Source organism: Macaca nemestrina, chromosome 4 (genome assembly GCF_043159975.1).
Source record: "Macaca nemestrina isolate mMacNem1 chromosome 4, mMacNem.hap1, whole genome shotgun sequence".
Lineage (NCBI taxonomy): Eukaryota > Metazoa > Chordata > Mammalia > Primates > Cercopithecidae > Macaca > Macaca nemestrina.
In genome coordinates this window covers 59992391-60136569 of record NC_092128.1, presented here as the reverse complement: position 1 = coordinate 60136569, position 144179 = coordinate 59992391, and the positions used below count along the sequence as shown (strand labels likewise).

Here is a 144179-nt window from a genome sequence, read left to right as displayed (position 1 = left end):
CCACTTAGCTCCTTGTTGAAACTTTTACTTTCTTTGAGTAAATACTATTAACATGCTTTGAAAATTTTATTCCAAGATCATGTGTTGGAGAACACTGCTTTTGACAATTTAAAATTCAGTCACATCCAAAGTAAAATTGGCCTTGCCAACTTAGAAAGGAAGAAAAAATCAACCCCATCAAAAAGTGGGCAAAGGATATGAACAGACACTTCTCAAAAGAAAACATGTATGCAGCCAACAGACACATGAAAAAATGCTCATCATCACTGGCCATCAGAGAAATGGAAATCAAAACCACTATGAGATACCATCTCACACCAGTTAGAATGGTGATCATTAAAAAGTCAGGCAACAATAGGTGCTGGAGAGGATATGGAGAAATAGGAACACTTTTACACTGTTGGTGGGACTGTAAACTAGTTCAACCATTGTGGAAGACAGTGTGCGATTCCTCAAGGATCTAAAACTAGAAATACCATATGACCCAGCCATCCCATTACTGGGATGTACCCAAAGGATTATAAATCATGCTGCTATAAAGACACATGCACACGTATGTTTATTGCAGCACCATTCACAATAGCAAAGATCTGGAACCAACCCAAATGTCCATCAATGATAGACTGGATTAAGAAAATGTGGCACATATACACCATGGAATACTATGCAGCCACAAAAAAGGATGAGTTCGTGTCCTGTGTAGGGACATGGATGAAGCTGGAAACCATCATTCTGAGCAAACTATCGCAAGGACAGAAAACCAAACACCGCATGTTCTCACTCATAGGTGGGAATTGAACAACGAGAACACTTGGACACAGGGTGGGGAACATCACACACTGGGGCCTGTCGTGGGGTGGGGGGAGTGGAGAGGGATAGCTAATGTAAATGATGAGTTAATGGGTGCAGTACACCAATATGGCACATGTATACATATGTAACAAACCTGCATGTTGTGTATATGTATCCAAGAACTTTAATAATAAAAATTTAAAAATTTAAAAAAGCTGCTTTATTGCCTTAAAATTCTTTTAACTCACTTTTCAATCCTCTGACAAGATAAAGCTCTTTGAGTTACATTTAGTATTATCTCTATTGAATAATGGTTAAAATAAAGAAGAAAATGGGAGTGACCTAGTACAATGGAATAAGGAATAAACATTAGGAATTGTAAAATTTGGCTGTGTACAGCAGGAGGCTTGGGGATTTAGGATTTAGTCAGCAGGATACACTTAGGTCCACTGCACTTAGTTCAGGAATGGCAAAAACATGATTAGTCCAACCCAAATGTGAATCCCAGTTGGCAACAAGAGACATCCAGGAATTCTGGGCCTGCCTCCTGATTCTCCAAGTTCTTCTGCCAGATGCAAGACCACTAGGGAGTAGGGACTCAAGAAGATGACACAGAGATTGGCAGTATTGCATGTGATTCAGGGGAAGAAAGGGTTCAGGTGGGTGTGCCTGACAATGAGGTGTGTGATGTGATGACTACACCACAGGGGGACCAAGTGTGAGCAGAGCCAACGGGTGCCCCAGGGATTTTGAGGAGCCAAGCAGAGTTAATTGTGCACACAAGGAGTTAGATCACTGTAAGGATTCACTTGAAAACTAGAGCCACTTGGTAATAACAAACATGCATTTATAACAGACAAGACTGCAGCATTTATTATACTTTCAGCATTTGAAATTGCTTGCTATTAACATGAAAAGTACAGCTCTGACCAGAAATTATCAGAATTATATGGTACAGTTATTAAAGTTGTATTCTTGCAATACCTCCCATATTAATAATAATAAGATAATGCTAAGATATTAAGAAGACAATGTTATCTTCTTTGGCACACAGCTAGAAAATTCCCTTGTTCTAATTCTCCAGTATCATCTAGGCATTTGTTCTTATGGAGCAATTTAAAATCCATAAAACGTTATGGAGAAATTACTATGTGCAGGCAAACATGCCAGACAATAAAAGGGAGATAACCATGTGGAAAGGACTCTGCCCTCTAGGAGTTTATCCTCAATGAAGTATAATTGGATTATGATATAAGTCAACTGAGGTTCTGAAATAATTCACTTTGCTTAACACATATTTTTTATTTTTTATAAAAACCATATATTTAATATATAAAACATGATGTTTTGATACACATGTGGACTAAAATAAGCAAATTAAATTTCCTCACTTACTTTATTGTTGTTATCATGAGAGCACCTGAAATGTTCTGTTAGAAAATTTTCATGTCTGCTTTATTCATTTTGCATAATGTCCTCCAGGTTCATCCGTGTTGTTGTAAGTAGCAGAATTTCCTTTTTTAAGGCTGCATAATACCTCATTTTGTGTGTGTATGTTATATAAGTTATATATGTTATATACAAGTTATATATAACCTGTTTTGTGTATATACACACACACACAAAATGAGGATAATTATTATGTAGCCTTAAACTTAGAGAGGTTTTATATGTATTCATAACATACCACAATTTTGTTATGCATTCAGCTGTCTACAAAACTTAGGTTGTTTTCTCGTTTTGCCTATTATAGATAATACTACAATGAACACGGGAGTGCAGAATATCATTCTGAGGTACTGAGTTCATTTCCTCTGGTATATTACCCAGATGGGGAATTGCTGGATCATATGGCAGTTCTATTGCTAATTGTTACTTTTTTTATTTTTGATGAATCTACATGCTTTTTCCCATAATTGTATTCCCATAAGAGCACGCTAAAGTTCCCTTTTCTCCACACCCTCGCCAGCACTTGCTATCTCTTATCTTTTTGTTAACAGCCATCCTAGCAGGTGTGAGGTGATAGCTCACTGTGGTTTTGCTGTGCATTTCCCTGATGATTACTGATGTTGAGAACCTTTTCATACACTTGTTGGCCATTTTTGTCTCCTTTGAAAAAATGTCTATTCAGGTTCTTTGACCATTTTCCACTTTTTAATTAGATTGCTTTTCTTTTCTTTTTTTGGCTATCGAGTTGTGTAGGCTGTTTATATGTTGGGGATGTTAAATCCTTATCAGACACAAGGCTTGCAATATTTTCTTTCAATCTCTTGACTGTCTTTCCAGTTGGGTACTTGTTTCTTTTTTGCATAGAAGCTTTTTAGTTTGCTGTAGTCCCACTTTATTGTAACTTTTGTGCCCTGAGCTTTTGGTAGGATATCCCAAATATCATTGCCCAGACCAAGGTCAAGAAGCTTTTAGCCTATGTTTTCTTCTAGGATTTTTACGGTTTCAGGTCTGATGTTTAAGTCTTCAATCCATTTCGAGGGGTGTGTGTGTGTGTGTGTGTGTATGTGTTTGTTATAAGATAAAGATTCAATACTGACTGTATGTTCTCAATAGAAATATTCTGATGTTGGTCAAAGATATGCAAAAATGCAGATTCTGGTAAATCCATCTATTTTGGTGACCTGTGCCAGACCAGAAAAGCTTTTGGGTTGAGAAGGGACATTCATACAAGCATAGCAGTATATCAGATCGCACAGAGTGTCCATCAAAAAATAACTGAAACTTGACTGGTTTTTAAATAAATTGAGATATTGTGACTGAACCTCAAATTAGGCTCATTTTCTATTTCCTTGAGATATCAAACTTCTGTTATCTGTAAGAATATTGTTAATCACACGATCTTGAATAGTTTTTTTTCCCCACCTGGTAAAATGCCACTGTAGGTAATCATTTCAATCAAAATGATTAAGGTGAACTCATCCCAGAAAAGACAGGGTCACTGCACACGTTTGTCTCAGGGATAGGTTATCCCGAGTGATTATAGTATGAGAATCCATTATGATTCCCAAGTAGCTTTGCTTTCTGTGTTAGTCCTTTCTTACACTGGTATAAGGAAACACCAAGACTGGGTAATTTATAAAGGAAAGCAGTTTAATTGACTCACAGTTCCACATGGCTGGGGAGGCCTCAGGAAACTTGCAATCATGGAGGAAGATGAAGAGGAAGCAAGGACCTTCTTCACATGGTGGCAGGAGAGATAGGGTGTAGTAGGAACTGTCAGAGACTTATAAAACCATCAGATCTCATGAGAACTCAGTATCACGAGAACAGCGTGGGGACACTGCCTCCACGATCCAGTTGTCTCCCACCAGGTCTCTCCTATGATGCATGGGGATTATGGAGACAATTTAAGATAAGATTTGGGTGGGGACAAAAGCCTAACCATATCACCTTCATAACATCCAGAAGAAAATATGGGTAGGACGCTCAATTGAGGAAGCTCCTGGGATAGAATAGTTGTGTCCATAAAAGAGACTTTACTCAACCTGATCAGAAAATGAACCTTGAAATTCATCAAGAGATCACCACCCTTCTTGACTGCAGCTTTCAAAGTACTGAAATGCCATGAAGCACTGGCAAGGTTAAGTCTATTTCTGGTGATTGTCCTGAGAGCTCTAGAAGTTCTTCAAGCCCAAATTCCTTCTATCTGGTGCCACAAGAAGGAAAAGGAGGGATTTTTACCAACCCCCAGGTTGGGTGATCTCTTTTTACATACTACCTCACCACAGTCACAATGGAGGATCCAATTTTACGTTGATTATGAATGGAAGGAAAAAAGCAAAGGGATTAGAAAGTGTAACTTCACTTGGGTAAGGATGAGACAGACACAGTGTGGGAGCATACCCTTGTATGTTAGTGTTAAGTTGGGTTTTTGGGCTTTCTAACACTCATGAAGATAGTCTGCTTGCAGATAAGACAAAGCGTGCTCGCTTAGATTGCCCTTAAAGAGGAAGAGTTAGGAGACTTTCTCCATGTCGCAATATCCTGGATACCTTCTTTTAGTGTTTTAATTTACATATATGATGAAAATTAGTTGATGACTTCCCTTTTGTGGCCATACCTCTTGAAAGACTTTCATGTATGTTTTAAATACTTAACACTTCACTCACTCTTTAGCAATCTGGTTTCCTTGACCATGACTCTACTGCAATTGCTTCCCTCCACAGTCTCTCACAAGAATGGGGGCTGCTCGTCACCAGTGCTTCTCCCTGAATCACACTCTTCTGTTACCTTTTGTGGCTGTTCTCCTCTTCCTATTCCTGGCATTCTTTCTAAGTCCTTTGGAAATGCTGCTTCTTCCAGCCCCATCTTTAAAGTTAATACTCCTTGGGACTTTGTTTAGACTGTTTTATGTTTTATTTATTTATTTTTACTCCCCTTTTTATGTTTTATTTATTTATTCTTCCTCTGCATGATTTCATTCATGTCCATGGCTTCCGTTATGTCTTTATCCAGTTCTCTTTTTCTCTCTTGAGGTTCACTTACACATTCTATATGCACCTAGCAGTACTTCTAAGGTTGAACACATCACTTCACCCAGCCAAAACCATGTCTACTTCTGTGTTGCCTATGTCAAGTTACACAACTATCTAATCTATCTAAATATCTAATCTATCTAAATAAAAATCCTCTCATATCCCATATCTAATAGCTTAGTTCAGATCACTAATATATTTTATGGAACTTGTTATAAAATCCTTCAGTAAATGTGTTACACAATAGCCAGAATGATCCTTTAAATATTATCTGGTTGTGTCATCCTCCTACCCAAAACCCCCAATGTCTATACCTTACCCTCGCAAGTTCAGTGATTCTTAGCCTGATTTACAGAATCCTTCCTTGTTCAGCCCGCTGTTCATCTTCTCAGTTCCATTCTTGCCAGTCCCTAACTTGCGCTGGAAACTATGGCCATATGAAACTTGTTTTTGCTCTTCCAGTGAATCTCACTCCTAAGTCTTTTCATATGATGTTAATTCTGCTTAGAATTCCCTCTGCTTTGGTTTCATTAACAACTAATTTTTCTGATGTTTCCTGGTTGTTTTTCAATTTTCTGAGTCTGATTTTTTCCACAGGCTTCTTGCCCTTCCCTGATTTTAAAAATGTATCATAATTTCCTACATGCTTGTTTGTATCCCCACTAAACTGAAAGCAACTTAAGTTGATCTTATTCACAGCTGGGTAAGGGAAGGAGCCATCAACTAATATAAAGAATAAAAAGGACAGGATAAAGAAATGTAATTCATTTTACACATTTCTATACTCCATTATGCTTCTAGTGTATTTTTTATGCTTCTACTTTTATATTAACTTTTTGTGAAAAACTAAAAACAGCACAATTTTTATTGAGCAAAATTATCAAGGTTGGCCTCAAAGCCTAAAAAAGAATAAGAAATAACTGTTTGGAATAGGAATTGTGACTTTCAGAAGGAGCAGTAAGAAATGTTGAGATTTTACTTGATGGCCTGAATCAAATTTGATATCAATCATATTTCCCCATAGATCACATACAAGTTTTGAAAGTGTCGGGGCCTTAAAAACACTGAGGAGAAGCCGATACATGTCCTTTAAATATAAAAGCTGAGAAAGGAAAATCAGTATGCAGATGTGTTGTTAGAGCCCATAGGAGAATACTGCTGTTTCTCTTAATTAGAAAATTCAAGAGTTCTTATTTTGGAACAGCTTTGTTTTTGTAATTGTGATATTTTAAAAATGTGTAAATATAAGCAATCCCTTCTGTGTTTCAGCTTGGAATCACTCATATTACCAAGTCTTAAATGCCCAAGTTTGAAAAAAATGTTTTAATAAATTTTATTGTCTATATTTAAGGTATATAACATGATATGGGATACATAGAGATAGTGAAATGCTTACCAGAGTGAAGCAAATTAACATATCCATCATCTCACATAGTTACCCTTTTTTGAGTGTGTGTGGCAAGTGCAACTAACATCTACTCATTTAGCACAATTTCTGAATACAATATATTATTGTTACTATTATTTGAGACGGAGTCTCACTCTGTCACCCAGGCTGGAGTGTAGTGGCCCAATGTCAGCTCACTGCAACCTCTGCCTCCCAGGTTCAAGTGAGTTTCCTGCCTCAGACTTCAGCACAGGCGTGCGCCGCCATGCCTAGCTAATTTTTGTGTTTTGAGTAAAGATGGGGTTTCACCATGTTGACTAGGCTGGTCTCGAACTTCTGACCTCAGGTGATCTGCCTGCCTTGGCCTCCCAAAGTGCTGGGGTTACAGGCATAAGCCACTGCACCTGGCTAATATATTAACTCTAAATCTCATCTGCATTAGATTGCTAGATTTGTTCACCCTAATATCTGCTACTCTGTATCCTCTAACTTACATCTCCCCATTGCCCACCCCTGCTTTCCCCCACCCCTGGTTAACTACATTGAGAAAATATTTCTAAACGTAGCCTTGGAAACTATTTACATGTATTATTTCCTGCTGGGTTGTATTATATCTTAATATGCTCAAATAAGCCATTTATCTCCTCCGTTAAGTTTCTTTTGTGTTTGTCTTATCGCACTAACTAGAAAATTACTTCCTTGAAGACTTCCTTATTTATACTCTCTCATTTCTCCTAAAACAAACAGGATAGTTCCAGACACATAGCAGATATTCAATAAATATGCTTTGATTAAGTTAATACATTTGGAATCTTTCTTCTGTTTAATGTTTGCAGTGTTAATCACCATCTGTGGTTACAATAAATCATTATATAATATGAAAAGCAAGCACCCTATTGTGATGATGCTCTCCTTTAGGTCTGTGCCTCATTAAAATTCATCTAGACTTCTGGGTCAGTTTAGGTGGGGCAACCCTGTAGACACACTCTCTCTCTCTCTCTCTCTCTCTCTCTCTCTCTCTCTCAGGTGGGGCAACCCTGTACACACACATATGCACTCTCTCTCTCTCTCTCTTTCTCATACATACTTATGGGCTGACTGAAGATGGAGGGTAAAACTGATGTTGATTTTCTTTAGGTATAAAATACTGCCCCTATTGCCCCTTCCACATCTGATGCAATTTCTACTTCCTCTCTACCCACAAGTCTATTCTTCAGACATGATGTGTGTAGGTTTTAAATGCTTATTTATCTTTTCAACATTTTTTATGACTTCTATATTGTCTTCCTCCAGCAATTCTCGTAGGAAATACAGACAATTGTACTCATTTGTGAAAACTCCATGTTAAAGCAAAATAAAATGTTTGGGGGAACACAAAGGATGTATAGTTACCTTGTACCTGGGTGAAAGAAGTGAAGAGCAGAAAGTTCTTCTCTGCAGGAATAGCTGGCAGAAGTCTGAAAGATGAACGGGAGTTCTGGTTTTCTTTTTTCCTTTCTTTTTTGAGGCAGTTGAGTGCAGTGGTATGATCTTGACTCACTGCAACCTCTACCTTCTGGGTTCAAGTAATCCTCCCATCTCAGCCTCTCAAGTTGCTAGGATCACAAGCGTGCGCCATCTCGCCTTGCTAATTTTTGTATTTTTGTAGAGATGGGGTTTCACCATCTTGTCCAGGCTGGTCTTGAGCTCCTGGGCTCAGGAAGTACTCTCCTTTCGGCCTCTCGAAGTGCTGGAATTACAGGTGTGAGCTGCCATGCCTGGCCAGAGTTCTGGTTTTCTACTGTATATCAAAGTATCCTCAATTTAGTGCATAAAACCACAATGATCCTTTATCATTATTCTCTCTCATGGTTCTGGTGTGGACTGGCCTCAGGTAGGTATTCCAGATGGGAGTTTCTGTTCACGAACTGAATATTTGTGTCCATTCCTTACCCCCAAATTCATAATTGAAACTCTAACCCCCAAATGTAATGTATTTGGAGATGGGGCCTCTCGGAGGTAGTTAGGGTTAGATGAAGTTATAAGGTTATAAGGGTGAGACCCTGGTCCAACGGGATTAGTACTGTCTATAAGAAGAGACACCAGGGCTAGCTCTCTCCCTGTATCGTGTGGGGACACAGCGAGAAGGCAGCTGTCTGCAAGCCGGGAAGAGAGTCCTCTGCAGAGCCCAATCACAGTGGCACCCGGATCTTAGACTTTCAGCCTCCAGAACTCTGAGAAAATAAATAGCTTGTTTAAGCCACCCAGGCTATAATATTTTGTTAGGGAAGCTGAGCTGACTAGCACAGGTGTCTGTTGTTGTTAGAATGGGATGGCGATTGCTGCTGAAGTCATCTCAAAAGCCTCCTCACTCACATGTTGAAGTGGGCTGAGAAAACTCGTACAGCTGGAGACTGGACATGTTGGGGATCTATAGGCATTTCTCTACTTCTATATGGTCTGTCTAGCATGGTAGTTTCAAGATAGCCAGGCTGATGACATGATGGCCAGTGTTCCAAAGGGACATGTCTGAATAGAAAGAGAAAGCCAGGCAGAAGCTGCATCACCTTTTATGACCCATCCTAGGCAGTCATGCAACACTTCTGCTGCATACTAAGAGTTAGAAGTATCTGCCTGCATTTATATGGCTGGTGGTCAGAGAGAGGAGGAAAAAGGAGGCTTATTTGGTAAGAAGCAGCATGGTGGGAGAGTAATCATAGAACATTTGAGTTACATCAAACTTGTTCTCACAGTGTTATTCAAGCCACCAGATCCAATGAAGTGTTTTTTTGGTCCTTATCTCACTTTGATACTATTAATACTAACTATTCCCCGAAACCCCAGGAGGAGTACATCCTTTGGCTCCCCCTACATCACTCCTCTCCTGGGTTTTCTGTCTCCTCTCAGTCTCATTTGACAGCTCATCCCCCTCTAACATACCATAGCCAGTTACTCACCAAATCCTGACATTTCTGTCTCCTTCATATGCTCAAATCTATCCACTCCTCTCCATCTCCAATGTCAGCTCTCTTAGTCTATGCCAATATCACTATTCCTTTCATTCAACACATATTTCCCGAGTATCTACTATGAGCCTATCACTGCTCTAGGAGCTGGGGCTTATATCACATACAAATAGACTAAAATGTTCTCCTGTTCTTCCTCTCTTTCTGCATATACAAGCACATACACACAATTCTTCATTGCACGCAAACTTCATCTATGTATGTATGTATGTATGTATGTATGTATGTATCTATCTATCTATCTATCTATCTATCTATCTATCTATCTATCTATCTGTCTATCTATCTATCTATCTATCTGGAGAGAGAAAGGGAGGGAGAGAGCAAAGACACAACTTGTTGAGAGATAAGCGTAAGGATAAAAAAGAGGAAAGGGTGGACTTGAGGTAGAATGCAAATTTAATAGTGATTAGGGATGACCTTCTGGGAAGGTTACTTTTTTTTTTTTTTTTTTTTTTGAGACAGAGTTTTGCTCTTGTTGCCCAGGCTGGAGTGAAATGGCGAGATCTCAGCTCACTGCAACCTTGCTTCCCAGGTTCAAGTGATTCTCCAACCTCAGCCTTCCAAGTAGCTGTGATTACAGGTATGCACCACCACGCCTGGCTAATTTTTTTATTTTTAATAGAGATGGGATTTCTCCATGTTGGTCAGGCTGGTCTCAAGCTCCCAACCTCAGGTGATCCCCTCGCCTCGGCCTCCCAAAGTACTGGAATTACAGGCGTGAGCCACTGCGTCCAGCCTGGGAAGGTTAGTTTTAAGCAAAAATGTTGAATGAGATGAAGAAGAAAGTCATGAGTATATATAGGAATGTAGATCTTCCCTTGGGCAGGGGGAGAAGCTCACACAAAGACCACGCAGTGGGAGTGTGCCTGGCATATGCAAGACTGGACAAATTGTTTAGGGAATCTGGAACTGAGTGATGCACAGGGAAAGGAATAGAAGGTAAGATCAGAGTTAAAGGTGGAAGGTGGACCAATTACCTGTGATCTTGAAGGACGTTTTGTGAACTTTGGCTTATACCCTGAGTTAGCCCCATTCTATATTGCTTTAGACCCTGCTATAATTACCAGTATTCCCAAACTTGAGCTTGAAAGTAGCATTGTAATAGACAAGGTTATTAGTATATAACCGCATATATTCAACACCTAGCCTCTTTTCTAGTGCTCAGTCTATGTAAATGATTCTGCCGCCATTCATTCTGGGGTTGCTCAAGTGAAAAGCTGTTTAATAACATAGTAGCCTTTGCATTTTAGATGATCTGTTCTTGCCACTTTCAACTTCGGAGTTTTCAATTAAAAGCACAGTTTGTTATATGGAGTGCCCTAACTTTTTTTTTTTTTTGGAGGGGATGGGGGATGGAGTCTCTCACTGTCGCCCAGGCTGGAGTGCAGTGTCGCGATCTCTGCTGACTGCAAGCTCCGCCTCCGTGGTTCAAGCGATTCTCCTGCCTCAGCCTCCTGAGTAGCTGGGACTAAAGGCGCCCGCCACCACGCCGGCTAATTTTTTTGTATTTTTAGTAGAGACAGGGTTTCACCTTGTCAGCCAGGATATTCTTGTTCTCCTGACGTCGTGATCCGCTCGCCTTGTACTCACAAAGTGCTGGGATTAGAGGCGTGAGCCGCACCCAGCCGGAGTGTCCTAACTTTTATGGGGCACCGTGTGCAGCTGAAAATCATATGGGCCTTTATTTGTAGCCCAATTGCCTCTGCTCTGAAGGCTGGCTACTTATATCCTTGAGATGTGTTCCTGAAGCCGTTAAAGTTAAATGTACATGCATTGCCTATGCTTCAGATTGAGTCATTCCAAACATAATTGTTCAGTTTCTTGCAACTCTGTCTAGTTATTTGTCACCATTTAGTAACAAAAATAAATTTAAGTATGTACATAGATGAAGATGCTAGGAAACCTCAGTCTTCTGTGTGTGGTGGGGCAGGGCTGGGGGAGGTGAAGGGGAGAGGGCAGCAGGAATTTTGGGGGCCTTAAAGGCCAGTTAAAATATCTACCTTTCTTCCTCTTCCTGCCTTATCCTGTTCTGATGGCTTTGAAATGTGAAAAGCTTTGGAAGAAGTAATTAATTTACTCTGAACTTATCAAGTATTTATGTTTCAGTGTAAATTCAAGTTCAGGAGGTAGAATTTGATGGGTAGGAAAAAGTGGAAAGCTCGAATACAGGGTCACTACTGGAAAATTGGGAATGGCATGCTACCAGAGAGAAATCACAGTGGATCAGTTTCACCCCCTCAAAAATGAGGGCAAGTATGTGTTAATAATAATGTTTACAGTCGAGGATCTTAAGTTGCATTGTGAACAATTCTTAGCAAAAGGATAGGGGAAAAGTTTCCACAATAGAACATACCTTTCTAACAGCCTGTAAGTGGCAGATATGTTTTTACATAGATCATGCAAAACTCCCTCTATTTCTGCATGCAGTCTCTAGATCAACCTCTGATTAATGGATGTGACCAATTCTCCCCCAGTAATAAGCCGTGGATACAACCTTCGTTGGGAAATATTCTACAGCGATTCTGCTAAGCAGCTACAGATCTGACAAGTCACATGCTATCCCCTCTTAAATATGGGATAGCACACATTTTCTTCAAGTGTTGCCTGTGATAGATATTCTATGTAGTGTCAGACTGTAGTCATTAATTTGAATCTTAAACTAAACGTTATTGCTGAGATGTGGTTTGCAATATTATTCATGAGGACATAGAGTTTGGACTGTTGCTGAGTCTTTGAATTACTGGAATTTAGACTGTACCAGCAGAGAGAAATAAACTTGCTGTAAAAAATCCTAGAAGGGCGGAGAAAGTGTGAAGGAACAAGTAGGGCACTATGTGGCTTCTGTCACATAGATTTGAAAATTAAGTGACTCCAGCAAAATGAAGAAGTTTCCTGATTTTTCTCCCATGAGCACCAAGTGATACTTTAACCCACAGAGGGAACAAAAGTCCTTATGACACTCAGTAATAGAGCAGCAAACTGTTTTAACCAGAGCAGAGAAACTTGCAGAAGTCCAAAGGCATATAGGAGCCAAAATAAACACTAGCCAGAATGAGTGAAAGATGTTGATTCCCGGAGCTTGAGGGCACTGAGAGGGCTTAGAGTGGCAGGTTGGTGAAGGAGGGCTTACCTGATTTGAGGCTCACGGTCCACCGCCTCAGTGAAGAAAGGGAAAAGGAGCTTTGAAATAACAGTAACTAACACTTGTGTAGTGCTTTGTAGTTTATAAAGCCAATTTCCGTACAACCTCAACTGCCCTACAAATTAGTAGTGCTTTATTATTTATTGTCTACATTTTATGGGTGAGAAGATGAGGTTCAGACAAGTGAGATAACTTACTCAAGGTCACTTCTTTATTTAGTGTCAAAACTATGACCAGGACTCAAGTCCTTTTTTATGCTTTCTCACTATATCAAATAATTTCCCATTTAGTAACATGCATGTATAGACATGTCATTAGTTCTATTTAAAAAACGAATAGGAAATGTTTTATATGAAGCCTATCTCTGTATGTTAAATTAGTGATAGTCGCTATATCAATATACTGAATAAATGTGCCAAAGTCAGAGGCCCAGTCTTTCAATAAAGAAATTGCCTGTTTCCATTTTTGCTCCTTGTCACGCTCCTGTATTTAACATCGGATTTTATCTGCCATCTAGTGGAATTTTGACAACTTACAAGTTACATGTTAAAACAGCATTCCCTGCATTAGGTTGTCCAATCTGTTTCTGAAATATAATCAAAATCTTCATCTTCACCATATTTAAGCACATTTATGTGACAGATGTTTTCTTTTCTCAAAAATCAGTAAGTTTTCTGTCATCCTGAATTTTGGTACAACGTTGTTCTTGACTAACATGCTGTGTGACCTAAGACAATTATCTTTTCTAGGAAAATTGTCTTTTCAAAACTGTTTTCTCTATCACACACTGAAGTCATTTAAATATGGGATAGCACAAGTGAAGTCACTTACAGCAATGAAATGTTTGACTCTACTATACCTTTATTTAATATAGTAAAGTATTTACAGTATAGTAAAATATAGTAATTGATACAGTAAAAATCACTATGATTTTTAAACATCTATATTTTCCCTTTATTCCCCATATCTAACTATTCCAGTCCCCTAATAAGCATTCCTATGGATCAGTGAGTTATTAGAGAGACATAATTATGTAAAAAAATCAGAAAATGATGACATATATCACATATATCATGAGCAAGAAGATTTGAAAATACCCATTGAGTGAACCATTTAATGGTTCACTGTTAGAAAAAAAGAACAATGTAGATGTTTATAAATTTTAGTAGATCATCACATAAAATCTCATTTATCTTCACAATAGCTCTGTGAGGCCATTAAAGCAAGTGTGCGATCACTATTTGACAATGAGTAAACAGAGGAACAGAAATATTTATTGACTTGATCAGTCTCACAATGACGAGCAGTCGTAGAAAATGAATTAAAACTCAGGTTGGTGTTATGGTGTCACTGCCTGCAGACCCACAGCAGCATGATCACCTGGGAGTTCATGGCCGGTGCAGAATCTGACAGTATTCTAGACCTATGTAATCAGAATCTGCATTCTGACCACATACGCAGGTGATATAACGTCCATTAAAGTTTGAGAAGCATCGGTCAAGCCCAGGATATCTAAAGCCAGTCATGTAATATTTGAGGAGAGTTTCAATTTTAATCTGAACAAAAGCTTAAATAGGGCACTCAAGTGAGAGGACAAATTTCAAAATAAATCTTATATGCAAAATATTAAAATGTCTTGAATAACTTCAGACTTGAAAATATAATCAGTGAATTTCTAGAGCAACCATACAATTTTCTTTGCTTCGGGATAACTTTCTATGACACTATATTATAACTAGCCCAAGCTTTTAAAAATATTTAGAATTTTCAAGATCAAAACACTTTGTTTAGCTCAAAATTCCTTAAATTTATAGATGAAGCAGTAAAGTCCAATAATAAAATTATCAACAGTTGGACTAAATTTGAAGCTCCTGTCTATTGGTCTTATGCGCTTTAACAGTACTTCCCCCCTTACATATGGCATATGGACTCTAATTTGTCTGGATGACCATTTCCCGAAGTCTGCCCTGCAGAACGCCAGTCCTGCAAGTTGCTCTGCAAAAATAAGTTTGAAAAATATTACATAACATAGCTCCTTCATGGAGATTCTCAGCACATTCTCATAACAAATGAGAGGTACTGTCATAAAGGAATCATTTTAACTCTTTACCTTAGTTAACTGAGCAAAAAATGCTCTCACTTCCTCTCTGATGTCCCCTTCTGCTATTTTTTAAAGTTTATTTTATATATTTAAGTTATATAACATGATCTTATGGGATACATACACATAGTAATAGTGTTATTACAGTAAAGTAAATTAACATTCTTCATTTCACAGTTACCCGTTTTTGTTTTGTGGCAAGAATGATAAAAATCTCATTTAGCATGAATCCCTTAAACACAGTACAACTTTATTTCCTAGTGTCTTCATGTTGTACATTGGTTTTCTAGATTTGTTCCTCCTACGTATCTGCCACTTTGTATCCTCTAACCTACATCTCCCTATTTCCTTCTTTTTATTCACCCCTGCAGTGGAAGTAACCACTGTTTTGTTTTCTGTCTCTATATATTTTTTTCTAGACTAGGTAATGGTTGTCAATTTATTTTCAAAAAACAAAAAAAACAAAAAACTCCTAGTTTTATCAGTTCTTTCCATGGTTTTTCTATTCCCTATTTATTTTTATTCTGATTTTTAAAATTTTCTTTATTCTGCAAATTTGGGGTTTAGTTTTTTTTTCTAGTTCCTTGAAGTATAAGGCTAGACTATTTATTCGGAAACTTTTTTTAAATGTAAGCATATATTACTATACACTTCCCTTTTAAAACTACTTTTGCTGGTATCCCATAGGTTTTTGTATGTGGTATTTCTATTGTTTGTCTCAAGATATTTATAAATTTCCTTTTTGATTTCTTCTTTGATCCATTGGTTGTTCAGGAGCATGTTGTTTAATTTCTACACATTTGTGACTTTTCCAATATTCTTCATGTTACTGATTTTAGTTCCTCATCATTGTGGTCTGAAATGATGCAAGATATAATTTAGATCTTTTTAAATTTGTTAAGACTTGTCTCATGGACTGTGTGATCTGGTTTGGAGGATGTTCCATGTGCACTGGAGAAAAGTGGATATTCTGCTGCTGTTGGATGCAAAGCTCTGTATGCCTGTGAGGTCTATTTAATCAAAAGTACAATTTAAGTCCAGTATTTCCTTAAGTTTCTGTCTTGTTTATATATCCATTGATGAAAGTGAGATAATAAATTCCCCCACTATTATGGTATTGCTATCTGTTTCTACCTTCATGTCCGTTAATATTGGCTTTACGTCTGTAGGTGCTTAAATGTGGTGTGCACATACACTGACAGTGTCTTCTAGATGAATTGACCCTTTATCATTAAACCATCTTTGTCCCTTGCAAAAGTTTTTACTTGAAGTTTTTTTTTCAGATGTAAATATAGCCACCCTTACTTTCTTTTGATTATCATGTTCATGAAATATTTTCTTCCATCCTTTTACTTTCAGGTTGTGTGTGTTCTTAAATCTTAAGTGGCTATCTTGTAGACAACATATAGTTGGATCATTTTAAAATCTATCCACTCTGTTGATCAAAGAATTGAATCCATTTACAGTCAATGTTATTATTAATAGGTAAAGACTTACTGACATTTTAAAATTTCATTTTGTTTGTTTTATAGATTTTTTTTGTTCCTTTCTTGTGATTTGTGATTTGATAATTTTCTGAGGTGTTAAGCTTTGATTTTTCTAATTATCATTTGTATATCTGCTATCTTTTTTTGTTTTGTTTTGTGGATACCAGTAGGCTTATGTATAAAATCTTGTAGTTAATTTTTTTTTTTTTTTTTGAGACTCAGTTTTGCTCTTGTTACCCAGGCTGGAGTGCAATGGCGTGATCTTGGCTCACTGCAACCTCCGCCTCTAGGGTTCAAGCAATTCTTGTGCCTCAGCCTCCCAAGTAGCTGGAATTACAGGTGCATGCCACAACACCCAGCTAACTTTTTTATTTTTAGTAGAGATGGAGTTTCACCATGTTGGCCAGGCTGGTCTTGAACTCCTGACCTCAGGTGATCGGCCTGCATTGGCCTCCCAAAGTGCTCAGATTACAGGCATGAGCCACCATGCCTGTCCTTATAATCTACTTTTTAAAGCAGATAACATCTCAATTTCTGTTGAACATAAAAACTCTAGACTTTTGTCCCTCCCATCACCACAATTTGTTTTTAATGTCAAAATTTACATCTTTTTATATTGTATATTTAATAACAACTTATGATAATCTTAGTTATTTCTGACCATTTTGACTTTTCATCTTTATATTACAGAAATGTATGATTTATACACCATTCCAGTATTGAAATATTTTTGATTTGATTATGTATTTACCTCTACCAGTGAGCTTTATACTTTCATATGTATTCGTTACAGTAATTATTGTCTTTTTATTTTCACTTTAAGAACTCCCTTAAGCATTTCTTGTAAAGTAATTCTACTGATAATGAATCCTTCAGTTTGTTCTCATCTATTGACAACTGTGTTGAGTATAGTATTCTTAGCTGAAAGGTTTTTTTTTTTCTTTTATAACTTTGAATATGTCATCCAACTTTCTCCTAGTCTGCAAGGTTTCTGCTGAGAAATTTACTGATAGTCTAATGCAGACTTCATTATATTTGATTTGATACCTTTTTTAAATTTAAGTTCTGGGATACATGTGCAGAATGTGCAGGTTTGTTACATAGGTATACACGTGCCATGGTGATTTGCCGCACCCATCAACTCAGCATCTACATTAGGTATTTCTCCTAATGTTATCCCTTCCCTACCCTACCACCCACTGACAGGTCCCAGTGTGTGATGTTCCCCTCCCTGAGTCCATTGTTCTCATTGTTCAACTTCCACTTATCAGTGAGAACATGTGGTGTTTGGTTTTCTGTTCTTGTGTTAGTTTGCTGAGAATGATGGTTTCCAGCTTCATCCATGTCCCTGCAAAGGACATGAACTCATCCTTTTCTATGGCTGCATAGTGTTCCATGGTGTATATGTGCCACATTTTCTTAATCCAGTCTATCATTGATGGGCATTTGGGTTGGTTCCAAGTCTTTGGTATTGTGAATAGTGCCGCAATAAACAGACATGTACATGTGTCTTTATAGTAGAATGATTTATAATCCTTTGGGTATATACCCAATAGTAGGATTGCTGGGTCAAATGGTATGTCTGGTTCTAGATCCTTGTGGAATCATCACACTGTCTTCCACAGTGGCTAAACTAATTTACACTCCAACCAACAGTGTAAAAGTGTTCCTATTTCTCCACATCCTCACCAGCATCTGTTGTTTCCTGGCTTTTTAATGATCACCATTTTAACTGGCATGAGATAGTGTCTCATTGTGGTTTTGATTTGCATTTCTCTAATGACCAATGATGATGACCTTTTTTTCATGTGTTTGTTGGCTGCATAAATGTCTTCTTTTGAGAAGTGTCTGTTCATATCCCTCGCCCACCTTTTGATTTTTTTTAATTGTAAATTTGTTTAAGTTCTTTGTAGATTCTGCATATTAGCCATTTGTTAGATGAATAGATTGCAGAAATTTTCTCCCATTCTGTAGGTTGCCTGTTCACTCTGATAATAGTTTCTTTAGCTGTGCAGAAGCTCTTTAGTTTAATGAAGTCCCATTTGTCAATGTTGGCTTTTGTTGCCATTGCTTTTGGTATTTTAGTCATGAAGACTTTAGACATGCCTATGTCCTGAATGATATTGTCTAGGTTCTCTTCTAGGGTTTCTATGGTTTTAGGTCTTATGTTTAAGTCTTGATTTCATCTTGGGTTAATTTTTGTATAAGGTGTAAGGAAGGGATCCAGTTTCAGCTTTCTACATATGGCTAGCCAGTTTTCCCAACATCATTTATTAAATAGGGACTCCTTTCCCCATTGCTTGTTTTTGTCAGGTTTGTCAAAGATCAGATGGTTATAGATGTGTGGTGTTATTTCTGAAGCCTCTTTTCTGTTCCATTTGTCTATATAACTGTTTTGGTACCAATACCATGCTGTTTTGGATACTGTAGCCTTGTAGTATAGTTTGAAGTTGGGTAGCGTGATGCCTCCAGCTTTGTTTGTTTTGCTTAGGATTACCTTGGCTATACAGGCTCTTTCTTGGTTTCATATGAAATTTAAAGTAGTTTTTTTCTAATTCTGTGAAGAAAGTCAATGGTGGCTCAGTGGGGATCTATAAATTACTTTGGGCAGTATGGACATTTTCATGATATTGATTCTTCCTATCCATGAGCATGGAATGTTCTTCCATTTGTTTTTGTCCTCTCTTATTTCCTTGAGCAGTGGTTTGTAGTTCTCCTTGAAGAGGTCTTTCACATCCCCTGTAAGTTGTATTTCTAGGTATTTTATTCTCTTTGTAGCAATTTTGAATGGGAGTTCACTCATGATTTGGCTCTCTGTTTTTCTATTATTGGTGTACAGGAATGCTTGTGATTTTTGCACATTGATTTTGTATCCTGAGTCTTTGCTGCAGTTGCTTATCAGCTTAAGGAGATTTTGGGCTGAGATGATGGGGTTTTCTAAATATACAATCATGTCATCTGCAAACAGAGACAATCTGACTTCCTGTTTTCCTATCTGAAGACCCTTTATTTCTTTCTCTTGCCTGACCCTGGCCAAAACTGCCAATACTATGTTGAATAGGAGTGGTGAGAGAGGGCATCCTCGTCTTGTGCCAGTTATCAAAGGGAATACTTCCAGTTTTTACCCATTCAGTATGATATTGGCTGTCGGTTTGTCATAAATAGAAATAGCTCTTATTATTTTGAGATATGTCCCATCAATACCTAGTTTATTGACAGCTTTTAGCATGAAGGGGTATTGCATTTTATTGAAGACATTTTCTGCGTCTATTGAGATAAACATGTAGTTTTTGTTATTGGTTCTGTTTATGTCATGGATTACATTTATCGATTTGCGTATGTTGAAACAGCCTTGCATCCCAGGAATGAAACCAAGTCGATCATGGTGGATAAGCTTTTTGATGTGCTACCGGATTTGGTTTGCTAGTATTTTATTGAGGATTTTCACATCAATGTCCATCAGGGATATTGGCCTGAAATTTTATTTTTTTGTTGTGTCTCTGCCAGGTTTTGGTATCAGGATGATGCTGGCCTCATTAAACGAGTTGGGGAGAAGCCCCTCTTTTTCTGTTGTTTGGAATAGTTTCAGAAGGAATGGTACCAGCTCCTCTTTGTATCTCTGGTAGAATTTGGCTGTGAATCCATCTGGTCCTGGACTTTTTTTGGTTGGTAGGCTATTAATTATTGCCTCAATTTCTGAACTTGTTATTGTTCTATTCAGGGATTCGACTTCTTTCTGGTTTAGACTTCAGCGGGTGTGTGTGTCCAGGAATTTACCATTTCTTCTAGATTTTCTAGTTTATTTGCATAGAGGTATTTATGGTATTCTCTGATGGTAGTTTGTATTTCTGTGGGATCAGTAGTGATATCCCCTTTGTCATTATTTATTGTACCTATTTGATTCTTCTCACTTCTTCATTAGTCTGGCTAGCGGTCTATCTGTTTTGTTAATCTTTTCAAAAAACTAGCTCATGGATTCACTGATTTTTTTAAAAGGGCTTTTCGTGTCTCTATCTCCTTCAGTTCTGCTCTGATCTTAGTTATTTCTTGTCTTCTGCTAGTTTTTGAATTTGTTTGCTGCTACTTCTCTAGTTCTTTTAATTGTGATATTAGGGTGTCAATTTAGATCTTTACCACTTTCTCCTGTGGGCATTTAGTGCTATAAATTTCCCTCCAAACACTGCTTTAGCTGTGTCTCAGAGATTCTGTTAAGTTGTGTCTTTGTTCTCACTGGTTTCAAATAACTTATTTATATCTGCCTTAATTTTGTTATTTACCCAGTAATCATTAAGGGGCAGGTTGTTCAGGTTCCATGTAGTTGTGTGATTTTTGAGTGAGTTTCTTAATCCTGAGTTCTAATTTGATTGCACTGTGGTCTGAGAGACTGTTTGTTATTATTTCTGTTCTTTTGCATTTGCTGAGGAGTGTTTTACTTCCAATTATGTGGTCAATTTTAGAATAAGTGGAATGTGGTGCTGAGGAGAATGTATATTCTGTTTTTGGGTGGAGAATTTCATAGATGTCTATCAGGTCTGCTTGGTCCAGAACTGAGTTCAAGTCCTGAACATCCTTGTCAATTTTCTGTCTTGTTGATCTGTCTAATATTGACAGTGGGGTGTTAAAGTCTCCCTATTATTGTGTGGGAGTCTGATGGCGGTCTCTAAGAACTTGCTTTGTGAATCTGGGGGCTCCTATATTGGGTGCATAGTTAGCTCTTCTTGTTGCATTGTTCCCTATTCTTTGTCTCTTTTGATCTTTGTTGGCTTACAGTCTGTTTTATCAGAGACTAGAATTGCAACCCCTGCTTTTTTTTTTTTTCTTTTTTTGCTTTCCATTTTCTTGGTAAATATTCCTCCATCCCTTTATTTTGAGCCTACATGTGTCTTTGCACATAAGATGGGTCTCCTGAATACAGCACACTGATGGGTCTTGATTTTTTATCCAATCTGCCAGTCTGTGTCTTAATTAGGGCATTTAGCCCATTTACCTTTAAGGTTAATATTGTTATGTGTGAATTTGATCCTGTCATTAGGATCAATTAGCTGGTTATTTTGTCCATTAGTTGTTACGGTATCTTCATAGTGTTGATGGTATTTACGATTTGGCATGTTTTTGCAGTGGCTGGTACCGGTTTTTCCTTTCCGTGTTTAGTGCTTCCTTCAGGAGCTTTTGTAAGGCAGGCCTGGTGGTGACAAGATCTCTCAGCATTTGCTTATCTGTCAAGGATTTTATTTCTCCTTCACTTATGAAACTTAGTTTGGCTGTATATGAAATTCTGGGTTAAAAATTCTTTAAGAATGTAGAATATGGGCCCCCACTTTTTTTTGGCTTGTAGGGTTTCTACAGATAGATCCACTGTTAGTCTGTTGGGCTTCCCTTTGTGGGTAACACAACCTTTCTCTCTTGCTGCCCTTAACACTTTTTCCTTCATTTCAACCTTGGTGAATCTGATGATCATGTGTCTTGGGGTTGCTCTTCTCAAGGAGTATCTTTATGGTGTTCTCTGTATTTCCTGAATTTGAATGTTGGCCTGTCTTGCTAGGTTGGGGAAGTTCTCCTGGATAACACCCTGAAGAGTGTGTTCCAACTTGATTCCATTCTCCCTGTCACTTCCAGGTACACCACTCAAACGTAGGTTTGGTCTTTTCGCATAGTCCCATATTTCCTGGAGGCTTTGTTCATTCCTTTTCATTCTTTTTTCTCTAATCTTGTCTTCACACTTTATTTCATTCAGTTGATCTTCAATCTCTGATATCCTTTCTTCCACTTGATCGATTCGGCTATGATACTTGTGTATGCTTCATGAAGTTCTCGTGTTGTGTTTTTCAGCTCCATCAGGTCATTTATGTTCTTCTCTAAACCGGTTATTCTAGTTAGCAATTCCTCTAACCTTTTTTTCATGGTTCTTAGCTTCCTTGCATTGGGTTAGAACATGCTCCTTTAGCTTGGAGGAGTTGTTATTACCCACCTTCTGAAGCCTACTTCTGTCCCTTCATTAAACTCATTCTCCATCCAGTTTTGTTCCCTTGCTGGTGAGGAGATGTGATCCTTTGGAGGAGAAGAGGCATTCTGGTTTTTGGAATTTTTGCCTTTTTGTGCTGGTTTTTCCTCATCTTTGTGGATTTATCTACCTTTGGTCTTTGATGTGGGTGACCTTCCAATTGGGTTTCTGAGTGGATATCATTTTTGTTGGTGTTGATGCTATTCCTTTCTGTTTGTTAGTTTTCCATCTAACAAGTCCTTCTGCTGCAGGTCTGCTGGAGTTTGCTGGCGTTCCACTCCAGACCCTGTTTGCCTGGGTGTCACCAGCAGAGGCTGTAGAATAGCAGATTGCTGCCTGTTCCTTCCTCTGGAAGGTTCGTCCCAGGGGGGAACCCTCCAGATGCCAGCTGTAGCTCTCCTTTATGAGGTGTCTGTTGACCCCTGCTGGGAGGTGTTTCCCAGTCAGGATACACAGGGGTCGGATCCACTTGAGGAGGCAGTCTGTCCCTTAGCAGAGCTTGAACGCTGTGCTAGGAGATCTGCTGCTCTCTTCAGTCCTGGCAGGCAGGGACATTTATGTCTGCTGAAGCTGTGCCGACAGCTGTCCCTTCCCCCAGGTGCTCTGCCCCAGGGAAGATGGAGGTTTTATCTATAAGCCCCTAAGTGGGGCTGCTGCCTTTTTTTCAAAGATTCCCTGCCCAGAGAGGAGGAATCTGGAGAGGCACTCTGGCCACAGCGGCTTTGCCAAGAGTGGCAAAAGAGGTGGGCTCCACCTCGTTTGAACTTCCAGGCATCTTTGTTTATACTGTGAGGGGAAAACCACCTATTGAAGCCTCAGTAATGGCAGACACCCCTCCTCCCACTGAGTTCCAGCATCCCAGGTTGACTTCAGACTGCTGTGCTGGCAGCGAGAATTTCAAGCCAGTGGATCTTAGCTTGCTGAGATTCGTGGGGATGGGATCTACTGAGCTAGACCACTTGGCTCCCTGGTTTCAGCCCCCTTTCCAGGGGAGTGAACAGTTCTGTCTCGCTGGTGTTCCAGGCACTACTGGGGTATGAAAAAGTCTCCTGCAGCTAGCTCCGTGTCTGCCCAAAGAGCCGCCCAGTTTTGTGCTTGAAACCCAGGACCCTGGTGGTGTAGGCACCTGAGGGAATCTCCTGTTCTGTGGTGGTTGTGAAGGCCATAGGAAAGGCGTAGTATCTGGGCTGGAGTGCACCATTCCTCACGGCACAGTCCCTCATGACTTCCCTTGGCTAGGGGAGGGCGTTCCCTGACCCCTTGTGCTTCCTGGGTGAGGCAATGCCACACCCTGCTTTGGCTCGCCTTTTGTGGGCTGTACCCACTGTCTAACCAGTCCCAATGAGATGAGCCAGGTACCTCAGTTGGGATGTAGAAATTACCCACCTTTGGCATTGATCTCGCTGAGAGGCGCAGACCAGAGCTGTTCCTACTTGGCCATCTTGCCAAAGTGCCTGATTTGACACTTTTCTATTGCTACTTTTAGAATTTTCTTTGTAATTCACTGTTGACAGTTTGATTGTAATGCGTCTCAGTACAGATTTGTGTTGAATCTATTCAAGCACCTTTGAGTTTCATGGATCTGGATGCCCTATCTCTTCTAAGATGGAAACTTTTCAGCAATTATTTCATTAAATAATCTGACTGTCCCTTTCTTTAACTGTTCTGCTTCTTGAAATCCCATAATATGAATATATGTTTGCTTAATGGTGTTCTGTAATTCCCGTAGGTGTCTTTACTCTTTTTCATTTTTTCCTTTTTTCTGACTTATTTCAAAAGATGTATCTTCAAATTCAGATTCTTTTTTAAAAGATTGATCCAGTCTGCTGTTGAAGCCATTAATTGTCTCTCTTCCATTGATTGAATTCTTCATCTTCAATATTTCTGTTTGCTTCTTTTTTATGTCATCTATCTTTTTGTTGAATTTCTCATTCAGATCATGAGTTGTTTTCCGATTTCCTTGACTATATATTGTCTTACATCTTGCTGAATTTCCTTAAGATTATTGTTTTGAATGCCTTCTCAGGCAATTCATAAATTTCCATTTCTTTTGGGTCGGTTACTGAAGAATTAATGTGTTCCTTAGATGGTGTCATGTTTCCTCCTTTTGTCTTTTTTATGTGTCTCTCTATTAATGTCTGCAAATCTGGTGGTGTAGTCATCTCTTCCAGACTTTCAAGAGTGGCTTCTGTAGAGTAAGACTTTCATCTCCAGATACATGAGCATGTATATATGTATGTGTGTACATATGTATGCATGTGACTGTATATATGTGCATGTATATATAATGTGTTTTGTATTTTTCTCCCTTTTGCTGCTTCAAAATTTTATGTGTAACAGAAGTTTTTGCCATGATTCAGACTTTAAGATTCAGGTTTATCTTCTTGGTATTGTACCCATATTTCCTAGAATTCTTAACCTATGTGGAATATACAGAATCCTTATATCACATGGCAGCCCTTCTGAGAAGTAGTAAACTTTTCTCTATTTTGGTATTTCCCAAATCCTGTAAGTCACCACTCCAAATATCTAATAGAAAAAAAAAATATTCCATCCTTAAGTTTAGAAACATTGGCTTAAAAGAATAATGATGTATTGGAACATTTATCATGTTTATATATGTAGCAACCCACCCAAATATTTCACCAGTGGACCAAATTTTCCATAAAGTATCTGTTATCATATCCCAAAATTAGTGTTCTAAAGGATACCATTTAGTAAACATTGCTAGAGCATATTCTAAATTCTCAAATATCGGGATCTACAAAGTTTCAAAATTTATTAACACAGATTTTGCATAGGTTATTAGCAGCTCCAAAGACAACCTGAAAACCTTTCAGTTTGGGGGAGGATCTTTTGTTATGTAAAATATGGTAAAACCAATACACTTTTTGCAATAACGTAACTGAAGAAAATCTTTCTTCTCAAATCTCATGTCTCAAATTTGTGATCTGGCGGTGCCCTCTACACAGTCACTCAAGAAGCCAAGCTGATGGCAGTGTGTGATCTCTTCTGTACTGTCAGTTATTGCAACAGTTGACAAAGATGTGATAGCTCTTCAATGCCCCTGATGTTCATTGCCTGATACTTCCATCCACAGACAACTGGCCAGTATTTATTGCATTATTACTTTTAATCGTAGGGGTCTGAAATATGCAGGGGGCAGAGAAGATTAAGGACCACTGCTGTCTCTGCAACAGCTAAGAGTGCTCCTTAAATTCTTTTTATGAACAAAGTTTTCATGGCATTAACAGATGACTCCTGTAAGTAACGATAGATTAGCACCAACGTTTTAAGATGTTGAATAAAGTTTGCCAGAGAATGAAGTATTGAATATAAAGAAAGATTAAATAGTAAGATATCTGACATGTAAGAGTGAGAGAAGAATGTTAGAATAGCATAGCAGGAAATTAAAGGAATATTTGGTGTTCTGCTTACAAAAAGCATCTGTGTAGTCCAGAAAGGTATCATGTGGTACACAAAGATAAAACAATGCAGTCAATACTATGGTCCGATGATTAAGGTAAGCATGTCAGTGAAAGCCACAGAATAGGGAACACCATCAGCATTTCAAATATTGGGTATTTTATATGTACCCCTTATTGGCCTAGGAACTTTATAATCATGCATCAAATAAATGTATGGCTATCTTACAGTAATTAAAAAGAGAAGTCAGGAAATAAATTAGAAGCAAGCAGAATAGTAACAACCAAGATTTTTTTTTTTTTTAATGTACCCTGCCTTCCTAAGTAATTATTCTTAAGGAAAAGGAATCCATGGTCATAAAACTTTACTAAACACTAAACACTAACTTTTCCTCTTAGATATTTATAGTACAGTAAAGGCTCTGAGAAGCCTTCTAAGAAGACATCAATTTAATGTTGTTAACTGAATTTACCAAACTTTTTTCATAAAGCTAGAAAGGGCAAAAAAATTAACCAAATATCACACCTGGAATACTGTTGGAAAACACAGTTGTCCTTGGGCTTATTTTCCTACTTGTCTTGCTGCATATGCCCAGAAAGGAAGGTCCTAATTTCTCCTTGCCTGGGCCTATTCTTAGGTATATGTTTCTAGTGATAAACTAGGAGGGATGAAGCAATGTCTTAGCCCTACTCTTAAACAAGAGGATGGTTTGCTTACTGCTTTTCCTCAAAGTGCTGGATTTTGGAACCTCAGTGTTCCTCAGCTGTGATACAAACCCACAAGTTGTGGAGCATGGACCTGGGCCCTATTGCGTGGCCCCTGTAAGACTTAAAGTGGGGGCAACTGATGGAAAAGACACTGATGCTCATGTTTTTACTGTGCTGTAAATAACAAAGTCTTCTGTTTTTGTCCCGGGATTATCATGTGTATTCTGCCAACATCCATGACAAAGTACAGACTAACTTATTAGTAGGGTAAATTCAAATCCAGGACATCCATTATCATCACAACATGGTAATGTTCAACATTCAGCACTTTCCTGAAGACTGAGTACTTTGAACAATTTTTCCAGGGCTACTTATTTGGGGAAAGGAGAAATGTCAGTTATTAAGCCATCAATTCATAGTCGCTATGATTTATCAAAGTTGCATGGTCTTAATATTTGAGTGCTTACTCTATTTCATTCACTGTTAGAAGCACTTTAAATGCATTAACTAATTTAATCCTCAGAGCCACTCTGTAATAAAGGTGCTAGTATCTTCATTTTACAGAGGAAGAAACTAAGACACAGAGGGGTTAACTTTCTCAAAAGTACATAGTGAGTCGTGGGCCTGGAATTCAAACCCAGCTATGAGAAATAAATGTGTATCCATCACACTAAGAAAAAAGAAATGTAACCTAAGGATTTTATATTTAGTCAAGGTAGAAACCAGAACAATTATAATAGAGGTAATAATAAAAGACCTAATTGAGAAAGTATTTTTTAAAATACAAAAACCTAAATTTACAAATGTCTTTCTATAAAAAGAAAAGTAAATCAAAATTTTAAATGTCCAACAAGTATAAAGAATATTTGAGGAGATGGGAGTGCCCTGCCAATTCAAGATTTAAACAGTTCATTTATTATTATACTTTAAGTTCTAGGGTACATATGTACAATGTGCACATATGTTTGTTACATATGTATACATGTGGCATGTTGGTGTGCTGCACCTATTAACTTGTCATTTACATTAGGTATTTCTCCTAATGTTATCCCTCCCCGCTTCCCCCACCCCATGACAGGCCCCGGTGTGTGATATTCCCCACCCTGTGTCCAAGTGTTCTCATTATTCAATTCCCAACTATTAGTGAGAACATGCGGTGTTTGGTTTTCTGTCGTTGTGATAGTTTGCTCCGAATGATGGTTTCCAGCTTCATCCATGTCCCTACAAAGGATGTGAATTCATCCTTTTTTGTGGCTGCATAGTGTTCCATAGTGTATATGTGCCACATTTTCTTAATCCAGTCTATCATTGATGGACATTTTGGTTGGTTCCAAGTCTTTGCTATTGCGAATAGTGCCGCAGTAAACATACGTGTGCATGTGTCTTTATAGCGGCATGATTTATAATCCTTTGGGTATGTACCCAGTAATGGGATGGCTGGGTCATATGGTATTTCTAGTTCTAGATCCTTGAGGAATCGCCACACTGTCTTCCACAATGGTTGAACTAGTTTACAGTCCCACCAACAGTGTAAAAGTGTTCCTATTTCTCCACATCCTCTCCAGCACCCGTTGTTTCCTGACTTTTTAATGATCACCATTCTAACTGGTGTTAGATGGTATCTCATTGTGGTTTTCATTTGCATTTCTCTGATGGCCAGTGATGATGAGCATTTTTACATGTTTCTGTTGGTTGTGTAAATGTCTTCTTCTGAGAAGTGTCTGTTTATATCCTTCGCCCACTTTTTGATGGGGTTGTTTGATTTTTTTCTTGTAAATTTGTTTAAGTTCATTGTAGATTCTGGATATTAGCCCTTTGTCAGATGAGTAGATTGCAAAAATTTTCTCCCATTCTGTAGGTTGCCTGTTCACTCTGATGGTAGTTTCTTTTGCTGTGCAGAAGCTCTGTAGTTTAATTAGATCCCATTTGTCAATTTTGGCTTTTGTTGCCATTGCTTTTGCTGTTTTAATTCAACAGCCCTTCATATTAAAAACTCTTCAATAAACTAGGTATTGATGGGATGTATCTCAAAATAATAAGTGCTATTTATGACACACCCATAGCCAATATCATACTGAATGGGCAAAAACTGGAAGCATTCCCTTTAAAAACTGGCACAAGACAAGGAGGGCCTCTCTCACCACTCCTATTCAAAATAGTGTTGGAAGTTCTGTCCAGGGCAATCAGGCAGGAGAAAGAAATAAAGGGTGTTCAATTAGGAAAAGAGGAAGTCAAATTGTCTCTGTTTGCAGATGACATGATTACATATTTAGAAAACCCCATCATCTCATCACAAAATCTCCTTAAACTGATAAGCAACTTCAGCAAAGTCTCAGGATACAAAATCAGTGTGGAAAAATCACAAGCATTCCTATACACCAATAACAGACAAACAGAGAGCCAATCATGGGTGAACTCCCATTGACAGTTGCTTCAAAGAGAACAAAATACCTAGGAATCCAACTTACAAGGGATGTGAAGGACCTCTTCAAGGAGAAATACCAACCATGCTCAACGAAATAAAAGAGGACCCAAACAAATGGAAGAACATTCCATGCTTATGGATAGGAAGAATCAATATCATGAAAATGGCCATACTGCCCAAGGTAATTTATAGATTCAATGCCATCCCCATCAAGATACCAATGACTTTCTTCACAGAATTGGAAAAAAACTACTTTAAAGTTCATCAACCAAAAAAGAGCCTATGTTGCCAAGATAATCCTAAACCAAAACAACAAAGCTGGAGGCATTACGCCACCTGACTTCAAACTATACTACAAGGCTACAGTAACAAAGCAGCATGGTGCTGGTACCAAAACAGAGATTAGACCAATGGAACAGAACAGAGCCCTCAGAATTAATACCACACATCTACAACCATCTGATCTTTGACAAATCTGGCAAAAACAAGAAATGGGGAAAGGATTCCCTATTTAATAAATTGTGCTGGGAAAACTGGCTAGCGATATGTAGAAAGCTGAAACTGGATCCTTTCCTTATACCTTATAAAAAAATTAATTCAACGTGGATTAAGGACTTAAATGTTAGATCTAAAACCATAAAAATCCTAGAAGAAAACCTAGGCAGTTCCATTCAGGACATAGGCATGGGCAAGGACTTCATGACTTAAACAGTTCTTAATCACTGAGATAATATTAAGCAGAATATCCTCATTTAGATGGTAACCTGGGCTTCTAATCCCCAAAAGTGAAGAGTTCCATTCCTGGCATGGCAAGGAAATTCAATCAACTAAAGAATATCTATTTTTTAGTAGCCCCCAATTCTGAATGGTATATCCTTTATATAGCTATGATAGGCTAACACAATAGGAAACTTTCAGACTAACCAAGTCACTCAAATATTTATCCATTGTGTCAAAATCTACAAAGTTCCAGCACCTTCTGGTCTAGGAACCAACAAACTGTGGCTTGTGTGCCAAATCCAGTGCATATATATATATATATATATATATATATAGAGAGAGAGAGAGAGAGAGAGAGAGAGAGAGAGTCTATCTTGGAACACAGCCATGACCATTTGTTATATATTGTCTGTGGCTATATTTGTGCTACAATGACAGTGCCAAGTAGTTGTCACAGAGCCTGTATGGCCTATACAGCCTAAAATATTTTCTATTTGGTCCTTTACAGAAAATTTGCCGATAACTGTTTTCTTGCTTACATTTTTGTCAGATAAATATTTTATTCAATGTGTATATTAAGCTGAGTCAAATGTAGTTTTAATGTTTAGAAGTGAACCCTACTATTAATACATACTGAACTTTTTGTTAGTAGATAGTTCTACAGTGTGGCAATGAATTATAATAGTTGACTACAAAAGTTTAACTAATTTGATGGTATCAATGATTAAACCCACACATCAACTCACCCAATTATAATTACCTTTAGAGACCTTCTCTTCTCTTAAGGACTACAGGACTTTCTCTATTACATTTCCCAAGATAGACCTTGCTAACTCTTTTGGCCTTTTGTCCACACAGATCTTAGACCTGTCTATGCATCTTTCTTAACCAATTCAAGACTTTTTCAACTAAATGATTTCAAGCAATTATCAAATGATTGGTAAAAGAAATGTATTTGCCATTCAGGCCTTAGACTGCATATGATATTTATAATTCATTATTTAGTTAGCAAGCCTGCTGTACTTCATATTTTGAATGCTGAATTATAAGCAAACTTTTTAAATTTAAACCCAACATGAAAAACATAGCTGTTGCATGGTAAATTACTTAGAGGGAATGGTAGCCTCCCTCTAAGTACACTACCAGGCACTATCCGAGAGCTCTGTCCTAAAGGAACAAAAAAATAGTAGAACAACTCAAGATTATTAAATATCACAATTTATTGATCAACTTCAAATACACAGTGAGAAGCTAGGGCAAAGAGAAAACAGATTTACAAGTTTAGGACAGAGTACCAAGGAGGGTGGAAGTCCCACTACATATGAATCCTGAAGTACGTAATATTAATATATTCTGTCTCTCTGTTTCATCAACTTTCTCTTTTAATGGCGAGGATACTAAAACCAGATTTGGAGTATAAGCATGGGAGTCCAAAATACAGAAGGGGTCTGGTGTCAAAATTAATTCTTGCTATATTGGAGAGACACAAGGGAAAGTATACCTGGTCACAGCTGTAGAGAACCAGAGGCCTGCTGAACAGATGTGTCGGCATTTGTTTTCTTCATGTTGCCAGCAGGGGGACAAGTGGGATACCTCTTTGACCCATATAAATGTAGTATGTTATGCACATTTAGTGGCTTATGTATATTTGATAATTCCATCTCTTCCTCTGTTCAATAAATGCTTTCCTTGATATCTGACATGTTACTCTACTTCCTTAAACTTAGTTTCATCTATGCTTGTCATTTGTTTCCTTTATTAGCAAAGCCAAATGTCCTTAAATAATATGGAAAACAGAAATAGCAAAGCAATACTTTCTAGCAATATATTATCTGCCAGAGAAATTTCAGAGTCCAAGTAACCCTACTGTCCATTTGATTACTCTGCTGATGCCTGTGGCTGACTTGTACTTCTACTAAACAAACTGTGAATATGCTGGCTGCAGGGCTAAGATGGAAAGGCAATGAAAGTGGAGAAAGAAACATTCCTAAATTAACCAGTATGGATATAGTTTCACAAACTCATCACAGCATTTAAAAATAATTTTTCAGATATCTATGAGGACATTGTAACATTAACCTACATTGATATTCAAATTGGTTCTGTTCCCTAGTCTATATCCAAAGATATATAAACCCTTTTCATGTGTATTGCCATTCTAAGATGATTCCATAGAAGTCTCCAATAACTGAATTATTTAATGTTAATGTGGCAGAGTATGTGAAATTACCTACCACTTATTTCAGAGCCTTCTCTGTTATGTAGGTTCCTCTTTCCACAAATGTCCTAGTCCTCAACTGTGTAGAATGAAGACAGGATTAGGGCAGAGGAACACCTGCCAAAGTGGCACTTTAAGCCTAGGTAGTCAGTCCCAAGCTCAGCTCTCTTCTGCTGGCCTCATTCACTCTTTGTTTTAGAGATAGGGTTTCACTCTGTTGCCCAGGCTGGAATGCAGCAGTGTGATCGTAGCTCACAGCAACCTGAAACTCCTGGGCTCAAGGGATCCTCCTGCCTCAGCCTCCCAAATAGCTGTGACTACAGATATATGCCATCACATGCAGCTAATTTAATTTTTTTTTTTTTTTTTGTAGAGACAGGGTCTTGCTATGTTGCCCAGGCTGGTCACAAACTCCTGTCCTCAATCCCAGCATGCTGGGATTACATGCATGAGACACTGTGCCCAGCCTTCCTCATTCACTTCTATATAACAGTATAGACTTTCTCCACTGTAAATACTCTTCTTTGAATTTTCTTCTTTATCTCCTGCCTTGCTTCTGCTCCCTACTCCACTGCAGACATGCGGCAAGCAGGCCATCTAGCAATCTAACTCAGTTTTGTGCTCGTAGTAAAACTCCAGTGCTATTATTCAGTATACACTTATAAAACAGAAAGCTACTCAATCCTGAAGAATCTCTTTATTCAGATGAATAATTTTTTATCTCAAATAAAGTCTAGGACCTGTCTCCAATTTTAGTATCCCTTATCTGCTCCTAACCTATCCCTTACTTTACATGTAGCAAATATATTTGTCATTAATACTGTCAAGTAGATCAAGTAACACATTCCAGCAAATCAAAGGAGTATAAAGTTTAATACCACTTCACCCTCTACTCTGCCATATAGATTAGCTTTATTACTGTTTGAAAATGTCATTTACAAGCTCAACAGGGCAAATTGTAAAACTTAGTGGGATATTTATAGCAACATTTTCAGGTCTGATGAGCCTCCCCCTCATCTCAGTATGCTTATGTCCTTCTGTTAATACATCAAACTAACACCAGCAACAGGTCAAATACAACTCTTACAGCTAGTCAAACTTCAGTGACTTAAATCAGGGCTTTTCCAAAAGTTCGTGTATCTGTGAATCTCTTAAAGATTCCTGTTAAACTGTGGATTCTGATTCAGTGGTTCTCAGGTAGGACCAGAGATTCTGCATTTTTCACAGATTCCCAGGTGATGTTGAGGCTGTTCGTCTAAGATTCATGTAATTAAAGCAAAATTTTAAAATATTTATATTAATCCTAGCTATGTCACAGCTCCATTCATGAGTATGTAGAATGAAAAGTTTTGCAATGTGTAGATTATACTACTAGCATCTGGGAACAGTTGGAAAAAGGAAACAGGAGTGATATGTAAAAAAGTCATGAAAGGATAATAGCTCATATAAAACTACAGTAACAATATCAAACAATATGGAAATCAACTACATTCAAAAATAAAAATATAAAGCAAAATCCTTTTTCTAATAACAAAAGTATTTATTTTCAGAAATATTTTAAAATGCAGCTTACCTTTGAACCACAAAAGGAAAAAGCAGAGTGTCCCTTTTATGTATTTGATACAAATATAAAACATAACTCAGTTTTAGTTCATTAGCTCAGCTCAGTGAAAATAGCTCAGGAAAAATCAGTCATAGGTAATGCTGTTGGTATATGCAGGAAACCAGAAGGGACAACATTGAGTTCAAAATCCATTTAGAATTGTAGACAGGCCACAAGAGGCAGGTGAAGAGAGCAGCCAAAGAGTCACTAATACATTGGACTTCAAACAGAAAAACTGAAATGTCAGTTGGTACACACCTCAAACAGAAAAACTGAAATGTCGGTTGGTACACACCTAAAACAAACTCCAACTAGAAAGATAATTATGTAGCTCAGACATTGATAACAGGTTAAGAGATTTGTACGTGTTTACTTTTTTTTTTTTTTTTTTGAGATGGAATCTCGCTCTGTCACCAGGCTGGAGTGCAGTGGTGTGATCTTGGTTCACTGCAACCTCGGCTTCCCAGGCTCAAGCGTTCTCCTGTCTCAGTCTCCTGAGCAGCTGGGACTACAGGCATGGGCCACCACACCCCGCTAATTTTTGTATTTTTAGTACAGACGAGGTTTCACCATGTTGGCCGGGATGGTCTTGATCTCCTGACCTCATGATCCACCTGCCTCAGCCTCCCAAAGTGCTGGGATTACAGGCGTGAGCCACCATGCCTGGCCATGTATACATCTTAACACAAATATTTTCAGAGATAACCATTGTGTGCATAGCTATATTTTTTTCTTGAAATGATACCCACCTTCACCCCTTTCTGTCAGGACCGAAAGCTACATAGCTTCTTCTATTTCTTCATGCACTTGTTAGAAGCAATATGCATTAACCTATTTTCCGATGCTGTTGATTCTCTAATCTGTTAATCCATTTGCAGATGCTATTGATTTTCAAACCTGTTATGAGTAACTGCTATAATTCTGTGGTTAATAACCAACTTTGGAAAGAAAATGTGCTTCTACCAAAGGGTACAATTTTTCTAAGACTAAAACATATAAAGTCATCCATGAGCAATTGCAAGTGTCCAAACATTTACCCTTTCTGAACAACATTCACTTCACCAGGGCAAAACAAAGTCACACATGTAACATATTCCCCAAATTGCCCCACTCCCACCACAGTGCACATGCGTGTGCACCCACACATTTCCAAACCCCAGATTTCATGTAAAAAAACCTCCCCTTCTTTAAGTAATTGTTTTTCCTACTGCATATTTTTAATCTCGTTGTCTTTGTGTATGAATTCTTCCCTCTTGTATTCCTTTTACAGAATTTGAGCAATGAAACAATGAGGAATGATAAAGATTATACATGTATTCAAACAATATTAAAGACATATAGGTCAAAACATTTTCTGATATCTAAATGCTATTAGATCATCCCTGTATTAAGATCTGAGTAATGATTAGTCATAATATACAGGTCAATATGTATATTCTCATCCAATTATCTTTAGAAGTTTCTACATTACATAACTCAGCCCTACATGTCTTGATGATTAAAAAAAAAAAAACTTTATATTAGGTGGACATGTCCACAAATATCCTAATATTCTAATTCAAATAAAACTTGTATTATCAGAATAACATGTCTACAATGTTATCTTTCTTACATATTAATATCTTGGACAGATACTTTTATCCTCCCAGTTAAAAGGAGAGGCACTAACTATGCTTTAAGCGCCTTCAGAGATTCAAAAGATCTTTCCAAACAGGTAGAATCTTGGTTTGTGGCTTTTCCAAAGGAATGCTCAGCATTTACCCTGGCAGCTCTCATAAGGAGGCTAAGTTATTTTCAATTTTAGTATCCAAATAGGCCAGTTACTACTCCTTTGTCCTGTATCCTTCTGTGGGTAAAACACAAGATAGAATTTGGTTTGTCTTCCCTTTCTTTTTAGGAGGACTAACACTCTCAGAAATAAGTGAATCCCTGCTAAAGAAAGCAGGGTTACCTATTAATGTGTCTCCTTATGAAAAAGCAAAAACCTTTACAATTGTCCTACTGCTGTAAAGGATGAAACCAAATGTCTTTTTTGTTCTTCAATTAACTTAAAAAATTAGCCTAGAGTGGTCAAAATTTAGAAAGTATATTTCAGCAAGAACTATGGATTTATAAAGAAATGTTGATTCAGATAAAATATACTTCGGACAGAAAATGAGGATAAACAAACATTTTATGATACAACAGGAACTAGAAAACGCACAGGAATTTAAGGAAGAACATTTTTTAATGGTTGAAACCAGTCTTTATGAGGCGATTATGATGCAAAAAATATTACAATGAATAACAATGCATATTCTACTCTTTGTAATATTTCATACAATAATTCCTTTATCATTTACATCTCTTAATGCCAGAAAAGCATTCTGAAGATGCCAAGCATGAGTTGCAACTGAGTACAAAAAACAGCAAAATTTACTCTATTTCCAGAAGAGTTGCAGAACAGAGAATAAAAGTCCTTAAAATATGAATAAAGTGTGCTAAAATGTTGTCCATTTGCATGATCAGTGACAAAATACATAAGCCCTTAAAGAAAAGAGTTATACTTGCTGTATGAAGGAATTCATAGAGAAATGTGAGTCATAAGCGAATTATTTATAAATGTCTTTAAAAATATTTGGTGTGCATGAAATGCAATATGCTGATGGTCCTGGAGACTGTTGCAATTGAAGGATGATGGTGTTTTCCCCTGGAAGAGGATGACAGGAATGCACGGCCTAGGATTTGTTGAGAATGTCCACTCTTCTGAATTGGCCACCCAGAAACCAATTGTTGAATCAGAACAACACAAAGAAACTGGTTTGTGCTTGAGCCAGGTCTGTAGAAATGGAAATCAATTCAGTTGTGGAAATGATGAATTTTAAAAGCTGCTGGAGATTTTTGTGCAAGGTAGAGATTTTCATAACATCTCAATAATCCTTTTGAAATGTGCAGTTGCTTAATACAAAAAAAGAAATAGTGCCACCATTTCGTCAACTAAAAGATAAGATGTGCTTTGTAAAAGTAAAGCATATCCAATTTTCATCCTGTAGGTCGGTATTACCCAGGGTCATGACGTAGCTAGTGCATAAATGTGAAGAATCATTTGCTGCCTGTAAAGTGGAGGAAATATTACTAATCAGAAAGCAGTGGAATATTACAATGAATAATACTTAAATTTTATATCTGAGATATCATACTGTTTATTAATCAGTTCAATTTCTCTAGCTGCAGAGAGAAGTTATCTAATGGGCTTCACCAATAAGGCAAAACACATTCCTATTCCAGAAAGGCACATAAAAAGGGTGCTTCTCAACCCTCAAGACCAGCACACACCAGACAAGGAATGGTAGCTAGAGTACATCTGCCTTGGACCAGCATTTCCACACCCTTCAGACCAACTTCCATGTAAAGGTGTATGTACTACTTTCAAAAGGACCATTGGGTTATTTTCCTTGTTACCCCCTGAGTGAAACCACACATTAGCTCCACCATCTTACACTTTGCTCCTTCTTGCATACCCATCTTCTTACTTGTTCCTATTGTTCACAAATCTGCCCAAAGATATAATTCTTATGATATTAAAAGCTGAACTTTGCTTAAGAAAATCTACATCTTTTGTGATTCTTCTAAATCTAGTAAATCAAGTAATCAACAGTTTATTCTCTGCTTGTAAAAAAAAGGCAGTAATTTTTCCTTATAAAAATCAAATATATAAGCAAAACTAATATATTCATTGACAAAGTTGCTCCAGCAAGCCTTGAATTTTTCATTATAATTTAGCTATAAATAGACCCAAGGAATCTGACATCCAAGAATCATTAAGCAATCATAAAAATGTATCACATAATTTTAATTCTGAATACTTACAAAACATGTTTATGACTTCTGCATTTCCTTTTATTAAGTATGCTTTCCCATTAGGACAAGTTTTTTTGTTATTTTGTTTTACTTTTCAGTGGATGATCTCTTCTATTACATAGTCATACAAATACCTTTGTTTAGTCATAATTTGTCAGTAGGCTAATGACAGGTATTGAAGGTAATATTTAATGTTTTATAATGTGAATATTTTAGGCTAGTATTTTGAAGACATTCTGTCCAAATAGTTTGGAGGCAGAATTATTGTCTTTTTGGTGACTAAATAGTAGTAGAAGTGATTAGAACCAAATATTAGGTTGCCTTCTCAAACACAAGCTCTCAATCTCACAAAAGGAAATTACGGGTCCCCAGATTCCACTTTAACTGATTTATGCTTTGGTAATAGACAATTCAAATTTATAATTTCATGGAAAACCTCTAGAAGATAGAATGGATGCTGATGAATCCAGGCTATTGGAAAATCATGAAATTGTATTAGGGATTAGATGAGACATAGAATCTTTAGCATGTACTGGCAAATAGTAAACAACTAAATAAGTTATTATAGCACATATACTGCTTTTATTTACATTGCCTTGAGGTGAAGAAAAATAGAGAGAAAGTAAAAAATTCTCCCCCACAGGCGACACAAATGCTACCTGCGATAAATAAAAAAAGGTTTTCCATTTTATGTATAAGAGTGCATGGACAATAATATCTGAAGCACAGAGGCCTAAAGTCTCTCTACAATTCTGCCAGAACTCTTGTACACATCTCTTTTTTCCTCTAAACTCTGAGTACTTGGTTTTACTATGTCAAAGACCATTTTCCCCTATTTCCTGATACTATTATATTCAAATTTTCGTTCAGGACTTTTCTAGATTTGGAAAATGCATGGCCAGCATGTCTACATGCAGCAATCCTGTTCTTATGAAACCATTTCCTAGTCAATTATTTTTAAATATCAGATAATTTAATATATAACTAGCTATATAATTGAGAAATGAACCAGTCAATTTTGGACAAGTTTTGCACAAGTGCTATATTTGTGCTGTTACAATGGTCACAAATACATCTTTTATCTCATTTCTCCCAGAATTAAAGGTATACTTTAGTGATCTGCTTGATAATATTTATAAGTTTATTTACTTATATTTAAAAATGATTATTGGCTAGACATGTCTAGAAATATATATGGCCTAATATATAACTTCTCTTTGATAAAATGAAAACAATATATAAGCTAATATTATTGAAGCAATATTTTTTGGTATGTACTTACTTATTTTATTGTTTTTGATCTGCATGCACAATACGAAATCATAAAAGCAACAAACATCACCACACCAACACTGAGTAAGATCATTTCTATCAGGCCAAGGAGGTTTATTTTTCCAGTTACTTGACTTCTGAACATCTTTGCCTTCTCATCACCAATGGTCCCAGTCTGTAATCAAGTTAATAATCAACATTATTTGGGTATATTAGTAAAACAAAATATTCAAACCCTTCAATTGCCTATCACCCTTTTTTCTAACACCTCTATTGGTGTTAGTCATCAGTGTCTACAAGACAAGTCAATGGAATTTTGCAAGTCAAGAAAGGCAATTAAGTGCCAGATAGGGTGTAGCCCTCTTCAGAATGATCTCAGAATGCTTTCCCAATGGGTGTTTCCCTGTGACAAAGGGTCACCAGTTCCACTTGCTCCAAAGACTTATTCAATGCTTTTCCTACTTTATAGCTAATCAATGCATGGATTTATACTAAAAATCCCTTGTCAGGCAATAGGATAGACTATCTTAAGACAAATGTTACAACAAGAAAACATGTTTAATAGATGAATTTTTGAAGAAAATCTTATAGGAAATGTTTTCTAAAACCTGAAAACTAACGCAAACTTGATATTTTTGTGCAATTAGGTTATCTCAAATAGGTTTAATAAATGTCTACTCGTCCATATGGGAAATGGAAATACATATAGCTTTAAATACTATACATTCTTTTGAAACATCAAGAGCTTGTTTATTGTTTTAATAACTAACAGCTGAAAATACAAACCTCATTAAGCCAAAGAATAGGCACAATATAGTTCCTCTTCAGACGCTTTAATACTCTGTAATATACATTGAAAATAATTATGAACATATAAACTAATATTTATACATAACAAACTTTAAAATAAATGTTCAGAAATTAGTTGCTGTTGCAAATTTGGTCTTGTTCCTGTAATGACTCATGCACATTTTAATATAGTTGTTTTTTACTTCCTTTGCTCTTATGTGTCTTCTAATCACATTGATTTTTTTTTCCCAAGTGTGGATTTTCCCTTTCAATAAATTCTCGGGGAACTAAAATATGAATTCCAACAATTATTGTCATAGAAATTTTTGGGCAGCTAACAAAATGAGAGATGCTATCAAACGCTCAAATAAAACTATTCCAAAATCTGTGCAAGTACCATTTCAATAAACACAAGATATGGTACTAAGCTATAGGTGAAATTTGTCATAAGCATTTAATAATGATTGTTTGGTGACGTTAAGCAAAAGATAATTGATATTGGATGTTCTTTCCACTTACATAGATTTACTCATGTTCTTACAAGAAGATACTACAGATTTTATCAAAATAACCATTTTCAAGAGACTCACTGAATTTTGTTTGATGGCTTGACCAATAGGTTGACCTGCAGCCGTTTTGCAAATTGTAAAGTGAATCCAGTTATCTAAAAAGAGAACAACTAAATAATTACCAACTTTTTAAAACATTCTTTTATACTATTCAAAACTTATTTTTCTTATAGCAGAAGAGAAGGTAGTAACTTAAGGTTAAACAGGACTACTTGAAACTTTTAAAACTCTCTATATAGTTATATTTATAGACACACGCATCCATATAGATACACAATTTATTTGCCCAATCGAATGTCAAGGTTTTAGTTAGATTTGTGATTTACTTGAAATGGTTTAAAGAAATCAACAACAAAATATAAGATCTCAGATAGGCCGGGCGCGGTGGCTCAAGCCTGTAATCCCAGCACTTTGGGAGGCCGAGGCGGGTGGATCACGAGGTCAGGAGATCGAGACCATCCTGGCTAACATGGTGAAACCCCGTCTCTACTAAAAATACAAAAAACTAGCCGGGCGTGGTGGCGGGCGCCTGTAGTCCCATCTACTCGGAGGCTGAGGCGGGAGAATGGCGTGAACCCGGGAGGCGGAGCTTGCAGTGACCCGAGATCGCGCCACTGCACTCCAGCCTGGGCGACACAGCGAGACTCCGTCTCAAAAAAAAAAAAAAAAAAAAAAAAAAAAAAAGATCTCAGATAATTCCTGGTCAAATATATATGCTGTTAGAATCCATGTATCATTAGTTATAATACTACTTGTGTCATTGTTTAAACTAAAACATGACTAGTAAAATTCTAGAATTTCATTTACTTTTTGAAAAGGAAAATACAAAAATAAAGATTAAAACTGTTGTGCTATAACAATTTTATAAATTTTAACAATAAGTATAGTCAAATTCACATACACTCACTCTTTGAATTTTACATAATATACAATAACTCCTCATAAGCATAATTTTATATAAATATTTTAAGCCAATTAGAATCACTTCATAAACAACAATAGGAAAAAATCGACGTAAGTTTCAGTAACTTAAAAGAATGTGATTCAATAACTATGATTAGTGTTATCTCCAAGATTATTTTTATTTCAATTGTATTGTTTAAAATAGCAACCAAATCAGATCAATAATGTGTTTTCTTACAGGTTCAATATCCAAGTATGTCCTATGTTCTTCTTCATTTGGGTTTAATCCATCAATAGTTTCTGAAACGTCAGGACTTGCATATAGAAAATGAGGAAGTGAAATGTACACAGGTTTCCCTGAAGACAAGTTTTAAGAGTCAATTGGAATTAACAGCTTCCTTCATTTCATATATAACTCAAAAAATATTTCCACAAAACTAAAACTTCTTAAATTAAAAAAAAATACATATTTGGTTTTTAACATGGGTGGGGAAGAATTATATCAGTTGATTTCTACTGTAAACCCCTTCAGTATTAATTTTCAATATATAAAGTTTTGTTGATGAACCCAAAGTTTCAACTATATATGTTCAGCTTTCAGGCAGTAATATGTCTAGGGACTAAGAATTTATTTAACAGTAGTTTTTTTTTTCTTCCTCCACACCCATGTTAGTATGATAAATATGTACAGTATAAGCTAGCCTCCAAATTTTATGTTTAACTCTAGCTTTAGATACATACTGAAAATACATTTACCTGTACCATTTTCTAGTGAAAAAAGTTAGAACAATGACAGATGGATAACAGGATGCGCAAAGTGTTCTCGGAATTATTTTCATTTCACCCTAAATCTAAAAGCAGCCACAAAGAAATGCTAGTGTGGTTTTAACTAAATTTTGTAACACTGAAACACATATTTGGGACCTTCCCAAAATACAAAATCAGCACTAAAATTTTCTGCCACCATTCTGCCCTAATTACTTTCTTACTTTAATTTTAAATTTTGCTTGCAAAGGGATTTTGTGGTAAAGGTCTCATTTTAAAGAATATCACAAATTATGATATGGACTGTGCTGCTGAGGATATTTACTCACCTTCTTTGCATTTGCTGATGTCTAGCACACCATATGATGTACAATTTTTTGAGATAATTTTTTCTGTGCAGAAACAATGGTTGTCTGGGTTTTGAACTGGAGAGGCAAAGGCCTTGGATGGAAGAACAAATCTATACACAGGAATTCCTTTCAGATTAATGTCGGATTCAAATACAGCATAGATTGACCTAAATACAGAGAAAAAAGAGCTGCATTCCAGGAACCTGAACTTACATTCTGGAGATTCATTTTTTCTTATTCTTGCTTTACCTTACAAACATCATACACTCTCTTAAATTCTTGTTTCATTCTTAGGAAAAAAAGTGATTGGGAAATTTTAACACATACTAGAACTCAATACCCAAGTATGAACTATTCTTGTTTGTGAAGTACCATGTTTATTTATACCAAAGTTAGTAAATATTTATAGCACTTCTTTCAAATACTTTATTTGTGATCAGTTTAAATGAAATAAAGTTTCTTTCACAGCTTAATTAGTCCTGGAGAGAAAGACCACTCACTGGAGTGTGTGCATATACATGCTGGATATATACCTGGTACATTTCCATCATTTACCAAGTGTCTACTTGTATAGAACCATAGGGTTAAATACACATTTTTTTTCTAATCCCCAGATACACCTATATGAAGAAATACTGCTGTCTTAAATTTTACAGATAAGAAAAAAAATCCGAGATGTTAAATGCTTACCCACCATCATACAGTCTTTAGGGACAGAGCTTGGGCTCGAGGGTAGTGGTAAAGGCTCCAGTGTTCGTGGGTTATCTACTGGGCCCCACAAATTTGAGCAGAGCACATGAACACAGTTCTGTTACATCTGCATCATCTTCTCTGTATGTCTTTAGAAAGACTGGACTTACTCTTCTGGACTTCATTGTTATTAGACTACTAGTTTAGTTTCAAAGAGGCAAAATGGTTCTTGCTTAGAAATAGCAAAAAAATGATTTACGCTATTAAAAATTGGAGGATATAGAAGAATATTTTGCAGAGTTAATAAACATTATGAATTTTCTATGCTGTGTTTAATCATTATTTGAGAAAAATAATAAAGTTTCTTGGTCTGCATTTTGTCACCTGGGGTCTGACTCAGACATACTTCAGTTTTTCTCTTACCTGCAAATGTCGGAAGAAAAGAACTGCAATACCTGGCTCTTCTCAACAAAAGGTGGAAACGAGGCTGCATCTGTTTAAAAATCGAGTGGCAAATGATTAGATGTAATATGTGTTCTAGAAAAAAACCTAGAAATCTCTCCTCCAGTGTAGTCAGTAGAAATATAATGCAAACTACCTAAGTTATTTATCTAGCAGCAACATTTTTAAAAGGTAAAAAGAAATAACCGGCCAGGCACGGTGACTCAAGCCTGTAAGCCCAGCAGTTTGGAAGGCCAAGGCGGGTGGATCACCTGAGGTCAGGAGTTCGAGACCAGCCTGGCCAACATGGTAAAACCCCATCTCTACTAAAAATACACAAAATTAGCCGGGTGTGGTAGTGGGCACTTGTAATCCCAGCTACTTGGGAGGCTGAGGCAGGATAATTGCTTGCACCCAAGAGGCGGAGGTTACAGTGAGCCAAGATTGTGCCATTGCACTCCAGCCTGGGCAACAAGTGGACAACTTTGTCTCAAACAAAACCAAACCGAATGCTATTTTATTTAACTTATTAATATTCAAAATATTTTAACATGTAACCATTATAAAATATTTTAAATTCTTAAAATCTGAAAATCCACGGTGCATTTTATATTTACAGCACATTTCAAATCATACTAGCTGTATTTTGAGTCCTTAACAGTTACATATGGCTAGGGGCTGCTATAGTCAACAACAAATCTACATACTATACATATTTAATGGTACAAAATAAAAGAAACTTAAACATAAAATGAAATGTCAAGGCTAACATTGTGTTTGTTTTTTGAAATGCCCCACCCCACCAGCAGAGTGGCACTTTTCTTCCAGGGAAGTTCATTTGGAACTCCTGCTATGTCCACATTTCTTATTTGTAGTGATTTTGTGTTTCATTGGCCCTATGGCTGATGAATACTTCTAAAAATACTTACTAAAGTTCTCTCACTAAACAGAACTTCAAATGCTTTGAAAGTATATAAAAAAAGTCATTTATTGAATTTACTTTTTGCTACAACTATGATCCATGGCAAACATTGGATATATGAAGAAATAATTAGTTAACTCTTCCATGTACTTCTCACATGAATATCACTAATATGAGTCGTCATTGAATAAATTTTAAATGGTAAGTCTCATCTTCAATTATGCATTGCAGGTTCTTTCTCTGGCAAGTGTGTCAACCTTGTGACCTTATTTTCATTACTTTACACTCTTGTGACAAGTGAAATATAAGCCCCCATATGGGCATTGCCAACACCTGCTTTCCCATTTCCTTAATAATTAAAGAAAAATACATTGAAAAACTTTTAAGATCATTATCTAAAATATCATTGAAGATTATGTGCAGAGCTTCCCCCCACCGCCCAAAATAAACATTCTAAATGTATACCAATACTTCCATTTTAAGTCTTTTCAAACTTACTGAAGAAGGTAAAGAGGATGCACTTCTAAATTATGATGAAAACACATTAGAACCTTACTGTTTTATTACTTTCTTTTCCCTAGTGCCATAAGCAAGAATCTCTCTCACAGGGATCATCCCCTGCTCTGTCCAAATTCCCTCTTTTCCTAGTTTGTTTCAGGTCTATTTTCACCCTAGATATTTTTAACATCATGCCTGATGCTCATGCATTTATATTATTGTCAATGAATCCTCTTTTTAAAGATTTCACCCCTTAAACCCATAAAGAATCCTTCACTAGGAGTAACACAGTATATTTATCTCTGCATCTAAGGACTAAGTATTCTGCTTATACAACTACTAGCATTGGTAGTATTGAGGACTTGAAAATTTATTTCCAGAAATGCTTTACTTAGAAAATAACTTCTTTACCCACTCTTATGGCTTAAAACCCTGCAAAACCTTGGCTGGTCACGGTGGCTCTAGCCTGTAATCTCAGCACTTTGGGAGGCCGAGGGGGATGGATCACAAGGTCAAGAGATCAAGACCATCCTGGCCAACATGGTGAAACCCTGTCTCTACTGAAAATAACAAAAATTAGTTGGGCGTGGTGGCAGGCGCTTGTAGTCCCAGCTACTTGGGAGGCTGAGACAGGAGAATCACTTGAACCTAGGAGGTAGAGGTTTCAGTGAGCCGAGATCGCGCCACTGCACTCCAGCCTGGTGACAGAGCCAGATTCTATCTCAGAAAACAAAACAAAACAAAACAAAACTCCTGCAAAGCAAATTCAACAGTGTTTTTGCTGTTTTTTTTTTTTCCTACCAGGCAATGATAGAAATAAATATGCATAGGAAGTCAATAATCATACCTTTGGCAAAGAAAACATTCTCTGTGCTTCATTTTTACTTAACTGTCTTTATGGGATATTCCCTAATTTTGTGAACTTCGTGCTTTTGTTTCCTAGTAGTTGAAAGCTTGCCTCTGATATTGATTCATGATATTTGATTCCCACGACTTTTTCCTTTTTTTTTTTTTTTTTTTTTTTGAGACAGGGTCTCATACTGTTGCCCAGGTTAGAGTGCAGAAGCACAATTATAGTTCATTGCAGCCTCCACCTCCTGGAATCAAGTGATCCTCCTGCCTCAGCTTCCGAAGTAGCTGGAACTATAGGCATGCACCACCATGCGCAGCTAATATTTGTATTTTTTTGTAAAGATGGGATTTTTGCCATGTTGCCCAGGCTGGTCCCAACCTCCTGGGCACAAGCAATCCACCTACCTTCGTCTCTCAAAGTGCTGGGATTATAGGCGTGAGCCACCATGACCAGCCTCCCATTGCGTTTTAAAAATCTTAATTCTTAAACTAATAGGCATATCTGTACTTTGCTTATCCTGAAGGAGAATAAGCCTGATCTAACCATACCCTAAATCTAAGTTTATAGCTCTTTTTCCCAATTCTAATTTGGAATGCTCATTTTTTACATATATTTTTCATAGTTAAGAAGACATCTGACCTTGTTTTTGTTTTCTCTCTTATTCTGACCACCTTACCCAAAAATGGATGTTTCTGTCTTGCAACTTTATTCTATCTCAGCTATAAGCCTTGCTTAGATATGTTTTCTCTTTTGTAATTAACTTTTTTTTATTCTTTCAATTCTAACTTATCTGTATACTATTTATAAAAGATTTGAAAAGTAAAGTGTTTTTTGTTGTTTTTTTACCACTTACTTCTGTTGCCAGGATGACAGTTAAGTTTTTTCAAAGCAAACATTTCTCTGAGTCATGCAGTAAGGGCTAATTTTTTATGATTAATCTTCACAAATCCCATTACATTGAACACACATTTACTAAGCTAATATACAAATAGGGACTCTGAATTATGTTGTGGGGATATAAAGGCAAGTAAACACACACCCTCAACTTTCAGAACACTGTCAGTATAATGGTGGATTTGTGGGAAAGGGAGGTGGATTCACTGTGATGACCACAAAACAAATATTCTTACCTGTACCATTAATCATGTCACAATAACTTTCCCAATAGGAGAGATTCCTTAAGAATAGAAAAAGACAATGAATAAACATTCTCATTTAAAGAATACCTTTCTTACATTACTTTTTCTATTATAATTCAATACTTCTGTTAATATGATGCATTTAAATGTGACAATACTAAGTTTAAGAAATATTTAATTCTGTTCATGTTTTGTTTGAACCTTTTATCTTATTGCAATGTACCTGATGCCATTAGGTGGCCAGATCATAAAATAAAAACTGCCAGGTGTTAATTAGAAACGTCTTGGAATAGGGAAAAAATTAAAAACATTTATCAGAAACTTAAATCTCTACTTAGGGGAGAATTTTTTTTCCCAATGGGATACATGAATTACTCCCTCAGTAGCGTAAGTGTTCAGAATGAATAGATGGAAAGTGTTAAATGGGTAACTGAAGTAAACTCAGTATAAGGCAGGCAGAAGAGAGAAGCGGGGAAGAGGAAAGAAAGAAGTTGATGTTTGGATCAGCAAACATTTAAAATATGTAGATGATTGATTTATATTCCTGCCCCTTCCCCTCTTTAATTCTCACATGGACTAACATTAAAGTAGGAAAGAGTTTATTAATTTATACTTTGTTGTTTAAATAAGCTATACATATCTGAAAGTGATAAAAACAATAGTAATAGTTCCCCTGCATCCTCACCTTTTTGGTGATGGAAAAACTTTTTTTCTACTCCTAACAGTGACATGTCAAGACAAGCCATTGCATACTTTTTAAACAAAATAAGTGGTTAATCATGTTCAGTCTTGCCATGAGTTAAATCAACCTTATAATCTTAAAGTGATGTGAAATTCTTACTCTAATTAGGAGCTCTTTGCAACTCCCCTCCACATCTCTGTAATATTAGTGAAATGTTCGTTATGTCTCAATATAAAAAATTGCTGTGATTTCCTCTTAAATGAATATTTAGAAGTGCTTTTTTCCATCTACTGACTTTTCTTTAAAAATATGTAACTGTGGACTCTTTAGAAGAAAAAGTAATCCACTAATAATATTTTAGCTGTTAAATGCAATTATTAGATAGACTCAGTTTGAGGTAGGGGTTACTTTAGATTCATAAAAACATTTTGTGTCTTTTGGTTTTGATCACTTCATTCTTTTTCAGAAAAAAAACTGGTCTAAAACACAATTGTTAACTTTATGGAGAAGAAAGCTTGTTCGTTCCCCTGATATTAGGGTTTTTCCTAGTTTACATTTATGATAAATTATAAGTTCTTTAGATGAATAGGCCAAAACTAGGGAAAAATAAGGAAATAATGGCTTAGGAAGCTGATTTTTTATTTTACCACTTTAAAAGTGGCATAGTCTTCATTTTCACATTTTGTATGTACATTGTAGAACTGCACCTGAAATATTCATTCCATTTTTGCATTGATAAAGACTGTTTGCAGGGGGAAGGTCATGAAAGCACTTTCCTGGATTCATTAAGCTTCCATGCTTCCATCTTTATAGACACATTTAGGTCATGGCACTGGAATATAGAATTTGATCTGCTCAATTTAAAAAGTAAAAAAAAAGTTTCCATCTACTAGACAATCAGTTTTTTTTTTTTAATCTTTTCATTTATGGTATCTAATTGTAAGAATAATTGTATTATTATGCTGGATATGTAGCAGAGATGAAAAAATAGTCCCTTTGGGGATTTATGTAACATAACCTATGCAGAAAGGTGAACCAAACCCTAAAGTGGAGCTGATAGTCAGCAGCTATGCACTGGTGTGAACGCACCAGTTGCCACAACTAAAGGGTTAATACCTAGCAGAACAGGAGTTTCCAGAGCTGAATTATAACCAGGTCTGTTCTATAGTTTGGTGTCTGTGTCTTACGAGACGTTAAATGAATACCATTCCTGTTTAAGAGTACCCTAGTAACACACATGCACATTTTACCCGAATACCTACCTTTTACCTTTATAGGTGTCGATTATGGCAACTTTACTTATGCTGTCTTTTCCATTGAAAACTTTATAAACTCCATCCGCAGTATTGTTGTACTGAAAATATATGTATGGGAAAAATTTGCTTCTAGAACAAATCATTTTTTCAAAGTTATACAATATATAACTTACTTTCACATTTCTCAATCACTGGTTACTCATATAACTTGAAATACATCTGCAATACATTTTTTTAAAATATTGGCCTTAAAAAAATTGTGAAAGGTGCCTAGAAATAAGTGCTAGATGCTGAGACAAAGAAGCTACATATCAGAAGCTGACAGGATGTGAACTCTAGCACTCTTTGTCATCATTAAGCCAATGAGGGCATTTTGATCACTATTCTTACTATGTTGAGGTGAGGGACATTGAACAAACCTATAAGAACAATGATTTATAGGGGTATTCTAAATGTTATGACCATTAATAAGTGGTTACTAAAATGATAAAAATTAGGCATCCACAATTTAAAGCATTAGCCAAAGAAAGAGCTATGAGTATTGAGTTAAAATGAGAACGAATTTGATTCGTTATGGCTTTCTACATTCTTATCTAATTGATATATAACCTTGTCATCCTAACAGCATCTAAAAGTAAAACAATGAACTAGAGAACATAATATTCACATATAGTGCCAAATGAAGTCATAGTCAAACTTCCAATTCAATAGTTAGCTTATCCTATTTGTAATTCAAAACATTAAGCTGTAATGAAGTATACCACCAAGTTCACATTTTCCTTAATCTTCAAGCTGCCATCTCATGACATTGTGGACTACTAAAAATTCTTATTTACAGACCCCATTGAAATGAAGTCTATTAGCTTATCAGTATTGAGATGTGAACATTAGGCTAACTTTTAAGTAAAAATTAAATGTGTAAGAGGTCTAGAAAAGGAGGAGTGAGGAGTATATTTAAAACAAATAAAAATATGGTATTAAACTTGATTATGTGAAAAGGGAAATAAAAGCCAAAAACAGCACTCAAATATTTACAGACTAGCTTACCAGCTAATTTAAAACAAATTGTATATTTATAAATGAGTAGAAACCTGATTAAATCTGATCTTCAGGTTTAAATTTAATTGTTAAATTCAGATGAATTTCCCAACTAGGAAAGCTGAAGCTACAATGGGAAGGGGACTTTTTAAAAAGTTAGGATATATATCTCCAGATCAGCAATAAGACTAATGAGCTAAATTATAAAATTATGCCTTGCCAATGCCATTGAATTAATTCAATTAAAATGTAATAATATTGCCATTCATATTTGGTACTTACAGGATAAAACATACCAACTCTAGTAGAAACAGGGTATGGAACCAAACTCAAAAATGGATCCGTATAGCCCCATAACAGTTCTCTCAAAGTTCTGACTTGGAACATAGAAGATTTTGACTTGTTAATAAGCGAATTGAGTACCACTTGAACAAATGGATTTGGATAGATATGGGATGCAGCCTACAAGAAAAAAAAGTCACTGTTTAAGACAGGAATACAATATTAGATTTTAACAAATAAATGGATTAAATACTAATACTGAGCTTAATACAAGACTTTTTGAAGCTTATCTTTAAAATTACTGCCAAATCCTACCAAAACTCAAAGTATAATTTGTCTGATTCCTAGATGATTGCATTTCTTTGCCTCAGTGCCAGCCACAAGAAGAAGATATTCCAAGTTAAGATCTATTTATTTAATGATACACTTAAACTGGTCTTCTCAAATACCTAATGCATTAATGTATACAAGGCTTAAAACCTAGATGACGGGTTGATAGGTGCAACAAACCACCATGGCACACGTATACCTATGTAACAAACCTGCATGTTCAGCACATGTATCCCAGAACTTAAACAAACAAACAAACAAACAAAAAGCCAGAGGTCTGGTCCGAAAGGCTCTGGAGCCATATGTGACAGAAATGGTGCAGGCAATTGTTGCAGGCATGTTCATCACAATGGCAGGTTCCACGTCTAATGGCACGAGGCTCTCTGCCAGTGACCTGACCAATGGTGCGGGTGAAATGCTGACCACAAGCTCCAACATGTCTCCGTACAGCATCTCCAGGGTAAAGACCCCGGTGTCCCAGGTTGGGGAGGACGAAGAAGACTATGACGAGGACAACTGACGTCCTCTCCATTTCAATTTTCAGCTTCAGGAAAATGTTTAGGCAAAGAAGCTTCTTTTTTTAATGTGGGTTTTCTGTTTCCTTTTGGCCTACTCTCAAGAAGATATTGGTAAGCTATTGAACTTTGACATGCACCTCCGGTAAGCAAGGATTGTTTTCCATAGAATTAGGATGTGCTGTGGATGTGCGGTTTGATGCCAGTGTGCTGATGCAGAGCCTTCATATACTTTTTAGGATTTTGTGTTTTCATTTTCTATTTTTCTTAAAATGCAGAGTTCATTTTTGCCCCTTAAGGGTTTTTGCTGAGCTTGCTGAAAAATTGTACTTCATCCACGTAAACGCCCTCGTGTTGCGGATGGTGAGCACCAAATGCCGTTTATTTGCCGTGAGTTTGGACGGCACCCTCTGTTGGCGGATAGCGAGACTCGGCGGAGTTTTATGTTTGTTCAGTGGTGTGGTGTCTAGAGCTCCAAGCAAACAGCAGAATTCGACTTTCCAAACAATAGACACCGTCAACCTTATCGACTTTATTTTCCCTTAAATTATATTGACAGTTGTGATTCCAATCAAGTTTATATACTCTTTTCTCTCCCCATTTTGCAGCAACAAATTGCAAAGTGCTTTTGTTTGTTTGTTTTGGCTTTGTTTGGTTAAAGGTTATTGCCAGGCTGGTACAGCTATGGAGACTGTCTGGAAAGCTTGAAATGGTTTATTGCTTATGGTAAAATTTGCCTGATTTCTCACAGGCAGCGTTTGGAAACCTTTTATTATACAATTGCTCACATACTTAAAAGTCTATCATTTAAAGACATACTGAAACAAATGTTGTACTTGTTTCCTAAGCATCTTCCTGTAATCTATTATAAAATTGAAATTAGGCGGGGCGCGGTGGCTCAAGCCTGTAATCCCAGCACTTTGGGAGGCTGAGACGGGCGGATCACGAGGTCAGGAGATCGAGACCATCCTGGCTAACACGGTGAAACCCTGTCTCTACAAAAATACAAAAAACTAGCCGGGCGAGGTGGCGGGTGCCTGTAGTCCCAGCGACTCGGGAGGCTGAGGCAGGAGAATGGTGTAAACCCGGGAGGCGGAGCTTGCAGTGAGTTGAGATCCGGCCACTGCACTCCAGCCCGGGCGACAGAGCGAGACTCCGTCTCAAAAAAAAAAAAAAAAAAAAAAAGAAATTAAGTATAGAGAATGTTTCAACAAAAAATAATGAAAAAAATAAAGTGGTCTTCTAATGCAGTTGATTCTTACGATTTTTTCACTTTCCAAATGACCATGCCTCCTTTCAAAATAATGATATGGGAATACATTTATGACAAAAATGGAAAAATAAGTAAAACCTAATAATTCGAATGATAGGATTAATTACAGTGAGTTCTAGAGTGTTTTAAAATAGATAACTTTGTTGTTTGTCTACTCACTGCCACAGCCAGATTGAGAACTGTGAAGTTGTCAGCTTCTGTTCCAACTGATAGTGAAGGTTCAAAGATGGCACCATTGGGCTGTAGGAAAGAGACTGTGTTGTCCTTAGGGTCCTGGGTTATATTTTCCTTGGCTAGAAAACGAACTCTAAAGAAACAGAAGTAAGCACAATTCAAAACATTTGTCATATGTGAACGTTAAATCTCAAATGTCATTCATTCATTCAACAAATGAGTTTTGAACATATAGAATATGCCGGATATTATGGAAGCAATGGCGTTAAAATGAGAAATCAGCCAGGGTCTCTAGCAAACTAATCAGAAGGGGTCTTAAACTGGTAAACTGGAAATTAAAATAGTGAGGGAGAAGGAATATTGCTATAATGGAGACTCCATGGGAAAACACAAAACAGATACAGATCCAGATTTAGAATGGTCAGGGTAGGGGTGAGGGTTAAGACACTTTTTAGTACAAGTCTGCATAAGTGGTCTATGTAACAAATAGAAGTTTAGTTAGGTAAAGTAGGGCAGATGGTAGCATGCATAAGAACGAACATAATATATTTTGGGAAATGCAGATATTTGAGTGTGGTTGGATTACAGAGTAAGAGGTGAGGAGAGTAGTGGAAATAAAGCAGCTGAAATAAGAAAGATCTCAAACAGAAAACAGTTGCATATAATACTCAAATGACAGAATTTATCCTGAGGGTAAGGAGGAGAAAGTACAAGGACTTCAGCTGGGGAATATTTAGAGCACATTTTCTTATATTAGAAAGAATGATCAAAATATGTAACCTATCCAGCACTGCTTTTTCCCTTTTTCAGTACTTTAATGAGAATTAGAGATAAGAGAATATCATTTCCATTTTTAAGGGTCATAGAACAACCTCCCCAACCCCTCAAGTATATTGAATACTTCTGTTAGTTCTAATCTCCTGACTCTAACATATCTAGGCTGCAAAGTACCAACTACATTTTAGGAATGTAGTGAAGGGTGATTATTACAGGAAAAATACATTTCACAAGTGGAAGATATTCACTGAGAAGAAATAAGATATACATCATAATTGCACTGTCATATTTGAATGTCTGTGAAGTGAGTAAATAGCCAAGGTAAAGACTTAAAAAGTTGGACTGAATTTTTTAAAAACCCTTTTTATTTCATTATGATAAAAATGTAAATTCCTACAGGGTAGGAGTTTATGAGTGTTTTGTAGCTCTAAGCATCATACCTGGTATATAATGAGTTCTCAGTAAATATATTTACTAAATAAATGTCTCAGATTCTTTAAAAAGAGGATTCAAAGTTGGCTAGAAATATATTTTCAATATAATTTTATTAAAACTTTATTATTCTTGAAGTACTGCAGACAAAGAATATAAAAATCTGAAACAGCACTCAGGACAATTGTATTTTAAATTAGTGTGCATATTACTAATATTTCAAATTAAAGTACTTTAATTTTCAGAAATATGCACATATATTAAAACAATAGCAACGTGATTGTCATGGGTACTGACAACATTATACCAGTAGATGGCAGTCACTAAAAGAAAAATCCTTAAACAGCCCTGTCTTTAGAATGTTGTTTTAAAAAGGGAACATAATTACTGAATTTTTTGTTTAAAACTTAGATTGTGTGGAAGTTTTGGAATGTGTTTGTGTATAAGGTCAAGGGAAGGAATTTAGACTTTTCTCAAGATTACTTTATGTTCTTTTCAAAGCAAAGTAACTTAAAAAATGAATTATGGATCTAAGGATAGTCTGAAGGAATTACAGCATCTTCGTAGAGTTGGTGTAGGTAGAAACACACATAAGATCTAAACCCGAGCAATTTCGTGCTTTGATTCAGGTCATATCTTACTTTAGCAGCCATTGGCCAAATAAAGCCTGTGGTTCTGTTTGAGGAAGGACATTCTCACATACTTCCAATGTCAGATGGATTTAGGGTATAATTAATTATGAAAAAGCATGTTTAGCTCAACACAAACACTATCAAAGTGTTAACTTTTTTCTAAAAGGTACTGGTTGTTTTTCCATTATTTAAGGCACTCAGGCAAACAATAAAAGACTATTTTGGTGACATCATGAGACAAGATGACCTATAGTTAATCAAGAATCCCTTTAAAATTGTCATAGAAAGAGCTATTTATGGATTCTAAAATTTAGCTGTAAATGCAACTGTTCTTCTCCAGTCTTTGCTCCATTGCCTCTCTAAGCAAATCAAATATACCTAACACATTCCCTTTTTGTCCCTTAGAGAGATAGGTTAAAAGCTCTAAGAAAAAAATATAGATTAGTTACCAACTACCAGAGGAGAACTATTTCAATAACATGTTTTCTCATATCCCAAATAATATATTTAAAAGTGAAAAATATGGTCGGGCATGGTGGGTCACACCTGTAATCCCAACACTTTGCAAGGCCAAGGCATGTGGATTGCTGGAGCCCAGGAGTTTGAGGCCAGCATGGGCAACATGGCGACACCCTGTCTACAAAAAAAAAAAAAAAAAAAAAAAAGGAGGAGATTCGGGTAAAACTGCTAAGACAGGACATGCACCGAGGCCCTCTGTGGCTTCCATGTCATGTGCTATGGTAGTAGGCACCACCCTCACAACATGCCTGTTATTTCATTTTATTTTGAGTGTGAGTTTTCAATGTGGAAGCATAGTAATGCTTTAGAGAGGAAGGAAAATTATACAATCATCTGATAACCAAAACAGATAAAGATACTAAAACTATAAATTATAAGAAATCACTGGAAATACAAAATTTTATGATAAGAACTAATCATGATGTATAACTAGTTGTGATTATCCGTGAGGGAAAATACACATTTAGGTAATGAATTCTATAGCAGAACATAACTATGTTTCCATATGGATACCATAAATATATTCCTAATCCTTGGTTAAGGTGATGTTTTTAGCACCTTAATCTCCCCCTTTTTTTCCCTTTTTTGTGAAAAAGATAGAGGCTATAATTGAAATAGGAGAAAATGTATATAAAAATCTGGGAGTTACTAGTACCTACATCTGTGTGAACATAGACAAGTGACCTCACATCCACTAGATCAGGCATTTTTAATTCACAAAATGACAGATTCTGGCTGATCATTTCCTCTAGTTCTAATACTCTAAGATTCTGTTCAAAAGTGTATTAAACTATTAGGGAAGGCAGAGGAAAGATAAAAATATTCAGTCTCAACACTAGAGAAAATATAAGAGTGAAACTAAAATAGATCAATGTAAACATCTATATGACCTGGAAGTTAATTTGAATATAAATCCTGAGTAGGTACCGCAGCTAGGAAAAATGAACTGAGCACTGTGGTTCTCAAAAATTGTGTATTCAAATCACCCAGGGTTTGTAAAACTCTTTAGTGGGCCTCAACTCTTTCATTCATTTGTTTTGGGATGAGGTGTAGGGATTTGCCTGTTTCCCAATTCCCTGTTGATGCTGATGCAGCTGATGCAGCTGGCCCAGCACATTGCTGTGGCCCAGCTATACTTTGAGAACCACTGTTAAAATATGCTTTAAATTTCAAGATGTGAAAACTGATTTTTTTTTTCTCAGCAGGAATATTTCAGAGTTGTTGAGAATATATGCCACAATAACAAAACACTAACTTCATAAACATAGGGAAGTTATTTGATACTGGTAAGTTTATAATAAAATGTTTAACTTTTCTATATACTGTCTAATAAATATTTGGATAATGTATATATCTTCCAGTTTTTTGAAAATAAATACCTTAAAATCATTAAATTCTTAGATTAGGATGCTACACAGATAGGAAAACTATTCTAAAGAATATTTTTGGCAAGAAAATAATAAGTACATTTCAATACAATGACATTTTTCAAGTAGAAGACTTCTCAGAAATATATGTTCAAGGTAAGAGTACCTCGTATTTGTGGGGACTCACTCACCTGTACGTATAAGGACCTCTTTGCTTAACTTGAATGTTGCTGCTGTTCATCATCACTTCCTGTGGATTTTGCACATCAAAGATCCAAAACTGTCTGTAAATTTCTGTGCCTGTTTTAACCCAATTTTTAAAAGCAATTGTACCTTCTTCAAGGACAACTTCCTATGAAAAAGAAAATAAGTTTGGGTTATGTCTTTGTAGTAAGTACAGGCACTTCTGGGCGATTGTTTGTAGTCTTGAGTCAGCCAGAATAAAAGGACCAAGCTCAAGTGCCTCATTCATGAGAACTTTTGCAACCTTGCCATACACTTGCAACAGAAATGTGTTCAACAAATTATTATCACAGCAGTCTTTTTAGCCTTTTACAAAGAGAATCAGTGTGTAATAGTGAAGACATGACTATTGATTTTAAGGCAAATTTTAAAGTGACCCTTTGGCAGCTTTAGAGTGACCGTTTGAAAATATTGCAACAGTCAACATGATTTATTAAGCAAATTTTACCGAAGTTCAAAAAAGTTCTACTGAGTTGAACATGAACTTCTTCTCTGCCCCTAAGCTGGATTGATGAAACCAAACACAAAAACTGAGTGAAAAATCTAGTGGTATAGGAAGCTTTTTCTTTTCCTTCAAGAGTTAGACACTCCAGAGGATGGCACTTAACACTTACTACATTAAGAAAATAAAAATATCTACATGAAGAACACAAATTTGACATCACGTCTTCAAAATCCTGCTCAATCTGGCTTCCCCAACCCTTTTTTTTTTTTGAGACAAGATATTGCTCTGTCACTCAGGCTGGAGTACAGTGGTATAATCTTGGCTCATTGCAACCTCGGCCTCCCAGGCTCAAGTGATCCTCTTACCTAGCCACCATGCCCAGCTAGTTTTTGTAGTTTTAGTAGAAACAGGGTTTCACCATATTGGTCAGGCTGATCTTGAACTCCTGAGCTGAAGCAATCCACCTGACCTGGCCTCCCAAAAGGCTGGAATTACAGCAGGTGTGAACCACTGCATACAGCCCCTAACTTTCACTATATTTGCAACAACCCATTAGCATATGTTTCTAAAAATTACAACAGCCTCACTCACCATCATTGGGTTGTAGTTTTTAAAGAAAAAAACAGGACAAGAAAGCTGTCCTATTACTCCTTTGTGAAATCCACTAAAAATCACTGATACTCCTTTTGCTAAAAATAGACAAGTGGAAAATACATCAATAAGAGAATTAAAAATCCTATATTAGGAACTCGATTCCTTGCTTTAGGAGCTTTGGGACTGGGTGGAGAGTCATCAACCCTCCCTAGGGTCACTTTCATTATCCGTAAAATAAGGGAGTTAACATAAATATTCTTCTAGTTTTCTTCCACAGCTTTCACTCTCTGAGCCAGAAGTCTATTACACTGTAGTAGATAGTGCAAACAAAGGTGATTTTGAAGCAGGCGGTATTTCCAATGAAGTATTGGGAAGAATGCCCAGGTTAAAGAACTCCAGCTTAACCTGAGTGTGCTAGAGGAAGAGGAATGCAACTATTTCATGGAAAATGAGCCTAAAGAGAACCATGACCTCAGGAACATTCTGACCTATTTGTTTCCTTCACCTGGAAGCACCACTTCACAGAATGACAGATTAGGAAAGGACATTGAACATGATCACATTTTCCAGTAGAGCACACTGAAGCTCTGAGAAACCAGACGACTGGCCCAAGGACAGCCTAGGCAAACAGTAGTGAATTCATGACAAAAATCCTCATCCCTGACCCTTAGACTAGTCCTCCTTTACACCATGCTATGACTGTCTTTTTTTTTGTTTTGTTTCTGTCACCCTCTGCACTTAGTTGGTAGAACTCAAATTAAGCTTCATATCTTCAGGATATTTTACTTATTGCTTAATGCAGGGAATAAGGGAATTCCTTAGAGAAGAACTGGGCACCAAGTTAAAATGGAATTACAAAATCCAATGCTGCTGTAATCCACTTATACGGGGTACACTGGACCTGCTAGAGTGATGGAATCTTTATTACTTTTTACAACAAATTGTCCTTGAAAAACTTTTTATTTGCTCCCAAAAAGACTTATTTCCACACTAAGTCTAACAGTAAGACAAAATTGCTTAAAGTATTATGGATATTCTTCTAAATGTAAATATGTTTGATGAGGATGTTGAAGCTCAAAGCTAAATAGAAGCTGAAAATGGTTGATTTCTCCATTTCAAGAGACTTAAGAAGGGAGAACACACAAACACACACATTATTATCCTCACACTTTTAGAATCTTAATGCTCAAAACCAATACCTGTTATTCATCAAGTGCCTCTCAAGGTACATATTAGGTTTGTACACAATTACGGTTTTTGGGACTTTAATGACAAAATTCACAATTACTTTTGCACCGACCTAATATCTCTTAATGAAAGAAACTCAGTCAATTCTTATAGAATTGAAGAGAGTCTGTGACAGAATGTACTTGACAGGACTGAATGCCTTCCTAACTCTACAATGAGTGTCCATCTAAACACCAAAAGACATTGTATGTGTATGAGACCATTTTTCTAAAGGCCACAAATCACTTTTCCCTTAAAAAATATCTCTTGCAACAAATAAGGCAAAGGTGAAACACAGGGTTGAAATGAGTGTATTGGATTATCAACTGTTAGAATCGGGACCATCTAACCCCATCCATTTTTTTAGAGGTGGAAAATGGGTTCTAGAGAAAAGAGATGTCTGACTCAATGTTATGTGACAAATTTACTAGCAGATAATAGAAAAATCAGGTCCTTTCACTTCAATTTTGTATAGTTTCCATAGCATCATGATTTGTTTAGAGACACAGAGAAAAATATTGAAGTAGTCAAAGTAGGAATACAATGCTTCTGATACTACCACCAGTATATGTATTAAATTGTAGTCACTCCTTGAATACCAAGACTAAATATGTCACAAGAAACAAAAGATGTTATGTCCTCTGTGAATTTAAAAGAACTTGATTTTAAATTGGATTTGGACTATCTAGCTGATTTTGCAAATATTTTACTAAATTTGAAGTACAAAGCTGATAAGTATGCACACAGAAAAAGCAGTATAAGATTTTATCACTTGGCTAATGTGTACGTGTATATTTGTCCCTGACTCTAGGTATGCAGACTACCCAGCCCCAATAACAACAGGATTTCAGCCTGGTGACTCTCACATAGCATGGTCTATAGCTGAGTTGAAAGCATTGACTTTGAAACTTCTATTCTGCTACATTAATTTGAAAACAGATGTTTGCTGGGACCATGATATCCTATATGTAGTCATACACTCACTTGAACACTGTTTTCATGCAACTACAATAATCATCTACATGACTGACAACTTTCATTATTAAAATGCCCTTCATGTCTTGCTATGCATGGAGTAGAGTACAAATGTAGAAAACATTTTGTTTCACTTTTTGAGGACTTTACGAGGTACTATCAAGAGACAGATGTGTGTTTAGCAGATTTTAATCTATGAGTTAGATTTTTTTTACCCTATCCCCACCCTAACAAAGTATAGTGGCTTCTTCCCTAAAGCATAGACTGAAGTGGCCAACAATGAAATTAGATGCTATGAATTTGATCACTTAATAATAACAATCATTTAAGTTTGAGCAGGTTATTTAATTTCTTTGTACCTCACTTTCCTTATCTGTGAAATTATAACAGCAATGTTAGATTGAACCATACAAAATTAGTATTTTTGAAAATCAAAAAAGGTTGAATTTTGTCATTTTCATGTGGCTTATGTATCCTCATAGATTGTTATGGGGATCAATAAATGTGAATACTTAGAACAGTGTTAGTACAAACCAGACATTCAATAAATGTCAGCTATTAGTATTTTACAAATTCTCTCCATCCTTTAGAAGAAGAACTCTAATACCATTTACTTCTCATATTGCTTTAATTGCTTGGTTCGTAGCATTTCCTGTTTAAGCCAGTCATGTGCCAATAACTTATGTAATATCCTGTGACAATTATTTTTCTGTTATTTAATCATAATACTTATCTTTCTAGTAAAGTAAAAACTTCCTTAAAAACCAGAAGCATACTAAAAATAGCTTCCACCCTTCCCACTAACTGCTACCATTTGCTTGTAATTGGGCCTAAAGAGAATCATTTCCCCATGTTTAAAGAAATTCTCATGTTTTTGCATTATGCAAGTGTGTGTAAGTTGAGAAGAGAATGAATTAGAATTTTAGTGACAGTTGTGCAGAGAATCTGAAAATGGCTTTAGTTTCAGACCATCATCATCAACTAAAACCCAGAATAAAATTTGGTGAAATGTATTGGAGTAGTAAGCTTTACTATGTTTCTGAAACCCAGAAATTAGCCTCCAAGAATTCATGTAAGTACCTAAAATGGAAGATTTTGTGTCTGGCATGAAAAGTAAACTATGTTGATATTAAATTGGACTAGTGGAAGAAATATATATGCTTGTCTGCTATTTCTTGAAACGTTGTCTTTAAGTGACTTTGTTATTACAGCTATATGCAAATATATGTAGTGTTTAATTCCTTTTTATACTGCTATTTTAATTTAAATATTTTGATTTGTTCTTACTTATTAAATATAAAACAAATGTTACCATCTTTAATATTTCAGTCATTTCTTTCTGAGCTTTTAAATACTATGAAAAAGTACAAATTATTTTATATCTGGAAATACCAGAAGCATACATTATAAAGTTAATGTAAACAAATTACATGATTAAAATATGGACTATTCAAACAAATTTTTTGTGGGGGAGACAGGGTCTCACTTTGTCATCCAGGCTGGAGTGCAGACACGTGATCGTAACTCACTGCAGCCTCAACCTCCTGGGCTCAAGGGATCTTCCCACCTTAGCTCCACAAAAGCTAGGACTACAGGCATGTGCCACCATGCCCAGCTATTTTTTTTTTTTTTGTATTTTTCGTAGAGATGGGGTTTTGCCATGTTGCCCAGGCTGGTGTCAAACTCCTAAGCTCAAGTGATCTGCCCATCTCGGCCTCCCAAACTAGGATTACAGGCATGAGCCACTGTGCCCAGTCAAGTATAGCCATTTTAATGATTCATTAAATTTATTTTCTCTGAAGGCATTTCTTACAAGCTACAGAAGGATCACTGTTTTCAAGAATGAGAGTAGGAAATAATGGTATCATTAATTGAATGATGATATTTAATACTAGTTCTCTAATAGGAACAAAGAAACCCATAATTCCTTTTTGGTGTTCTATCGTTAGTTTCATAGGGAAATTAAAATTTATTTAAATTGTAGTTTTTTTCTTCCAACTTTTATTTTAGGTTCAGAGGTACATGTGCAAGTTTGTTATATAGGTAAATTGTGTGTTGTGGGAGGTTTAGTGTATGGATTATTTCTTCACGCAGGTAATAAGCATAGTACCTGATAGGTAGTTTTTTGATCCTCCCCCCTCCCACCCTCAATTAGCCCCAGGTGTCTATTGTTCCCTTCTTTATGTGTATTCAATATTTAGCTCCTACTTATAAATGAGAACATGTGGTATTTGGTTTTCTGTTCCTGCGTTAATCTGCTTAGCATACCTGTGTTATGTTATACAATATTCACTAAACATTTTATCAACTGACATTAATAATGTCAAGTGATAAATTATCTTTTGTAAATGGTGGCAGAATTTTGACCCTTGTCCACAGTGCTTTGGTAGTTTGTACATTCATGGCAGCTCTTGCTATTGACTTTCAGTTTTCTTTGAAAGACTGCATAAACTTGCTGGCTGCACACTACTCTGTTAAGAATCATGGTCAAAAATACTGGTAAGAAAGATTGCAGCTATAATCCATAAAAAGCATGAAGATACCAGAGACATCCCTTGAAAATAAAGAGCAAAAATAAAATATAAATAAGGTTTCTGAACTGTTTTAGACTATTTCAAATGATAATGCCATCTTTCAGAATTGGAAGGTATTAGAGCACTCCAACTCTACACTTAATATGAAATGATTTTCTCATCATTCTCAATTAAACAGTTTAATTCTTTTTGCAAAAATCACTTGTATACAATAGCTTTCTTAATTTTCTATTAGTCAGTTAAACAAAGTAATATTAAATGAGTTTTAATGGTACACAAATAAGAAGTCACCAGTACCAAAACTCATATGTTTGTGAAATAGCATTACCGTAAGTATTTCTGAGGCAGCAGTAAGACACTTGGCTCTCTAGGTTTACACAAAATTCAAATATTTGACTCCTACTGTATGCCAAAGATATATGTATGCCAGTATCATTTTAAAAATAATCTGTAAACTGAAGAAAAAAGAAACAGTCTATTTAAACAAAATTCCACCTACTTCATACAACTAAAATTGACAAGGTCAACATGGTTGTGTAGGAATCTGAGAGCACAATGAAGCTTAGCCTTAAATGTACCATACACCTTGACCAATATAAGGATTTTGATGATGAGTCTTAGTCTATGGACATGTAGGGGGCTTACAATGTGCTCTGTCATTTGACAGTTTTTATAAATCTCTGTTGTACCACACCTCCTTGAGTTTGAATCTACACTGGGAAGCCTGAATCTCCCGTTTTCCTTGTAAAAGATTGCACAGATAATTCTAATTTCAAAAACAAGAAGGAAAAGCACTCCATTGATTTAATTCCCCCTTCTTTATCACACTACTCAAAGTATACTTTCAAAATTATTGGTGACCATGTTCTCGAATCATTATTTTCTTAATTTTCATCTGCCTGAGAACATTTGATCCTTTCTTTCCTTGAGTTCTGGCCTCCTGTTAACTTCTAGGATTGCACTCTTTGTTTCTGTTTCTTCATATAAGATCATTCTCTTCCTTTTCTACTTTTGTCTTCCTGCCTCTGAATTATGTACAAATTCTATAATAATTATTCTGCTTTTTTCCTCTCTCCATTAAAACTCTGAATCTACTGTTTAGATTTATTTGTAATCTCTATAGCAATGATCAAATCTATTTGAACTCTGAACTTTGAAACACAGACTGACGTTCATAACACATCACTTATAAAACCTGTTTTACTTTGTAAGGTATATACATACCTTCTATCAATAACTCACTGGACATCTTGAGTTTGATGCTTTTACTCCTCTCTCTAATTGAATCTCTCTTCAAGCTTCCATTTCATCCTATTATCTATCAGCTTTTTTAATATACTCAACCACACCAGACCAGTGTACCTTTTGTTATGTAATGTGCAGATTATGCAAATATCTTTCTAAAAGGGAATCTCGTATTTTCCTTGAAAGTGGCCATATCCTACAGTTTTTTATTTGTTTGTTTTCCTATCTCTGGTATCCTCACTTTGCAACCTTTCTGCTGTAGAGTAGTGTACAAGGCTAGGTTTTTCATCTAGGCTCTTCCTACAGATTGCTTATGTTTGGAGAATGACTTCTTTCCCTATTGGCTAGGTGAGCTGGCAAGTTGATTTAAGGACTTGTGCCTGTAAAATGGGTGAAATAACAGCAACTTCTCAGAGATATTTTTGAAGATTAAGTGAACTAGAATATAGGAAACTATTAGTAAGAATTAAATGTTAGCCATCTAATCTCTAAATGCAGGTTTTATTACGTCTTACACTTGCTGAAAAACATACCGACAACTATTGTGTATCATATCATCAATTAAGTATTTTTCTGCCTGATGTTCTAAGCTTGCTTCCTAACTCTAACCCCATGTTAACTTCTAATCTTTTCTCCTGTTAATACAGTATTCCGGGCACATTCTCTACCTTCTTTCTTCCATCTTCACTGCATTTGATAGCATTTTCACAGGATTTTTCATACTATCAATCAGTCCTTTGACATGGTTACTGCAGTTATTTGGGACTTTCAAAATTCTACACTTCTTTAAAATCTGAACCAAGTACTACCTTTTTCCTAAACTGTCTTGAATACTCTGAGAGATTTCTCTTTCAAAGTATTACAGCATTTACTTTTCCAATTCAATTCTAGAGTCTCATAGGTCTCAGTACTTTTTATTATAATATACCTTCCCGTGGTTTTAGCTTACAATAGCTGAGATGATTTTATTCTCTTAGTCATTATATAAAAGCACATTTTGATGTCAGAAAACTTACTTTCTCATGGTTAACTATTATGAGCATAAAGATAAATATTAAAGAATTACAATAAATGCTAGCCCCTCACATGCTATCCAGAAGAATCTACATGTACCAGTTTTGTTGCATGACAAAGAAAAAATTAAATGATCGATACTCAGTTATTGACCAATAATTTTGTGTCAGCAAAAAAAAAAAAAAAAAGCCTAAATTGCTATGCATTGGAAGATTATTGTGATTTTTTATTTTGGAAAACTTTTCCAAATGATGTTATAGTCTGTGTGTTAACACAGACACTGATCTTGTGCTTTCTCTGCATCAGATCTGGGTGAGAACACGGTTTATAGAGTAGGAAGGATGTCAGATCAACAGCCACTCCATCTCACTATTAGATAAGCCCCATACCTCACTATTACCTGTCTGTTTCCATTGGCCTATATCAAAATACTATCAAGAAAACTAAGACTTCCAAGGCAGGGGATACTATCAGTTTACATGTTTTTTTCAGTTAAATGCATGAGGCTGAAGTTCTGCAATATGTTAGCAATAAATACAATCAGCCCTCTGTATTCATGGGTTCCGGGTCTGCAGATTCAACCAACTGTGGATCAAAAATATTAAAAATGGTAACAATATAGCAATAAAAATTAATAAAAATTCAATTCCTGCTGTTCTCCATTGTGCACTATGCTTACTAACCCTTTGTCTAGGTCATTGCCGTCCTAACCAGGTAGAGAGTTGAAGGCAGAACTCATGTTTTATTTGGCCAGTATTATGTTTAATAAAATGAACATTTATGTCTTCTGGCAGGAAACACACAGTCTAGTTCACAGCAGTTCCTGTTCTTCATTTTATCTTGTTCTTGGCACCTTAAATTTTGTTTAACCCCTGTATCCAAACTCCTGAAGCCATCTGAATTTGCCATCCCTCATTTAGAACTTCAGCAGATCTGCTTCCCTCTATTCTCGTCTTCCCTCTATCAATCAGCATTTCTGATGAATGAGTGTGTAGCTAATTCAAATAAGCTGTGGGGGCTGGGGGAAGATTAATTCTAGATTGTTGTGCAAAGCCCATCTATTCAATCATTCTGTTTTTTCACACTATAGTCAATTTGTTATATACTAATATATGTTCTGCATATTTCTGAAAGCCTTTTTCTAAGATTCAAATATGAAGCTTCATAAATAGAAAATATTTATGAGATAATGAGATTACACATATATAAAAATAGTGGATTACTAAACAGTGTATTACCAAACAACAAGTTTACCTAACAATAAGGATTTGTTTCAGTATTAAACACATCACACACACACACACACACACACACGGTTTTACTTTTGTCAATATTAACTGAAGTACAACTTCTTTTATAAATGTGCTTTTACAGAATATACTCACTTATTTCCTATTCAAAAGCATGCCAACATGCTCTTTGGACATAACTTAAAACAATTATTTCTAACATGCATACCTATAGACAGCTTTTAATAGAATTTGGTATTTATATTTAAGATAGCAATGGAGTCGTGTTAAATATACATTATACTTACAACATTTCACATACAGTCACATCATATAGAGTTGCAGTGGTTCATAAATACCTTCATGTCAAAGATACAAATTAGCAGTTACCAGGAAATATAAAGCAGGTAAATATAAGCAAAAAAAGAGAAGACAGAATGAATCAAAATGACAAGGCATATTCTTTGGACTACTTGTACCTTTTTAATTGTCTTCTGGATAAGCATGTCTCCAACTGGCATTAGAATACCTCCAAACACAGCCAGGACGGCACCAATGACAGCCCCAGTGATGAGTCCACAGTTGCGGTCACAGCCCATTTTTCTTGTTCAGGAGGTGAATTAGTGTTAAGCACCTGTTTCTTGCAAACTCCTGGATACGATTAAGGTGGTTTCTACAAGGTCTGGTTCTATCATTAGAAAGAGATCATAAAACAGAAGCTTTAATATCAGTACAAAAAGATTAAAGTACAAAGAAAACACCCACTGAAACAGATCATTTTGCCAGTTGTAAATAAACAAATGCTTTTCTTTTTGTTTCACCAAAGTGACTTACTCAGTCCACCTCCCTTTTCTTGCTTCTAATGCTTACCAGTGACAGAACTAATAATGTCATATCTGAATTTCTTCAAATTCCTCCTTTTTAACTTTCTTTCTACACATGATTAACATATTGAAACCTTATCTAAGGAGAACTCTCACCCTCATCTCAGCAACTTTGTTGCATCCTCACATCCAACACAGCCTTCTACACCTTATCTTGAGTTCTCCTGCAAACCGAATGTGGGTTGACTGATGTGTTTGCCATTAAATGATAAGCAAGTATGGTAACAGATGTTTTATTTACTATACCTTATTCACAAATCAACAGCAAGACATGAATTTTACAGGAAATGAACTGATGAGTCGTAGAAATAATCAATTCTTCTAATCATTTGAAAGCTATCTGTGAAAATGAGAAAAGCATGGGTAAATAACAAAAAAATATTCCCAGAAATTTTATACTGGGGCACTCTCTAATATCACCATACTTAAAATAACTGTTGAAAGAAAGTCTAATGTTCATGAATACTGAGTTCAGGCCTGAATTGTTTGTCCTAAAAACTGTTTAAAACATGGAATTATTTTAAATAAGTATATCTTATTTTCAGTTTTATTATTAATGACTTTGAATAGCCTACAGGTGTAAAGAATTTGAAGAAAATATAAAATGTAGAGGATTTCTTGTTTCAACTATGGCATTGCTTTCTTACTAATCTCAAATAATTTTCCCCTAAATATTCAACTACAATATAGTTTATTTTGTCATTTGCAGTTGATGCTAATTCTGTTAAAATCAGGTAGTTTGTGTTAGCATATGTTTGTCAATCTATTGTTTGGTATCTTTATAAAATGTGTGATTATTATTTTTTGAGATGGAGTCTCTGTCACCCAGGCTGGAGTGCAGTGGTGTGATCTTGGCTCACTGCAACCTCTGCCTCCCAGGTTCAAGTGATTCTCCTGACTCAGTCTCCTGAGTAGGTGGGGTTACAGGTGTGCACCACGACACCCAGCTAATTTTTGTATTTTTAGTAGAGATGGGGTTTCATCGTGTTGGTCAGGCTGGTCTCAAACTCCTGACCTCGTGATCCACCCACCTCAGCCTCCCAAAGTGCTGGGATGACAGGCATGAGCCATCGTGCCCAGCCATAGTATGTGATTATATAAAGATTGCAAGAGCCGGGCGTGGTGGCTTACGCCTGTCATCCCAGCACTTTGGGAGGCTGAAGAGGGCAGATTATCTGAGGTTGGGAGTTCAAGACCAGCCCGACCAAAACAGAGAAATCTCATCTCTACTAAAAATACAAAATTAGCCGGGCGTGGTGGCACACACTTATAATCCCAGCTACTTGGGAGGCTGAGGCAGGAGAATTGCTTGAACCCAGGAGGCAGAGGTTATGGTGAAGAGTTTCACACCATCACACTCCAGCTTGGGCAACAAGAGCAAAACTCCGTCTCAAAAAATAAAATAAAATAAAATAAAATAAAATAAAATAATAAAGATTGGAAGAAAGAATACAATTTGTGAAATGAGTGGATCCTACTGTAATAATAAGAGTTAATTCTAACTAGTATTTGAAAACTCATTTATTTGAACTTTTTTGTTGTTGTTGTTGTAATGGCATTTTGTCAATAATGGAGTTGGCCTGTCATTTATAGTCAGAATGCGCTTTATAGTCTATAAACAATTATTCTCTACTTTGAAATGCTCATGGCCAAAGAAAACATATGTGCCAACAGAATGAAGGCTACAGTCAAAAAAGGGCACATAGAATATTGTTAATGTTGTAATTGTATTAAAAATTGTGGTTTGTTATAATTTCAGGTTTTCCCTCCACACTCTCTTGCAACAGAGGTACCACTCTTATGATTGTATTAGTATTTATTTCCACTTTAATAATCATATGGTTTTTCAGAAATATGACTTGTAGAGCTGAGAAAAGAATACAAAAATGATATTTTCCCCAAAAATGTAGGAATAAATGTTAAAAATTTTTTTTCTTGCCAATTTTATTATTTACATATGTTCCCTTCACCTTTGGGATTCCCCTTTGCCTACTCCCTTACATAGGGTACTTTTCAGTATAAACCATAGGTTGCAATAAACTTCATTTACATCAAGGTTTTGGTGATTAAGAAGACTGACTAGTTCTTTAGTGTCATTTTTTCTCTAATGTAAAGGGAACACACATAAACTAAACAAGTGATTTGTTTGATTTGTTTTTCCTGTGGAATTTTACGTCTCACTGAGCAAGTAGGGCTGGCTTTTTATTAATTGTACAGGGGTGGACTGGTAACAATAGCTTTCCCTGCCCTTGGAAATCATATACCATGCTACCTCATATGGCTTTGTCCGTGGCTGTCCTAATGCAATGGAACGAGTAATTTAATGCTGGTAATCAGGACTGGATATTGTCAAATAGAATATCCTTTGCAATGTATAATTGTAAAGCACTTGAAACTCTTCTTGAAACCATCTTTTAAGCAACCATAGTTATTGCTAACTAGAGAATGTCATGCTGGTGTTCTGTATGTTGTGAACTGATAATAAGATTTAGGGTAGCTTATTAGGTACATAATGTTTTATTGAATGCCCATTTCATAGACCATCCCCAACTATTTTCCGCAAGTTATACTTCAGGAAACAATTAAAATACAGGAATCCCAGCTGGTTCAATTGAGATTAGGGGACAAGATTAAGCCAAAGACTGATTTGTCACTGTCTTGCTAAATGAAAGTGGGCAAACCACGTAATCTCTCTACACCTCAATTTCCTCATGTGTAAAATGAGATCAGCCATTTTTAATTTAAGCAGCTGAACTGGTTCTTCAATTCTTATGTGGAAGTCTATTAGGTAAAATGACTGTGATTCCACAACAGTGGTTGGAACCCAGAGACTCTGTTTCCTAACTTTGTCTCCCTGTTCCTGCCTAACACTCTTTATCCTCACTGCTAGGAAGCTCTAGGAAAACCTCTGTAGAAACCCACAGCTTTATGAGTCCATATAAAAAATGCAGCAGGAAACCCCCAGTGTCATATTCCAGTTTTGTTAATATAGTATGAAAATCTATTTAAAACACATATAACTCAAGGATTAAGTTATCTCTCTGGGAAAGTTATTTTATGTTCCACATAAACTTCACTAAAAATTACTCATTCAATATTAATATCATTTGCAACTCTGACAAATGTGATACAAAATGGTTTAAAATTATAAATATATAGCAGTTAGAATAGGTATATATGCATATATTTGCCCTTCTCCAGATTCTATGCCACAACCTAGTTGTAAATCTATCTGGCCTTTCCCAAATCATTCTTCTTTATTCAAGTAGCTCCATGCACTACAGAGAAGAGTTTCTGCAAGGGGTAAAGAGTTCCAACAGTAACCACCGAAGAACCCAGGGAGTAGTGCATGCTCTCCAATGGCTCCCTCTCTAGACCTGAAAACTAATTATTATAACTTCTATGGACTCTGAGCCTAGATATGTTGAGCAATGGACAGGCCTGGGTACTGCCTATGTCTGCTGTGAACTTAAAACTGAAGTGAGATAGTGTACACATCCCACTGCTGTCGTCACATACATTAGAAAACAGAAGTACCTAGTAATTTATTCTGTTGAATTCTATGGTTACACAGTTCTTAATTTAACATTGGATAGGATGATATAAGCAAAATTACAAGTATTAACCTAACAGAACTTCAAATCCATGTGTTATTTTGAAAAAAGAGCTAGACAAACTGAACTTGTCTATTTGTTCAAATTTTGAACTGATTGATTCCCTCTTATTAAGTTTCTACCCTGTTCCTAAGAATAGGCAAAATACGTGACACTAGTTGGGTTCATTTATCACTCAGTGCCTTGATACCATGAGTAATGAAGTATTGTTATTATAATCATACTCTATCCTTAAGTTGCGTATGACAAAATTATAATTAGTTTTATTCACCTGAGGCAAAGAAGGACCAAACATACTACGTAAGATGTGTACCAGATACAAAAGAGAAAAGCTCAGGTTAAATAGCACATTGCAGTCAACAGCTTTTCCACCTATATTTATCTTCAGAGAAAGAATGTAGTTTGTCTCCACCATTCCACCAAATTTAGCCGTCTAGAGCATAAAAAATTTGGGTCATGCTTACTCAGTTTTCTTAATAACAAAACTCCTTATATATTAAAATAGGTAATTAATTTCATTTGCTAATTGTAGATTAAATTTTATTCTTTACTAATTGTTACTTGTTCTTTATAAGAAACAGAGAAGATATTGATACTGTATCTGTAATAATTTACTTCCTGCTTAAAGTACTTAAATTTAGAAAGCCAAGATACAGAAAACTAATTGAGATTTGTATAAAGAAGAACGGGAAAATAAGAAGACATGTTTTAATAGGCAACTAATTTCATGGCTTTCTTGATTCTATAGGTAGCTCAGTTGCCTTCTGTCCAGTTTATAGATTATAAATCCTATTCCTTTTGTAGAATCCATGAGTGGAGCCTATTCCATTAGGTCATCTTTGAAAGAGGGAGGAAAAATATAACTTGTAATTTCTTTTTCTTTTTTGGTTGTCAGGTCAACAGTGTTTCTGTAATGAACTTTTAAGCAAAATACCCTTCCACTATATTGGGAACCCAGTAGAAACAGAGACTTTTGTAAAGTCTCTGTATTTTGCAAAGCCCGCATTAGGCTGAGATATAAGAAACCTCTTCAGTAAATAGTTCAGAATATTAGAGCAAGTCTCCGGAGCATCTATAATTAATCCCTTGTGTTTATAAAGCTGTGTTCCCTGGGAAACTCCACCCAGAAAAGGCATGGCCCTGAAGTAACATCTGCTGGGATGTAAACTATGAAATCTGAAAAGTTTTACATTTCCAGGGTACTTATACCATAGATAATTGTCAGACCTAAATGACGTTTTCTTACTGATCAGTAGATAGCTAAAATTTTCTTTTTTTCTATCTATAAGCCTTCCTCCCACTTTTTCTTAGGATAGAAAACCAGACCACACTCTTCTGTTTTCCATTCTCTTGATACAGAGAGTTCCTTACCTAAAAAATACAGTGTCTGTCCATAAAATCTAGTTTTTGTAGGACTTGGGGGAATTCATTCAACAGTTTACGTAAGTATAGAAGTTAGTTTTTAAAATTAAACTTTATTCAGATTCTTATCATGACTATGTATATTTATAAAGACACAGTTCCCTAGACATGAGTAAAAGTGTAGATTCAAATTCAAGGTAGTAGAAATGGGTGTAAAACAATCACTTAACTGTAATTATGTTTCATCAACATAAGGTCATTAGGTCACTCTTTATAAAATTGTGTTTAGAGACAGAATTCTCCTTTCAAGGTAAATTTTATGCACAATACCAATATACAAAGATGGTTCAAAGAAGAGCTATTTGGTAAAAGAAAGGAGCAGAAACTGTGCCTCTTCCCTTTTCCAGGTACACTTCACTCGGGCTCTGAGTCATCTCCAAAGAACCCATGGGCTCCACAAATAATTTTCAAGTAACTGGACTAGGAAATCTCCTATACCTTATCTTACTGAAGTTATCTCATGTCCATTTCCATCCTATCAGAATATATGAAGGTAAAAATGTATAACAGAAAAAAAACTTGATAGACATCTGTAATATAAAATTATATACTTCTCAAATATTGCAATTTGAAACTTGTTTTGATGGTAGTCTTAAAAAATTAATGTAATAAATAAACTCGACTTTATATATTATACTTGGGATCCTTCTAGAACAAGTCCCATCTTTTAAAGACTCATGAACCAGGGATTACTACAGGTTTGAAATTATTCTTTTAAGTTCATACTGACTTAAAGAGTATTATGTAGAACCATTCTTAATTTTTGAACCTTAGACAAGAATGCTAATGTCTTTTTTCCACACCCCAAATTCCTCTATAAACAGACACTATAAGGTTTGTAATGCCAAAAATGTTGGGCCTTGAAGCCAAGAAATGTAGATTCAGTTCTGGGTGTTAGTATTGAAGTTTGTCTGTGATACAGTTTTCTCTAAAATGAGTTTATTTACATCAAAGAAGGCTGCAAGTGTTAAATGAAATGAAGTAAAATAATGTATAAATATTTCTATTATAGAAAATGTTATTGTAATTTTGAAATATTACTATGAAGTGTCATTTCAAGCCATAAGAGTAAAACGGCATTTAATATTGGCCAAGCGTTTTAAAAATCTAATAAATGTGTATATTTTACAAAAGTAGAAATGATTATTTGCAAAACAGATTATAATGAAATGTGATCATATATGTATGAAATTAAAATATGCAAATGGAAAGACAGCCAATAGTTTAGAACAATGTTACTTGCAAGTTTTAGCCACATCTTGGGCCAGTGAACAAAAACATCTCCTGATTAGATCTGAAGATAGTTACAGAATTAACTATCTGATAGTTACAGAATTATCTTAAACTTTCCTTTTCAGGAAACACACAGGAAATACATACACATGCAGGATTCAAATGTGTTGAAGTAAACAAGGTTAAAAAAAAATTCCCTAAGAGAAAAATAGGTTGGCAACTATAACTTCTGAGGTGAATTCCAAATTCAGTACACTCTGTGCAAGTACCTGCCATTGTAATTAATATTCTTCCCAGGCTAACCCATTATCTGATGGTTCTCTGTTTGGTTTATTGTTATGGTTCACTAATGAGCCTGGTAAATTAAAAGATTTCTACTTTATTTCTTATTTTCTTATAAACTCCAAAGGACCACTGGACTTTTTGTATAACAAACATTTTTAAATATTTCATTTTGGTTTCCTTGTGAACTAATATTTAAAGCAATGTTTTCTTAGCTTCAACACACATTACTGACTTAAAACTACACAGAAAAAGACTAAAAAGTACATGCAAATCTTTACAAAACAGGTTTCAATATGCTACTTGATTTCAGAAACTGGGATGTACTCTAGAGAATTTATGCCATTTATAGTTATTTATAATTTTAGTTAATATAATTAATTTGAGGCTTTAATTCCTCCAAATTGATTTATACTTTACTTCAACTTGATATCATCATCTAATAATTCAGTACTATTTGTAATAAGCTTCCTGAATTGAAATAAACATTAATTTTGATTTATTTTTATGCTACTAATCTACACTGAATTAAATTTCAGATTATTTAAAAGTAATATACTTTGCTATTCCCAGTAGCAATGACAATATCTTTGTTCATTACAGAAAAGCACTTAAAAAGCACATATCCAAAATACACATTGCATTTGATCATGTAGAGCAAGTCAGGTACACCAAAAGTTGTGCAGTTCAGATTGAAAATTAAACAAGTTAATGACTCTGTAAACTGATAAGTAGTTAACAATTGCATATTAGAGAACATGTTGACATAAGAGCTGTAAGTCATTTATAACATCTAACCTCATTATATTGGTCTGCATTATAATGATCTTCATCATTTAAACATCATGTATAAATAGCCTAAGTATAAAATGAAAGTTTTATAATAATCCAAATTGGATTGTAAATCACTTCAAATATCAACTTATACATACGATGTGAAATGCCATTGGGTATGGTTTTAATACTTTTTAAGCATAAAATATAGGAAGATTGATAACTTGAAAATAATGCAAACCTGATTTTTAGATAAAGCCTAGTGACTAAGCAAACAGTTACTACCTTTTTTCCTGTCCTTGTTATATAACTTCTTAGGAGTATTTACAGTAGTGTCATCTCCCATCATCTGAGTGATGGGAAAAATCCCTTAATCTTTTTTATTTAAAGAAAAATCATACAACTTACCTTTAAAATGGCTAAGATGGATTTTTCAATCAAATGCTCCAACATTTGGACAATTCTTAATAGGATCAAATGGTATTCTGCAGAAAAGTCATACACTGCAGTCCTCATTACATAAATGTGTGAGAGTTTAAATATGCAACCACACCCCCCTCCCCAAAAAAAAAAAAAAAAAGCAAAAAAAAAGCACTCTACAATGTTAGATCCCAGTGTGTGGTTTGTTGCCAGAGGAACTGAAAGAAAAAAAAATCCTCACAAAGCACATTACTGATATGGCTAATAAGGGTCTATTTTTATGTTCTGGTGAAGACCCATTACCTATATCTGAGATATTCAGCATTACTTTTTTTTTTTTTCTTTTTTTTTGGCCATTTTCCATCCAACTAAGACAGAGGCCAGAAAAACAAAGGGAACTCACTTGCTGAGCTTTCCCTAACATATTCTCAGAGGCTGAACTGAGACCGGGGGTGAAAAGAGTAAATTGAGAAGAATAATCATATTCTCACTTCCCTGTCTTGACTGAGCTTGTAAAACTTATTTCATTAAGTTTAAATTTAATGTACTTTTTATACAGTGTAATTCTGAAATACTGTGAGACTAATAATTTTGAAAACAATTGGAGACTGTCAATCAGCAAGGATGACAAACTGACTTTCAAAAAGGAAACAGCCTATTGTTCTAGCTGGGAACTCTTAACTGTTTATCATTTCTGTTAGTTTTGCAAAAACTTCATGATCACAGCACAGTCCTCCTACAAAAAATAAATTACTTAAATTTCTTCAACCGAAATATATCTAAGTAGAATTACTATTGAGGATAATCTTTTAATATAAAAAAGTACTTAAATCACTTTCATAAAAAGTATTATGTTGATATTGAATCAAAATAGAAAGCCTTGCACTTTGGGGAAAGAACCTTCACTATCAAGACCCTGTTCTCAGAATCATACAGGAAAACCTTTGCAGGGTTAACCTGGCATATATTTGATAGGATAGCTGGATAAATGCATTCAAACAACCTTAGAAGTAAAGCAACCTAAGAATAACAGGCAGAAATATATTTAGTTCATTAGATCATATTTAAACCAGTCCTTATACTTAGAATGCTCATGCTGTCTTTTCTGGGCATGTAAGGCACACAATGAATCCTTTCATTTGCAAGTAGTGCTACACAACTGAAAAAGAACCCCAAACACTCTTTCCTCCTCGAGCATTGTTTTTTTTTTCCCGAGGAATTTTTTACTGACACATTTATCTAAAAAATAAGAAGTCATAAAAATATTGTAAGTCTATTACTTTGTTTTCAAGTCTCAGACCACTTAATTAGGATTAAGTAAAAATGACTGTATGCAATCTCTTTATAATGTATTCTTTCAGTTAGAAAAGAGTAACTCACAGAGATTTCATGAAACTTAAGAAGGTAATTCCCTTAAATAACTGTGACCTTTTTTCTTGGTGGCACGACATAAAATGGTAGTATAAAGACGAATATTATTTTGGTTAAGAATATTTTGTAGATAGCTATTTTGTATTTAGGCTACTTTGATATATTTATTTCTCAATCTTAATTCTTACGCATTCACACTCTAATATGACAATTCAGAAAGAGCTTACCAACACAAGGGTTCAGATAAGACCAATTTAAAAAAGCATATTTTAAACATAGCAAAAGACTAAAGTATAATGAAAATATGATCACAATCAGAGAAAGATATTTCAGAAAAAAATACATGCAAAATAGATGCCTAAGTTGACATTAAACTTACTTGGGTATTATTTAATCAGTAGCCTAATGCCATTCAAATCTGCTGTCACTGGAGAGGAAAATGTCACAGAGTCCCATGAGTAGTCCAAAGAATCAAATTTACATTCCCAGAGACAGCTGTTAAGTGTTCAATCCCATAGACAACAGTTCCTGAGTAGCTTAGCATACAAGACCCGAAAGCACATAGCTGAGTCAAATCTGCCACTGTGGATTTGAGAAAAATATATACCTTAAACAATAACACAATAAAATGCTGTACCTATTTTAGAGTAAAGAGTGTTGGGGTTTTCATTTTTTAAAAGACTGTGCACCCACTATATTATGAAGGGGTGTGTTTTATGTGAGAATATACCTTTATGTAAATCCACTATAACACTAGATTAACTTATTAGAATGACAGGATATAATTTTCAATCTACTTCAGTCAGTTTAGACACAAATCTTTTTTTTTTTTTTTTTTTTTGCGGGAGATCACATAGGGTTAGAAATCGGAAGGATGTAAGTTTAAATCCTCAGGCTACCGGGTCCTAATTATATTGACTTGCAATTGGAAGTTAACTGCTTGTTCTTCTTTTTCCAGATTTATCGAGGTATGAATCATTTTGACATGTGTATACACTGTAAAATGATTGCCACAATCAAGTTAATTAAAATATTCATTGCTCTCATTTTCATAATCAAAGAATAGAGAAAACAATAAAAGAGTAATAATAAGAGCTGAGATGAGAAGTGTACAATACTTGACAGGAGCCTGAAAATTACTAGGCACTCAACCCTCCCCATTTCATCACCCCCACTTCCTACAAGCCTCCTCCCCTCTCCATTCTCTGCTTTATTTTCCACAGGTCACTTATCACCATCAAAGAAATTCTGCCAATTGACTTTTGTTTTTGTCCTGTCTTTGCACCTGCTAGAATGTTGTATTTTTGAGGAGGGGGATGCTTCTCTGTTTAATTCACCACTGAACCCCCATAGTATAGAACAAGCCCATAGTTGGTAATAAGTTGAATAAACAGACACACACAAGACTATTATAACCATAATAACGGTTTACAAGTAGTGAGAATGAGTGGAAATGAGAAACTATTATGCTGCTTGTTCATACCATGGATATGCAATGGTTTGATTCGGATTAAGAACATCTGCTAGGAAAATGAATGGAATCTGAGTCTGAATTTGTAATTCATCACTTCCTAAGTATATGACTTATTGCTAACTACTTTAACCTCTCTTAAACATAGTAGAAATATCTCCCTCACAGAATTGCTGTAAAGATTAAAAGTGATAATATGAAGGATTTAGCACAGAGCCTGACACAGTTTTTGTTTAACAAATAATTGTTGCTGGGCTTGGTGGCTCACATCTGTAATCCCAGCACTTTGGGAGGCCAAGGTGGGTGGATCACTTGAGTTCAGGAGTTCGAGACTAGCCTGCTAACATGGTGAAATCTTCTCTCTACTAAAAATACAAAAATTAGCCAGGTGTGTTGGCACATGCCTGTAATCCCAACTACTCAGGGGTCTGAGACAGGAAAATCACTTGAACCTGGGAAGCGGAGGTTGCAGTGAGCTGAGATTGCACCACTATACACCACTATAACAAATATTGCAACATATTTGAGAAGCAAATAGAGTGAGACTCTGTCTCACAAAACAAAAACAAAAACAACAAATAATTGCCATGGCCATCACTGGCTATTATGCACAATTTTATTTTAGAAAATGTATTAAGTATGGAGAGAAAGAAATATTGAAAATTATAGAAAAGTATAAAATGATCAATCCCCAATTATATTCCTCAGAAGTAACACACGTTAAGTGTGTGTTAACCTTCCCTCAGTAATTTTATAATTTTCTAAAGTATATTAGCCATTTTTATTTTATTTATTATTTATTTATTTATTTATTTATTTATTTATTTATTTATCTATTTATTTATTTGAGATGGAGTCTCGCTCTGTTACCCAGGCTGGAGTGCAGTGGCGAGGTCTTGGCTCACTGCAAGCTCCACCTCCCGGGTTCACTCCATTCTCCTGTCTCAGCCTCCCAAGTAGCTGGGACTACAGGTGCCTGCCACCACACCCACCTAATTTTTTTGTATTTTTAGTAGAGACGGGATTTCACTGTGTTAGCCAGGATGGTCTTGATCTCCTGACTTCGTGATCCGACCGCCTCGGCCTCCCAAAGTGCTGGGATTACAGGCTTGAGCCATGATGTCCTGCTGCCATTTTTATTTTAAACATTTGTAACAATATCCTTTTCACCTTTTTTATTCCCATAAATTGCTTTGTCCCTTTCTTAATAATTAGTAGGAAAATAGTCTTCAGACATTTGACAAATTTTTTTTTTATTTTGACAATTTTTACTTTTTTGTTTGTATGTGTAATTTACAGAAATGTTTACATTTTTATTCCATAAACTTTGAGTCATTTCCTGTTGAGGATTGTATTATGCTTTGAAAGCCTTTATCCACTTTGAGAATACAATAAATAAATAAATAAATAAATAAATAAGCTTTCATTTAGCATTTGTATAGTTAAAAAAAAATCCTTTTAACAGTACTTTTGGATAAGCTGATTCATGGAATGTAACACTTGTGAAATAAAAGAGGAAGAGTACAGTAAGTTGAGTAACAAATATTGCAACATATTTGAGAAGCAAATGACAGATGCATGACAAGAGTTCTGGAAGAGGAATCACATGACCCATGTGATTCCTTTATTAGCAATAGGATTTGTGAACTAGGCAAGACATAAAAATCATTGTATTCCTGTTGTCCTTTCTTGTTAAATGGGATAACCTATAAAGTCTACTTACCTTTAAGCTGAAGATCAGATAGTAGATTTAAACTTTAAAATGTAAAGTTATATACAGATACAAGAAAATCTTATAGTAGTAGATACCATTTAAAAGAAAATTAAGTGATTTTTTTTTTAACAGTTCAGCAAATGAAAAGAAGCATTTTAGTATAACTTGTATTGTAATTCTAGACTGAATGGGTGAACAAAGTCTCATAAATTATGAAGATGATCATACAATAACACAGTTAACACATAATAGAAGCTCACTACCTGTCATGTGTGGAGCTAAGTATTTCACATTTATTACCTTGCTGACTAATCATCCCTCACTACTCTTTTTTTTTTTTTTTTTTGAGACGGAGTCTCACTGTCGCCCAGGCTGGAATGCAGTGGCACCATCTCTGCTCACTGCAAGCTCCTCTTCCTGGGTTCACGCCATTCTCCTGCCTCAGCATCCCGAGTAGCTGGGACTACAGGTGCCCGCCACCATGCCCAGCTAATTTTTTGTATTTTTAGTAGAGATGGTTTTCACTGTGTTAGCCAGGGTGGTCTCGATCTCCTGACCTTGTGATCTGCCTGCCTCGGCCTCCTTGCTAGGCTCTTTAGATGACTAGCTGAGTTCACACAGCTATTATTTGGCAGAACAAGGGCTGTAACCCAAACAGACTGACTGAAGGACTTATACTCTTTTCTTGAAAGAAAAAAAAAAAGGATACATTTATCCTTGATCAAAATCTAATTTTACATATTTTTCTCAAAATCTTTGCACAAGTTGAATAATTTTAACCTGATTATTACATTAAGAGCAAAACAATATCTAGACACAACAAACAATGAACTGTGAACATATGTCGGTGGCAATCAACAGAATTATTTTAGGTTAAATAAAACATAAAATTTCATTCTACCGACCTACGAACTATCTCATAACATTAGCTACCAATGTAAAACTAGGCAACATTTATCACTTTAGTCTTTAGGAAATACTAATCATGGAGATTTATACATACAAACATTTAGGCACATTGTACACACTTATGCTTATATATATGTAATATATGAACATTTTCAGTTGCTAGCTCATTACTTAAAGAAGTATTAAAGTATTAGTATGTTCTAACTGCTTTGTAAGTTGAGGAAGGACTTCACATGCAGTAATAAAAAATCTATGTAATTTGAATATTAAATTGCAAAAGACAAGAGCATCATGTAATACCAGTGAAATGTTGAAAGACTGAAATGGAGATTTCTAATATCACCTTTAAAAGAAAATTCAAAAACATTATTAAAGGTGAAATTCTGAATATCAGAATAATTTTGTTTAGACTTAAACCACACAGACTAATGAATCAAAAGCCAGGATAAAAACAAACACACTCCATTAAAAATAGAAAATCATCTTACCTATATGTTTAATAGAAGTCATGCTTGTAACATTAAAGAGAGCACTTCTGTAAATGTAGATAGTTCTCATGTGGGCATGGCCAAATCAATATGCAAATTTTACAGGCCATCTGAAAATGTTGGCAGACCTAATTCTTACTTGAACAGTTTGCAAAAACAATTCTCTAAGTAGGAAAAAAAATTAGTCAACATTTAAATGATGGTAAGAAACATAAGGAAATGTCAAAGTCAGCATAGTTAGGTAAATTGTGTTCGTACAGTAGATAGGAAATTATTAGAGGAAAAACAGAAACATTTAGGTAAAAGAATAACTAGGTCTCAAAACATGGTGTGATGAAATAGCAGGAAAAAAAATCAGTTAATTCATAGGCAAAACAAGCATTTAGTTGATGAGTACCACATTGTTTAAATGTTGAGGAAAAAAAAAATAGCTATTAATTAATTTGGAATTTTACCAGGCAGAAGGATAAAAAAATTCATTGTAATTAAGGGTACCACAAATTTTAGTTCTGAGAAATATTATGATAGCCCTGGACTAAAAAGGTAGTCCCTAAAGTGGAGTCTTAAAAATAAAATAAAATAAATAAGCTTGGGCATTAGCTTCCTAAAAGACTGAAATGCATATACAGACATGCATGTGTACACACACACAAATGTTTTCCAGGGACACAGAAGCATGCCTGATTACATTTTTTCTTAAAGCTTGTGGGGTGAAGTTTCTAAGAAGCATACAGAAATAACTTTAAAAAAACACAGGAAATAATACATCTCTGATGCCTTTCTTGTTTTTTTTTTTTTTTTTTAAATAGAGAAGTGATCATTCTGCCCTGAGACTTCACAGAATTATTTGGCACAAACCGCGCAGTTGAGTGGCACAGCAGCTTCTGCTAATAGTTTCAAAGGAATGTAAAACAATCTATCAACTCCTATAGTGAAACCATAACATCATTTTCCAGGTTGGTTCTCAGAAACCTTAAGGGAAGGTTTTGCTCTTGGACAAGCTTCAGTTTTCTGAGTTCTAAGAGACCAACAAGTTTAGTTTGGAGTGCTACTTCTCAAATGAATCTGTTCTAGTAACTTGACACATATTCTTAAGATTTCTAAGCATCTATAGAATTAACAGTGGGAACATCTTACACTAAATGCATTTTTGGTTTTAACAAAGCCTTATATATTACTTTGTAAAAAAAATACATATATGTGTGTTTTGTACATTGTTAATATATATCATTTATGTATATATGTAAAATATATATAAAACTTCCAGAAATGTTTTTTCTGGAAATGTTATGAATTATTTAAATCACTTTGTTTTATATCATGTTTACATGAGTATATTCTAGAAAATATTAGAATTCAGACAATGAAAAGTGGCAGACTATCATAATACATGAGACAAATATCTTAGAAATTCAGAATCATCCTAAAACATTGAAATCCTTCAACCGTCCTGTATGTGTCTTTGTGATAGCTGGTTATCTTCTTGAATTTAAAAAAAAAAAAAAAAAACATTGCAAACTTATCAGCAGTAGAGTAAAGCCTTCCCTTTGGAATTTCCACATTTAAATTTTGAATAATAGAGAGGTCTGACTTACCCCTTAAACTTCATTTTAGCCCTGACACTTAAGTAGCAGCATTTAAAGTTTGCTTCACATTATGGAGCAATTACAATGGATTTGATAAAATACTTCATCTCGTGGTTATGCAGAAAGAAACTTTTCATCCTTCTAACTTTCCTAGGTAGGTTTAGTTATGAGCCCTGTCTTTATGACAGTGTCTCTCCTCTTTATTGTTCTCCAGCAAACAAGGAAGGACTCAAAACATGTATACTGTGATCATCCCATTTCAGATTCTGAATGTCACTTTTCTTTTGTATTCTGGGGTTGTGAATTAAGTAAACAGTATTAGGTATGGAATCTTAATTGCTGCAGAATGTCACTCTCAAAAGACACCACTAGCCCTGCTACTTTTGCACTGCTCATTTTGTACTTAGATCCTCGGAGACTTCTTGGACATGATGTTTTGTTGGCTTTTGGAGCCCGAGGTCTTTCAGCTGTGGTATGTTGGTATGCAAACTGTCCTGTTCTACAGGGCCCCAGTTCATGGGTAAAGATAAGAAATCTGAATTGAAATGTTTCTGTTTCCTATGTTTTGGCATACTCTGCAATACTCCTTTTGTTAACCACACTGTGCTTTCGTGTTCAGAGTGAATACGCTAAGCATATTTATTTTCCCAAGCTGCATTTACAAGGCTTGGAGTGGCATCCTCCATGTATTCCAAGGACTAAAAACATTTTCTGGACATGATCCAAGATAATTGCTAGGCCTGTTTTCCTCTCATTTTCAACAACCCCTCTGGGAAAATTGGGTAATCACAATAGGCAGGAAGAAAGGAGCCTGCAGTGAACAAAAATTTGAGGTGAAATAAATCCATAAAAACATGGAAACCACACCATTTCTGGAATCCCACATTAAAAGCATCAAGTATTTCCTATGCTATAGAAAAGTACATCCCAAGATTGGTTTGTATAATAAGCTTTCAGTATAGACTTTTCTCTTAATTTTTTCTTCTTTGATTATCCTACATTTGTCTGTTCTGGTTGATTTTTGGCTATTTGATATCTCATTTTTATCTTAATTTTCTTTCAAAATGGTCCCTGGTTTTAGGTATGTAAATTTGTAACTGTCTCCAAATCAACTTCATACAATTCCACAAAGAAAAACACAAATATCTCTAAATTAGAAGAAACAGTAAGTTCATTAGCTCTTCTCCTTTTATGAATGTGCTCATTTTATCCACTTAACAGATCCTTGTTTTGATGGTCATATCACCCCAATGACAGTTTGACACACAATAAGGGGTCTTCAAATATCATCAAAAAATATTTCCGAAACTAAACGTTATTCTGCCACTTAGTCTCCTAACCTCACATTTAGCACCTTAAGTATTAAATATTTTGACTTTTCAAACTATTAAAATTCAAAAAATGAAGATGAAATTTGTGCTATTTACTAATTTTTCCCTTGCTTATCTGCCATGTCATCTAGGTTAGGGGAAAAATAAAAGAAATATAGCAGTGATTTTCTTTTTAAGTCTTTGATGCAAATTAATTACCTAGAAAACTTCTTTTCATGATATCAAAAAAAAAAAAAAAAAAAAAAAGGCTGCTATTGAATATATCAGTCTCCAGACAATCTTCATCCCATCCTAGGTGAATAAAATTTAACTAATAGGCAATGTCTATTTTAGAATAATCCAATACATGAGTGTTAAGGTGTATGTTGAGGGATTTCCTTCTATTTGTACACATGAAGCACAATGAATAAATCTGACAAAATTCAGCCATCTCAGTTAACTGAATTATAACCTCTAAGGGCTAATTCAATATGCTTAAGCATTTTCCAGAGAAAAGAAAGCAACATTTCAAGACTTCACAACTCCAGATCTATAATTCATCTTGTGTAGTGAGGAGTACCTTCCTCAAGGCGTTCCAGAAAGTCTTGGCTGGCTAGTTTCCAGAGATGCCCTCTAACTCTAAGTTCAGGGGGAAGGATTCAAAAGTTTCTCCATATGTTGATGTGGAGCTATTAATGTGGTATTGCCTCTAAAAATGTCAAGGTACTATTTAATATGTGGGCAAACCTGTCCTCCTATTGATTCAGCTAATTTAGGTTTGTGAAAGGAAAATAAATCTTGGGACCCCAAAATCACTAAGCTAAAAGGAAAAGTCAATCTAGGAACTGCTTAGGGCAAACCTGCCTTGCATTCTATTCAAAGTCACTCCTCTGCTCACCGAGATAAAAGCATAGCTGATTGCCTTCTTTGGAGAAGCTAATCGGAAACTCAAAAGAGTGCAACCATTTGTCTCTTATCTACCTATGACCTGGGACCCCCTCTCCACTTTGAGTTCTCCTGTGTTTGCATTGTGTTGTCCCACCTTTCCAGACTGAACCAGTGTTCATCTTACATATGTTGATTGATGTCTCAGGTCTCCCTGAAATGCATAAAACCAAACTGTGCTCTGACCACTGTCGGCACATGTCGTCAGGACCTCCTCAGGCTGTGTCATGGGCGTGTGTCCTCAACCTTGGCAAAATAAACTTTCTAAATTAACTGGGATCTGTCCCAGGTATTTGGGGTTCGCAGGTTGAAAACACCCAAACTGATACCTTGTGATTCTATTTAAAACATAGGCATTAGATTACAGGTATTTTTAATAAACTAAAACACTTAAACTTCTAGCTCATAAGTGCAGTCAAGAAACATGGCTTAACCAGTAGGTCTCTTAAAGGAGGAGAAAAAAGATGTTTCTGCAACATGGTTTTCTACACTCTATGTAACAAATATAGATATTAATATAACATGAAGCACATATAACATACCATGTGACTATATTTTACTCATTTATACAGCTTTAGAATATTTTAGTGTTCCACTTATACAAAGGATTCCAAAATAGCTCAGTTCATCATTTGTTCATTCATAAGTAGCAAGAGAGTAGGTCACAATGAAACTCCCTATAACATATTACCACGGATCATGCTGGTAGTGTTTAGCATAATATCCCAGAGTTTTAAATAGTGCCTGATACATAATAGGTGCTCAAATGTTTTTTTAATTGATTCTGAATAAACTATAACTCTAGGTATCACAGCATAGATTTTTAAAAGGCATGCATGTATATGTTAAATACCTTTGTAGGAGAAGAGGTACTTTTATTTATCCTAGTATCTGATCAAGTTTAAATGCACTGATGATTTTCTAGATGTGCATTTTTTATGTGTAATAGACACCACGCATGTAATGGAATAAAGAACAGATGTACTCTTTTCCAAGCAAAAATCTCAATGTAGTAAACAGGTAAATAGATTATTTCACATTAGAAAATATTCTTATGAAGGGCTTTAATTCTTCCCTTTCACAGGTATTTATAAACTATAATACAAGAATGAATGACGTACTTCTACACAATGAGCTTTTCCCAAATATTTTAAATGATGCAATGTACCAGTTGTGTTTTTGTATCCATTGGCAGAAACAGACATATTGATTAAAGTTTTGCAAAATTTATTAAAATAATTCAGTCACACCAAAAAACATGATTAAACATCAAATGTGTACCATTAAATAGTTGTATTGTTTTGCTTTTGCCTGTTGAAAATCCTTTCCAAGTCTTCTGAATATTTGTACTCTACCACCGAATTTTTTTACATGCCAAACTACTATCTCCTTAAAGGCTAACACACATGATCCCTTGATAAGAGTTTGGTTCCTTTGGGTTGTTGAGTGTTCTGGACTGCTCACTTATTCTGTTAGAGAGTAGTGGGTCTGTAGTTCAATTTAAAAAAAGCCCCTCTGTTAAGGGAGGAGTTCAATATGATGTGCTAACTGGAGGCTTAAACAAGGACCCCTGGGAATTGGGTTTTCTGTTCCAATGAGAATTAATTCCAATAAAATAATCTAAGTTCTGTCTTTGTACCTGTTGCCATCTGTGAGATGAGACATATCATCCACCGGGGCATAGCCTAGTTGTACTGATGTACTACAGGATTCAAAAATAATTTCATCATTTGCAGAATTACATGGCAATAGATAAAATATAAAGAAAAATTTAAAATATAATCAAATGTAGCATTCTCTCCTGTAAAAACCCGAGTCAGACTGATTCTTTCAATCTCAAGAGAACCTTTAATATGATGAAGTCTTAAATATCAAAACAAAATGCATAAATGTCAAAACCCAGGAGTAAAGGACAGAAAATAGAACCTTGTAATAGTCTGTCTCAGGAGGGAATCCTGGCTCTACTGCTATTGACTGTGAATAAAAACAAAAGTTGGAATCAATAGGGAGATAAGATGAATGCAATACTTACATATGAAGAGGTACAGAGAAGACTGTAGTTTATATAGAGAGTAAAACAATAGAACCTGTTATTAAAATCTAAAAGCATGACTAAAATCAGAACGGGCAAAATTGTTGTAAATGTACTACAGGGAACAAATACTCAAACAAAGGATGAGAATATGTTCCCTAATGTCTTTCCCATGATTGCAAAAATGTGCTTTTTAAGTAAATTGGTTTTCTAATACATTTGTGTATCAGATTACATGGTATATTATTTAAGACATAAGATTTTAAAAATACGTAATACTGTAAAATCTCTTACACTTATATATGAATAAAGAGTTTGTAATGTAAAACAAAATTATTAAATTATACTATATATACATAAATTTATCTATTAATTGAAGTATTAAAGTTAAATTTGCAAAGCATTTTTATTGGCACATAGATAATAGACTGTACTAGTTTTATTTTCTAGTGCTCTTAATATAGTACAAATTACAAATCACATACTGTAGATTTAAGCTAAGGCAACGGCCTGGTAACCGGCAGACAGTATAAATTTGAAATCTAAAAATACATTCAGAATTTAAGCTTCATTTTCATGTAGTTCTAGACCATTATAAATCATAATTTATTATTTTCAAAATTTGATAAATATTTAGCTAAATAGTGTAAATAATATAAATACTAGTATGATAGAAGAACTTATCTGAATATTCTTACCAGCAAAATATGGAGATTTGCCACAATGCCAGCTAAGTTAGTTTTGCAGTCACTGATAAATTGGGTTGCCATAGCAAGCCCATAGTCACTGAGTTTCTAAGCAACCTGAGACTCCACAGACTGCAGATAGTTAGGAGTCCACTGATCTTTCATCATCCCTTAAGGAAAAATATAAAAATTTGTGGTACCAAACTCAATAGCAGATCCCCTGATTACCCAAGAGAGCAGTGATCTCCATGAAATACCCCTCTGTATTGATACTCATTTAATTTATTGAATAATAATATTTGTCCTGGGGAATTATTGGATTATTCACAGTGCTAAGTGGATGAAATTAGTTACAGAAAATGGTCAGTGCCTGGTGTGTATTGGGCAGACAAATATTTGTTGAATCAATGAACAAAATGCGATATATCATCCAACTATTTAGAGACAGTCATTTACAAAATACTAGCCTTCATAAATTCCTTGCCTTTTAATATAAACACATATCTGTTTAGTAGCATTACTGTATAGTACATCACTTCAATTTCTTTGTTTCTAATTATTGTAGCATAGGTAATATGGGTAATTGTAAATCAGTAATTCCTTGAGGTCTTCTGTTGAAATATTTAATCGCAGCTTGTCTATAACACTGAATACTTGAGTCACAATACTAGCCATCCAGATGACAAATAGAATTACATAGATCTGAAGTACAAGCAAGGTTATGATTTTTTGAATGAGCATGCAGTAGCATTTCCTTTGTCTGTCTATAAACACCGTCTTCAGTCCCTTATCTTCACACAATGCCCACTGCGGCAAACCATGATGTCTTGTACTCTCTTTCAATACATCAGACTCAGTTTCCAACTGTTTTAGATAATCACAACAAAGTTAAGGCATACAATTTGTTTCTATAGAACAATGTATCACAATACAAGTCCAAATAAAATGTAACCAGTAGAAATAATCATGTGTGACCAGCAAAACAATTACACCTGTAATCTGTCAAATTTTAGCTAGTTCCAGTACTCCCCATTTTTCTATATTTCACAGTATCATTCTGTGTAGCTAATTCTTACCATGGAAAACATGTTAGAAATGGTTTGCAAATTGAAAACTGTCTTTAATGGTTAATTTTTTAAAACACTACTTCATATATCCTATTGGCTGTTGTATCCAAGATTCACTAGCCCAAGCCAATCCAATCCAAGGACTAAATTCTCTAACCTGAAAGTAAAATAAATGTTCAAAGTCACCTCTCGAACAAGTCACAGTAGTCACTGTTGACTACTGTAACCATGCCAGGAATGCCAGCAGCAGAGACTGCTTGTGACCTCTCCTTGTCACTGTTAAACATCAAAAGCGGGGGAGGATTCTGCTTGCTCCAACATTGAGAGGTCAACCGCTCTGTCTTACAATATAAGATAATCTAAATTTTTATAATCATATTCATTATAATACATCTTTGGCTAAAAAATGACTATTTATAACTTAACAGTCTTCCTAGGATAGACTAGGAAGTCTATCCTAGTATTGTATTATTGTATTTTTGGTAGAGACAGGAGACAGGATTTTGCCAGGTTTTCCAGGTTGGTCTGAAACTCCTGGCCTCAAAGTGCTGTGATTACCATGCCTGGCAGCATATATGTATTCCTAAGGGTAAAAGATAGCTGCACACGAATTTGCCCTATTAAGATAGTCCTCCACTGTTGTATGCATATAAGCATATGTGTGTTGAAGCGCTTACATTATTTCAAATATTTTTGAATGCCCTCTTACCACTTGTTAACATAATAATTACTGAGAACTCATAGTAAAAGTCATTTGACCCACTCCCTTTACTTTCTTTTAGATACAACTTCTTATCTAAAAGTTAGAAACAGGCTGCCTAAATGCCTACAATACCATAAATTCTACTCCCTGATAGAAGAGAGAGAAATGCAAATATCTATTAAACTGGACAAGAACAAAGAAAAAGTCAGAACAAAGTAGGAAATTTTAAGTATTGCAAAGTGTGAAATCTTACATATTTAGATTAAGTAACTGTACTGTGATTACACAGCCATAATTACCGTTAGAAGTCCGACGAAAGAGCGCAAGGCCAGAAATGTTAATGCACTTTCAAAATGCTAGTTGGGAAGACCAGGGAATTAACACCGAAGACTCTGGTTGTGTTTGCCCCAAGTGCTGGGTCAAATCACTGCTGTATATCAGTCAGTCCCACCTCCTAGTGTCCAAGAATGGCTGTGGAATTTTGATTGACACTCCTGTGAGACAGTGGTATTCCTAAACCAAAGTAAATCCTGCAACCAGTGTTTGTTAACCTCTCCAACTTTGAAAATCAGCGCTCTTCACCCTGGTTCTTTCCTTTAAAAAAAGAAACAATTATTCTGTGACGTCTAAAAGCACACAGAAGCAGTCCCCTCTCCAGGGATATTCCTTCTTTCTCATAGCAATTCCCTTGATTCATTCCATCCTGTGTCTTTGTTAGAGGACTTTACAGTCCTCCTAGGAACCACATAACAACATGTATACTGGTCTGGGAGAAGAAACAAAGCATCAGTGAATATTCCAGTTTGTGGAAAGTTGGGGATGAGGGCAACCTTGGGCAGGGCCCTGCAAGACTAACAAGTTCAGGCTTATAATAGCTGTTTTTTTGCAATATGAAAGAATTAAGCAATATTTGATGGGTACAATGTTATATATGCAACACAAATCAAACAAAAATAAATGCACCCCCAAAATAAGTATTAATTACAGTGTATGCTAAATGAGACCAGAAATCTGGCTTTTTCCCAGAACACTTAAGGCAGTCATTCTCTGAGAATACTGATAACATACATCCTCATACACTCACATACTGAATTAATATTTATCACATGGTCACTGTGTGCTCAGAACTCTGCCACAAAGTGGAAGAAAACATGACCCTTACTGTGAGGATCTCTATAAGGTACTTCAAATACTTTGATACATATTATTGTGTATATGTGAGAGTTTGGTACTTTTAGTCTACTTTCATGAAGTGGACAGTTACCCTGGTTGAGAACATTCAGTCTAGAGCTGGTCCTTAGCCTTTAATAGAAGTCCAAAATTTAGTTAATTTTTATCTCTTTAGAACAGAAGATTGGCATAATAAATACTAACAGTGAGATTTTCAATAGAGAAATTAATGATTTATGAACTGGCTAGAATATTACTAGTTAAGTCTCTACTTTTACTAACAGTGTAAAAAAAAAACTACCAAGGACTGTTGTCTAAAGTTTAGGTCAGAGATTGCCTGTTGTCTAGCTATAGATTTTAGAGCATTCTTGGTTTTTGAAGTTACCAGTATTTACCAAGACAACTCAATAGTGCTGTCTGTCTAAATTGGCCTAGGTAATTAAGCGTTGCTAGGTAGTTTCAAGGAGTTCACATTCTAGAGATGCAGCTTATACACAGAGGACAATTCTTTATGTAAATGCATGGGTAGAAGACCACAAAGTCTCCAGCACTAATAGGAAATGCACATTTGTTCAGATATAAATAGCTGTGACTCACAGTTTAAGGAACTTTCCCCTACTTCTGTGTAGAATACATTTCTTGTCTTTCCTTTCTTATTTTCTCACCGCAGATATCTAGATATCTAGTCCTGATCATTTAACAAATGAGGGTTCAGAGACCCCCAGAGTTACAAACACTTGTTCTAATCATCCTAATGATTATTTTAAAAAATGTAACTAGAATATTGCTTTGTTTCACTCCTTTTTCTATTTCCACTTGTTATCTCTTTTTAACATCTTTCTCCAAGTTCTGCTGTAATGTTTGATACAGTAATTGCTTTAATTTTTGGTGTATGCCATTCTTCTTCTTTGTTCTCCTTCAGCAATGCTAGTGATGTAGGATTTTTCTTCTTGGTCACTTTGCAAGCTGGGGACCCTCTGCCAGCCATGCCCCACCTGGGCCTTTCTTGGCCACACTGGCGTGTCTCAGCTTATACCAGCATTCATCATTTCCTGAGCTCTTATCTCATGCCCAAGAAGAATGAGGATATGGTGAATATTGGATGGTGAGGAGGACAGAGAATAATTTTATTGAGTGATGTAACAGGTTTCAGCAGAGAGGAGATGCAAGGGTGGTCCCCCTACCTGAAGGTGGGAAAGTCCCCCATGTGACTGGGTCTGGGGCCTTTTATGGACTCCAAATGGGGAGTGTGTGCTGATTGTGAAAAAGATTAAAGCAAAGACACCACTCAAAGGTGGGCATGACAGTGTAGGAAAAACCAATTTGGAAAGGGAAGGTATTTGTAAAATAGGTGAAGGGTGGGGATCAATCAGAGGAAAGCACGCCAAACAGGAAGAAAAGTTCTCAATCTAGTCTGAGGATTTAACTTGTAGTGTGGCTTTCAGACTTTAAACTGTCTTCAGCTGGAGGTGGGATTTCAGCGGGGACCTGCCGCTATCTGCCTAGGCATTTGGCTGTCTCTTGCCACTCTCACTAGTTAACTTAATATTAAGCTCCTGGATAACCGGAATAATGTATACCTCTTTTTCATTTCCATACACTGTTACTAGTGCCCTGTTACTAGTATTAAGTTAATTTTTAAAATTATTTTGATTCTCTAGTGTTCTTTGGATTTTTTAAAATGACCTTTAAATTATTTAAATTATGAAACATAATACCTTATTTTTGTTCTAATACATTAATTTATTTCTTCCCTCACATGTGAGACAACTTGAAAAATTCTATCAAAGGATACGGAAGGGGACAAATATTTATTCAGCTATTAGCATGAGTCAGCTATCATGTTAAAGGCTTCCATGTACTATTTGTCCCAAAGCATTCTATAAATTATTGCTAGTCACATGTTTACAGATGAGATAACACAAGAAAATTTTAGGAAAATTAGATCAATGTAAACATGCCCAGAATATGGGCATCCTCTGTAGATATTGGAAGTTTGGTTTCAGACTGCTGTAATAAAGTGAATATCACAATAAACTTGAGTCACACAAATTTTGTTTCCCACTGCATAAAAAAGTATGGTTACCCTATACTGTAGTCTATTAAGTGTGCCATACCATTAAAAAAATGTACATCCTTTAATTTTAAAATACCTATTGCTAAAAAAAAAATGCTAACAATTATAATAATCTTTTTGCTGGTAGAGAATCTTGCCTGGATATTGATGGCTACTGACTGATCCAGGTGGCGGGTGCTGAAGGTCAGGGTTGCTGTGGCAATTTCTTAAAATGAGACATTCAAGTTTGCCGCATCACTTGGAAAAATCATTTGACTTTCCTATAGCATGCGATGCTGTTTTGATAGCATTATACCCAAAGTAGAACTTCTTTTAAAACTGGAACAATTCTCTCAAACCCTGCCACTGCTTCATCAACCAACTTTATGTAATATTCTATATTCTTTGTTGTCATGTGTGGTGTTATGATATATATTGGTTTTTGTCCACCTTTTGTGGTTCGTAATTCCCATAGCCCTAGTTACAGACTTTTTGTTATCAAGTATATCAGGCCTCAGAAAGCAGAATCTCCCTCCAGCCCTCCTTTCACTTGCCCCAAGGCAGGACACTAATCTTTCCCCTCCCTTCTGATTGTTAGTCTCAAGACTCCCCAGAGAGGGTCTCACTCTATATCCTGGGGGAAGGAATGCTGAAGTCAGGAAGCTTCCATAAAAACTCAAGAGGACTGGGTTTGGTGAACTTCTGAATAGCTAAATGCTTGAAGGTTCCTAGGAGGTGGCATGCCAGGAAGGGCATGGAAGCTCCGCATACCTTCCCCCATACCTTGCCCGATCCATCTCTTCATTTGTAAGCTCCACACACCTTCCCCCATACCTTGCCCCATCCATCTCTTCATTTGTATCCTTTATAATAAACCGGTAAACATAAATGTTTCCCTGACTTCTGTGAGCTGCTTCAAGCAAATTAATCAAACCCAAAGAGAGGGTAATGAGAACCCCAGTTCGAAGCTGGTTGGTATTCCTGGAGGCTTGGACTTGTGACTAGTGTTGAAAGAAGGGGGCAGTCTTGGGGACGAAGCTGCCAACCTGTAGGATGTAAATATTTCCATGTAGGTAGTACCGGAACTGAGTTGGAGGACATCCAACTGGTGTTCGCTGCTTGGTGTGTGTGGAAAACCCCCACACTTTTGTGATGATTGCTGTGGCATGAGGCAGAGGAAAAACATGGTTTAGAGAGTTTTTCCCTACACATCATGTCAACAGTGTTCATAGCATCTTCACCGGAGATTTCATCTTAAAAACAAAACAAAACAAAACAAAAAACAAAACCCAAAACAAAACATTTTCTTTACTCAATTAAAAAAGCAACTTCTCCTTCACTGAAGTTTTATCATGAGATTCCACCAATGCAGTTACATCTTCAGGCTTCACTTCTAATTCTAGTTTTCTTGCTATTTTCACCACATCTATAGTTGTTTCCTTCTCTGAAGTCTTGTAACCCTCAGTCATCCATGATGGTTGCAATCAACTTCTTCCAAACTCCTATTGACGATGATATTTCAACCTTTCCTATGAATCACAAATACTATCAATGGCATCTGGAATGGTGAATTACTTTCAGTTGGTTTTCAATTTACTTTGTCCAGATCCATCATATGAATTACTATCCATGGAAATTATAGTTGTTTTTTTTTTTTTCTGTTTTGAGACAGAGTCTCACTCTATCACCCAGGCTGGAGTGCAGTGGTGCAAAATTGGCTTACTGCAACCTCTGCCATCTGAGTTCAAGCAATTCTCCTGCCTCAGCCTCTTGAGTAGCTGGGACTACAGGTGTGTACCACCATGCCCAGCTAATTTTTGTGTTTTTAGTAGAGACAGAGTTTCATAATGTTGGCCAGGCTAGTCTTAAACTCCTGACCTCAAGTGACTGCCAGCCTCCTAGTTCTTAAGTAATAAGTCTTGAAAGTCAAATGACTCTGATCTCTGGGCTACAAAACAGATCTTGTGTTAGCAGGCATGAAAACAACATTAATCTCATTGGACATACCCATCAAAGCTCTCAGATGACCAGCTGCATTGTTAATCATCAGTTGTATTTTGAAATAAATCATTTTATTCTGAGCAGTAGGTCTCTACAGTGGGCTCAAATTATTCAGTAAACTATGCTATAAACAGATGTGCCAGCATCCAGCCTTTGTTGTTCCATTAATAGAGCTCAAGCAGAGTAGACTTAGAATCATTCTGAAGGGCCCTAAGATTTTTATAATGGTTGTAAGCATTGATTTCAACTTAAAGTCACCAGCTACATTAGCCCCTAACTGGAGAGTTAGCCTGTCCTTTGAAGGTTTGAAACCAGGCATTGACTTCTCCTCTCCAGCTATGGAAGTCCTAAATGGCACCTTTTTCCAATGGAAGGCTGTTTTGTCTACATTGAAAATCTGTTGTTTAGTGTAGCCACCTTCACTAATGATCTTAGCCAGATCTTCCAGATAACTTGCTGCAGCTTCTTCACTTGATGTTTTATCTTGCACTTTTATGTTATGGAGATAGCTTCTTTCCTTAAACCTCATGAACCAACCTCTGTGAGCTTCACACTTTTCTTCTGCAGCTTCCTCACCTCTTTTACTTTCATAGAATGAAAGTGAGTAAAGACCTTCCTCTCGATTGGGCTCTGTCTTACAGGAATATTGTAGGTGGTTTAATCCATCCAGACCACTCAAACTTTCTCTATATCAGCAATAAGGCAGTTTCACTTTCTTACCACTTGTGTGTTCACTGGGGTAGCACTTTTAATTTCCTTCAAGAACTTTTTCTTTGCATTCGCAACTTAGCTAACTGTTTGGTGTCAGAGGCCTAGTTTTCAGCCTATCTTAGCTTTCAATATGCCTTCCTCACTAAGTTTAATTATTTCTAGTTTTTTATTTAAAGTAAGAGATGTGTGACACTTCCTTTCACTTGAACATTACAGGCCATTGTAGGGTTATAAATTGACCTAGTTTCAATCTGGTCATGTCTCAGGGACTAGGGTGGCTCCAGGAGAGGTAATGAGAAAGGGGAACAGTGTAGCAGTCAGAACACATACAATATTATGTTTGCTGTCTTCCATGGTACAGTTTGTGGTGTCCCAAAACAATAGTAACATAAAAAATTACTGATGACAAATCACCATAACAGATATAATATCAAAAAAGTTTGAAATACTGCAGAAATGACCAAAATGTGACACAGAGACATGAACTGAGCTCACACAGATGAAAAAAATGACACCAATAGACTTGCTCAAAGCCAGGTTTCCATAAACCTTCAATTTGTAAAATAGTAATAACTGCAAAGCACAACAAAATGAGGTATGCCCGTAGTATGCAGTAGGTGACCTTGAGGTTAGGCATCCAGTTGGCTGGTGATATCAAAGATTAGTAGGAAAACATAAGGATATGATATAGTTTGAATAGCTGTCCCCTCTGAACCCTTGTTGGAATTTGATCCCCAATGTCAGAGGTGTGGCCAAATGGGAGGTCTCTGGGTCATGGGAATGGATCCCTCATGAATGGCTTGGTGATGTCCTCCTGGTAATGAATGAGTCCTTACTCTATTATTAAATAGTTCCCATGGGATCCGATTGTTAAAAAGAGTCTGGCACCTTCCTTCCCTCTCTCTGCATGTAATGTCTGCTCTCCTTTCCCTGCTGTCATGGGTGGAAGCTTCCTGAAGCTGCTATCAGAAGCAGATGCTGGTGCCATGTTTCTTGTACAGCCTGCAGAACCATGAGTTACAAATAAACCTCGTTTCTTTAAAAATTACCCAGCCACAGGTATTTCCTTATAGGAACATAAAACAGACTAAGGCAGAATGCATGGTAAAGGACAGGCATTTTCTGGTTCATGTCTAAATCCTTGCCTTTTGTCAACATAAATCTCTCAACAGATGCATTTGTCTATGCAACTTTGACGTTTTAAAATTATTTTTGTTATTTCCATATACAGATTTCAGTTAAAACATTTATTCACATAGTCATTTATTTTAATAAAGTAATTATTCTTGAAACCAGATATTTCTGGGTCCAGAGAATTTAAAAATAAATAAAATCAATAACACCCTAGCTTAATGGTAATAAGCTTACACTGAAAGTCAGAAAATTATAAACTAGCACAATAGGTACTATCATGGAAAGTTTATAGCACAATCTACAAAGCGAGAAGGTTTTAGGAGAGATGGCAAGCTCCATAAAGAAAATGATATTCCAGTCTCTTTCTCAAACAAGAATCAGAGATCAGTTACCATCTATTGGTCAATGCAGAGGAGGGATAAAAGCAGAGGATATTTCCCCATCCATAGAAAGATTTGGAATTTTTACCAGAGGCCAGGGACTTCGAGAATGAAAACATAAAAAAGATATCGTGGTTACTTCAAAATAAGTAAGTCATTTCAAATTAATTGAGCATCTGCTATGTTCAGGCATTATTAGGGAAAAGGTGTAATTTTCATCTTCCAATTCAAAAGCAATTAGTTTTAAACTGCTAAAAGTTCTATGTTGACTTATATGAAGAAGCACTAATAGAGACTAAAAATTCTGCTTCAGAGCACAAAAACTGTACATAATGCTATAAAGTGAAGAACTTACTGGATGTATTTTATAACCATCTTTATTATTTGGTAACTTTAGAGCTGACTTATATAAACATATCCGAGTTTACTTTGAAAATAATGAATGCAAAGTTAAAGGTCTATATATAAGTTTGAAAGCATTTTAATGATTTTTAAATCTAAAACTATTCAAGCTTAAAATATTAGGAAGTATTTATGGCAGTTATGAATTTCTTTGCTCTTTTGTTATGTAAACATTACAAAGACTTTTAATATATTCAATGCCTCTTACTATGGATAAATGCATATCATCTTACTGTGAATGTTAGGGGTAAGAAAAATCAAATACTTATATTCAGGCCTGAGAACATGAGAAACCCGAGATGGTGTAAATAACAGTTCGCAATAAAATAGAAAGTAACACATTCTTAAAGGAATTAAATACAGAATAGTTTTTTCCATTTGAAAGCAAAGATGAAAATATTTTAAATAAAATTTTCTTTTTCACCCTAAAACATTCTCTTACACTAATGGCTAATGCTGAGAGTGTTTACTGCAGAGCAGACAGTGCTTACCACAAACCATATCCTATTCTGAAAACACAGGACGATCTAAATTGATCTTCAGAATACTCTTTAAGTGTCACTATTTTCACAGTATTACAAATGGCAAAAATGATGCTCTGTAAGGTTAGCTAAATTGCCCAAGGTCAAACAGTGCTGAGCTAAGAGTTAAATGCTGGCTGCTACATTCAGACCCTGAATGCAGGGTCTAAATATATATATCACACTGTAATCTATTACTATCCATATGAAACAATGTAAAAAACCAAAGCATTTATGAAATTTATAAAAATTTTAACAATATTCATGAAAGAATATGTATTATGCACGACAGAAAATGGTAATAATCTTTACATAAATGGAATAAAATTCTGTCCTAAACTAAGTAATTTTTGCAATGAATTTAGGCGTGACCAACTTTTGGTACTTCAATGTCTTATCAGTTTCACCTTTCTCTAATGACAATGCACTAGAAGACCGCAGCACATATATAATTGAAAAGAACGTCATAGCCAAGTGAGAAACAGAAACTTCAGCATCCAATGTATATTTGAAGAGTTTGTTTTTCTCACAGCAATTTTTTTTTTGTTTTTTTTGAGTGGAGTCTCGCTCTGTTGCTCAGACTGGAGTGCACCAGCACAATCTCTGCTCACTGGAACCTTTGCCTTACGGGTTTAAGCAATTCTCTTACTTCAGTCTCCCAAGTAGCTGGGACTACAGGCACCTGCCACCATGCCAAGCTATTTTTTTTTTAATTAGAGATGGGGTTTTGCCCTGTTGGATAGTCTGGTTTCGAACTCCTAACCTCAGATGATCCACCTACCTCAACCTCCCAAAGTGCTGGGATTATAGGTGTGAGCCACCATGCCTGGCCCTTCACAGCAATTTTACTTTTTAAAAATTATTTGGAGGATACATATATTTTATTTTTAATTTTTTTTAACTTTTAAGTTCGGGGTACACATGCAGGTATGTTACATAGGCAAACTGTGTCATGGAGGTTTGTTGTACAGATTATTTCGTCACCCAGGTATTAAGCCTAGTACGCATTAGTGATTTTTCCTGATTCTCTCCCTCCACTGTCCACCCTCTGAAAGGCCCCACTGTGTGTTGTTCCCCTGTGTGTGAGGACACATATATTTTAATTTTCAAAAATTGAACTCATGTAAATTAGAATAGGACGTACTGTGACAGAAGTTACTTCCACTCTTTCCACCTCATCTCTCCTCACTGAGCTCTGATTTTGTATTAGATATTTCATGTCTATGTGATTATGAAACCTCGCCTAAGCTACACAGGTTGAATATTGATTAGTCTAAGCCACATTCTGCTTGATAATGAGATGTATACCAAGTAGCTTGATAATGAGATGTATACCAAGTATCTAACAAAATGCTGACACTGAGGCATAAAAACAAGTCAGCTACAGAGCTGCAGTGATCGTTTTCTGTTTTAAAAGACTGAAAGAAGACAGAAATTTGTTTCTTACTGCTGTTAGGCATTGTTATATAAAGACATGATCCTTCCAACTGCTGTAGTCACTTTGTACTTTTAAGATAACAGTAAGAAAAACCAACCTAAAGCCCTACGAATTAATTAATATCAGTGAGCCTAAGGATGATTCCAAGCTGGTTAATTCAGTCTATTGACTCCTTATTATATGAACAACAAAAAAAGTCCCTCCGAAACTGCTTTTTTTTGGATTGTTTTGTTACTTGCAGGCAAAATCATCCCAACTGGTCACAACTGTAGACTTAAGAAAACGCTTGAGATTTATTCTCATAGTATTTGTCAAACAATAAATATTAGAAAATAATCATCAGTTTACCAAACGCTAACTTTTCTCCAGAGTAATCACTTTAAAATATTGGACTGTCATACCATCTTGGTAACACAATTATTTGCTCAAAGTGCATATGTGTGTGTGCGCACGCATACACACAAACACACACACACACACACGGTCCCCAACTTACAATGATTCAACTTACAATCTTCTAACTTCACAATGATGCAAAAGCAATACACATTCAGTAGAAACCATAATTCAATACTACATTTAATAAATTCCATGATATATTCAACATTTTATTCTAAAATATGCTCTGTATTAGATGATTTTGCCAAAATGTAGGCTAATGTAAGTGTTCTGAGCACATTTAAGATAGGCTAGTCTGATCTTTGGTATTCAGTAGGTTAGATGTGTTAAATGCAATTTTACAATGATATTTTCATATTTTTAACTTTAGTAGATTTATTGGGATATTACCTTAACATAAAGTCAAGGAGTATCTATAGAATCAACTCTAAAGAACAAAGAAATACCATAAGATTTCCTATTGCTTAGAAAGATAGAGTTCTTTAAAGGAAGAAAATGATATCTGTTAAGGCTTTAAAAACAAATAAAAATTAAATCAAAATTCAAAATTAAGTCCAAGCTTCTATCCTTCCTAAAAACAGAATTATCCTGACAAAGGAAAAGTGAAATATAAAATTAATCAATCTGAACCAAAGAAAAGCTATCATGGAAACCAAGAAAGAATCTTCCATTTGTTTTGGTAAGACTATTAGAGAAAACTCCAAGAGTTTTCTTTTTTTTTTTTTTTTTTTTTTTTTTTTTTTGAGACGGAGTCTGGCTCTGTCACCCAGGCTGGAGTGCAGTGGCGCGATCTCGGCTCACTGCAAGCTCCGCCTCCCGGGTTTACGCCATTCTCCTGCCTCAGCCTCCCGAGTAGCTGGGACTACAGGCGCCCGCCACCTCGCCCGGCTAGTTTTTTTTTGTATTTTTTTAGTAGAGACGGGGTTTCACCGTGTTAGCCAGGATGGTCTCGATCTCCTGACCTCGTGATCCGCCCGTCTCGGCCTCCCAAAGTGCTGGGATTACAGGCTTGAGCCACCGCGCCCGGCCTTAAAAACTCCAAGAGTTTTCATGAAGCTTGCCACCTTAGAATTTTTTGGGAGAAATTACGAAGAGTAAAGAAATAATACGATTCCAGGCTGTGAGTTAAGAGAAAGGAAATGTGCTAAACAACTAACTTGTTTATTCAAACACGAACTGACCTTTCATCATACTCCAGACTTTGAGCATGACACTGGCATACAAAGATGAATAAAATATGGTCTTGAACAGATTGTGATTTTGTTGATAGGAGATAGATTGCAAAATAACAGAAGGGCTTCAATGGATGAATAGATATTTTCTAATCACAGAAGATGGAAAAAGGGCAATGGAAGCAGAAAGAACAGCATGCATAAATTCAGAGGCAAAAAGGAAGTGATATGCTTGCAAAAGTTCAAAAATTGTTTTCAGGGAAGTGGCAAAAAGTGAGGAAGATGGGTGGATACCAGACCTTGAAGCCCCCTGCATGATATTCTAAGGAGCTTGAACTTTATTCTGTAAGCAGAATAGAACAATTAAGTAATTATAAGTTGGGGGAGTGACGGGATACAAGTTTGTACTTTTAAAAGGTCACATGAAAAGCAATAAATTGGGTTGAGAAATTCAGCTAGATGACTAATAAATGAATGCTGGAAAAACACAAGACCCTGAACTAAACTTGTATTCAGCCTAATGAAGGGAATGTGATCTCATTCTAGGCAAAGTTTGGATTAACAGGGAACGTGCTTGCAGTTTATAGTGGCAGCCATGGCAAAGAGGGCTGTAAAATTGAAAAGCAAGCCCTAAGAGTCATTATCACAAGTGGGAGAAATACTTTTGGTTAGCGTTCATCTTGATGGCATTCTGGAACATAACAGCAGGGGTAGATAGAAGAGAAGTAATGAAAATTGGATACGTCCCTATGCAAGCAGAGGGGGAAAAAAACACTAAAGGTCAAAGGAACAAAGAACTTAGCATTTCTTTTATATTGGCATTAGTTGAAGTGACAAATCCAGTATAAAGCTAACGAGTAGCAGAGCAAATAACAAAGGCACCCACAGTTTTCAACTGATATCAGGAAATATTTAATCCCGCAATTTCCCACTTCACATTATAAACTGGTATATTGGAATTGGGGTCAGGAATCCAGATTTGGTTTCCAAGGAAGGGCAGAATCAGGGAAGTACTTCAGTGTCATGGTGGGGAATTTGAGGGAAAAATGGAGCTGCGAAGCAGTAGCAGCAAAGATGAAGACACAGAGGGCTCCCTTGCAAAAAACCCCACAGACTAATGAACAAGAGACATTGATAATTTCATTTTTATTCTGCAGTCAGGAACTGGACTTAAGTAAAGAAGAACCTAATCAGGAAGAAGGAATGAATAAACTAATTGTACGAACCTGCTTTTTAGTGAACATATGTATAGATTCTCTTGTTGGCCACTGGGTGTATAAAATGTAAATACATTATGATGGTCTAAAAATGTAGGACAAAGAGTGAAAGAGAACCTATGTCTAAACCCAGTGGAAAACAAGGAGGGTCTCCAAGAAATAATCTGGGTAGTTTTTGCAATTAAAAACAATCACCATTGTTTCTCCACAACACGAATGTGCTCTGCAGAAACAAGGATTCGATGTAAACAAAAAAGAGAATGATGCCCATTTTATTCTGGTATAACTTATACAAGTAGTTTAAGAATATCTGTGATGTGTTACGAGTTTGTGGAAAAACATCAAGTATAGGAATATTTCAGGTAAGAAAGCTGATTGGCATTAATGCTCTTTTATTTTCATTTCAAATAGATAACTGCTGCTAAGCCGGGCATACAAAATATCCTTTTGACTTTCAGAAAAATAATAAATGTTTATCTGTAACAACTTTTCAGACAGTAATATTAGAGTAGAGACATCCAAAAGCATATTAGCTAATTATATGCATTTGGTTCTGCATAAAATAGATTCCAAAAGTACTATCTTAACTTCCCAAGTAACTAGTAGATATTTTATATTTATTGATAGTATTTACAAAATCTTTTATTACTGTTAACAAGGAGTCAACTCGGTTATCAGGATCCTACTCTTTTTTAACTTTTGAACCATTCAAATTTAAGAATCGGCGCGGGGGCTCAAGCCTGTAATCCCAGCACTTTGGGAGGCCGAGACGGGTGGATCACGAGGTCAGGAGATTGAGACCATCCTGGCTAACCCGGTGAAACCCCGTCTCTACTAAAAAATACAAAACACTAGCCGGGCGAGGTGGCGGGCGCCTGTAGTCCCAGCTACTCGGGAGGCTGAGGCAGGAGAATGGCGTAAACCCCGGAGGCGGAGCTTGCAGTGAGCTGAGATCCCGCCACTGCACTCCAGCCTGGGCGACAGAGCCAGATTCCATTTCAAAAAAAAAAAAAAAAAAAAAAAAATCAAAAGTGCTGACTAGACTTAAATAAACCCCATCTCTTAGGCCCATGACAAGCATCTCTCATCTGTAAAAGATTCATGCCTCTTTGTCCCATTAAAAGTTAAAATTTTTAACTGGGATTTTACTTCTTAACTACAGTTTCCTGTTCAGTAAATTATTTCTGGCTCACATAAAACAGAGCTACATGTTTTATTCCAAAATAGGAAAGATGAAGCAAGATCTTGTGAAAGGATAGACCTTAAGGAGGAAGTGAAGAATGACATCTTTCTTGGTTTAGATGATATCTTTAAGAGTAACTGAAGGAACAAACTCTACAAAATAGAATCGAAGTAGCTTATTAACAAGATACTATGATAAATACAGCAGAGGTTAAAACACACTATTTCTCTTGTATTGCCTTTATCATATTTTAAGACCGACCCCCACCTCCCTGCAAAAAAAAGAATAAACTTAATTTTACATACGGCACTGAAACTTTGAATTTATCATGCAGCTCATGTTTAAAACGCATATATGTATAATGTAAATAAAGTAGTACGCATATGAATATTACAAATGTCTTAACTATTACATTACCATAAAGAAAAGATGCTTTTTCTTTGTGTGACTTATGGAATCCAGTTAATTTATAGCCTTATCTCTCCTTGTCTCTCTACCACTACTTCCTCTACAGATTTATGAGAAGTTACAAAGTAGATTATTACCATGGGATATTTGTCAATATTTCTACTCATTTTCAATCCATATACTACCTAAATATATGGAATATTATTCAATCACAGACTTGAATCACTTACTAGATTTTTTTTTTTTATTTAAGCAAAGCTTATGAAAGTCTGAATTCTTAAAAAAATGCTTAGTGGATGTAAAGTGTTCTCACCACAAAAATAATAGCTATGTGATATAACACACATGTTAAGTAGCTAGATTGAGTCCATTCCACAATGTTTATACATTTAAGACACAGTGAATACATACAATTATATCTTCAAGGTGGAAAATTAAAGAAATAAAAATGACAAAAGAAAGTCTATGGTTGTATAATAGAAAAGTCAGATTATCTCTTCTATTTCAGGTGATATCTGGAATATCTAAATAAAAAGTTGAGTATATGTATTTAACCACATTTGTATAAATTCCACAGAGGTGCATATTTTCAGAAATACGTTGTAAGATAATTCCCAACTGCAGGATTCTACGATCTGATTAGCATGCTATTCATCTATATACTAAGTAGAAAGACCCCTTAATTTCTTCATAAGAATCTTTGAGTAATTAAAATTTCATTTTGTTGTATTTTATATGTGCCAATGGCATAATTTTTTCATTTATATAACAAATTAGTTTTTATGGTATATGTGCAAAGAAAAGAATCAATTCCCCCAAACAATTTGTGCACATTATCATTTTTATACACAGACTGATCTCTTGGTTTTTCAGGTTGCTAGCATAACAGGAATGATATTTTGTACTAAAGTACTCCATGTATTGAGCATATTATAGAGCTTAAGAAGGACATTTAAAAGAATCTTATTTCAACAGTCAAAAGTAGTAGAAATTGGATTTCAAGGGTGCACATTTAATTACTGAAGTAGCAAAGAACTTTGTAATGTAAAGAGAAAACAGCCCCTCATCCAGGAGCTGGCCTGGTATTATGAGTTAGGTCTTGCTGTTTCTGGACGTAGGTCCAGCACTCACTGCTTGGCCTTGGTGTTTGTTCTGCTGAACACAAACAATTCACAGAACATTTACTTTAGATAACACCATTCTGTGATCATGATGAGTCAAGACAAAATGAGACCCTTTTATGTCTGAACCCAGAATGATTATGAACACTGCCCAAGCCACAGATACCACACATTCCCTTCCCACTTACTATGAGTGACTCTGCTTCTTTATCAATTACAGCTTCAGCTTCAGTCTAGTCTTCCCTTGTCCTAGATAAGATTAAGGCAACCAATCATAAGATTATCCTGCCTCCTGACAACATCCAATTCAGAGTAAACCTCTATTTCCTTCAGTATCACCCCTCAACCCTCCCCAGTCAACAACCAAAGTCCAAATTCTAGAATAGATTTTTCCTAATATCTTCTTACTGGGTCACTGTAAGTTCCCTATGGTACACTTCTCTCTCTTTGCAATGAGTAATGAACTTGTCTCACTACAGGTGTGTTCCTGTTGTTCTTTGGTTAAATAAATGACATTGGCAGTAATAAAGCACCTAAGAAAATTGGCTCCTAACTCCAGTGCTATCAAGAGGCTCTGATGTATATGCTATCACCATCTCTCAGAATTTTCAAGATGACTAAAAAGAAACTCAAAGAAGAAAAATTAGAAGATGCTAGAGTAATGAGAAACAGGAGAGATTATTATGGATGTGCAAAATGACATGGGACAACAATTTTGAGGTTAGAGCTTCTGTGTCATGTATGGGAGAAAGAAGCAGGCCGAGACAAGAAACATGGCCAGGTCAGAATACGGGGGCAGAGCATCCACTGAAAGGCCATGAAACACCCAAGAGCTTTATTATAATTCTGTTCAAGGCAGGGCACAGTGGCTCATGCCTAAAATTCCAGTGGATTGCGGGGTCCAGTGGGGAGGACTGCTTGAGGCCAGGAGTTTGAGACCAGCCTGGGCAACATAGAGACCCTGCCTCTACAAAAAGAAACAACCACAAAAATTAGCTGGGCATGGTGGTGTGTACCTGTAGTACCAGCTTCTTGGGAGGCTGAGGGGGGTAAGATTACTTGAAGCCGGGAGTTTGAGATTACAATGAGCTATGACTGTGCCACTGCACTCCAGCCTGACTGACAGAGCTAGACCCTGTCTCGAAAAAATAAAAAAATCTTTCTGGGTGCCATGGCTCAGGCCTGTAATCTCAGCACTTTAGGAGGCCAAGGCAGTTGGATCATGAGGTCAGGAGAGAGAGACCAGCCTGGCTTACACGGTGAAACCCTGTCTCTACTAAAAATCCAAAAAATTAGCCGAGTGTGGTGGCAGGCACCTGTAGTCCCAGCTACTCGGCAGGCTGAGGCAGGAGAATTGCTTGAATCCAGGAGGCAGAGGCTGCAGTGAGCCGAGATCATGCCACTGCACTCCAGCCTGGGTGACAAGAGCAAGATTCTGTCTCAAATAAATAAATAAATAAATAAATATAACTGTTCAAAATCTGTTCAAAAGAAGATAGAGGAAAATTCTAAGTCTGTTTCACTAAAACTTCACTAAAGAAGCCTCAGTGACTACACTGAAGATATACTATTCTTGTATTTATAAAAGATGACATAAAAATAGCATAATATTAGGAAGCTAAATTACCCTCTCAGTAAATGGCTACCAAAATAATTGTAGGTGGATTTTAAATAACTTCCTAGAAGGGATTAAAAATCTTAGGTAGTCTGAGGTGGGACATACAGAGCACAAATATAGATTCAGGGAAACAATAAGGGTAATGATGATGATAATTACAATGACAATATAGTAACAATTTTTAAAAAGGCATTGTGAATACCAAGTTAAACATTTTTTTATCGTTCTCATGCACCAATTTTTGAGAACTACTGTGATAAATCTACGCTTATTTAATCAGCTGTTAAAAGTGAGCTGTGCGCTTTTGGATAATACTTCTCACTCTTCAGTTTCCAGTATTCACTTGCCAGTCCTTGTTTTCCAAGGAAGGATTTAAACCTAGATCAGACCCAGAGCTTTGCTCACCCCTCACAGTGCACGTCCTTTCCTAATCTTATCTTGCCCTCAACCCTTTGCCTACATAGCAAGCACCTGCTGGGTGATTATACTTGTAACCTGAACCAAATTCTGATCTGGCTCCCCTCACCAACAGATCACAAGCTAGAAGACAGGCAAATACTAACTCAAGCTTTTTGCAACTATTTTTTCTGACTCTAATGCTGTATTACATCTCGTAACAAGCTCTTGTTGAAATCTTCAGATTACATGTGAAATTATTCTGCTATCACAGTTTGAATCATCAACTTTGTTTTATTTATATATGCTTTTATTCCCCCCAGTTACACTGGCAAATATTTTATTAATCAGTAGCCCTTGCAAGAGTAAACTTAAATATATTCCTACAGTATTTTTAGTTTGGACTTCTGATTGATTGGAGAAAACGTGAGAATCAACAAAACAAAAACCTGACACCCCGCTCAAGTAGCTCTCAGCAGGTCTAGGAAGGCAGATTCATAAACAGACACTTCTAACAGGCTATGATACCTACACTCAGGTGGGGAGAGTGGATGGTGAGGGAGAGAAGGTGTTAAAGGACAGTGGTGGAGGAAGTGGTTCCTTATGCCGCGACTGCATATAAAGATCCGGGTACAGAGTGGGAGAAGGTAGAGTGGATCATAGGCATTTCCCCAAATAGAGATACATAAAAAAACATACAAAATAATAAACATACAACTGGGAAAACAAAATTCAGTAAGACTTCGGTACAGTGTATGAGTTTTGGAAGAACAAGACAAAACACCAGAAAAGTGGCCACAAATGACCACAAACATGATGCCGTAATTTAACACATAATATACCAAACTTTATATTATATGTGTGCCTTGATTACCTGGAATTCATTCTCTTGGGGGTTTATCTTGAAAGCAACACAGGACTACTCAAGGATTTTTAGGGAAGGAGTACATGATAAAATTTGGGTTTAGGAGATGGCCTTGGCATCAGCATGGGGAATGGATTGGAGGGAAGGCCAGAGGAAGCCTATCAAAATAATCTAGAAAGGAAATTATGTAGTTGAACTTAAAAAGTGGCTATGGGGGTGGGGGTAGGAAACGTGGGAAAGATTTCAGAAATATTTAGTGGATATGGAAGATATTTAGAAGGTAGCATGAGTAGCTAAGGCTTGGTGACTAATTAGCTAGGTAGAGAGGAAAAAAGTGTAAGTCTCAGGTTTTACACCTGAGTAACAAGACAAAAGGAGGTACTGGAGGGGAAATACAGGACCAGGTTTAGGGGTGGGGTGGGGTGGGGTTAGTTCTATCAGGGTTTAATATTGGCATTTTCACTAACTGGCTGCAAGATCCTGAGCCAATTTCTAAATCTCTCCAAGTCTGTTTACTCATTTGTAAAATGGAGATAACACTATTTATTTTAAAAGTATTGTAAAACTTAAATAATATTTAACCCTTCTATGGCATTTACAATATGCAAGACACTTTTATGAGTATTTTGTATGCATTAAGTTGCTTATCTTGGACAGTTACCCTATGAGGTAGGTATGCTTATTATCCATGTGTTACAGATAGGGAAGCAGAGGTACAAAGAAGTTTACTAACTTGTCCGAGGTCACAGAGCTGGGGAGTTAGAGATCTAAGTTTCAAACATACGCAGTCTAACAGTAGAGAGTATGCCTCAGGCAATAATTTACTTCTCATTAAATACTAGGCACTTTGCATAATTATTTTTAGAGTGCTTTACAGGTACTACATAGGTAATAAATAGCTATTAAAATTTAACCATTTTATTTTAAAATAATTTGCAGGGGATATGTTATATGCATATATATTATTGAAGGCTGGGATCAATTCAAGCCTAGTAAAAGACACTCACTTGGGGATTATAATTTAATTTTGAACATAAAAATGTACATCTTGAATCAGAACACATTAATAAGGTTATACGGCTCAGGCCTGTAATCCCAGCACATTGAGAGGATGAGGCGGGCGGATCACGTCAGGAGATGGAGACCATCCGGGCTAACACAGTGAAACCCCGTCTCTACTGAAAATACAAAAAAGTTAGCTGGGCGTGGCGGCAGGCGCCTATAGTCCCAGCACTTGGGAGGCTGAGGCAGAATCTCTTGAACCTGGGAGAAGGAGGTTGCAGTGAGCCGAAATCGCACCACCACACTCCAGCCTGGGTGACAGAGTGAGACTCCGTCTCAACAACAACAACAACAACAACAACAACAACAACAACAACAAAAAGAGTTTAGATACTTTCAACTCAAGAACATGACCTACTGGCATGGAGATATATGGGTCTGAAGTTGAGAAGACTGATTGGAGCCATAAGATATAGATTGGGGTCTCCTCAACATACAGATTATAGGTGAAGTCATGAAAATTGATATCACTTAGCAAGTGGGGGATGGGGAATGGGAGCCTAGAAAATCTGCAGAAATGGAAACTGAGGAAAGCAATATGGCTAGACAAGGGCATAAAAGGTCACTAACTTCTACAAGCCTCCACGTCCTTACTTGTAAAAAAATCAGTAGGTCTTAGTTTTAGAGTGTGCTAAGAACTCTCTCCACTTCTGTTTGTAGCTTTTGCTATGAAAAAAATGTAAACATTGGGAGAGCAGCTGAAAGTTGACGTCCAGCCCTAAGCCTCAGAAAAAAAGAAAAGGCAAGCTTCATAGCTGTTGCTTTGCCATGGTAAATAATTAAGTGCTTTTCTTTTTCTTCTTTTTTTCAAAAGACCATTCAGATTGTTTCAGTTGCTTTTATTTATTCTACAGGATTTCAGCTTCAGAAACTCTCTTAGTGTTACTATGTACAGTTTTGCATGGGAGAGTTGAGAGAACAAAATGCTACCTTTAATACTCAAGAGGAATATTAATGGGGTGGAGAAGATAATGGGAGGAATTATAATAAGCTTCCTGTTTGCCTCTTAATAATAGAATTTATTTTTCCCCTTGTTTAATCCTGTATTTCCCAACTTCAGCTGGTAAACCATACAGAATTTTGTTGAATGATTATAACAGGGCTGTAGTACAAGGATACAATACACAAAGATTGGAAGACTGAAGGGGAAGGAACTTTCAAGCAGCTGTCTAGGTCAGAAAGGAACTAAGGGATGGAGAAAGAAAATGGGTGATGCCTGTACTTTTACCACCAGCTGGCCACCATCCCCAAACGTCAGAGAGGGTTTTGAGGGGATACGTGACTAGGCTAGCAAAGAACAGTACTGTGTATGCTGTGGTTGTTCACGAAGTGAAAAGTGGAGAAATCACAGCCCTTTCCTGGAGGAAAGATTAGCAAATCTCCAAGATGACCCTTGGGCCCAGAGTGAAACTGACTGAGCTAAATGTTTCTCTCTGGCTTCATCCAAAACTCAGTACATGCGGCAAAGAGATCTAAGAGACTGTACACAGTAGCAAGCACATCTAAGTTTTGCATGCAGACTGCAGAAAGGACTAGGACATCAGTGAGAGGCATTAGGTGAAATGAATGAGTTTCATGAACTGATTTACTGAGACATTCTCAGCATCTGTGAGTTTATATATTTAGTGTCTTATAAATTACAGAATATTTCTCTGTTAAATCCCATAATTCATTTTATGAGTAGAGGATCTGTCTTATATTATAAAAATAAACAGACCCACAGACATGCTAGGAAGAACAGCAGTAGTAACATTCCATTAAACTACCTACCTGAGAATTTAATACAAAAAAAAGTTGCACAGCTCTATGTATTACGTTATAGTCGAGAGCTACGTCAATTTGGATATTTTTAGAAAAAGTGCTAAACATAAGAAACAAATGTGTCTAAGTTATTTCCATAATGCAAAATTCTTAAAATTTTAGTCATAGTCCTTAGAAGAAGATGAATATTTTGATTTAGGAAATAGTTAGACAATAATTTAAATAAATGAATAAAATCTATTGAGTTATTATTATGTATGAGTCAGGCACGGGGACATTGCTGTTATTAACACAAGTAGTTACAAATGGAATAACTCCATTACCTTTATGGCGTTTATATGCAGGCAGGGTGCTCCAACTCCAGGCAATAGCAAAGGTCTGTAAGGAATGCTCTTATCCCTGTATATTAAGCCTATCACAGCTCATACCTTTCTGCCCTGTAATTCCGTGTCTATGGCATCTGCTTAGATGTACCTATTGACCAAGCAGCTCTTAAAAGGATAGGGCTAATAGAAATTAAAAGTCTCCCTAAGAGACCAAGATAAAATCAAGAATAGTATTTATTCCCCATTTCAGATGAAATAGTTCAAGAAGAAATAATGTAAGAAGTTATCAGTCCTAAAGCTTAGAATCCAGACTACAGTTATTTTATTCTGGAGAGGCTTCCTATGTTGTGTGAAGTTACTTAGCATTTTAAGAGTAAATGATGCAATAACGAGAAGCTTAGAGTAAGCAATGGAAACAACTCTGCCAATATCTTCCTTCTAGTCCTTCTGGAAATATAACTGTCACTCGTTTGGTCCATTTTTTCCCCCAGAGACTGATAACACTTTAAGGGAGCTGTTGTTGCGGGGTCATGGGGAAAAGTATCCATAAAATGATGAATATGCTTTCACCATTTACTAACAGTTTTTGTTTGTTAACCTTCATCAAAAATTTCATTCTATATGAACAAAGTTCAGAAAACTGCCTATAAAATGATCTTAGATTCTTATAAATGTTCAGCACAACATTATTTCTAATAGCATTTCCTACAGCAGTGTAGGTGTTCATTAAATATTTTTGAAAGAGTATGTCAATGAATAAAGGTATTTGACAGATAGCAACTCCATCATGTATTCAACCAAAATAGGTATTTCATGTTTTAGGGCTCAGTCTTAAAGTAGATATCCAGTTTACTTAAAATTTTATATCTTCTCTAAAAAGACAGTATGCTTTGGGTTCTATTTTATGAGACCATTGTATTGAACACATTAATGTTTATTACTTCATTTCTAAAACTTACCAGAATGAGATACAAGAAGTAGATCTTGCAGTGGCATTTGCTACATTTTAAATAAAGTTACAGTGAAGTTTCAGCATGGGACCAAAGGAACCTCCAAATGAATTTCAGTTAGACTGAAGTGTTCTTATTAAGTCATGGTTGTAAAATAAGACATGACTATTTTTTTTTATTTTCTAAAAATTAAAATGAGAAAAGTAATATTTATAAGACTTAATGAGAAGGAACAACATTAATGAAGAGATGAAACTAATAATAATTTATTTTTAAAAACTATCCTCATTTCACCTTTAAACATCACAAGCACTGAAGGGCAAACAATACTTTTCCATTTGAGCACAGTCCGGAGTCCTTGGTGAATGAGCCAAGCTGTCTCCTATGTCCCCTCTAATGCTTGCCAATTTTCTGTCATTTCCTTCTTTGTACGATAGTGTTTGTGTGACAAAGGTCTCTGGGTATATTTCAAAACATCTTTAGCTATTTAACAGGGTACCAACCAGCACGTATCTAAACGTGTTACTTCTTCTCCACATGGTTTGTCAGAAGATACAAATCAGAATTCACTTTACCCTTTCCATAAAGAAATGACTTGAAAGCTTATTGTGGAACCAACGGCATACTTTGTTAAAAAACAAAGAAAGAAAGAAAGTTTCCAGTGACTTAGCCAATTACTGTACTTCTACATACAACACTAAAACTATTTACTGGACTATATTTTTTCTATTCCTTGCACACTTACATTTGAGATCATTTTCTTTTCCTGATGAGCATGTATTGTTTGTGACTAATCACTGTGGATTAGACATAACTGAGGATTCCAGTCACATGATATGGAAACCCAACCTCATTCCCACCCTCTTCAGTACCTCCACTTGCTCCTCACAGAATGCAATAAAGTGATGCACTTCACAATTTTTATCTGAATTGCAATCTTTAGGAATATCATAAACACCAGACAAATACATTTTTCCTTTTCACTCATTTTATAGCATTTATTTCAAAATTGGGATTTTTTTCAAATAATTTAACCTGAAGCTTTATTAGTTTGTAAATACTAAGAATATCAGATTAAATTCCTTAGTCATCTTAATCAGTAATTTGTGGTGAAAAGCAAAATAAGCCACAGTTACATCAACAGCTTTATATTATATTTCTTTGCTCTGAAACGTTTCCTTCCATTTAATCATCCTACTCTACAACTCTACAACCTTAAGCTGTCTTTTTTCAATGATTTGTCAGCAGTTTAACCACCCCCCTTTTTCTTTTGCCTGACAGTAATTCTTGAGTTCCAGAGCATATCTTTTTCCCAGGTGGAAATTGTTTTATTATCCTCAGGTGTTTGCTTTCTTGAACTCTTAGAACAGTTAATTCCACAGTTGTCATTATACTTTACAAAAGGATCAGATTCCAAATAATTAGTAATTGCACAGTACATCATTTGAAAATATTTTTCCTTTCTTCTTGTCAGGATTACAGGAGTCTCATATATTGCCCCACAAATCCACTTTTATTATTTAGTCAGTTATAACTGAAAACAAGATAGCTTGCCAATTTCTCTTTGAGACAGAGATCCCATCTGAATTGTGAGTCCTCTCAAGGAGTGTGAACAAGAAGTTTACCCCTTTGGAAGTATTAGCCTTAAATGGTTCCCCAGAATTCGGTCTAGCACCAAGCAACCATTCCCCAAATAATAAAAGAAAGTGACCTTTTTTGTAAAGGCAAAGAAGCCTATCTAATTCATTCCAGGGCTTGTAGAATAGCATGGAGAAACAGAAGGAATTGCTTTTTTTTTTTTTTTGTATCAACCCTAATTGCGTCTCAAAATATGCATAACTTGACTTTCTGTGTAAGTAACGACTTTGTCATTCTTGGTGGTGTTGTCTGATCTTATGTAGTCATATTATGAAACACACCGTATAACAAAAATTCTGCTAGGTAACAAAATCTCCCCCTACCCCACAAATAAGACATGCAGCACCCACACTCAAGAAAATTTTTATGATCACTAATGATTAGTAAGTTTTATGTATAAAAATATTTTTGTTTTCTTCTGTCTAGGAGTCAAATTAAGATTGGTCTTTTAGATTATTTCTTAAATGTATTTGTCAGTTGTGACAGCAAGCCAAAAAACATTTTCAGAGTCCCATGAAAGAAGGTCATTCAAATTCTAGTCTCATTTTAAATACAAACTTTTCCAGGTTGGAAGAGGATAATCAAATTGGCCAGATTTTTAGAGTATCCTTTTGAAAATATTAATCTTCTTAAAAACCTATCAGAAAACAGAAACAAGAAATCTAAAGGAAAATAAGTTTCAAGTAAAATTACACTTTTTGAAATCATGAGAAGTTTGGGTTTTCTGATGTTTTCTAAGTAAAATACATGAAATAGGCAACTAGAAATCCATAGCATCCTATGGAATTTAGAGACTTGTGGAAATGTAAGGTTTAAGGGTTAAAAAGCAAATTTCTTTAACCATTTCGTTAAAACTTACAAATAAGTTAAAAGAAGCATCACAGACTAAACTATTATATCAGAAAATAATTGCCTTTTTAGAGAGCCCCAAAATAATAGTTACTTACTAGATGACAGGGCATCAACTACAAAGACATTTACAGCCACACTTCTAAACAAAAAGCATTCTGCTCACCAACTTCTAGAAGAGCTTGCTTTCGCAGATGTAGGACCTCAAGACTGGCTCCAGAGTCTTGCAGGAGGAGATGCAGAAAGTAAACAGGATTTCCACGACATAGCAGCTGAGAACTCAGAAATGAGGCACAGGCTCTCAACCCTTCATCTATCCTTAAGGCTATCCTGACATCTGAAAACCATTGACATCCTGAGACTTCCAGCACTTCGGACGCACGCCTAACACAAGATAAATATAGATCCCTGACACCTGAGCAAAATGGAATGAATGTTAACTTGAAAAATCTCACCCTTTTGGGCCTCAGTTGAGGAAAATAAAACCCTTAATCCTTTCCCTGCTAGAACCTGTTATTCCCTTTAACAGATGGTTGCTCTATTTATGAAACATAGAAATTCAAGTAATCAATAATCGATAATAAATTAGCTTCACTTCATGATTGCCATTTGCTCTGATAGTAAAGAGAAAGGCTCAGATTTTCCTGTCTTAAGTATAAAACAACATAAAAATGAATATTGATTATTATTGAGTCAACAAACAGATTTTTGTTCCAGTAACTTTTGTTGGTGAGTCCCTGTCAACTTTCTTAGTATTTTTTCTCCTCTATGTTTTCAGTAGTCATTTGGTCATTTTTTGTTTGCCTCAATTAATGAGGCAGAAAGTGCCATGCACTGCCAGAGTTCTTTGGTTTAAATTATTGTTTTTTGAATCTTTTTGAAGGGTGGTAGAATGTATTTGGTTTACAATAAATTTTGCTTAGGACTTCCGGTAAACATGAATAAAGCTCTACTCTCAGCCCAAACAGACCCTGTGATGAAAGTTATGACTCTGAAGATATAATGACAGGATTTCTAAATTAATTTCTAGGATTTATATATTAAGAATCTCTAATTCTATATACTAAAGCAAAGTGAACAGAGAAACTGGAAAAGCCATATTGCTCTCCTGATATTTACATATTTTCAATTAAAATTTCTTTTACAGAATCACATTAAAGGAAAATTATAGACTAGAGTTAGCACTCTTTAAATAAAACTATTCTGTATCAAGTAGTAACCACTATTCACAAAAAAGGTTGTTTTGTCAAATTACCATAACCAGTATTTTCATCATATTTTAATAATAGGTCCTACGTATTGAGCACTGTTCATGTGCCTGACGCTTTACGACGTAGATAGCATCTAATTAATTCTCGTTTTCTAATCCCAAAATAAGCTTTCAAATTAACATTTTAGGCTCACTTTCCAGAGAAGAAACTGCAACTAAAAGGCTAAGTTTTGATAATGGACACATGGAGAATAACTGATTCATTTGAGAGTCTAACTCACACAATTTTGACCCAAACGCAAGTTTTCTTTTCCATCCTCCAACATAGTTGCAGGCTAAAAATGACTTTCATCCACGCTTTGTCTGTATCAGATTAGCCACCCTTTGAGCAAGTCCAAAGCTTTTTTGCTTTTTGGTTGCTTAAACAAAGTTACAGAAAGCACAGAAATGGTCCCTAAAGAGTATTGCTATGACACCAGGACATTCCCAGAAGCATTATGTCCTTCACACAGGAAAAAGAGAGAAGATCCGTAAGCCACCACTCTAGCAAGGGAGATTTTTCATTTCTTGCATTTATGCATTTCATGTTCTCCTTGCCAGTTTGTATGAGCAGACTTTGATCTTCCAGATCCTGGAAGGCCAGCCCTGATGGCCACCTCTCAGCCAGTCATAGGTCTGATATGTGACATAGAGAGGGACAACCAGGTGGCAAGGAATTGGTCCTTTAGGTCAGATGGTCTTTACATGAAAAGTAGGGTCACATATCTCCAAATATTATAGAATGTGACCTTTTTAATTAAGGAAAAAAATGTTGTTTCCTGTGTGTAAAAGTTTTCTCTATTATTTGAACTTTTACACAAATTATTTTATCAGAGAAGAAGCCATGTGAAAAATTCAGTGAACACAGCTATGCATATTTTCTATGAACACAGTAAATATCATAGACTGCCTCTGACATTGTAAGGATTGTTATCTTCAAATATGGATTATGTCCCATAAAAATAGGAAATCCTGTATTTCCTTTCCATGAATCACATATGCATTATCATTAAACTGTTTACTCCCTGCTGGGCATGAGCTTATAGGGATAGGTGGTGAGGGAGAGGGAAACGTGGTGGTGGATTGTGCTAAAAAGCATGATGGCTCTGTGGTAAATCACTGAGACAAGACCATTGACTCCCTCCATTTAGGGAATCCCTAGAAGTTTTCTTCACCAACTGTCTTCAAACCTGAGTATTTCACCACAGAATGTCAATTGAAACTTAGGACTTTTTTTTGTTGATGTTGTTGTTGTTGTTGTTTTTTTTTCCAGTAGGTTGTCTGGCCTAACTTTAAGCCATTAAAGTTGAACCAGCAATCCTGTTGCTAATAGCAGCTCTTTCCAGCTGTTGACAGAATGTCCTTCACAAGACAGTACCGTAGAATTTCCCATTTCTGTGTGAACATCTTTTTCGCAAAACAAGTAATTAAGTTCAGCTGCACATATGCAAAGCATCATCAATATACAGGCAGTAGTAGGATTCATGTTTTCACTCCTACCCAGCACTTCCCATGTCCTGTTTCTCTGAAGTCTTCTGAGTGCTATTCCTCTTTCAGATAATTTTCTTCACTATTCCATCACCATCATCCAAATGTGCTTCAAGTATTATTACTGACATTGACTTCATCCTTGCATATGTAATGCTGAGTGTGTTTAGGACTTTTAAAATTAATAATATGATGCTTAAAAATTAAAATTTTAAATCAAAGATTTGCCCCTTACTTGTATATTTCTGTCCATTGTGTGAGAGTTAACAGTGAACTGTTCTTGAACCCCTGGCTCTGAAATGCAACCGGGAAGGAACAGTTTGTGACCTTCTAGAGAAATTTTGGCATAAACCCCTCTGCCCACTTGAAAAACAATGAGTATTATTCAACAAGATACTTACACATTAACCTTGCTAACTTGTGTTTAGGAAAAACATATTTGAAAAAAATGCCCTAGTGTCATTATTAGCTTGCCTAAACTATAAATTCAGGCTCTGAAAGATACTTGAGGGCTAATATGTAAGTGATTCTATTAGTGCACTCTTCTTACCAGGGTTTTTTGTTTGCTTGCTTGTTTGTTATTATGGAATAAACAATTTCTCCCAAACACATCCTTCGTTAGGAGCATTTTTCTACAGGAAAGCTATGACAAAGGTTTACTATTAGTCTTCTCAGCTTAACTTGCTTTGCTCTAATCTAGCATATGTGAAATGTCCTTATTCTAAACATCAGATTAAGGTAAAGTTTTTATTGCTGTTGCTGCTCACAACTGACTTCAATATATATATAGTTTTCTCAAACAATGCTAAGAGAGTGAATTTTAAGTGTACCACATACATGATAACTATGTGAGGTAATTTATATGTTAATTAGCTAGATTTAGTCATTCTGCAATCTATGTATACTTCAAAACACACAATGTTTTACACAATAAATATGTACAATTTTATCTGCCAATTTAAAAATAAAATAACATTATGTATGTTTGAAAAAGCTGACTTTAGGGAAGAGTGCTTACTCTGTGTTTGGTCTTCAAATGTAATGAAGATCAATGGAAATATATGCTATTAAAATAATTTAACAGAGTAATGTTTCAAATCTTTGAAGCCTAAAATTATTGCTAAATTAATATCCTTATTTATTTCCTCCATTCTATTGTCATCTTCATTAATTATAAAAGCCTTGTCAAGAATTTGCAAGAAACAGTATGGCCCCAAAGCAGCATTCTTCCCTTTTAAGATGGTTGGGTTATCAGTTAATCATTTTTCATTCAAAAGCAAGCTATATTGCAATTCTGTTTATATATACGTTTTGTGCTACTCCTTTGGGGAAAAAATGGTAAAGAGTCAAAATTGTACTCTCAAGTATATTATTGTTTAGTGAAGAGGAAAAAAGTTGCAATGTGAAAAGCTAGACTGAGAGATCAGAGGGGCTTTTTTAATAGATCATACATCTATTACATACATGTATCCACATATTCATACATGTATGTTGTATATATATGTGTGCATATGGATATATAATGTACATATGTAAATATATGGATATGTATGGATATTATATGTATATGTATATGGGAATGTATGCATACATATGTGTGTGCACATGTGTGTATATACATATGTACATGTACACACAAATATATACACATACATACATACATAGACACATATATATACACACAAACACACACAAATATGTATACATACATTCCCATATACATGTACATATAAGATTGAGCTAAATAAAGAATATCTAAAAATGAGTAAGTTTTAACTGGCAAAGAATTAAGGAAAGCATTCAAAGGTAAGGGAGCAGCAACTGAAATGAGCCAGCCAGGGACAGTTAAGAGCACAGTAGGTTTAAATAACTGAAAGCAGAAAGCAGAAGGCCAATGCCCCTGGATGACAGAGAAAAGGGAAAATAAGAGATGATGCAGAAGTTCAGAGATGGGCCAGATATCACAGTAGTTTCTAAGGATTTATCCCAGGAACAACAAGAAGCCTTTGAAATATTTTAATCTGGGAAGATTCACGATTGGATCTGAATTACATTGAAAAGAAAAAGTCTCCAACAGCAGCATGGTTAATAGATTGAAGAGAGATAAGAATTCAGGTGGAGAAACCAGCAAGGCAATTACAATCAACTGTAATAGCCACATGGCCTAAAAGGATGCAGAAAAAAGTGGAGAAAAACCAATGGATTTAAGACATATTTAGAAAGTAATATCAACAGGTTTAGTGGTGGTAATGGTGTGCGAGGAAATGAGAATGAGATTAATTGAGGAAGTCTCTAAATGGGAGCTAGTCTAGAAATCATTCTATACCCTACCATGAACATTCATTCTTTGGATAACAAATGAGAACACATCTAGCTACATGATTGGTATACAGCAGGTGCTGAAAAGATATTTCCTGAATGAAAGAATAAATAAATGAATGAGTGAATAGAACTGAATCCAATGTCAACACAATTGAACAGTGATATTGAAACGTCAGTATATCTGTTTAGTTTGGTTACCATAGGAGGCTTTCACAAGGCTATGGCAGGGGAGTTACAACACACCAAGTGACACTGTAGACACTGTGAGTCCAGGGAGATACTAGTTAATTCTCACAGAGAAAGGACCAAAGGAAACTAAAAGAAACCCAATACTAAAAGGAAAAAAGCTAAGCATGATTTACAGAAATTATGCAAGTGTCTTGCACACATCTGGCTATGTGCATAGAGCTTGTAATCTAATGGAAACTTGGGTCCCCCTGGACCAAGAACAAATAATATCCACAGGACATAAAGTCCCTCTTCCAGCACAACAAAACAGCAGGCTGGTAGCCAATTATGGTAGCAGCCAAGCAGATGTCCCACTGGTTTTAAATCAGACACAGAGACTTGGTTTGTTATCATTATTACTTCCATGCTGTAGCACTTATGTTTATGAAACTTTGTTTTGATGTTATCAGAGAGTGATCAGCAACAATCAAACAATTCTTATTGTAATTTTTGACAAGCATTGTACAAAGCTGTATCTAGTGAAGCATAGCTCCATCCTCTTTCTTAGAGCAAAACATGGGAGGATTAAGTATGACGGTCCTGAGGTAGATTGAAAAGTTCTAGCAAAGCTCTGCAATTGAGACCTCCAGCCCTTAAATACACTTCATATATCACTCTTTCACTTTTGCCTACTTTTTAATGTAAAGATTAGAAAGTGACCTTCTTGGCTGCTGTTTCCCTTGTCTAATTCCTTTGTCTGTCTAACACTGCTCTACCTGCATTCTAAGTATAGGTATCTATCAAGATCTAGGCTATATTTTTTCTTTTCTTCCTATATCTTCTCTTTCTTGACAATGCATTTTTCTCTGTGGGTCTAATTTTGCACCTCTGCACAATTAATTCCAAATTTTAATTTTTGACCCCTAAATTTTATCCTAATTGTAAGATTAGTTAGCATTGTTACGACTTTTCTACATACTGGTACAGTGTTTATTTTCTCATTTTTTTTTTTTTTAACTCTTGGGGTGATACTAATATTTACTGCTTTACAATTTAAATAGAGGCTTAGAAAAGTTAAGTAATTTACTCCACTGTTATGGTGCCCCACATGGCCAGACTTGGACCTAGATCTCCATGGACCTGGGCCTTGAACTCTTGGACACTCTGGTGTGATTGACTCACTGTGGTGTAACTGCATGTCAACATTTTGTGGCCATCTCTACTCAGGTGCCTTAAACACACATCTCCCCCTCCCTATCTCTAAGTCTGTGTTCGCAATCTCCATAAATTTCATCACCATAACTACTGTCACTCAGCTTAAAATTGTCACCCATACACCTAACCATCTTCCAATTTCTAACAGTTTTAACTTCACCATATTTTTTTCTATTTGTCTCCTGTGTTTTATTTTTCACTGCATCCACTTAAGTCAGGTTTCAATCACCACCACATTGACCATGGCCATAGCAACCTACTTGATCTTCCTGCATGAAGATTTGCTCCCTTCTCATTTGTCAGATTTATCTTCTGAAAGCCCAAATTTGATTATTTGACTTATTTAAAATAAAACATGAATAATCCTCATTGCCCAGATAATGGACTTCCAACTCCTCAGTATTTAAGGCCCTCACCTATTGTTTCTGTTTTGAATCATCTGTTCTTCCATGAAATTGTCCCTGCATTCTCACTTTGCATCTCTCACTGCTTCAAATAGTTCTTATATCTAGAATTTTCCATTCTCTACCGAATGTTACTCTCCAGATTCAGTTATTCTTAACAAGGTGTGTATACTTGAAGCATTGAAAAAATAATAACATGTCCAATATCCAACCTGGTCAAATCAAATCTAAATTAATGGGTATTTCCCTGTTTAAAAATGACTGCTTATGCTACCATTGGCCCATAGGGTAAATGCAAATAAAAGAAGTCATTTCTTCATGGCATTTTACTGCACCCTGCCAGATAATTGTCATAACATGTATATACATTATATATAGGACATATATATCATATATATCATGTATAATGTATAATGTATGATGTATATATAATGCATCATACATGATATATATTTATAAGTATGCTTGCTGTACAATATTGTATATTTGATAATATATTGTATTACTATTTTAATAATAAGTTGTATGAAATTGGATACTATTTGGTAATATATAATATGAACGACACCCTTTAGTATTGGGCAGTGTACAGCAAGCATTACCATATTCAGTAGCACACAGTGGTGTTACCTTAAGATTCAGTGGCAGCACCTTATTTCTGTACTATCTTCTTCATTTCCCCTTGGGCAGCAAAAACCACTCCTGTATTGACCTCCCATAATATTACATATCAGGCTTTATTTTACCTGTCCATTTAAATCTTATTTTATCATACTTAGAAACATATTTAACCTCATTGGTGTAATTGAGGGCTTATTCGTTTAATTTAACAGATAGTTCCCAGATACTAAACAATTATTTAATAAATGGATTTCATATGAATCATGGTTTTAGAAAGAAATATTTCAGATTGGCAAATGTGGTGATTTTATTGATTTTTTAAAATTGTACTTATTTCCAAAGGTATTTGAAACAGCAGTGAATAACATAAAATCAATGGTGACATAAAATAAATAACAAAGAAAATAGTCATGAAGGAGAGGAGATGAATTTTTCCCAAAACCTTAGCTAAGGACAGTTAGTTCACTGGAGCTCAAGCTTGGTGTCTCCTGGCAGCCAGGACCACAAAGCAACTGCTTTGTGTTTCAAATCTCTCATCAGATACAAGAAAATGTAGCAGTCCTTCAGAAGACATCATATTTCTTCACACACTAAACTCTAAGATAACTTCAGTAAGTATGTCTTTATAAAAGATAAACATTAGGCCAGGGTGCGGTGGCTCATGCCTGTAATCCCAGCACTTTGGGAAGCTGAAGCAGGAAGATTTCTTGAGCCTAGGCGTTTGAGACCAGCTCCCCTGACAACATAGCGAGACCTGTCTCTACAAAAAATAAACAAAATTAGCCAGATGCAGTGGCATGTGCTTGTAGTTCCAGCTACTTGGCACGCTGAGATGGGAGGGTCACTTGAGCCCGGGAAGTCAAGGCTGCAGTGAGCTATGACTGCGTCACTGCACTTGAGCCTGGGCAACAGAGTGTCTGAAAAAAGGGAAAAAGATAAATATTAAAATATTAAATGTCTTCAAAGTATTCTAATAAAGGGTTCAGAAGTAGAGATTATCTTCAGATATTCAGAATCTATAATACGTCACATGATTTGGCCCTTGATTAGTTCTCCAGCCTTATCTTTTACCATATTTCACTTCATGTACTCTACCAAAATACACAGCCCCTTCTGGAAAATGCCAAACTATATTCCGCCTGTGGACCTTGCACTGGCTGTTCAGTCTACTTAGAATCCTTTGCACTCATACACTTGTGTGCCTGTTCTGCTCTCTGTCTTCATTTAGCTACTATTTCAAATAACCTGTCGTCACACTCTATCATCTAACCCACTTTATTGCATTTATTTATTTATGCTACCTCATTTTATTGCACATTAGTTTGTGTGGTATTTTAAAAATCTTTAATATCTTTCACATGAAAATGTAAGCTCCTTGAGGCCAGGGAAGTTTTACTGTCTTGTTCACTGCCATATCCACACTGCTTAGAAGACTACTCAGCACATAGAAAACACACCAGAAATATCTGTTGGCCAGTTGAATAAACTATTTCTCATATATTTACTTTTCACATTAATTTACAATGAAAAATGTTTACAGTTTAATGATGAACTTTAATTCTATGAAATAATATCTGTGAGGAATGAAAAATCTATAGTCCCATACACAGCTTAAAATTGTTTGTTGGCCGAGCACAGTGGCTCACGCCTGTAATCCCAGCACTTTGGGAGGCCGAGGCGGGTGGATCACGAGGTCAGGAGATTGAGACCATCCTGGCTAACACGGTGAAACCCCGTCTCTACTAAAAATACAAAAAATTGGCCAGGCGTGGTGGTGGGTGCCTGTAGTCCCAGCTACTCGGGAGGCTGAGGCAGGACAATGGCGTGAACCCGGGAGGCGGAGTTTGCTGAGAGCTGAGATCGTGCCACTGTACTCCAGCCTGGGCAACAGTCTCAAAAAAAAAAAAAAAAAAATTGTTTGTCATGATACATAAAATGATAGGAATGAATAGCAAAAAAAATAAAATAGCACCCCTAATGTATTCATTTTCTGTCGCTGCATAACAAATTACCAAAAACTGAATGGTTTAAAGTCATACCCATTAATTACCTCATAGTTCTGTGTGTCAGAAGTTGAGCATGGAATGGCTGGATTCTCTTCTCAGTGTCTCACAAGACTAAAATCAAAGTTTTGGTTGAGTTGAATTCTGATTTGGCACTTGGGGTCCCTTTTAAGTTCACAAGATTGTTGACAGAATTGAGTTCCTTACGGTAGTAAGACAGGTTCTCCTTCGTTGCTGGCTATCAGCCAGATGTCCTCAACTTCTAGAGGATGACCTCAGGGGCTATTTTCTCCTTCCACTTTATGTATTTACTTATCTATTTATTGGTTGATATATTACATCTCCCAGTAAGCATAAAGCATTTATTAATTTAGTTTTTGTTATTCTTATTTTCAAGTAATATTTCCAAACATTTTCTGACCTGTGGCCCATTTTTATATTTATGTAAACCCTCCAGTTCTTAAAAATATTATTCATTTTAATATTATAAGATAAAGTTAGATTTTTAATTATATTAATAAATTGTTAAGGATTATGTATTCTTTAATAATACCCCAATGAAGAGCTAAATTTGATTTTTTCATACTAACAAATAAATTTTACTCTAAAATAATCAGCTAATAAAAGCATAATGTGTTAACACATAAATTAAGTTTTAATGTACTGTGTTTTAGAACCAAATATATAGTGAAAAGTAACCTGAAATTTAACTACCTTTTTGGTCATCAAATATAGATAAACACTTCTTTCATTAATTGCTATTTGAATTTTTGTATTTCACACTTTAAATTGTATTATTTTGTTTTTCATATTTCTAGTATTTAATTTCTTAATTATGAGGTAAGAAAGAAGGTGCAGTTTGCTTAATAAATATACTTCTCCATCCATGTGAATTATTTTTATGCTAATAAATAAAACATTAAATATGTGTGTGTATATATATATATATATATATGATACTACATTTTCTTTTTGATAATTGGTTTTGAAATACCAGACAACACTTCTTGCTTTGTTGGAATACAAATCAACTGAATGTAATTTTCAAATCCAATAAAGATGGTGTTGTAAATTTACAGAGAGAGATTTCTCTACTTTCAACTGTGATTTTCAATATACTTATATTTGCCAATACCTTTAACCAATGATATCTAAAATAACTTTAAAAGTAATAATAATAACGATGTAAAATTGAATAAAGTTTGAAGGTCTCCTTACAGCTAGGACTGTTCAGTTTGATAAGTTTAATGTGTGCTCATTTGATAACCACTAAGAGGATCTCAAACTGTTTTCCTTTTTAAGCAGTTAGAGTCCGAATGGATTTTAAAATCGAAATGGAAACAGACACATTTACCAGTTTTTTTATTGTTAATCCTTGAATATTGGAAACCAGTGGTTGGGAAAAACTGCATTATAATAGTAGACAGATGAGAGTTATAATAGAAAGTAGCTAATTATTAAACCATAAGATATGCATAAATAATTTGCTTTGACATCTCAGAATGAGATGAGGAAATGCAGAGATAACAGGATATTATGTAAAGCTTTGAAAAAATCGACAGGATTTGAACATGTGGAAAGGGAAAGAAATGAGCTTCTAGGCAGAGCAAACGGTTTAAAAAAAGACTTGGAGGCCCTTAAACATATGGGATATGTACATGAAGCAGAGAGGCATTAAGTTTGCCTGAAGCTCTGCCAACTCAAGAAGTAGGAAATCATTTTCAAATTTGGGGAAAAAAAAAGAAGAAAACTGAGGAAATATCACAGAAAATGTTAAATGCTTGGCCAAGGTATCCATTCAGTAAGAATTGGGAAGACACTGAAAAGGTATGAAAGGTTAGTGCAAAGGTTTATTCTCTTCCTGTTTGGCATATCTTGGCTTATAATTCCTCACTGCTTCATTATTTCCAACTGTCCTTGAAAACCTAAGTGTCCCAGATTTGTAAAAAAGAACCTTACAATGATATTCAAGGTATCTGTGGTATCTTTTGCCTTGATGTTTCTATTATTATTATTTTAAACTTTGCAATTCATTATTTTCCATGATCTCCCATTTCCTTATTCATAAATTGGCATTAAATTGCCAGATCTGTATGCTTTACCCTGGAACTCTAAGTTTATAAATTGAATATGTTTTGCCATACTATTTTGGGGTTATGATCTAGGTACCTCTAAGAAATACTTTTATTTTAGCAAATATTGTATATTCTTTATAACAATTTACAATTAGAGGAAGATAAGGGGTGGCATGTCCTGTTCATGTATCTTGTTACCAAATTCAGATTATAATCAGTGGTCATATCCATGGTTCAGGAGGTGACACAACATATAGCCAGAAATCAGTCATAAATATGAGGGCATAGGAGAAGAGATTTCATCTCTATCAAAATTGAAACATTTTTAGCAAAAAACCTAAGACCTAATAATATTATATAACAAGATATTTTTATAATTGTGTGTGAGATACATTTCAAATAGCCATTTAATAACTCATTGCTATAGTCTCTTAGATGACAAAGAAAACTTACACATTTTCTGTTCATACTTGTTTGATATATTATCAAAATTAGGGACTGTAGTCATAGATTCCTGAAAGAAGTGAGCTCAGGTTAGTGACATTAACCCTTGCCTTTCTGTTTGTAGATGTGATACAAAATTTTAATCTTTGATGGAATATTTCTGACCAAAATTAATATATAAAGTATATGCTAATACTTGGTTTTAATTCTGGTTTATTACCTTAATGTCTTAATTGATCCATAAACTTGAACACCTTTTGCATTACAGAACACACATGTAAGCAATTTTGGAAGCTCTTAAAATTAAGGTTGGGGACTTTCACTAATATTTTTAGTTTGCTTTTTATCTAGAAGTTATATATTTTGTTTTGTTTACATCAAAAGAAGTACAGTGAATAACATTGTCTGTGTTTTTGCTTTTCCCCTTAAATGATACATAATAGAAAAATTTAATAATACAAGGAGAATATTAAGCCATGGAAATACTCAGCTATATTTTAAAGACAATTATTAAAAGTTTACCTGAATACTAAGCTACACTTACAATGCAAATTGGAATGTTTCCCATAGACTTTTTTTTTTTTTTTTACTTTGCATGGAGATCACAATTAAGCAAGTTTGGAGTGTGCTGTCTATTTTTTTCTTAGCTTCATCTGGTATCTCCATATACTGTTTGTCTCCTTCTCTTTCCCTTTCCACACTATTCCCTTAGAGCTTCCTTCCTTGTCCTTAAGAGATTATTCCAAGCTGCCAGTTCAAGGACTCTATACTGTAATGCCCTGCAAATGATCGCATGGAAGCTATTGGTAGGTATAAATTTTAAGATAAAAAAGAGAAGCAAATAAGAAGCCATAATCTAGTCTAAAGGAAACATCTGGTCCCTACTAGAAGTGATGTGCTAAAAATGAAACACAGACCTGTGGGATTTGAATTTTAAGTTAATAACAATGACCACAATATAGCAATGAGTGATTTAAGCAGCTAAGATTTCAAGGTCTAACTCTGGATTAAGGTTTATATGACATTACCCCTTCCAGGAAACTTTGAAACATAGGAGATTGATTGTTAAATGCAAGCAAAATTCATAAAGCAGAAAATATTTGTGATACTTGTGTTTTTGATCGACAGCAGATACAGTTAGGCCTGCTCAGTCTTTCTGTAAACTTTTCTTCCTGTACAGTTAAAAGTCAACTTTATACTCATTTTGTTCATAAAGACAATATCTAAAATATCTTTCATTATTATTTTTTGTCTTTTGACTTTATGTTGTGGACATTTAAGAGAGTAGAGATAATGGTATAATGAGCCCAGGTGATCATACCTCAGCTTCAATGTTTATCCACATTTTGCCATTTTGGCAGTAAATCACCTTTAGACATTCAATCTAAAGACCTTAACATAGAGGACAGACATGATATAAACGGATATTTGAATATTGGAATTTGGAGGAAATCAGAGATGAGATAAGAATTGCAATGACCAAGGTCAGAGGTCACTAGGAAATAACAGTCGCTAAATTTTATGTTTGTATTACATGCATACCAATTCACAACACAGAACTGATTGAATTTATTTAGCTACTATGTGCTAATTGTAGTGTTAAAATATCTGCAGGATCAAAGAGATCATATACAACACCGTGTCCAAAACGGTCACATCTACTTTTCTTGATGATAGCTCAAATAAAAACTCTATTCCATTGCCTTAATGCTAAATAGAAGCTTTGGCACATTACAATATAAATTCCCTTGGAGGTTTGGCATAGTTATTTGCAGGTCATGACTCAGTGTTAGCCAGTTTACCCTTGTTCATCTTAGGGCCTGTCACATTGAAGGCTTTCCATGAAATTGACCGAATGAATTGTTTCAATACGTAATGCAATAAAATACATTTCTAGGTACCAGTATAGGCAATTGAGAGATGTGTTCAGATTTTCTATTTCTTAATAATTCAATCTTGGAAGATTGCACATGTTCAGTAATTTATCCATTTCATCTAGGTTTTTGCAAATTGCTAGCATATAACTGTTCATAATAATTTCTTGTGATCTGTTGTATCTTTTCCCTTAGATCTCAGCATTCTCTCCAACGTTGAACCATTCTTCGTGAGTTCATTGGTACAGATATTCTAGGTAGGTCTGACTTTTGAGAAAATCCTTGGATGAGTTGTGATTATGAAAATCAGACTGACACACACATGCATAAAGTAATTAATTCAAAACAAATGCAAATTAATAAATAGAGCCACCTCAAGTCACACATAAAGCCAAATGCTTTGCTCAGGATTCTACAGCAATTAGAAGCTGACTCCATCAGACTCTTGGTCTTTTGACCACATTGAGTTTTTATGTCCAAAGCATAACTTAAGGCTTATGTCCCCTCATTGTTCAGTTTATACCTATTCTTGTATCACCACTACTTCTATGCCTCCCTTACAGATTATAGTTCTCATTAGCCACTAAATTAGAAGCCCCTGGAGAGAAATGATTATGGCTTTGCAGTCATCATTGTGCTTAGTAGTAAGTACCCAATAATATATTTGATTAGCAGTCAGAGAGCTAACACATTAACCATTTCACTTAAGCCTCATTAAATCTCTTATGTGAAGAGCACTACAGTGCAGGTTATTGACTAGATGAGGAAACTATCTTATTTATCATCCAGGCATTATTCTTTATCCTTGTTCTCAGACCAAGTGACACCAAATGTCAAAATGTTGTTTGATTATAATATCCTTCCTTATCTTGGTAATCAGCTGTTTTTACCCTTAAAACTTCAGTTCTGAATGGGGAATAATTGTCTAATAGATTATCCATGAATCTGTCATACACTGTCAGATATTTTCCAAACACTGCCACTCAAATGACTTCTCAACACTCAGCTGCCTTAATTAACCTTTGAGATCAAAGACCCCATTTTGTTTTTTCAGACAGGGTTCACTCTGTCACTCAGGCTAGAGTGCAGTGGTGCAATCATAGCTCACTGTAGCCGCGACCTCTTAGGCTCAAGTGATCCTCCCACCTCAGACTCCCATCACTGAAATTACAGATATGATGTGCCACCATGCTTAGCTAAGTTTTATTTTTACTGCTTTGTAAATATGGGGTCTCACTATGTTGCCCAGGCTGTTCTCAAATTCCTGGGCTCAAGCAGTCCTCCTGCCTCAGCCTCTTGTGTCACTGGGATTACAGGTGTGACCCACCACACCCAAGTCACATTTTCTCATATATGAACAAAAGGTGTTAGAATCCTGGGCCCTGAAAGGTTAGATTGTAATTATATGGATTCTAAACTTGGCCTCGAACTCATCATTATATAAATTTGAACTTGAGATGCACAAAAGGCCTGAATTTCGAATCAAAGTTTTTTTACTATGCTCTGCAGATATTTGCTCTCATCAATATCTAGGTATAGCAGACAAAATGCAATATAATAAAAGGTATTTGGAAAATCAGAAAAATTCTCCCCCAACCCCAAATAAAAAAGTAAATCCAGTAGAATTAAAGCCTAAATGAATGAAGAGGATTAGACTGTCATGATCAATTTAGGAAGTACAACTACATTAAATCTATGATCCCTTAAAATTTTAATAACATTTATTTTTTAAATTATTATTATTATTATTTGAAGACAGTTTTGCTCTTGTTGCCTAGGCTGGAGTGCAGTGGTGCGATCTTGGCTCACTGCAACTTCCACCTCACGGGTTCAAGCAATTCTCCTGCCTCAGCCTCCTGAATAGCTGGGATTACAAGCATGCACCACCACGCCTGGCTAATTTTGTATTTTTAGTAGAGACAGGGTTTCTGTGTGTTGGTCAGGCAGGCAGGCAGGTCTCAAACTCCTGACCTCAGGTGATCCACCCACCTCGGCCTCCCAAAGTGTTGGGATTACAGACGTGAGCCACAGCGCCTGGCCAATTTTTTTTTTTTTTTAATTTTTTGATGCTATGCAACAGTTGCTCTTTGCAAAGTGCCACTCTCAAGTAATAATAAGTATCTCACTGGAAAGAAAGATACAAAGGTAAATTGAGTGATCATCCTTAGATAGCAGGATAAATTATATAGATATGTTTTCCATTTTAATTATTTGCCTGATTATCTATAAAGGGTGTGTTCAACTTTATAGAGAAAATAACAAAAACTATTAATATGTAAAATGGAAAATCATGACTAGAAGCACAATATAAAGACAATGGTTTGAATATTATTCCAAGGAAATATCACTTTAGGTTACCTGCTAGAGTTATATTTACACTTTTAGTTTATGTAAGAGTATAGCAATAAAAATGCAAATGTTTATTTACATATGTTAGTATAAGAAATATAACTGACATTGTCTCACAAACTGTTTTTTACAACTATCTTAGGAGTATTACTTCAGTTTAAAATTAGTATTCATTCAATTTGGGGGCAGTTGGTTAAGTAATTGAAGAGTCCTTACAAACTTATACAAAATAGTACTTCAAATCATTGCTTTCATAGATTTGGATCAGTTTTTTTCCTTCTTGTACCTTCCTCTCCCGAATCATCTACAAAATCCAAGATTGATACAGTTTTGATAAAATAAAAAAAACAACTAGTTTCAAAGGCCAAGAACTTGATGGAGAGAACAAGCAGAATGACTTACGAACAATTGTCTTTTATCTGGAGGATTCTGTAAATGAAAAGAGAATAAATACATTTCCTTCCTAGAGAAATCAAGCTGGAAATAAACAGAATGAGCTTATATCCTGAATGCTGACATGTTTTGTAGACCTCATTCCCAAAATGTCTCTTTTTGCAATACTAACACTATTTACAAAGTCTTGGGTACAGATAACTGATAACATTAAAGCTTCTGACAACAGAGATTATTTTTTTAAATGTCATAATCTTCAGGCTGTTTGACGAGAGACAGATGAGGAAACTTAGTGCCTTTCTCAACTATCCCTCACCACAGTCATTTTGTAATATTTATTGTACATAAAAGTAGAGTGTACTGATCGCTCATTTTTTGCCAAATATGTCAAGTTAAGTGAAGGTGATTTTGGAGGTGATCAGAAGACAATGGTGCATAAAATAGGAAAAATCCAGTATGAATGGGGAGCCCCTTCCTTTCAATTTTTAAAAAGTGACATTTCAGAGATTGTACGAAAGAACATTCTCACACTTTCCCAATCCTCCTATAATTATTTGAGACAAAACCTGCAATGAATTTCAGATAAAAATGAAGTACAAACAATATCAATGAATTCACCAGACAACACCCCCGCACCTACACACACACACAAACACACACACACACACACACACACACACACCCTAAATTCAGGGTGCGTGCTCTGCGTTGCAAAATACCTATCTATTTCTTGCTTTTGATCATGGATCAAGTGGCCTAATAACTTCTGACATGATTAGATTCGGAATTTTATTGAAACCTCTTTCTATCAGCAAACTATAACAGCATGGTTGTATCTATTGGGCTTCCAGTGCAATGTGGTAGCTGTTCTGTTCATTTCCTCTTTTCCCCTTTACTTTGCCTGTTCCTTGAGCTTCCTCTATTCACTTTGTCCTGTACCACAGTATCTGATTACATGATCAAGGCACTTATGCAATGTGCTGACACACCTCCTGCCTTCCTGGCATTGTGGCCAACATGCTTAGGGTAGAGATTACCATGGGAATTTCTGACTGGGTCTATGTATTTAAAATAATTGAGCAACACATACAATATCAGCAGCAAAGTGCAAAAAGTGCTGGAAAATAGAGGAAAGGATAGAGAAAAATGGTGAAGCAGTAACAGAAGCAAAGATAAATGGATACAAGATGGAAGAAGATATGACAATGTCTTATAAAAATCATAGGTCTAAGGTCTAAATTGTAGTTCCTGTTCACAAAGAGCAATGAGAAATTCTGAATTCTATTTTTTGTTGTATATGGTGAAGTATCATTTTTTAATTTTATATATTTATAAGGTACAACATGATGTTTTAATATATTTATACATTGGGGAATGATTAAATCTGGCCTATTAACATATCAATCACTGCACATACTTATCCATTTTTTTGTGGTGAGAACCCTCAAAATCTACTCTCTGGGCAGTTTTCAAAAATACAATACATTGTTATTAACTATCGTCCACATGGTATATAATATAAGTCCCAAACATTCCCCCTGTCTAACTGACACTTTGTATCTTTTAACCAAGAACTCCAAGCCCTCTTCCTAACCACCCAAGAGGGGTTACCAGCCCCCTGGTAACCACCCTTCTACTCTCTCTACTTCTGAGTTCCACTTTTTAAGATTCCACATATAAGTAAGATTGTGCAGTATTGGTCTTTCTGTGTCTGGCTTATTTTATTTAACAATTCTCGGCCGGGCATGGTGCCTCACGCCTGTAATCCCAGCACTTTGGGAGGCCGAGGCAGGTGGATCACGTGGTCAGGAGTTTGAGACTAGCCTGGCCAGCATGGTGAAACCCCATCTTTACTAAAAATATAAAAAATTAGCTGGGCATGGTGGTGCTTGCCTGTAGTCCCAGCTACTAGGGAGGCTGAGGCAGGAGAATTGCTTGAACCTGGAAGACGGAGGTTGCAGTGAGCTGAGATGGAGCCATTGCACTTCAGCCTGGACAACAGAGCAAGACTCTGTCTCAAAAAAAAAAAAAAAATTCTCTCCAGGTTTATCCATGCTTTCAGAAATGACAAGTTCAGTCTTGATGCAGTTCTGTCAAAACCATCCCCAAGAACCTTAGGAACCTCACTTGCACAAGCTCCCTGTGTTCTCTTTTCTGTTAAACGGAAATAAACATATTTGGCCTGCTGATCTTGCAGTCTTGTTCACTGTGGCATGACCCAGTGCCTGTAATAAAGCTTGGGACGGAGCAGGAGCTCAGTACAGCTGTGAACACCCAGAATGAAAGCCTTGCAAGACTCAAACACTCAGGGCTCTTCCTAGGCAAAAATCCGAAATAAATGGAAGTCTATTCTGACTTCCTTGCCTCCCATTCTCGTGAAATTTCACTATTTTACTATTGGCCTTTCCCTGTCCCATGAAAAGGAGCTCTTGAGTCGTTTCCATTTGTTCCTTCATTTGAAAAGAAACACTTACACTGTTTATTTAATTGTTATGGTAGGTAAAACTTAATCATGGGTCATAGAGATATTAGTATGTTAAGGCTCAGTTTTATTTGGAGAAAGGGCTCTCTTTATTTCATAGCTAAAGCCATGTTTTAAATTATTATAGCACTATACTGCTCAATTCAAAGGAAGACAAAGGGCCTGAGATCAGGTGTTAATGACCAAAAAAAGTGATCAAAGAGAACTGTGTGAGAAGAAGCTGGGACGGTAAGATTTCAAAGCAGGAAAGTACAGAGCTGGAATTACAATGCAAAGAAGGAAACCAGTCACACAGAAGACACAATGTCACTCTATACTCTGCATTCAGGCTTCCTCGGGTTGTCTAATATTTAAAGCCTGATGTAGCCTAGGCCCAAATCCAGGAAACTTTTTTTAAGGTCTGTGTTGAGTGGGAATAGGGGCAAGGCAGGCACAGGGGTAGGAGAACTACTTTCAGTAAAAATTATATATTTGCCTCACAGTTCTCAATAGAATATTACAAATTACATATTCTTGATTTGAAGGGGGTAAATTAATTTTGTATAAATTTGATTTTACTTACATTCTATTAACTAAGAAATTCAGTTACATTTTGAGCGATATATCACTTATATTTTAACTATTTTAACCCATATTATCGAGATCCACACATTTTGGAATGTTTTCTGTTTTAATGGAACCATGTGGTTTTAAGATGTTCTTCATGGGTGGCTGACATATTCTGCTATTTATTTGGAAGAACTTGAAAATTACTTTATTGTTACCTGTAGGTTTATTTTGTTTGGCTAAAGCCATCATAAACTTCATTATTCGATGAGGCTCTTTCAAACCCTTTAGATTGTATGTGTATTTTTTTTTTTAATGTGGTTAACTGGGATAAGTGAACACAATGGCAAAATACATACATTTCATTGCTGCTTCTGCTATATTCTTTTCAATGTTAAATATTCTGTAATTCTAGTAAGTGTGTGACTTTATATATTTATGACCAAGTTTTAGTGTTAGATTGAGCCCTTAGAGACTCTGTTTTCCAAGCAATAATTGATATGTTTTAACAGTTTTAATTTGGAATAGTTAAAACATCACTTAGCATGGTTTATTGCCTGTAATAACCACCTGTGAATATTTGTTGTGTGAAGAGACTTCAGTTTAGTAATATTAATATTGAATAAAACAATACAAATATGTTTGCTATTTGGCTGTTTTCTATAAATAATGCTTTGATGTGCAAAGGAGTCTTTAGTTTCCCAGCTTTAGTCCTACTTAGCCCTCTAGACTCAAGTGTTACTTCCTAAAAGGTGTCTTCCTGGACCCCTAAAACTGGGACCTTCCTGTCCTGAATGCTTCCTGTGCGTATTTCTGTTCCTGCAGTTGTCATGCTATTTTGTGTTAATGCTGCTCTCTCTCTGTGCCTGTTTTTTTCCACCAGACTGTGAAATTCTTAAAGGCCAAAAATATAGATTATAATTCTTGTACTCTCCATGCCTGGAATATAAAATGTGCTGCGTATTTCTAGAATAAATGGATAAATGAAAATATCGTCTCTTTTGCTAGATGACAATCCATGATTCCACATCTGTATAAATGAACAAACGTGGCTGTGTAAAAGTTAAAGTACTCTAAAGATGAGGTTGTTACTTCCTCATTTTAATGCAGCCCTCTATATATGCCCCAACATTTCTATTGAGCAACTTTTGTGTAAGATAAATGTATTCAATGTAACTGTCTGGGAAGATAATTTGTAAGAACATATTCTTTTGAGAGTTCGACATTGTGTTCACTTATCTTGGTTAACGACATTAAAAAACTCAGTTAAAAAAGTTTTTATGGACTTTATTATCAGAAGCATAGCTGCCATTGTGCATGAGTACATGTGTGTTTCTCTTTACCGTCAAGTTTTTCTGATTAGAAGTAAAATCACATTCCTTTTGGAATCCAGATATTTTTGGTGTAAGACAAGCCTATTTTTAAATTGGCATATCAACACTCTTAAGCTCCAAACGATACTCTCCATCCTCCTTGAAATAACTGCATTTGACTAGATTGGTTCTCCAGGTTCTCACACACGGTGTCCCCCTAGCATTTGGAGCTGGGACCACTTATTTCATCAGAGGCTCAGTCATTTCCAGTATACTGGACTGGGCTGGCTCACACCTCTAGGTCACAGGAGTGTCTCATGTTCTGGATCAAGGAGCAATTATGCTGCCTCTATAATAGGCCTTGCCGCTGATGTTGCTTTTACTTTGGTACTCTGGTTTTGAGTACTGGGGCCCATAATTTTGTCTTCATAAATCCTTCTAGGTATTAGATTCTGTACCGGAAAAATCACTTTCAATGAACTAAAGTTCCTGAACTTATTTTCTCCTAACAAGGTCTTAGAGAGCTGCTTTGCACATTCTCTAATACATTCTATGCCTAATATAAGAATATTGATTATCTGTTTGCACCAGATATGAAGGCTTTACATAGACCACCTCATTTGGAATATTTTATTTAATCTAATGAATACAAATCAAACCAAATACTCGTGAGTATTTCTTGTGCGAGTTGATGGTAGGGACTGTTGTTCAGCTCATAGAAGACAGCAAGCCTAGAGACTGGTATCTACCAGTCAGATCTTCCTTACTCTTTGGTACATCCCATCCTGGGATTCACAACTCCATTCACACCTACATGTTTGATACCTACTGTGATATACCTGGTATCAGGGGCCTACATTGCAACCAAATGGAGTAACTTGCTTTTCTGAACCCTATGAAATCAAGACACAAATGCACAGTAGGCTCCCTTCTCCTTGGGCTTTTCAAAAATTTTTCCCTAATAAAAATGGAAAATGGGATTGCTGCGCTCATCAGCACTAACCTTATATCTCTGGAAGTTTTTTGTTCCAACCAACTATACCATACTGTTAATATTCTGACATCTGTTTTACTTGGTTCTTAAACTCAAATTTTTCTCTTAGGAGCACTAGCATTAATTCTTAGACTCAGACACACTATAATACTTTGACCTGTAAATCACCTTGGCTGATTTTCTAACATTTGCCCTCTGGCATCAGGCATAGTGACGGAAGGACAAAGAACTCTCTGTGCTATCATTACAGGCTCAAAAATCCTGGCCCATTACTGGCCTGGTCCCCCACTAAGTCACAGAATAGCATATTCTCTTTTCCTTGCCTGTATGAAGCTCCAAATTTTGTAGAAAAAGAATTTTCTGAGATATTAGTTTGTATCTGTCCCTTCTGTATCTCCTTTTATCCCTCTTCCAAGTAGATGCTAAGAGCTTTGAAATTTCTTGTCAAAAACATTCATTTTTAGGGGATAAAAACAGAAGCTGCCTGAGGCCAACTGCTCTCACTGTCTTTTGTATAAGCTAATGCTCACTGAAAAAGTGATGCTAATGACCTGGAGAAAAATGTTAAAAGTATGGAATATTTTTAAGAGTGAGAATTGTGGGGACAATCTCCAGCTTCTAGGAAGGAGACATGAGACTGGTAAGATGACAAAGACCCAGGTTCCCGCTAATAAGGGGAGACACATTACAGAAGGAACAGAAGATAAAAGAACCACAGGAGCAGGTAGTGGTGTCTCGCACTTATGGAAACAACTATAATCATAGCCTCAGGCCTATCAGTTGGACAGTTAAGTCTCTGAATGCCGCTGAAGACTTTTGGAAAGCCAGAGAGATGGCACTACTTCAGACTCCCTGAAAGCAGGCTGCCAAGATGGTGGAAACTGATTTAAAATGGAAAAGCATAGTGCTGGGTCTTCCATCAATGTGTGGCCCTGTGACGTGCGCAGATAGTGTGATGTAAAGGAAGAAACCACCAGATCTCTGATAGTCTTTTTTCACCTGAAAAAGACTATTAGGTTTTATCTCTAGTGCTCTGGCACACACAGTGTCCTGAGGTTGCACGAGAAAATCAAGCCTTTGTTTTCATCCATTATGTGCAATAATTTCTTTCTTATACATCTAGAATGGTATTTCTACTACACTGTCTTTTGGAGAATTGTTCTGTGGATCAGATGAGAAACTTGGTTGAGAAAGTCTTCAGCAAGAAAAGAGCACTGCCGTCTCTCAAAGAGAAAACATTCCTGATATCATGAAGAGGAAAGGGGAGAAGTTGACTTTGGTGGAGGGTGGAGGGGCAGGACTCCAAAAGGCCCCAAAAGAAAACCTTCCTCTAGCTTCATTACCCTTGGGGAAGTGGTAGGATCAAAATGGTTTCAAGCTGAGCCTTGAGAAGCATCAAAATTCTTGGTTTCAATAAAGGATTTTTGAAGCGACAGAATTCCATAAACTCAAGAGCACCAAGAAGACTTGGTCATTGAACATTTAATAACCATCAGTGAGAAATGTAGACTAGAGCAGCCTCCAGGGGCTTAAGTGTAGATTAAACTTCAGGACTTGTCCATGACTTGGACAGGAAGGAAGAGAACCTTCACGATCACAGAGATTGAATTAACCTCCAGCCCAGGGGCGTGGGTACTCAGAATATAATTAGAGTTAATATAAAGAAATGGGGCCTCCTTTGCACTCTTTGTTTTGTGACCTTAAGGTCATATTTACTACAAACATACCCACTGACATTGAAGGCACCTACTCTGAGCCCTATTGCTGCTAACTCCTGCCAGGTGGTTAGGAGATAAGGACTTAGTAAATCTCCCAGAGAGTAATGCAATGTTCACCAATCACCTATAACTCAAGGGCTCCTTCTTTCTTCCCCTTGTAAACTCAGGCTCCTTTCCACAATGAATATAAAGAGTCCCCCTCTTTCTTGATAATGGGGTCCAAACTTCTCACTGTCATGTTTATTAAGATCTAACTCCCGTTGCCCATTCCTGAGCTTCACTATTTTCTTCAATCTTTGTGCATTTCTGTCCGTTCTACAATTATTGATAGCCTGAAATTTCAGTTGCTTCCATGATATCCATTTTCACGTCTTGCCTTATGCCTACAGAGAGCCCTACAATTTGGATCCTTAATTCCACCAGCCTTTTCTATTATTGTCCTCTTGATTCAACCTGATCTCCCTGATACTGACCTGCAGTACAATGCGTGTCTTCTGTTCTAAGCTTTGAAACTAAAACTGAATAAACACTCCTCCTAATATTCTGATACTATTATTTGATGTGACATAGAAGCATTTTAAACTGAACAGATGACACTATAAAACCAAAACAATTTAATGATATAAAGGAAACAATAATAGTGGCATAGGTTTTAGGGTTTTGTTGGTTTTACTTTTAAATATTTTCTCAATTTTGTTTGTTTTAAAATGACAGATATTATATATATTTATTATGTGCAACATGAATATATATATTGATATATCATATATATCAATATACTTCAAAACATCACATTGCATATGATGCACATCAAGTTGCATATATATATACACACATGCACACGCACACACACACACACACACACAGTGGAATGGCTCAGTCTAGCTAATTAACATGCACCATGTCTCACATGATTATTTTATGGTGAGAACACTTAATATCCACTTGCATTTCCAAGGATAGAATATATTGTTATTAACTTTTGTTCTAATGTAAAGTGTATCTCCCTAAGTATAATATGGAACCTATCACATTTATTTCTGCCAACCAATAAGCTTCTGGTAAAACTCATACTATATATCACCAGTGTTTTGTTATTTTTAAAAAACTTAGGTTGCAACAAATACTAGTGAGCAGAAAATTAATGTCTTATAAAGGAACTTCTTTATGGACACTATTAATCATATTCATTGTCCTGCCTTTGAAATTTGGGTTCTTCTATACTAAATAAAATCTGGATAACTTAATTCAGGAGAAACCACTAAAAATGGCTAGAAGAATAGAAGTATTAGAAAAGTAAAAACACAGTTGGAATAATTAATATGTATGTAGTACATAAGTGGATATGGTTGGGTGGTGACCATCACTGAAGGTATGGTTTGTTAATTTAAAATACAAATTGATTTAATTTGTATAAACATTACTGAATAATATAAAGCATTAAGCATGGTTTTAGAATTATCTTAAGAATATTCTTTAATACAAACTAAATCATCTGTCTTAGTAAGTCATCATGATTCAAAAGGCAATTAGAAAGATCTGGGAGACCATTCTAGGCAGAGGACACTACAAGTGTTAATACGCAGGAGAAGGCTTTTGGAAACCTTTGGAAAAACTTTGAATATTAAATACTAAGACGATGAGTATTATGAGGATGTAGTAAAGAAGAAGAGATTGATAGGAGATGAAATAGAAGAAAGACAAGTCAGATTAGAAAAGGTTTGTAGGCCATGGTAAGAGTTGTGATTTTATCCAATGAGTGTTTGGAAGCAATTTCAAAGTAGCACAATATAAGAGAAAGAGTGGAAGCAAGGGACTCAGCTAAGATACTAGTGTAGGAGGCTATGTTATCTTTCAAATTTAGTGTACAGACATGAATACTAGTAAGGAAACAAAAGGAAAAGCAGTATGCATAGACTGTGCTTTATTGAAACTGATTAGGCCACCATAGTTAACAGAAAAAAAGTAGAGGTTTATAAGAAAAATAACCCCCATTTTCTAATGATGGAATGTTCCAGTTTGAAGGATCTTAGAAGTCATCTTGTTCAACCACTTCATTTTACATATGGAAGCTGAGCATCAAAATTACTTTAAATTACTTTTAATATAATTTTGCACAGCTTTTTCTATCTTTCCCTATTCACTTAAAATTACACATTGAAAGGGCCTCAAGATGGCTGAAGAGAGGCATCTAGCATTCATCTCCTCCACAAAGAAGAACCAAAACAACAAGACAATTGTACTTTGAATAGAGCATTTAATAGCGACACTGGAATTCAACAGAGAAGTGACAAGAAATATGTGAGACATGGAAGGAGATGGAAGTGAGACAGCCAGCTTACCTGTGACTGGCTGGGAGCTCAAAGAGGCTCCCTAGTATGGGGAAAGTATAAGTGAGAGATCTGCAGCAGTCCACACTCCTATTGCAGAATTCTGCAACCCTAGATGTGAGAGAGGCCCCTGACCCTCACAGGTCCTGAGACTAGCATAGGGAGCTTCCTGGAGACCATGCAACAGGATTGCTTCATAGAGGGAGCACAGGCTGGGTCCCACACACCTCTGGAGTCTTAAGCAGCTGCAACACAACACCATTTGAAAGCCCAGCCTCCCCCAGGCTGCATCTTGCCATGGGGGTCAACAGCCTCTGCATCTCCACTCCCCTGGAGCCCAAATAACACCTCCCCACATCCACCTACAGGGATGCAGTGGCGCAATGATGTTTGGATCCAGCATAGCATCAGGGTCTCTAGTGTTCTGGCACACACAGTGTCCTGCACTCCATGTAACGAACAGTGTAGTACACTGGGATACTGACCCTTAGAGAAAGGGAACCGAAGCGCATACTCTTCCAGAGCCTGTATGCTGCCTGCCCGGGACTGGTACCCCTGACGGAAACCCTATCTCCCCATCAGCAGGGCTGCAGGGCACTTGCATATACCCTGGAAACTTGCTCTCCCAGTTGCCACCATTTCCACCACTGCAAGAGGATGAAGCACATGCTCCCTGAAACTTGAGAACCGCCTGTTGATGGTTGCTATCACCAATAACAACCCTGCCCCACTACCCCAGCAGCAGGGCCAGAGTTTACTTGTATGTACCCCGAGGAAAGGCTCTCCCTACCCACTGCCACCACTGCTGCCACCACCTGAGCACTCTGCTGGGGTCCTGGGAATCACTTCACCCTGCATATCACAGCCTCCACCTGTGCACACCACTGGGAGTTCTGAAGACTGGCCCTCCCAGCCTGGCACTACTTACCACAACGCCTGAGCATGCTGCCTATGGAACAGATGACACACAAATGAGGAAAAGAAAGGTCCAATTGTTACCACTGCAGAAAACCATCAAATCACAATCATAAACAACAAAACAGAAAGAAAAGAACAAAGATACACAAAACAACCAGAAAACAATGAATAAAATGACAGGAATAAGTCCTCACATATCAGTTATAACCATGAATGTAAATAGATTACATTTGCCACTTAAAAGTTATAGATAGGCTGAATGTATTTTTTTAAATGGCCCAACTATATGCTGCTTACAATATACTCACTTCAACTGTAAAGATATATATAGACAAAGTAAAGGGATTTGAAAAAATGATATTCCATGCAAACAGCAAGGAGGAGTAGCTATAATTACATCAAGTAAAACAGATTATAGGTTAAAAAGAGTCAAAAGAGACAAAGAAGATCATTATATAACGATAAAGGGATAAGCTCAGAAAGAGGATATAAAAATTCTAATTACACATGTACCCAACACTGGAGCACCTAGATATATAAAGCAAATATTATTAGATCTAAAGGGAGAGATCTCTCAGCAGTAGATAGATTATCTAGATAGAAAATTAATGAATAAACATTATATTTAAACTGTACTTTAGACTAAATGAAGATAAAATACATCTATAGAACATTTTATTCAATATCTGCAGAATATACATTCTTTTCATCAGCAAAGGGAACATTCTTCAGGGTAGACCATATGTTAGAACACAGAGCAAGTCTCAACAAATTTTTAAAAATCAAAATTATACCACAAATCTTCTCAGAGCATAATGAAGTAGAACTAGAAATCAGTAAAAAACAGGAACTTTGGAAATTAAAGATACATGGAAATTAAACAGCAAGTTCCTGAATGACCACTGGGCCAATGAAGAAATAAAGAAAAAAATAAATAAAATTTGAAACAAATGAAAATGGAAATACAACATACCCAAACCTATAGGATATAGCAAAAGCAGCGCTGAAAGGAAAGTACATAGTAATAAATGCTCACATCAAATAAATAGAGAAGTTTCAAGTAAACAACCTAATGGCGCACCTCAAAGAACTAGAAAAGCCATACTCAGAAATCGAAGGAAGAAACAAGGTCAGAGCTAAACAAAATGGAGTCTAAAAAAATGAGAAGTTAGAATTTTGAAAAGATAAACAAAATGGATAAACCACTGACTAGACTAGCCAAGAAAAAAAGAGAGAGAGAGATCTAAATAAACAAAATCAGAAATGAAAAAGGGGACATTATAACTGGTATGACAGAAAAACAAGCGATCAACAAAAACTACTCTGAATACCTACCTCTATGTTCACAAATTGGAAAACCTAGGGAAATCACATAAATTCCTTGATATGTACAACCTACCAGTTTTGAATCTGGAAGAAAGATAAAAGTAAACAGATCAATAATAAGTAAAAAGATTGAATCAGTAACAAAATGTCTCCGAACAAAGGAAATCCCAGGACTAGATTCCTTTCCAATTCTACCAAACTTGTAAAGAAGAACTAACACCAGTTCTCAAACTATTCCAAAAAATTGAAGAGGAGGAAATTCTTCCTAACTCATTCTGTAAGGCCTGCATTACCCTGATACCCAAACCAGACAAGTACACACACACACAAAAAGGAAACTACAGGCCAATATCTCTGATGAACATATATGCAAAATTCCTCAACTAAATACTAACAAACTGAATCCAACAGCCCATAAAAAATAATGGTACACCATCATCAAGTGGGATCTATCCCAAGAGTACAAAGATGGTTCAACACATGCAATCAATAAATATAATACATCACATCAACAGAATGAAGGATAAAAACCACATGATCACCTCAAAATAGACGCAGAAGCAGGATTTCATAAAATTTGACATCCTTTCATAATAAAAACTCTCAAAGAATCAAGTCGAGATGGAACATACTTTAACATAATAAAGGCCATACATGAAAAACCCACAGCTAACATCACAGTGAATAGGCAAAAGCTGAAAGCTTTCCCTCTAAGAATTGGACCAAGACAAGGATGCCCACTTCCACTACTCCTATTTAACATAGTACTGGAAGTTCTTGCCAGGACAATCAAGAAGGAGAAAGAAATAAAAGGCATTCAAATTAGAAAAGAGGAAGTCAAATTGTCTCTCTTTGCATATGAGATAATCTTATATTTAGAAAAAGCTAAAGACTCCATGAAAAAGCTCTTAAATCAGATAAATTTAGTAAAGTTTAAGGATACAAAGCAATATACAAAAATCTGTAGCATTCTATACACTAGTAATAATAAAACTGAAAAAGAAATAAAAATACAATCCTATTTACAATAGCTATAAAAAATAATAAAATAACTAGTAATAAATATGACCAAGGAGGTTAAAGATCTCTGCAAGAAAAACTATAAAACACTGATGAAAGAAATTAAAGAGGATACAAACAAGTGGAAAGGCATCTTGTGCTCATGAACCCAAGGAATTAATATTGTTAAAATGACCACACTGCCCAAAGAGTTCTACAAATTCAATAGAATCTCTATCAAAATGCCAATGAACACTTTTCACAAAAACAGGAAGAAATACCCTAAAATTTGTAGGAACCAAAAAAGAGCCCAAAGAGCCAAAGCAAGCCTAAGCAAAATGAACAAAGCTGGAGACATCACACTACTTGACTTCAAAATACATTACAACTCCATAATAACCCAAAGAGCATGGTATTGGTATGAAAATGGACACATAGACCAATAGAATAGAATGGAGAATGCAGAAAACAATCCACATGTTTGTGGTCAACTGATTTTCAACAAAGGCACCAGGAACATACATTGGGGAAAGGATACTCTCTTCAATAAGTGGTGCTGAGGAAACTAAATACTCATTTGCTGAAAATTTAAACTAGACCCTATCTCTCATCATATAAAAAAATTAACCCGAAATGGGCAAAACTATAAAACTACCAGAAGAAAAGATGGAAAACATACTACACAACATTGATCTAGGTATATCTTATGGCTAAGATTTCAAAAGCACAAGTAACAAAAACAAAAATAGACAAATGGGACTATATTAAACTAAAAGCTTCTGCATGATGAAGAAAACAATCAACAGAATAAAGAGACAACCAGTTGAATGGAATAAAATATTTGCAAACTATTCATATGACAAAGGACTCACATCCAGGATAAACAAGAAACTGGCCGGGAGTGGTGGCTCATGCCTATAATCACAGCACTGTGGGAGGCCAAGGAGGGTGGATCACCTGAGTTCAGGAGTTTGAGACCAGCCTGGCCAACATGGTGAAATCCCATCTCTAGTAAAAATACAAAATTTAGCCAGACATGGTGGTGGGCACCTGTAATCCCAGCTGAGGCTGAGGCAGGAGTATCTCTTGAACCCAGGAGGCAGAGGTTACAGTGAGCTGGGATTGCGCCATTAGATTCCAGCCTGGGTAACAAGAGTAAAACTCTGTCTCAAAAACAAACAAACAAACATAAGAAACAATATACAAGAAACTCAAGCAACTCAATGCAAAACAATAAATAATCTCCTTAAAAATTGAGCAAAAAACATGAATAGACATTTATAAAAAATCATACAAGTGGACAACATGAATATGAAAAAATTCTCAACATTACTAATCATCAAGGAAATGCAGGTCAAAACCACAATGAACTATTATCTTACCCCAGTTAGAATGGCTATTACTAAAAAGACAAAAAATAACATGCTGAAGAGGGTGCAGTGAAAAGGGAACTCTTGTACACTGTTGGTAGGAATGTAAATTAGTTCCCTATTATGGATACAGGTATAGATATTTCTCACGAAACGAAAAAATAGAACTACCATATGATCTAGCAATCCCACTACTGGGTATTTATCCAAAGGAAACGTAATTAGTAGATCAAAGAAATACTTGCATTCCCTCTGTTTATTGCAGCACTATTCACAGTAGCAAAGATACGGAATCAACCTAAATGTCCATCCATGGATGAACGGATAAAGGAAATATGATATAGATTCATAATGGAATGCTAATCAGTCATAAAAAAGAATAAAATCCTGTCATTTGCAGCAATATGGATAGAACTGGAGGTTTTTATGTTAAGTGAAATAAGCCAAGCAGAGAAAGACAAATATTGCATGTTTTCACTCATATGTCAAAGCTAAAAATATTGACCTCACAATAGTAGAGAGTAGAATAATAATTACCAGAAGCTGGGAAGGGCTTTGGAGGAGATGGGATGAA

At 35.9% G+C, this 144179-nt stretch overlaps 1 protein-coding gene and 1 long non-coding RNA gene across 18 annotated transcripts; one reads left to right on the top strand and one right to left on the bottom strand.

The window, feature by feature from the left end:
* Positions 1–33869: 33869 nt before the first annotated feature.
* Positions 33870–113344, bottom strand: LOC105475387 (CD36 molecule (CD36 blood group)). 8 transcript variants are annotated; one of them, XM_011730591.3, is made up of 17 exons: positions 88526–88632; positions 79898–80061; positions 75695–75897; positions 66446–66539; positions 65795–66003; positions 56001–56161; positions 52068–52215; positions 49791–49970; positions 48477–48568; positions 46524–46570; positions 43103–43172; positions 41969–42156; positions 41113–41231; positions 39993–40066; positions 39400–39454; positions 38624–38788; positions 33870–36593 (listed from the first exon to the last, which is right to left on the bottom strand). In XM_011730591.3, the coding sequence occupies exons 5-16, from the start codon at positions 65912–65914 to the stop codon at positions 38624–38626; spliced, it is 1419 nt and encodes a 472-aa protein (XP_011728893.2). In that variant the 5' UTR covers positions 65915–66003; positions 66446–66539; positions 75695–75897; positions 79898–80061; positions 88526–88632; the 3' UTR covers positions 33870–36593. The 8 variants fall into 8 exon arrangements, with proteins under 8 accessions (XP_011728893.2, XP_011728894.2, XP_011728896.2 ...); XM_011730592.2 differs by lacking the exons at positions 75695–75897; positions 79898–80061; positions 88526–88632 and adding an exon at positions 113171–113344; XM_011730594.3 differs by lacking the exons at positions 75695–75897; positions 79898–80061; positions 88526–88632 and adding an exon at positions 113103–113307.
* Positions 50473–129719, top strand: LOC105475388 (uncharacterized). 10 transcript variants are annotated; one of them, XR_011622086.1, is made up of 8 exons: positions 50473–50580; positions 50665–50749; positions 50914–50998; positions 55645–55728; positions 71583–71728; positions 80707–80853; positions 127063–127124; positions 129474–129719. It is a non-coding gene; the product is annotated as an uncharacterized lncRNA (long non-coding RNA). The 10 variants fall into 10 exon arrangements; XR_011622087.1 differs by having other exon boundaries at positions 50474–50580; positions 55648–55728; XR_003016548.2 differs by lacking the exon at positions 50914–50998 and having other exon boundaries at positions 50475–50580; positions 50665–50780; positions 55648–55728.
* The last annotated feature ends 14460 nt before the right edge of the window (positions 129720–144179 follow it).

Bases quoted from the DNA above. Each gene is read 5' to 3' on its own strand.
- LOC105475387 (XM_011730592.2), bottom strand. From the start codon at position 65,914: ATGGGCTGTGACCGCAACTGTGGACTCATCACTGGGGCTGTCATTGGT. The intron at 43,173-46,523 runs GTAAGAATATTT...ATTTTTAAACAG, and splicing joins TGACATGATTAATGGTACAG to ATGCAGCCTCGTTTCCACCT. The intron at 39,455-39,992 runs GTGAGTCTCTTG...TGTATATTACAG, and splicing joins AAGCCATCAAACAAAATTCA to AGTATTAAAGCGTCTGAAGA.